The sequence below is a fragment of the Cygnus atratus genome, chromosome 12 (assembly GCF_013377495.2).
Source record: "Cygnus atratus isolate AKBS03 ecotype Queensland, Australia chromosome 12, CAtr_DNAZoo_HiC_assembly, whole genome shotgun sequence".
In the NCBI taxonomy this organism is placed as follows: Eukaryota; Metazoa; Chordata; class Aves; order Anseriformes; family Anatidae; genus Cygnus; species Cygnus atratus.
The window spans coordinates 6,656,897-6,801,075 of NC_066373.1; the positions used below are offsets into that span (position 1 = coordinate 6,656,897).

A 144,179-nucleotide genomic window follows, 5' to 3' on the forward strand; every position below is an offset into this window, starting at 1 on the left:
GAAAGTCTAGCTTTTATTGTACAAGATGTTTGAATTAAGGTATTCACCTTTCCTTACTGAATGAGAATATATGTTCTGTGGTTTTGAAGAGGGACCAAGGGGAAAGTTACTTCCAAAAATAGTCTGTGCTTGTGCAGCCTTTAAAAATGAAAAATAGATCTTTAAAGAGTAATGGTTAACAATGTGCCCTCATTACTCATGTTTAAATTGCTTTTCTTGGCACAAAACATTTCTATGCCGGAACCTCTATTCCATAGTTGGAGAGAATCCAGCATTTTAAATCTCTGATCAAACTCACAAAACTCTTCACATTTACTCTATCATTGGTGGTAAAATGAAACCCTCAAAATGTGTTAATAAAAGTCTTCAAACACACTCTTTTGTATCCCTAAGCCAGACACAAGACTCTAATGGGGGATCTTCTGCAACAAACAGCAAATGTCCTGAATACTCAAACATAACACGACAGTGTTAAAAGGCAGATCTCTGGGCTAAAGATTATGTTCATGCATGTTTTTCACATTATTCATTAGCTTCCAATAACAAGTGTGATTTCTTTGGGAGCAGAACTTGATAGCATATTATTTTTCTTTCTCCTCAATAAAAGTCAATTTTTGTTGTTTCAGAAGAATGTGAGGAACATTCCTAGCTCCTGACAAAAGAACAGAGATGCCCATGGAGTATACCACTGCTGAACAAGAAGGTATGTAAAAGCAAAAATAAGAGAAGTAGCGGTTCTTACCTTACCAAGATGTTTCAATCAAAAGCTTACTGTCCCTGCAGAAAGCTATATTATGAAAGAAAGATAGCATAAAATCACCTGTTAATACTACGTCATTGACATGGCAGCTAAGGAAGATATGTGAATGAGTCACAGATCATGGCAGTTGGTGTGCTCTCACTTCCTCAGGATTCAGTCACAAAAGGTGCATCTTTAGCATGAGGCAGGCAGTTGTCCTCAGCAGAGCTTGTTAGCTCAGACATAGCTCCATGCTGAGTGACTACATAGATTCCAAAAAGGAAAATCAGGTCTAGCTGTCTCAGGGCATGCAACTTAGAGCATTTGATACCACAGATATGGTATATTCATTCTGGCCTGATGAATATCTGTTCTCATCAGCTGTTATGGAAAGGACAGCTTGTACAATGCCTACCAGGCAGAAATCAGCTTTTAACTTTTTGGTTCTTTTCTCCCTTTCTCTCTTCCTTGTACCCAATCTCTCTTTCTTCTTTCCTCCAAGGAGAAAAAAAAAAAAAAAAAAAAAAAAAAAACACTCTGAGTTTTGTGCTTAGTTTGATCATTTTTCCCCTTCTGTTTTTTCGGTTTGACCACAAAACCAGGCAACCCATTATTCACCCAGCTCTACTAATGAGCTCCTTTCTCAGAGTCTTTGTACACTGCATAATGAAGAACATCTGCATCTTGCATAAAGCTTGACATTTCCCTGCCTATTCACCAATGGCCTTTTTCTCTTTTCTTTCAATGACTGAATGGATTAACACTGCAATACTACTAATGCAATGCATGGGAAAGAAAACTGGCAGAGTCTCCAGAACATTCTATTCTTATCACCTTCCCTTAATATTTCAGTAAAATTACCAAATTCATATGGTAATCATTTCCTTCTAATCAATGTTTCATATGTAACCTAACTTATTTACTCCTACTTATTCCTACTTGCCAAGAAAGCTGAATGAGACTATTGGGGGTATCTGTCTTTCATGATATTTCATGATTAATAATGCTTACAGCATGCTAACAAAAAGATGTTTTTCATTAATTAACACAAATAATTTGTTAAAGGTTACAGAGTGATTAATGTATGACTTAATAAACGGCTATTACATGCACCAGCCAACCAATAAATTGCTTATGACTACAAAAGCTCTTTTGATGTGCTTCTAACCTTTCTAAAAACAAAGGGCCACCTACTATCCTGAAAAAAAAAAAGAAAAAAAAAAAAAATTTGACTGCCTAGCCCTTTAGAAATGGATTATTTTGTGTATCACTGCCAAAATGTTTCATATTAATGTATTTTATTTTATGATTCATGTTAACATATTCCATTTTCTTTTTTCCTTAATGGTTTGGTCATGTGCGTAGGATTGCTTATGAGACTGTTTTTTGGAAGGCAGAGGGAATGTTTTGCAAGCTACCTTGTCTGGCAAGCCATCAGTGCTCCAGGTGGAGACACTGTGATGTATTGTACTGCTCATGTAAGGTGCTATTAACAGTTTCTTCATTAACACTTACTAGAAGCCTGCTTTTAGACTTAGATTCCGGTCTTTGGCATTACTGAACATTTCTGTACACACACACATGCAGATACAGTTTATATTCCCTAAGAGATGATCTGGCTTTAACTTAATACTAGTAGAATATAGAGTTTCAGTAGGGCATCTAATGAAGATTGAAAAACCTGTATTTAAAAATTCTGAAAAAAGGCAGAAAGGCTTTCCTTCTGATGGGTAAGGACTTCATTAAGTCTCCCAGTGTTTCTGCTATGCCAGCAAGATGCAGTGGATGTTACTTAATTGCCACGTATTGGCAAAAATATTGTAGGAAACAATACACTGATGTGCAAACGAAAGTTTAGAAAGATTCAAATGCTTATAAAATCCATAAAATCCCATTCACTTCCATTTATCAGGGTGTCTCTAGAGCAGAGGATAGTATATAAGAGAAAGCCAAAGCTGTTTTCTTTATTATCTCTGATCTCAAAAGCTGCCTTTGCTCCTTGTACATTACAGGATTTCACAATGTAATCTGGGATGAATCCAAGAACTGAACTGGATTCTCCACAAGATCTATCCACTGCCACAAGGGTGTTTTCTTTTGTTTTATTGTTGTTGTTGCTGTTTTTCCGGCCACAAGATAAATGCTTCCTTACAAAATCATCTAAAACCTAATTTTAAAAGGATATTCATATGGTCTTTTTTACATATGCTAGGGAAAATGCATAAAATAGTTCACATTTTTTATAATGTATATACCAGCAAAACAACCTGTGAAAATGTAGTCCTCTCCCTGTTAAACTCATTAGGAATAAGTTACAAGAAAACATGAGCAAAAACGTTACACTTTGTTTGAAAGATTCCATGTCCAGACTAAACACTCAAGCCTATTCTTTAGAAAGATCTTTAAGTGTTGCAACAGTGATTTTTCGTAAGTAATATTCTCGGCAAATGCTGTGTTTTAATCAGCAAAAGAGCATATCAGATGGTTGCAGATAATATGTATGATGATACCATGTGTGTTAGTTTTCAGTGTTTATTGTTCTAGTGCACCTGAAATTGATACACATATGTTGTTGGACTATTAAAAAACAGCTTTAATAGAAGAGTTATATAAGAAAGCAGATGTGGAGACTTCTGATAAGATATTAGAAATGTCTACACTGGTAAGCAGTGTTTGGTTTTTATATGTAAAACTGCAAGGATTCAAAATAATCTTAACAGTTCAGCATTTTACAATGTTATGAAATAAAATAATAGTTAAACAATTTTGAAAGCTGTATGTACACACTAGTGTGAAAGCAACGGCAGTGAACACATGGCAATTTCCCCCAGTCTTCAGGCTCACTCCTTAGCTGGTATAAATCAGTACAGTTCCAGTGGGGTCAGTCAGGTCATAACCTTATAAAGCACAAACTTCAGACAGCTTTATAGATTCAACATATAAAAATGAAATTAAGAAGATAATGTGATAATGTCTGTCCTTAGTGTATATTGAGAATCTCTCACACGACAGCAGGAAAAGGTATATTCACAGATATATTCAGAGGGTATATTCAATTCCTTTCTTCTTACTTCTGTTTTCAGTCAATTGTTGTTTCATAGATATACTTTTGCACCATATCTTTTTGTTCACTGGAAGCTGCTAATTCCTTTCATAATTCTTACTCCTTTTACTGCAGAACAGCCTTATAGAGATGACCAGATTTTACAAATTTGCAATTCGCAATGTTACATGATTGGTGTGGAATATACCAGGGACAGGTTGCTTCCAAGAATTCCCAGACTTTATTGCAGCAACAGACTAGGGGGTTAGCAGGACGCGTGGCTGGAACTTTCCTAGAAACATCTCATCTGTATCATAAACAACCTACAGCAGAATTCTTAATTCACAGAGGGTAAATGATGGGTTTGGCCGCCTTTCATCTGTTCTTGGATTACTTACCAGCAAGTGGTCTACATACTGCTCTTGAGGCCAGTGAGGCAACTTGTGCTCATGCCCCTCAAAAAGATTTATCTGCTCAGAGACTTCTATGAAAAAACTGTCATATTTTTCCAAACAAATAATACCAGCATCACCAAAACATTTTAGAGTTCTATTTCTTTTTTTCTTCCTTTTTTTTTTTTTTTTGAGTTGAAGGCTCAGAAAAAAACGTGCTGGCAATACCAGTTTGTCTTCAATGTTTTACTGTATTTCTGAGGCATATATTTATTCAGTTAGGTTTGTTGTGGCTTTAACTTGGTTGTAACTTCTAATCAGGTGGAATGAAAGTAGCAGAGAAATCTATTTGCTTTACTCCTGTCATTTACTAACTGAAAATTAATGATACCTGCCACTGCTAAAGCTCAAAACTCATCTATTTGCATTTTTAACTATAATAACAAAAGTGGGCTGATAATGTCAATAACCCCAAAGCCAAGATAAATTTAGGTAAGAGTAAACATCTCTGAAGATAATGTTTGAACCTCTGACCTTGGCACTCAGAACAGAGGGAGCTGTTTCTCATCTAGTGTATCCACATAATTATGCCTATCAGTCTGAAAACTTTGCAGTAGCCATATTCTTATATGAAATAGTTTAACTTTGTGTAGCGTATATGAAATATATAATTGCAGTAGGAACAGAAGTTGTTTTCTTTCCATTTTTCTAATCAATTAAAATTATAACACTGTAAATATACACTACACAATGCATTTGAACTGAGACAGATATCTCAGTCTTCAGCAGACTACAAGGAAATTAACTGAAATAGTGCCTTGTCAAATTTGGACAGGTTTCCTAAAATAAATTCACATGCACTATCCATGCTTCTACTTCACCATATTGTTCCTTGCTTAATTAGATACTAGCCACAGTTTGTTTTGTGCTTTTAATCTTGGTATTTTTTACAATGCATTAGCTAGCTCAGACTGAGTGCTCAGCTAACTATGTAAGATGATAATTTGTTTAACGGTATGTTAGATTCATAGAGCAGTTCAACAGGAACCCATTCACTTCATTAATCTCATATAATTGCTCTCATATAATTACTCTAGATGTACCGGAGTAAATATGCAATACAATACTTGTCAACTGAATGCTGGGCATAGCATTATCTGACCCAAGAGTCCCAAATGAAGTTGACTTGGTGTGGGCTTTTTCATAGGAGGGAAGTTCAGGGTCTCTGTCAGAAGATGGTAGCTCTGGCAGGAGCTGTCTTTGCCCTCCTCACTCAGCTGCCATCTTGGTAGTCTGGCACCTGGATCCTTCAGCCACCGCTCCCACACATGCACACTCAACCGCTGCACTCAGGATGGAGGTACACGTGTGTTATAATTCTTCTCACCCACTGGATCTGGTTCTTGGGGAAGGAAGATAGCCTAATGGCTCAGATACTGGGTGCAGAAGGTTTCATTTTCTGTTCCTTGTTCAGCAATGCTTTATTTCAATCCTTTACTTTTTAATGCTTCATCTTCCCCTATGTAAAATGGGGAAGATAATCTGCCTTCTGACTATCTAGACTGTAAGTCTAGACAGTAACCTAAAATCCTCCGTATTTCAAACATGAGAAACCGGCACTGCGCAGGACTTGCAACCCTCCCTGAGGGGCTGGAGAGTAGGGACTCCAGAGGGAGTCCAGCTGCCCTGCTCTCAGAGGAGCTCGGGACGGATCTCCACGGAGCCTTTGTCGTGAGAACCCCTCTTCAGGGAGCGCCCTGGGACAGCCGGCGACGAGAGGCGCTGCCCAGTGCCCGCTGCCCGGCCCCGCTCCTGCTTCAGCACCGGCCGCGGGCGGACAGCGGCCGGGAGGGTCCGGGGGGGCTTACAGCAGTGTCCCGGCTTGGGCTGCATTTGGGGCAGGAAGGTTGGAGTGAAACTTCCCTTGGGATGAGACAGAGGAGCAGGGAAATCCACAGGCAGATAAGGTGAAGTGTATGAGGGCAAATGTAAGCGCAAAATAAGTGGGGAGAAAAATCACGTAATATTTGACTTGTCATGATGATGCAGTTTTAGGGTTGGTTTTAGGATTCGATTTTTTTAATTTTTGTATAGTCAGGGCCCAGTTCCTGAGGGTTTTCTGTTTGTTTGTATGTTTTTGTATCACAATGACTGCTTGATCTACCAAGAGAGAGTCCATGAAATACTTTGAGTTAAATATATATATTTTTTTTCTGCCTAAAATGAATGTTTGCTAATACTTGTCATCAAACACAGAAAGAATGTTATGTTTCGCTGCTGAATGTTAAACACTTCAGAAAATTAGTATGAAGGCTTTCAAAAATTTGTAGTTTTCTTGCTAACACACTAGTATGGGCTTGGACAAGTTACACTGCACTTTTCCTTTAGGAAATAATTGGTAGGAACTAGAAGCAGCATTTTCTACGGTAGTAGCACTTAAATGACACTTCAAACTTTGTAGGGTCTTCATTCTGCTGTTGTACCACTAGGTGGGAGTGTTGGAGCTTTTTCTGTGGTTGGTTTGCCTGAAAGTTGCTGTCGTGTCCTGCTGAATTCCCGGCCACCCAGGTAATTCCCAACTGAATGGTGATGACAAGCCAGTATGGAAATGGGGAATCGCCACGTAACCGCCCCCGCCCTGATGCTGTCCCCATCTGCAGGGCAGAGTAACAACACTGCACTTAGCGAGGACCGTCAGCTAATGGAGGCTGTTAACTCTCAGGAATCGCGAGCGGGGACTTATGGCTCTTAATTCCCTTTGGCCAGCTGTGCACGCCTGTAATGGGGAGCAGGGGTCCCTGGAGCACAACCAGGTGCAGCCTCTCTAGGGTTGAGGAACTCAGGGATGGATTTTGCTAGGAAAACATCACCAAGAGACCTGAAAGGATTTCAGAAACTAATTGCAGGAGACCAGGTAGAGAAGGGAACCTAATCTGCTTGGAATGGAAAAGACAGGCAATACCCTGCATTATCATGAGAGAGGAAAAATAATTGATAAATGTCTACCAATAACATCTATAACTGTTTTCATCTCCTGCCTGCAATTTTAGAAACTTGGCTGAAGTAGATTGAAGAAAACAGGATATAAATTTTATAGACTCATCACAGTTTGATAGTGGTTTATTGTAAATGGGTTCTTGAATTTGCAATGAATTGTTAATTTGACTGTAGCTGTAGGGATATGCTCAGATACTGACCTATTTCAGACAAGCCAAACTCTTAATTGTGTTAAAATGTAGGTAAAGGGAGTATTGCTTCCCAACCTCAGTAAAGATTGGTAGATTTTGAGAGAAAAATCGGGATATCCGGGGACTTCTTGCTCCTTTACTTTAACTCAGAAGCCAAGTAAGAGAAGTCAGAATTAGACCTATTTTACAAATTAATAAAGTGCTGGAAAATTGAATTAATTACAACATGTATTACAGTGGTACAGAGTGTTTGCATCTCATACAGCACTTATGCATATAGGGACCTAAATTTTGTTGGTACATGAGTAAAGAAAACCTCAGTATAATTTGCCCAAAGATCTTTTGAATCCTCAAAAAAGCACTAGGAAGAATGGCCTTTGAGTGGATGCTTAAGCTTTCAAAAACACTACTACATTTAAATACCAGTAATTGCACATTTATTGCACAAATTAAGAAAATCTGCACAATTAAAAGAGAAAAAGTAGAAAATAGCCTTCAAGCAACAATATATTTAAATCATTAACTGAAATTCCCTTACACAACAGAGAAACTGCAGTTTCTAACATGAAGGCAAATCTATATTGAGATGTTAAGAACAGCAAAAGAACAACCAGCATATTTTACTTCATTTTCAAATGTTGGGTGTTAAACTGAAGAATTTACATGTGGCCAAATGAGCGATGGTTTGGCCCCATTCCTTTGTGCCAGTCAGGCATGCTACCTGCAATATGGAGAGAGAGGAACCCTTCCCCTCTGTTCATGCATTCACACAGTGTTACAGTCTGAATTATAAAGCCTCCTTCTGATCCTGCAGGAGAGGCTTTTGCACATCTTACTAAGGCATTACTAAGGCATTACATCCTAGAGGTATGATCTAGTCCCAGGTCACTTTCTTCTACGGGAGTCTTCTAAATAACATCTAATATCTAACCATAATTGAGACATTTAGAAGCAAACATATTTAGACTAACTGATGTTTAGAACAGCTATTTCCTCCATTTTCTAGCAGTGTATCGCTTTTTACTCCATGTAGTTTAAAAATTAATATCAGGTTTTCATTTTGTTTAACTTTCTTAACCCATAGGTAAAACTTGGTCACAGATCTTTCCTGTTAAACTCCATAAGGATGATGGCCATTTTTCACAGGAGCTTACATTATGCCAGAGTCCTCCTTACACGCTGGGGCTAAGAGGACCCCTTCATCTTCTATTAGCACATGGCCCCATGTGGCAACCTTCTGTAAATTTCCAATAAATTAGAGATCTGAGACCAAGCAAATACCCTCCTACCATGGACATACAAAGTTCAGAAACAGAGGTGAATTCCAGCAACCCGAACATCAGGCTGAAATAATATGGCAAAATATGATACAGTATAGATCAAAACATAATATATATTCCTGTACATGCTGAGAGCACTCACTAAATATAACATTTTAAGCATCTGAATAGAAAATAAATTAATAAAGGAAAACCCTGTTTCAGGAAAGAGTGAGTACAAGGCAGGAGATGGATACTTTTAATTCACCACTGTCTAAGTGGGAGGGGCTACTAACAAGCAAAACTGCATATTAATAACCCAAAACATGGTCGTGGTCATTTGTGTATGGAATTATGGGATCAGAAATTCACAGATATATCTTTTGGCAGTACGGCAGACTTCATCCACCCACTTGCCTTGTGATGAAAAAAAGACACAATTTTCACGCTTCCCCCCATTTGGTTGGGCTCGATCCCAGTTGAAGTACTGTAGAGCCATGCCATTGACATCAACAAACTTCCCTTCATTTACCATGTCATTGACACCCAGCCAAAACTCAGACACTCCAGGCATGCTTTTCTTGCCGTAGTCTTGAAGAGTATTTGTTTCATCGCTATTCCTTGGGATAGCCAGTGTCCCTCCCTTGGCTATGCAGTCTTCATTGGCTTCATGAAAATGCTTGATGCCTTCTGATATGAGGTAGCACTTCTTATGGGCCTTTGTCCCACGAAGACAGACTGTGAACAGATATTGGTTTGCAAGTTCAGTAAAAAGAAAGAGCTTTGAATGATGTTTCCTAAAATGATCATTTTCTAAAGATCTGTCCCTTCAAAATCTAAATTGAAATGAGGTAAAGTGACTTAAATCTATAAAAACTTTTTGAAAAGCTAGAGCACACTCACCACTGAGTTTGCGTGACAATCTGAACCAAGTAATATAAACATTTGCATTTATAAATCTGTTTGGTTTTAGTTCTACTGGAACATATCAGGGAAGTGTTGATGTAAACTACAAGTGTACTAGAACATGACTTTGGCATCTGCTCTGTGACTGAAATTGCCTTGCAGAACCACTGTCAGAGTTCTTCCAGTCTGGGCAGGCTTGCGGGAGTCAATCCTTAAGCTTCACTCTCCAGCTCTCCTAATGCAGGTATGTGAAAAAAAAGACTCTCACAAGAAAAATTACGAGAGAACTGTTCTCAAAGGAAAGTTGCTTCTGAGTTGAGGAAAGTAGCAAAGGACTTGAATAAAATAGTGTGATAGTTATTTTTAGAATCTGCATCTGACTACTTCCAGCTCATTTCATTTATTGCTTAAAATCATCTTGTACTTATATTAGAAATGTCATGAAATAAGATGAACATCTTCTGTCCTGATGTTTTCTATAGTCTGTTTCTAATTCCTGTCATCTGTTCTAGTTAAAAAAATAATAATAATAATAGAATAAATTAAAAGGCAATTATGTATCTGATCAATGGAATATTGAAAGCCACTTTGGACCATATCCTATGTCTCAACTTTTTCAGTATTTCTAGTTGCAGTTGTCATTGCATTTCTTAGCTGCATTTTCTAGACAACCTTTTTATATTAGTGCTTATCCTTCAGACTTTGTCCTTTCAAAGTGCTAGGCTAGACAATGAGAAAAGAAAAGTAATGAAGATATTTTCTAAATTTTGAATTCTTTAACAAATTTATATTCATAGGAAAGATCAGAGAGACCTCATCTACTTCAACAAGGACGCAGTAATGACGGAGACCAGCCCTCTTTAGGGAGGAAGTATGTGCTGTTAAATGGCATGTGGCAACATTTCACAGTATGCAGAAAGGAGAACTAGGAAATTCAAGCAAAAGAAGGAATCAGATTATAATATGCCTTGAAAGCGCTTGCAAACTAAAAAAGCTACTTTCTGAAATATCATAAAGTCATTAATGAATGCAGTCAGAGCTACAGGGGTCATAGGTCTCTTTTTGCCAAATTTGGAATCCGGTTGAACAATGTGGGTTCTGAATTTAGAATACAGCTCAAAATAAGTTTTGACGATAGCAAATCTCCTGGCTCTGGTTTCATTTCTAAGCCACTGCATGCTTACTCTCAAGCTCCTTCTGGAAGCAATACAAGAACTACTTTTAAACAAGAGCTATTTGTCTAGCATGGGTTTCCTCTTTGAAGAAATTTCTAAAGTCCTCTTATAAGAAATTTAAAAGAAAAATATTTAATAAAGCTCAAAAAACTCTGTGTAACCCCAAATGCAAAACAGGACAACCCAGATATTACCATCCCTAAGCAAAATATGTTCTATTTCATGTGAATTATTTCATTTCCTCTGTAGCGTCCTCTTGAACGTGTTTAAATGCCAAGTTTTGTGTCAACAGCTGTGAAGAAGCAGAACTGTCTAGTAGGTGTATTTACCCTTCTTATTTTGTTTGGAAATTTCCATCTGACTATGAAATATTTAAAGGACTCTGCACATTGATACAGGATACTTCTGAACTCACAGTGAATGCTACTTAGAAGTTTTATGGCAACATTCACGTTTGGATGTTGCAATCTGCACACTTTAAGAAGACTCACTCCTTTCAGCTTATCTTTTTTTGGAGATTCTCATCCTTTTCCATGACCATTTTTGTCTTGATAGTTAGCTCATGTTCATTTCCGAGCTGAGGACCCAACTCATTGACCATCTGAACTTTCAAACCCAGCAACCCTAATGCCTTTTTCTGGTTATACCTAAAGTGCACAAGAATCACAACCAGGGGTTGTGCATAGCAAGGACAAATGCAGTCCTTGCTCCAGAATGGTTATTGCTCTTAGTGAAGAGCCACCACTTGGACACCATTAGTTCATACTTGATTTTACCCAAATGCTTTCTTCAACACTTGTTTTACCATTATAGCTGTGTCATACCATGGTTCTAAGGAGATGTATTTCTCAGTCACAAATCCCCTTAAAGAAACGGATGAGAGTAAAGAGTGTGAGAGAAGGAAGGCAATGATAACTTTTGGAAGCCACTGACCAGTGTGAGCTGCTTTACCTGTTTGAAGTGCTTGCATTTCTTTGAGAGCATTTACTTCTCGCCACAACTTGTCAATCTGAGTCTTTAGGTCATCTTTTTCTTAAATAAAACAAATGTAGAGAAATAAGAAGATATGCATGCAAAAACATTATTTTTTTATGTTAACAGCTGTAGGGTTTCTGCATTGCTAAGGTATATCTTGTCTTTTTAAAAGTTTTCCTTAATGAAAGGTTTTCTGTAGGGTTACTATATATAAAAAACAAACAAACAAACAAACAAAAAAAAAGCCCTACCATCATACTTTTAATCTTATTTTCAGTTGGACCATATCCTGGTAACTATTTCAAAACCATCAACTGTTGCTACTAATCACTATTTATTTTGCTGGTATCTAATTTATAGCAAAATTTGCCTATTTACTTTTGCACCTGTACAATGTGATGTGTGGATATATGTATACATATATATATGTATCTGATACAAAAATAACAGCAGGACAGAAGTTGTGTTTATTCAAAGAAATGTTAATTCTGTGAGCATAAAAGTTATACACAAATCTTGTTTTAATGCAGTGAAGGACGTAGACATAATCTAAGTTCATTGCCTGAATGCACGCAGACAGGCTTGCTGAGCTGCAGTCTCTTATCCCCATGAGGAGCCTTCCATCCAGTACAGAGAGGGCCTGGTAACTTAAGTCACTCACATTCAGCCTAAGTCACCATTTTGTGACACTTAGAAAAGTACCAACAAGATGGTGAGACAAAAAAAGAGATGCGAATTTGCACACAGTAACTCCATTTCCATGTCTTCTTTTCCGTGTTTTTCCCTTTAATCGTTATACTAGCCCACCGCAATCGAACAACTAGCAGACACGTTTCCATTGCACAAGATTACAATTTGATTGCAGCAGTAACCAGACCTTCCAGAAGCCACAGTAATGAGCATGAGGAATAAATAAGCTCTTTCACAAGCAGCAGAACTAACAAACCCACATTTCCTACAGATCCGTGTTACATCACTTAATCCTCCAGCTGCACCCCAGAAAGCTTGTCCCTTCTGCATATTCCCTTCAGTCAGCGGGAGACCTCAGCTGTCCTTCGTGACTCCCTGGCTCCCCAGGGCAGGACTCCCAGCCCATGCTTGCTCCTCCCTACGATTCCTATTTCCAATTCACAGTGACCTCTCCATGTTCCCTATCTGCTTTGAAAGAGGCAAAAAGCAGAACAGCTGAGCTCCTGGTACAACCTTTCCATAGTGTCACACAATGCAGATCTCTTTTTTTTGCACCCACATTCTGAATTTCACAATATCAGGCAACTTATCTTTAGTACCTCCATTATTCTGCCAAATTATTTCAAATGCAAAAGTTATTAGGGAAAGCTGACAGACAAATGTGCTGGCAGCACTAATCTATAAGCAGCATTTCCTTAGGACATCAAGCAAAAAAACTAAGGAGATTCAAAGGGAGAAATAAATATATATAACTTTATAGCTCCAAAGCAGTATAATCATGTTGTAAAATGACTTTATCAAAGCTGTATTTTTTTTCCACTGACTAGGAGTTTAAATATTTGCCATTAGTGTAACCTCCATCATACACTTTTATTAGAAATAAGCCTTTAAATTAAATACACAGACTTTTCCAAACACCGGTCAATGGTTTTGTATTTGCTTTGTAAGCTTTGCTCTGGGAATTTATTCTTTTTCTGCTAATTCCTTTTTATTAGTTTGACTTGCCATTTCACCATACTTCTCACACAAGTAAAGTAATACCCCACAAATATTACACAGACGTTCTGTTAAAATTAGGAAATGGACAAAAATTTGAACAATACCCTTGAAGCTTTAATATTTTATTCTGTTCTTTTCCATCATGTGTACATGAATTTCTGATCTACTGATATAACTGTGTAACTAGGAATGATTGGCCAGAGTTCTCTCTCAGCTGTACCTGTGAGCCCTAAATAATGTCAACAGAGATGAATAGGCATAACAGAGCAAGGTATTTATAACTGCTATACAACTCTATTTCTATAAATCATTCCAGCACATTAGTATTGGCTTTACTAACTGACACAAAAGTATTTTAAAGGCAGATATAAGATAGGATCAACTGTCATTTGTTATTGAACATTTGCATAATGCTACTTTCTGATTCATGCAATGTTAAGTACAAAGTAAACTTGGGTAGTCTATAAGCCTCTATCCCTCCTCCCAATTAAAACCCAGTACCTTTCACTCTCCGTTTGCTGTGCTTCCTGGCTTTGAATTTGGAAGCCTGGCTGATGGTCTGATCCAGCAGTAAAATACTTATGAGTAGAAAAATCCTAAGTCCAGTTTGTGCCATCTCTCTTCTGAAGAACTTAAAAAGAGGCTTCAAGAAATTCTCTTCAGCGGCTTCAAGAGCAAGTCACATAGACACATCTCACCAGGGACTGACTGAGGTCAGTTTTATAAAAGTGTAGTGATAGGGTTGGCTGCACTCCTTGCTTACGAAATGTGTTTAATACTTAAGCTGTCTGCAGCATAAGGTACCCCCTTGTTCTCACATCTCATCTGAAATTCCTGTTTCCTTTTCGGGTTCAGCTGGGACAGGTTGCTTTTAAGGGCACTGAACAGTGCACGGATTGCCACAAATGAACACCATTTCTTCAGAGATTATGTTTTATTTTTGAAGCTAAAGGTGTGTATAAGCAGATGGATGCTCAAAAACACCTTGTGCAATGCCAGCCTCAGGAGGGAGGGGGTAGCCAAAAGGTTTCTACAAACCTAACAGGCTCACCCAGGATGGCTCTGTCCCAAGCTGGTTAAGTCTAGACAAAAGCCATGATCTTATTTACGTTCAAACAACAACAAAAAGTGACCCATGAGTGAGTATTGCAGCTATACACAAAAACACAGACATATATAGCATATATACACTAAGATCACATTGTTAGGAGTGCAGTCCTTATTTTATGAAGAGTTCATAAGTACCTACTAGATATTGCGGCATTTCTGATAAAGAACAGGATGTGCCATCAGCAGAGTCTAGCTCAGAGAGCAAAAGATTGTGATACTCTTCCAAAGGTTCCCAAGTCCCAACTACATGGCTGGAGGAAGAGATACGGCTCTCGGTAAAACACAAAATACTGGAAGCAGGACAGTGGCTGTCTAGACTCTGGCTGTCTAGAATTTATTAAATGACTATAGTTATGACAGGGTCCTATCCACCCAGGACTGTCTAGCAAACCACTCACCGAATGCAAGCTGCCTATTTCAGTGCATAGTTAAATGTGGAAAAGGCTGTCATTCCAGCTAGCACACCAGAAACCAAAACGTGAGCTATCAAAGAGAAAAACAGAAATCTTTGTAAGTTCAAGATTTAGTCTGTCATTTAGAACTAACCCTAAGTTCAGGGTTGATCTGTATTTTATCCCAATGATATTGGGGCATCAATGGAAGTTAATTAAAGGCAAACAGCTGAATCAATAACCTCCAGTTAGCTTTTCACTTGGTCCCTTCTCAGAGGCTGTGGAATCGCACATGAAGTGGCTCCTGAATCACTGCAGTTCGTTGCCTGACACATTAAACTCGTGCTGATTTTGTGTTACCTCAGTGAGGGAGCTGTAAGCCTGGGAGGTGTTTCAGGTGGAGCTCAGCTGTCCCAGCTGCCAGGCCAGCAGGTCCAGAGAGAGGCAGGGCCAGCACCTGGGGTCAGCAGGCACTTTAGTGTGTCCTTCAGGACACAACACAATAATGAACTTGTTTCTTCTCTTTGACTTTGCTACACAGGCTTGCTTTTCCTTCTGTGAAATGAGTCTGAAAGAAAGAGTTGTACTCTAGTGAGGTAAGCTCAGAACTCACGAGTAATGAAGGGATAAAGAAAACCCAGATTTGGTATTCTGAGAGTCCTTGGCAAAGAGCCCAAGTGAAAGCCTGTGCTTTTTGGAGTATGCCATGTTATGTCCTTTTAAGAACAGACTGAAACTCTGTTTTGAAAGCTTTATCCACCTTGTTTCAGTAGTCTCTTTGAGCATTTTACAAGCAGCTCAGTTGGGCTTTACTCCTAAAACCTGAATTGTAAAGCTGTCCTTACAGCTGCTGTGAGAAGCCACAGGGTTATAGGGGATTGTTGGTCTAGAATTTGTCTAGAGCACCTGAGAAATAGGTTTCACACTTGTGACTAATCTATAGCAACTGAGAAAGCAAGCTTAACTTCTTGTATACAGTGTGTGGGCAGGAGAGTCAGAGAAAAGTCAAAATATGTTGCTGAGAACATGTAAACTCCTGGTGCTACTGTGAGGAAACAGAAAATGCCTCCATATAGGAGGCCTAGGGCCTTGCCAAAGCAAATACCAACCTGTGTATGGTCTAGAAACTGGCATTACAATGTCATTTAGAGTTGTAATTTTTCTTTTACAAGCAGTTATAGTGATATAATATAGCCCAGAGAGCAAACAAAGTTATGTATGTATAGAAGTATTTTTTCTTGGGACAAATTATTCCTCTTTCCCTACCAGAATGTGCTATATAAATATAATAGCCTCATACCTTTACAGCTGCATCCAGACTAGGATGGGATTGTAGCTTTTATTCACACCAGTATAATAGAACTTCTTCATACAGACAAAACTGTATTTTCTCTTGAAGTGCTTAGCTGGAAAAGAAACATCTTGCAGAAGCCATAGCTGCTGTACAGCACAGGCACCTGGGTGGTTTTACGGCACACGCCTCCCCACCACATTCCATTTGCTTTCAAACAACTGAGCCATTCAGAGCATAAGCATCCTTTGGTGAAAAGTTCATTTCAGTTTCTGCACTGAGGCTCTTCAAGGTAAAATGTCTATTCCCCTCAGAGACAGTTCCACCTTTATGTGCTTCTGTAAACTGGCTCAGAAAAACTCTTTATACGGCTGTTTTTTCCTCTCCATTCCCAGCCATCTCTGGGTTTGTGGAAAGAACATGCAAAGAAAATGAGAAGTCGGCGTGAGATGAGGACTGGATGCTGGACTGAGATCCTGAAACAGGTCTGGCTGCAGAAGTCATTTCCTGTTATGTGGAATAAGATCTATGCAGGGGGATCATGTCCTTTGTTATCCCCTGAGGTAGTAGAGCTACGAATAAAACACTACTTGTAAAATATTTTAAAGAAAGTTACTGCTTCAGTCTCTGAAAAGCAAACTACTCACATATTGCTATTAGGATGTATGTGTTTTCCTGAGGTCTACAGTCCCCTCCGGGTTTCAGAGCTAATTGCGTTGTGACATGCCTGACCAAAGGAGAAACTGGTGGGCTCTATCCGCTGCTGAAATCAGAGCAAGTTTTTCTGCAGCTTTTCAGTTACAGAAAACTCAGCTCATCATAGGATTTGGGGAAAGGAGCTTGTATGTGTGTAATTACTTGCCTGTTCTACTCATAGTGTAAAGAGAAAATGAAAACTGATCAGAGCTGTTACCAGGCTAAGGAATTTCAAGTGGGGCAAACCCAAGGGCCAACATAGCCGAGAGAATTAGATAACACAAAGGTTAGTAAAAGGTTTAGCACCCCCCAGCATTGGTTTTTATGACTGACTTGAGTGGTAGATGGGATCCACTGGTTGATTTTCATTTGGTTCAATTAAATGTAACCAATGTTGCAGATTTTGCTAATCATGGATTATGTCATGCTTGGAAAATTACTGTGTGCTTGGTTTCTTAGGCCTTGAAAAGACTTACAAAGTCTTTCTTAAGGATTTGATCCCAGTCCAACCAGGTATGAAGCAGGTATGGCTGACATCCCAACACCAAAGTTATTTTCAGGAAATTTGTACAAACAAGCTGTGTGTTTGGAAAGGGGAAGGGCTAACCTTATGGTATGTGAGGTTCTGTGAAAATTCTAAATTATATTCTGGGGTTGTGCAATCAGTTCAGTTTTTTTCCTGTCATACTAATTTGCTCTTTTGAAAGGCAACTTTCAAGCTATGAGGGTTCTGCTCTGTCTGTTAGAATAAAAGAAGGTTCCAGATTTATTGCTAACACAGGCTGCCCAGCAGTGACTTGTGCTGAAGGTCACTGAGTGTTGAAATGAGAGCATTCAGGATACGTAGGTGTGTAAAGCTTCTGTTCCAAATGCATCCTCATCTTGGCACTGTGGAACTGATAATAGGGTCAATCAATATATAGGCTTCTCTAGTTTTCTTTCTAGTTTCAGGACAGCATTTTGAGCTTCCTGAGTGAATGTTTTTTGTATCTTCTATTTGGGGTCTTTGCCACAACAGCATCTCACAGCTGGGCCTTAGCAAGCAGAGAGGATGGTAAAGAATATGCAAGAAGCCACACAATGACTTATGTCTATCACACACGTATTTAGGGCACATTTCTTTATCTGGGCTGTGTGACCAAACTGCCTTGTCTGTGCTCTTTTCATTCTCTTGCAAAGGCAGTGAATAGAGGTTAAGGGTTGTAAAGCTGTAAAAGTAATGCTGATAAATTCAGAAAAGATTCAGAACTCAGAAGGGATTCACCAAATTTGCTCTCTTTGGTTACCCATCCAATGCCACTGTGCACTGATAAGGTAGCCTTCTTACAGGGTTCAGACATCTCAAAGGAGTTGCACAGTTGCCAAATATTTTCTGTTACTTCAGGGCTTTAGCAGCAAAAAGAAGTGGTGCTGAGCATTTTGTTCACTGCCATTGCCTATTTCTTTGGGCAGGAAGGACCCCAAGGAAATGGCTCCTTGTCTGGAGTTAAATGTTTTGATGGTTATATGTAATGTGCAAAGAGAGCAAAACACAATCTCCCCCAAACCAGAGACTGTTTTTACAGATCAGGTGACTCCGTGTCATCTCTAGAGATAAGGGAATTTAGGGGAAAATGTAAGGCTTTGGTTTCTTTGCAATCCAGGTGCAAATAAAAGAGTTGAATGGGGTCTTTTGAAATGCTACTCCTGCGGACTTGGCAAGGTTTCCATGTTGGGAATTACTGGCGGCAGCTCAGCTTGTTTAGCCCTCGGGGTGCGTGTGAGAATATGTCTCTTTCTCTTTTGTAAATATAAAATACATGTTGTGCTTATTTTTCTCCTGCAATGTGTGCTGCCTTTTTTCCTTCCAGGAAATGATCTAAAAACATCCTGAGCATTTCATTTCTCCCCTTAAATATTTTATTTTTGATCACCACGTCTCTCTAACCTGAGGTTTTCCAGCTTGACGTTAACATGGTCTTAACAGGTTCTGCTCATCCATACACATACCAGACAAAGCAATTTGGACAAAGCTTTGATTTAGCCACTGTGGAGCTCACAAGACAGTCTGAATTGCACACTCGCAGGTTCATAGCAGGTTACTAACAGTGCAGCTTTGCTTGAAGCCAGTAGGACTCGCCAGAGTAAGGATTACATTTTGGCTTGTGTAGACATTTGGCTTGTGTAGACATTTGTAGGATTTTCCTATACCAGATGGAAAACCAGACCTTCTCAGGAGTGTGATCACATCTCCCTTCGGTGGCTGCACTTCACATAGGACTTAGATTCTCTGCTTGAGGGCTGAGGAGGGGGCTTTGGCCACCCACAAACTGGAGTTCCCACCTCATGTTTGTCCATATGGCCGCTGAGGCCCCTGTCTCTGGCACCAGAGCCCCTGCAGTGCTGCTGCTGCTCAGCCAGTGTGGCTGCCTGCTGACAGGACACTTTGACTGGGGGCTGCCAGCCTGGCCTGCGGCAGGGAGCCAAGCCACAGGGCTGTCACACGATGTGCAAACAGCTGACCCCACTTTACTGTGCCTTAGAAGCAACGTTGCTCCCATGCACAAGCATAATCAGCTCACGCACCAGGCCCCAGGGCTGGAGAACATGTGATGTGGTCCAAGTAAAAGACTTTCATTTTAAAATATAAAGGAGGTTTTTAGCTGCCTAGTCAGGAAAGAGAAATAGTGTCTAAATGTGAACGTTGGGGTGATGTCTGCTTGTCTACAGACAACTCAGCCTCTTTGCTGGAGGCTGGGGAAGGGGCAGTGGCAAATAGTAAAGCAGGCCCCAGCAGCATGCACCATAAGCACAACCTTCCTGCTCCCCATCATGGGACAAAAGTGCAAATTGCACATCACTTGCTGGAAGATGCTCACACTAGGAGGTTGAGTGAGGGTGGAAAAGAAAAAATAACCTGTACCTGTGCTTTTTTTTTTTTTTTTTTTTTTTTTTTGCTAACAACCCAGTATGTCTATTGAGAAATAACTTCCATTTTGGGGAATTCTGAAAAATAAATTCTGAAAAATATGAGACTGCTCTGTAGAGCTGGGGGATGCCCTAAGACCCCATGAGCCACGTACCACCAGGAAACCTGAGCTGTGGGTTTCTAGTGTCAGATCAAGCAGCTAGAGGTGCGCAAGGGCAGGGTTATATACCCAGACAAAATATACGATATTCTGGGAAGCTTTTTAAAAAGGACTTGCTGTCACACCGTGATTTGTAAGCAAGAAAGTGAGGGGGAGAAAGGAGATTTGTATTATCCCTTGTATCCAACTGCAAAGGCAGCTGATGCTTACATCCATCCAAAGCCTGAAGCCTGGCCTCTTTCTAATTGTGCTTTAGTGTTACAGTGTCTTCCTAGCCCATGATGCTACATATTGTGCATGTGAGCCTGCTGCACAGCCTTACACATCAGGGAAGTGCGAGTTCAAAACTGCATTCAGACTTGAAGATTTTCAACACTGAAAATTGCTTCCTCACTGGCAACTAGAACAGCAGGAATAAACAGGCTATTTATTCAAATATTTTCAAATAACAGTTTCAAATTGAAATGATTCTGGCATTTGCTGAGTAATTTAGATGTTATGTAAATGTAAACAGCACAGAGTTTTTCATTGTTACATTATTCATTGTTGTGTGCCTCCTCACTGCAGTTTATTCCCATTTCCAGCAGATGTCTTAAGCGCCCTAGGAATGATTAGGATAGGTCTGATTTTGCTTATCCATCACAGCAAAAGAGAAAAGACCAGGTTTTCCTCTCTCTGCTAAATACTCAGGGTAAATCCATTGTGTTGTAAGGCTTTACACCAGTGTCACCCAGCAGAGGGTCAGAATCAGACTTGTCAGATTGCAGCCGTGTGCCACGGTTCCTTCCCTCTCACACATGTGGGGCAATCAAGAAGCGGTGAGAGCTGCTGTTTTATGGCTTTACCAAACCCCGTGCTCTCCCTTGCTCAACAGACTTGCATGTTCCTGTGGGGTGACCCCTTTCTAGTAATGGGGAAGTTCTGATGAGCTAAATCCACACTAAAGGCACCAGTTTTGCAGGATTAAGGCCAACAGCCCTTGTTCTTTCTCTGATAATTAGTGGCAGAATAGTCAGGGATCATCTCCCCACGCAGTGGCAAAGTAATGACAGGTCACCAAAGTTGGAAATGTATAAGTGAGTCTGGGGACAGAAAGAAGGCAGTAATATTTGTGAAGCTCTAGGTCTGAGCTAGTCTGGCCACAGCTGTAAGTGCAGAGGAGTGGCTGTATTCTCTGGGCAGGGATTTTTCATTTTGTACTTCATACTTGTTCCAGCAGCTCCATAAAACCAGTATAAACCAGTACTGTGTCCTCAAGATCATTGGGTTTGGCAATGCATATAGTGTATTTTAATATGGAGAACTGAGTAAGGATGAAACAAAGAATCTTTTCCCCCCCACCAAATAAGTTATGACATGGAAATAAATATTACTCCTTGAATTTTTAATACTGCAGCTACGACTAGGTTCATTTAGAGGACCAATCAGCTTGATGCTGTCCCTATCAAAGCCAGTTGTAAAACTCCTATGAGATTCCAGTTTGAGCTGAATTTACCATCTTAATGGGAATAAGGAAGGAAGCTTGCAATTATTATCCTTTTATTACCCTGTTTTGTTTGATGATTAGCAAACAGAACACTATGTAATAACTTTATACATTGCTGTCATGCTGAACAAAATGCAGATCAAAAATCTCATATGAATTGTATGTGTGCTTTATTAAATTAACCTACAATGCCAGGGAATGTGCTGCAAGAGAGACAATATTGAAATGAAGCTAACATTTAATATGTGAACTGTAAGAATTGTTTAGAGCAGTATCATTCAGCACAGCCAATAGCATCTAGTATGTGAGCAGTTGCAGATTGATCATCCAGGTGAGACCTTAAAGATGGTTCCTTCTGTACATCTCCTGTCGCATGCCTGTGGGACAGACCAATCTGACAGTCTCAGAGTACAGCTTCTCTCTAGTGACACACCACATAAACACACTGTTGATGTAAGGGTCCAACATCACTTGGCAATCAGACTTTATTATGGCATTAACTTTTACAGCCCAATATGCAACATCATTTTCCATCTGATCCTCAGATGGAGCAATAGCAGTTTCATCCAGGAGGTGAGGATGAGACAGAAGGGCTGGATCTGCAGTCTCATATGAAGCTGGGCACTGCTTGTCAGAAAAAGCAGGGTTCAGGGATCTGGGTTGATCCTTTTTTCTGCAATGCCCTACCAGAGGTGATTACTCAGATATATGTAGAGAGGATGATCAGGAAAATAGTAGAAAATATTTATAGTGGTCAATGTTTATAGCTGATTCATGTTCTGATCTATCCTATTTCTTGAGAAAGATCAAGGAAAATTTAGACTATTGTCTCTCAACTGCTTATATTTCTATGGGGCTTTGCTGGCAGGGTCTCAGATGAGGGTATGCAGCGTAATTCTGTGCATCTCCTTTGCCTTGGTATGACAGAGCTTTTAACCATGGAGGCAAAACTTCCATCTCAGCTGCTAAGTTTAATCAAGATTCCTTCAGTAAATGGAGAAATAAATCCCAGAGAATGATAAGTCTTTAAACCAAATAGCAATAATATAGCATTGGACAAGTCATTTAATCTCATTTTTCCTGTCTACAATAGAAATGGCCCAGGAACTCAAATGCACTGATGATAGGATGCTTTTATAAGACCAGTGAGGTACTTGATGAGTCACCAGACATTTGGTTTGATTTCTCTGGTTTTTCTCCTTTTTTTTTTTTTACAGAAGGAAAAAAAAATCCTAATATAAAATGCAGCCAGTAGAAAGAAAAAACAGCAGCAGAGAAACAGAGAAATAATTTGCCAAAGCAAACTGACATAGAAAAGGAAAACACTTCACTTATCTCTCTTCTGTGCTAGCAACAAAAGGAATGTTTTCACCTAGTGGCCTCTGGAAAACATCACAGATCTGATATGTCCTTCAGGCCACACGGTGCCTGTATCACCAGGAGACACCCCAGTCACCATTCAGCTAGCTTCGGCCACCAGCCTTTATAAATTTATTAGATCATCACCTGGACAGCCTAAGGGTCAGCCAGTTCAGGGAAAGTACAAAAAGCCTTACTATAAATAATGCACCTGGCATTATCTGCAGTCTCACTCTGTTCTTCCAGGGCAGCTAAGATGCTGCATCATTTACTGCCGCACGATACAGCGAAACACATCTCACCATGTGGGAGATGTATTTACAAAGATTACCCAGCAGAAGAGCACAAAATGATTTGTACTGGAACCTGCAGCTTATCATGAAAATGATGTTTGGCAGGGACTCAGCTAGTGTCTGGCAGAACGTAGCCCATCTCCAGTTCTGGCCCCTGCAGAGGCAGAGCTGCCTCCAGCAGGGCTGTAGGAGCGGGAGCTGCTTGATTGCAGCCACCCTTGGGCCCAGGAGCAGCGCAGAGCCCCGGACCGATGGGCACGGCAGCCTGGGGGAGATGAGGACATAGGGGGGGAGGGTGCTTCACAGGTGCAGCTCTAAAAGCAAATCCACACACACATCCCACCATCACGGGGTGTAACCCAACCCCTCGGCCTTCACAGGAGAAGTTTTTCCTCTGCTATTTCTCCTAGCTCTGTTATTCTTTCAGGCTAATTGTAGCATCTCAGCATGGTCACTAAGCAAGAAGAAAAAACTCCTCCAGACTTCCTAATCTCTGAAGGAAGACAAGAAGGCCCCCACCCCTGCAGGCTCCCACCCAGCCACACCACAACCCTCTCCCCCTTCTTACAGCTTTCTAAACTAACAAGTGCCGGTGGCATCTCTTAGCCTACATGTTTAATCCCAGGGTGCCCAGGCAGCAATTTTGCGGGGCTGCAGGGAGACGAGCGATGTCTGCACCTGGTGTTAAAACATCACGGGTGCTCACAAGTTGCAGGATTAAAGACTCTTCCTCTGCCTTTTCAGGTTCTGTTTTCTTTCAATCAGTTATCAAGATTTTACCAACAACTGTGAAGACTGTACCTTTCTAAATGAAAGCTGATTTCCCATGTTGGCAGGTGTTTGAGTTTTTAAGAGAAATGCCGATCACTATGAAAGCTGGTGAGGCTTGTTTCTGGCCTTCTTTCCTCATCTTGCCCAAAGTGCCTGGGGGAAGAGAAGAAAGGTTCACATAGGTAAAGGGTTCATTACCCATGTTATGTCCTCTAGGATTTTGTCTGTCACTCTGTGGGGGGTGAAAGTGGACATGATGCGGTGTTCTTCAGGAAGTAAAAAACTACTTTTCCTGAGGCACTAGCAGAGAACAAGATCAACAGTCAAATGGTGCAGGGCTTCCAGAAGCCCCACAGGGAAGGCTGAGACCCCCATGCCAACGTGGGGGCGAGGCTCCAAGGAGGATAGGGACTTAAGCAACAGCAGTGTTAGTGTCAGGCAGCCCTTTACATGGCAAAAAGAGGCAGCCTTTGCACCTTCCCCTTTTCAGCTTTGTGCAGACCTGGCTGGCTGGAGTGGGGAGCAATGGTGCAACAGCAGTGGGCTGTGCTGATGGGTTGCTCTGCAGCCTGTCAAACCTGCGTGTCTTTATACAGTGGCAGGAGCTAAACTGAGCTCTGACCACTTTCCCCGAACTGAGTCAGATTTCCAGAGATGTAGCAAATAAGAGCAAGAACAGAAGGCCTTGGAGGCTGCCACAGGAGCATGCAGACAGGGCAGTGACCGACACACACCGCTCCGCTACCTCCCTGTCCACCTGGCTCTGCTTTGCGGGAGCATGGGCTGCTCCACCTGTCCATCTCCATGGAGCATAAATTGGAATTTATTTAAAAAAAAAAAAGCAAAACACAGTAAGTATGCCCTCATTTATAAGCTATATACAGCTCCTGACATGAAGAGACTATTATCTCCAATACCAACCTTGAATAGGAGAAGCTCCCAAATAATAAGTACCAAAGTTTCAAACACCTAATACATACTCTTACCTGTGTTTTTGCAGTCAAAACTTCAATACAAGAGAATCTGTGTCCAAAGCATGATTGTATGTACAAATTTAAGGTAGTACCAACTCTCTCTCAGCCTTCTCTCCTTAACCAGGGATGCAAGGTAGCTACTGGAATGTAACGTTACTCTTACCAGAGGGAAGTCTGAACTGCTTAGCAGGCTGTTAGGTTTCCTGAAAAATGCTTTTGATGAATGAAGGAGGGCAGGAATCAGACTGGATGAAGAAAGTGTCCATTTTTACAACCCTGGGAACTGATGGAGAAAGTGCTGAATGTTTGATAAATGGCTTCTTCTTCATCATCCTTAGAGAATACGGATGTGGTCTTTAAACATTGCTGAAGGAGTTTAAGCATCCTTAAAAGAGAAATATAATCACCACAAATATATATTAATCAAATCAGGCATATGGTTAATAGATGTAAAACATACAAATAAATCAACAGATAGTATTCTGCAAATTCTACTCATTTGTTACTCCTGGGCAGAGCTGTACATGATTAATTCTCTTCCTACATTTATACTCTAATTGTGTATTATCTGCACTGTGTTCACACCTTCCAGTTACTGAACAGTATCCTGGTGGTGAGGTGCCCAACACGGCATTGTTAGAAATGGCAGCGATCAGGCCAGTGTTCAGAAAACCGTGCCATTTGCTGCATATGTGTTTGACAGAGAGCGCCCAGGTAGACACAAAAGGAATGGTTTAGTTTGGATCAGCTGAAGGCAATCAATCAGCACGACAGCTCCAAGTGAGGAGATAAAACTACATTTGCATTTATTCTCTAACCTGTTCTCTCAGAAGAAAACATTACTACGTCTGCCTAGATGTTAAAAATTGCTTGGAAAAGAGATGTCTCCATGCAGATACCAGTTATAGGGCGTTGATTGTTTTGGCTCTTCTTGTAGTGAAACAAAACACTTGCTCACACCGAGGGACTCAGGGGCTGCAGGGGACACTCCCGCACGGTTCTGTAGGAGCACAAGCTGTTGTGCTGTGTGTGCTGGATGTCACGTCCATAGTAGGGGAATATGTTTTGGCAAAACCCACCAGGATTAATGACTAAGCTCACAGAAAATGAGTGAAGCACAAAAAGAGGGAATGAGGTGAAGACCTGGGATACTCAGCATACTAAGATGATTTTTTGCATTTTCTCTGGCCACATGCCATGCAAAGTCTGTATCCCTGCTTGCCTGGTAGCAGCCTCTGTGTGTGTGACAATCTTGTATAGATGGCCCAGAGGGAAAGGTGGTAAAAGGCAGAGCTTTGTTAGTAATCACAGAGAGTTGTCAAAAGGCTGTTTGCTTTCAGCCTTATTCTGATGCTATGATTAGGGATGCACTGATCATTATTTGCTTATTAAGACTGGAAAACAGAGGGCAGAAATTTATTCTGCTCCTCTTCTCAATCAGCATCTTTTCATGCGTGCTTTTAGATTTAGAACTGCCTTTTTTATAGGGCAGATCCAGTAACTACTGAAGTGAGATCTTCCAGGGACATAGGCTTTAGAACAAGTCTGGCATGACAGGAATTAACCAAAGCTAACATTTTCTCTTTGTTCAGATATTAAACTGAAGTTCATCGAACCATTTCTTCCTTTCATGCAGGGAGATCTCTAAAGACATGTACTCAAGTATAAACTTGAGATTACCTGTAAGGTATGGTAACCATAATCAGTTCTCTGAAAGAAACAGTGTAAGAACTGTCTTCAGGAGAGGTAATCTTAGATCTCATGTGAATTGAACCACCTCCTTGCAGCCCTGAGTTAAGTAAGTCCATGACCCAGGGATAGCAGGATTCATGTCCTTGTGCTTTCCATCAGCTCATTTGGTGGAGGCTGTTTGGATCCTGTTTTTAAGATTATTCCCTTAGGGAACCTTGACTTCTACAAGGAACTTTCACTCTGAGAATAACTTACGTGTTCAAGCCTTTTCTCAGTGCAATCTGAGTGCAAAAATTCTGGATATTAGTTTTAACCCCTATCAAAATAATACTCTTCACTGAACACTTCATGAATGGTGCCTATATAATGTTTTGAAGTTTTTAGATTGTAACATTTAACATTTTATACTAAATTGTTAATGTTCTGTAAAGTAGCACACTCAGCCATTTTAATAACCTTGATGTATTCTGTAATAAAGAAAAATAAATCCTTGTATATCCCTCAGTGACCAAAACAGAAAATGAGACCTCAGATTTTCCTCTTAACCAATTCCAAGTCAGTTCCCTAATGCGAACATTGTATTATAATAAAACATGTAAGCCACGGATAATGCTATGCTCAATATTTTATTTATATTTTTATGTAAACATAATTTGCTTTGTAGGCACAATATAACAAAAGCTCTAAAGCAACAAATACAGTTAAACAGTGTTTCAGTTCACTTCAATCAGGCTTAAGTTAAAGAGAAGCTTTCACAGTTCCTTTAAGGCAAATTGAGAAATACTTTGTTTCACTTGAAGAAACTATCCAATTGTCTTAGAATTGTTTAAACAACAGTGTTAGTAGTAAACACGAACCTTCATTTCTCTTGCAATAAGACTCGTTCAGTAACAATCATTCACCATCATTTTGTATAGCATGCCCTCTACCACTTCAAACCTGTTTGTGGTATTCTAGTATTTAGGGCTTGTGGGCCAAATTCTGCTAGCTTCCAGAACAAGTACCTGAAAACTTTCTATTCATTTCAGTAGTAACCTTCATATACACCCTATTAACACCAGGAAAACACAGAATAGAGTTTAGCTTAGTGATTGTAATACTGATCTGTGTAGTGCTTAGGTAGATCTCGAAGTACTCCTTTGTACTCACTGCAATTACCTGATATTCTGCTGATCAGAAAATGGCCCTAAAATTGGTATGAATTAGCATGAAGAGTATTTTTGCCTTGCTAACAAAACCAGAAAGAAATAGCCAAAATGATTTCATTTGATTGTTGTCCCTATGATGTCTGTGGCCATGACCACCCATCTCTATATATCTTGAAGGGAAATTTAACTGTAGAGCCAACCATACTGTGGTTTATAACAGAAGAATGGATTTGCTATTCTGCTTGCCCTACTAATTTAAGGCCTTGAGAATGCCACTTTACTGCCAGCTCAAAGGTCACCAGCAATATTGCTCACTTTGGCGTCAAATCAAAGCTCCTAGTTATGTTAAGGTTTGTTGCAGGACATCATTACACTAACTACAAAACAAAATTGGGCATGTTTCCTACTGTTGTCAGCTTATGAATTGTGAAAACTTAATGGCCTTTCTTAAAAGCTCAGTTGGCAATCCCAAAACATGGAAAACTCTCATTGAATATATATATTTTCTGTGTACAGAGTTCCTGTTTGGGTCTGATATGGCACTGGAAGTGTAGATAAGTCCAACATGAAAAGAAAATCAACTATAATGAAGTTCTGCATCAACATCTATAGAAATCTGTTTTTTGTTTTTTGTTTTTTTTTTTAAACTAATATTTCAACAAAAGTTTTTTTGACATTTTTCTCCAGAGTTATTTCTTCTTGTTATTTTTGAATTTGTTTAACTCAAGGGAAACTTATTCAGAATGACCGTTCTGCACAATTATCTAGTATTAGAACAGCAACTTCATGAGCACAGTGTAAGGAGATGGACATTAATACTCAGGCAGCAAATATTAAACAAACGAAAAACAAAACAGAACCAGAGAGAGTCCCCTAAAACCACACATAAAAGTCATCCAGACTCACAATTCCTTTCACATTGAGAAAAGCCTGAGAAGCTCTCCAACTTCTCTTTTCTAATTATTTTTATACTTCTATCACTATTAGATACTTGTAGATTTAGGTGAACAACTAGCCATGCTTGGAGAAATACTTAGTTTTGCTAAAAATATATTAATTCAAAGATACATGGCATTATACAAGGTCTCTGGTGTTCTTTTAGCATTTCTACTGAAGGTGGTTGCAGTCATTTTAAAATAATTTTAAAATAATTATTTTAACAAAACCATTGAGGACCTGAGTAGCTGCTGCTTGGATAGGTGAAAGACAAGGAAAAATATTTACTTTTGTCATGTATAGACATAGTTTCCACTAGTGGGAGGTAGATAGACTAGCTGGTCGTTGAACACTCGATCCTTCAAATAATCACAAACATAACTGTACATATGGAGCAGAGCTTTTAATGGAATTATTCACTTAGATAAAGTTACCCTGTGCATAATTTCTGATGGGATTAAGGTGTACAAGTAATTTTTAAAGGGTTAACTGCTGTAAGAGTTCAGCTCTAGCTTGACAGTTGATCAATACATACTGATTTCAGAGCAGTAAACTCTGCCAATAAATTTCTTTCCACATACTGAAGAGTGATCCTCACTGATAGGATTTAAAAATGTAATTTAAAAATATTTTGGATTTTAAACACAGATGAGTCAATGTGTCCTAAGCAGAAGATGTTGTTGAACTGTCAGTAACAACACTAATTGTTCAGGGTCTAAAAAGAGCGTCTCCCTGACCTTTCTTTGCCTAGAACATATGGGGCGATAACTCAGGAGATCAACGGAAAAGCAAGGTAGCTGGCACTTTGAATTAAGTGTTTACTGCTGCTGACGATTAACATGATTATACAATACTAATCAAAGTCTCTCAATAAATGATTTCTTGCACGATTTCAGATTCCACAATTCTAAATGAGGTATTTTTGAAAATGAAGATAGGAGTGCTTATAAGATGAGGAAGCATGATAAAGGAAAGTAACCTCATCTTTTTTTTTTTTTGCAACTTTTATCTGTGGTTCATAAAAGGAAAACTATTTTAACACTGAAAATCCACAAACTTAAAATCCTCTCTCCATTTAGAAGAATTTTCCAGACAGCAAGTGGGGGATTTTTGTTGTTACTGTGGTTGTTAACTTGCAAAAAAAACCCACCCGCCCCCCCTCAAATAACTTTATGCAAAATGTTGGAATCTGCATGAGAAAGATGCCCATCTAAAATTACACAGTAAATTAATGAAGCTTTTAAACTGAAACAAAAATCCATGGGACTCCTACAGGGAAAGTGGGTATTACACAGGAATGTCATAATACTGCACTGGATGAGAATGGCACTTGAGTTCAAAACAACAATGATCAACAGCTCATAGCTCAGCTGACTGCAGACAAATACAACACACACTGTACTACAGCATTTGTTCACTGATGCACAGAATAGATTTCCCAGTCTTGTTCCCTTCTACTTAAACAATCTTTCTGCTTCCATCACCTCTGGCTGCTACTGAATGAATGGCATGCGCTCTTTATTCTCATTGTCCCCTTCGTGATCTTCTTCCTCTTCTCCAGCCTCACTTGTCTCTGTGCTGTCATTGGCCATCTGAAGGATGAAAGATGAAGAAAATCAGAGCATCTATCACATTGCTTTATCCAGTCTTATTTCAGTTTGATTCACCTGAAAAAGTGACTTTAAAAATGAAAGAAGACAGGGATGCAACTAAAACAAACGTTCTGTCTGGGCAAAACTGTTGTAGGCACTATATTGCTTTCAGCTCAAATTTTAAACTGTTACCTCATGGATTACAGCTATATTATGTAACCAAAAGCTGTTTTTTAGGACAATTGTACAAGTGAACTTTGATCTGCATACTTGTAGCAAAATAGTATTAAGGTTCTCAAAAAGAAAATTCAATTGTGTAGGAAGTCCACAAAATGCATGGAACCCCTGTTTTACAAATCCTTCTGCGTTTGCTCTTCCAGAAATAGGTACTATGGTTCTTTAATGAAGCTCATGGATTGGATCTGGTCCCACATGAAGCATGGTGTCATGAAAACTAACTAACTAACTAAACTAACTAACAGCAACTGCTTAATACAAAAAATAATGACTTAAAAACTTTAAGGCAGGGGATATGCAGATGCTGTGAGAATCTACTTGTCTATTGACAGAGCACATAGCTTGGATACATGAGTGAGGAGAAACTGCATTTCCTTATTTGATTGAAGATGCCCGTACAAGTGGTAGGAAGCTGCAGAAATTAGTAGTTCATGACAGCATTTAAGGAGAACATCATATTTTTTTATATGAGAATATCTATTACAAGCTGTGTAAAGGTGCAAGACCCTCTTGTACTTCACCTCATCAGTTTGACTTTTATCCAGTGGCACAAGAAGAGTCTGGTTTACTAGACAGGTGATGGTTATACACTAACATTATCTCTTAGGACACAAGAAGATTCTTGTATTACCCTACAACTATTTCACAACCATTAAATTTATTTTTTAATGAGAAATGCAGTCAAATGGTACCTTCCCTGTTTCATTACTACTAGCCTTTGCTGGAAATAAAAATAAAAATCTCAAAGACAACCTGATTTTAATAGAAAAAAAGCAATGCTCTGAACTTACCCATATCTTTAATTAACACCCTTTCATGGAAGTGTAACAGATTTGTTCTCACCTTCTAACCAATGGCTATTGTGAATGTACAATAATAAGAGGACAGACGGAATGAATGTATTAATGTTGTGTTAGGGATTCTCTTTACAGTTTTAAGGTGCAACTGAGCCACAAAATAATGCCTAACTTCCATATGTGAGGTCCCCAAAGCATTCCTCTTCCTTGCAGGGATCTTGTAGGGGATTTGGGGCCAATTTCAGAGTAAAAGCGAGCAAGAGCTTAACTGTAATTCCAGGTTCTTTTCTGTTCTTTCAAAACAGGAGACATTTCAGGTCTGAAAGCAAACTTCACACTTCAGTGTCCATTTGAAGTCAATTTTTCATTACCTTTTTTACTGTTTTTTTCCACATCATCAGTCAAGACTTAGGCGTGGGCATGTCTTTCCTTCACAATAGCTCTCTGTAATATTTCACTAACATGTCAAACCCTCCAGAAGCAGTGGAACAGAGCTCCATCACAACTATCCTGCTTCAGAACACTTCCAAAAGAAAGTGTTTAGGTATTATACTTCATAGACTGTCAGAGAAGTAAAAGAAATTCCTACCCAAGGTATTGCCTGACTTTTGTATGGTAATCAGAAAGCACTTCTATGTTCATACACTGAAGTAATATTGATTGTGTCTTTTTCTGTTCCATCTACTTATTAAGACAGGAATTTTGTATTTCATGAAACGTGTATTTGTTTTCTTTCACAGGAACAAAAATAGATGTGGCAGTTTTATCCTGATTTAAGACTTGCAGACACTTTCTCAGTGAGGCAGACAGCCATACTGCATAGAAAATTAACTGCTGGGACTGGAAGAATTACAACTGCATTTTACCTTGAGTTAAAAATATAAACTATTATTATTGGTTCTATTTAGGATTTAAAAGAAAACATTACACAAAAAAATTTTAAAGGATATTTCTCCAAAGGTCATTACCACGCTTTACCTGGTGTGACTGTATGCCATGTATGTAGTGCTTTGCACTCACCAGGGGAGTGGGTGCTTTCTCCACATCCAGAATTAGTTTTCCTATATTACCTCGGTCATGGATTCTCTGCATAGCCTCCTTCACCTGAAAGAAAGATAACCTATTGATAATTTACTGGTACACATTCATTGAAAAGACTGAATTCCATTCTTCCAAAGAGTATGTTTAAGGCATATAACAAGCAATGCCACTCAATCAGCTGCTTTAACAAAATTAATATACAGTTATACGGTTTTTAATGAATTTTTAAGGCTTGATTTTTGTATTGTGTTTGCCAAAATGGGATGCAAGTCTTAATGGTAGTTTCTGAATAGCATAGTATGTATGCAATGGTACTGTAATATGAAAGCTGAGGTACACAGAGAAATAGAAGCTCAGGGAGTTAATCCTTACAGGGTTTGGTTAGATTAATTTATTTTTTCTTTGCAGAATATTTGTGAAGAAATTTTACTTTCACTGAAAATACAAAATGTTTTTTTGAATTGACCTGTGATGGTCAATTAATATCTTCTGTCTTCCTACAGAGAGAATGGCATGTCCAGGCAGTAGCTGTGATTAACGAAATACTTTGGTTATAATTGCATTAAGCGTGTATTTCTTACCTTTTTTTCCACCCACTATTTTTTTTTTTAATAAGTAGTGTCTTACCAATACCACCAGACATTTAACAGCTGGCAGCAATTAGCACATGCAAGAAAGGAACAAAAACTTCTTTTTACTAATGCTCTGGAGAGGAACTTATTTTTACATGGGAAGTTTTAGAACTCGTGGGGGCTCAGTGTTGATGAACTGAAATTGTGTGTGTGTTTCTCACTATCATGGTGGGAAACCTCAGGAATTGAAAATGTACACATAAAGGCTGTTTCATATCCTCATCACATAAGTTTTTGCTGGCATAACAGGGTATGTTGAGACAAGAAAGAGTTTAATGTTAATAGGATCTGCCATCTGCGACATAGTTTTATTGAATATTTTAAGAAAAATGACATAGAAGTTTGAAAAAACATGCTGACTTGGGAACATGTGGGTCTCACAATATATTTAAAAGCTTGAACTGGGGTCCAGGCACCCAAAATCATTATTGAATGTCCAATACAGAAAGTGGTGCGAGATGTTTAAAGATACTAAGCAAATATGGCTTTCAAGTTTCAATTAAATTGAATGGATGCTGGGCACAAAATGTCTCTACCATCTGTCAGCCTTATTTTAAAAGCTGGCTGCAGTGAACTCAATATTATAACCTTAATTTTGCCAAGTGGTTCACTCAATTAGTAAACACAAGACTTAAAAAGACCTATCAGAACAAAAGAAAAAATGCACTAAAAAAAAAAAAAGACTTTCTGACTTAGGAAATAATTGTAAATTAACCTTGGAGAACCCTGTCCTATGAATCCTACTGGATAGAAGGTTGACCTCTGAATGTAGACCACAAGGTAACAATAACTTTTATTAAGTTAGCTTACCGCATAAACAATACCTAACTATCCTATAAGAATTGTTCTGCAATATGGACAATATTCTTTCAAGAATATCCAAAAAAATCGGCAAATACATTTGCCTATCTTTGAAATTTATTACCATAACATCATGTAGAAAGCAAAGCATGCAACATTTATTTTAATCTCTACCATATCACAGTTAGCAAGGCAAATCTCAGAAAATGTGCTTTCCCTGCATTTTTCACTTGTACAGTATCAAGTTTAAGACTCTGGAGAAAGGTTCAGTTGTTTCCAGGACACTCGTAAGTAGCTTGCAAATGCAAACAGCAGGCAGAGGAAAAGGGAACAATACGATTTTTAACCATAATAGTGACTATAGGATCCAGATGAAACTATTAAAATATTTAAAAGGTTGAAGAGCTGATACAACATCTGTATACTTTAGTGTCATCTGCAACTCTCTTACCCTGTTAGTCAAATTTTGCACTAGTGCAACACCATAAGCTATTTCATAAATGAGTCATTTTTCTGTTTTAAAGTTTATGGCTGCTAACAGTCCACTTATTCAACCAAGACTGCAAGTACTTGTTTCCCCAATGTGCCTGAATATTAAAACCATTCCCTCTTCCACTATAGAGAAGGGAGAACATAAAAAACCTTCTTTACTAAGCAAGTATGGTTAAGGTTTAAGTTGTTCTACTTAGACTATAAAATCATTTGCTTTTCCATGTGAACATTTAAGTGCTCAGCATAGTGTGCCTTTCCTGGAGTGCAGTATGGAGCTTGGGCTAAGTCTGTGTCTGAGTGTTTGCCCGTTACCAATGAGGACAGTAGATCACCCCTGCACTTCGGAAAATACTCCAGGTTTCATCAGTAGTACAGTGAGGCATGTGGTAGCCCTGAAATTTAATGGGAATTCACTGAAGTGACTGAGGTTTACTTCAAAAAAGGTATCCCTTCCAGTAGCAAGGATCAAAAAGGTTTCCTTCTTCTTACAGAAGCATGTCCCTACATTACTTTTCACCAATTGTTCTATATTGGTTGCTATTTACATTTGTCAGTTCAAATCAAAGTAAATGAATCAGACTTCTTCTAAATGGATGAGTTAATTAAATTTCTTCTTATGCAGTCGCATCAGCAGAGGACTCAGATTGAAATAGTGCAACAGAATGCTTACAAATTTAAAGAGTATCCATTGGAATAAAGGACAAAAATTCTGTTGTCCAGTGAGTGTAACTCAATCCTTATAGCGTTTGTGTCTAAACTAATGCTGAACTACAGATTTAAGACTTGAGAGGCACCAGCTACACACAATATGTATCGTAGAGCTCTGCACTGGAATCAGAACTGTTTTTACACATTAGTGGACAATTGGAAAATGCTTCCAACTTTGTGTTATTTATGTATGTAGAGAAAGTTGGCAAACCTATCACTGAAAAACAAGAAAAAAACATAATGTTGCACAGCCATGCACTGTACCATGAATCAAACATAAATCCTCCTAGGCAGTAGTAGAGGAAAATGATTAATAGCAAAGGAGAAGTAAAAGGAATCCCAAGTTTGCCTTTTCCCTCAAACGCACTTTCGCATCAATACTACTTTAGGTTGACGTATTGTTTTTTTAAACATTCTCTAGAGCAGAATTAGCTTTCACTATCTGTACAGTCTAATGGAAAATGATAATAAACACAGGAAAAGAAATTTTCTAACCCAGTTGGAAATAATTTGCATTTGCTTTAGGGAATATCCTTTTATAATTGAAGAAACAATTTTGAACAAGTGTGTTTCTCCCATCCCTTTCAGCTAAACAAGTGGCACGGCCGTGGATACGTTATTATATATCCTCATTCGGGTATTTTTCAGCAATGACAATAAATCTGGAAATTAAGACGTATGCAATAATGAGGTCATCTGTAATACAAAAAAACACAGCCTAGACTGACTAAACTAATGTACCTCGAGGTCCTTTGCAAGACATGCTTACCAGGCCCTGTAAGAAAATTCAAAATTCCTATTTGCCGTTAAACTCCCCAAGTGCTGCATGGTTTCTGAGTTCTATGAACCATCCTTCTGCTCCTTACTCATACCATTCTGCTGGACCCAGTATATACAGAATATACAGTGTGTAGAGCTTAACTGGGAATGTACAGAACCATTGCATTGTGTTAGCATTATAGGCAATTGAGCAGCGTTCCCATTTCTTAGCAAATTTTAATCTATTAACACATACCTGCACATTTAAAGAGATGTTATGTTACTAATGCCCAAGCCGAATTCTTCAGAGAAGTCTTGATACAAACACAGGATAAAAACGACAAAGCTGGCAAAGAGAGCCTGCTGTGACAAAGCCAATTCATGTATATTTTCCTGAGGGGATATTATGGCTGGGATCTCAGAGCTTCTCTTGGATTAGAGCCATTTCTGTCCAACTGTATTGTGTACCACACTGAGAAGAGCAACAATTACTGCCAACAGACCTTGGTAGGAGAGGAAGGGCAGAAATGCCTTCATGTGACTGCTCAGAGAATGTTCTACAGACGATCCATTTGCAAATTTGGCTCTGTTCAGCTCTGTAGTATAAGTTTTATCAACATTTTTAGTGAAGTTATATATTTATTTTAGGAAAACAAAACTGAGAATTGAAAGACACTGGTGAAGTAGAAGAAAGGATATTCTTTTAACTCCCTGAGGTTTAACCCAGTTTATTGCTCAAACTGCTAGCTACAGGATCACAGTTTCATCTCTGCAGGCTTCTTCCTTAACCTTTCACTCCAGCATGTTTACTGGATCGTGGCAGAGGATTGTGTACTTTCTTTTCTTGGGCCTCTCTACTGACAGTAGGTTTCCCTGAAATATATGACATGATTTCTACTTACAGTAAAGAAATCCTTTCCTCTTTTTGGTAAATTAGGCCACAGTGTAGAAGGCTAAAGAATCTTATGCCAAAGATACAAATTTCATCCAAGCCACAAGAGTAGTTCAATCATCTCAATGTAATCTACCCTGCTCACCAATCGTTCTACCCTCTATATCACCGTATGTTGTAAACAAGGTGACCAGTACCAAAACAAAGGGTACGTCCCTCACTTCCAGATGGGCACAGCATCAATTTAGTCTATGATCTACAACCGTAATTTTCCCCTCTCATTAGTTCCACACCTTTAGGTTCAATATCGCTGTTTATTTCCACACACCACCTCAAAGAACCACCTTGTGTCCTCTGTTCATATATTGAAAATGTCCAAACCTTCCAGCATGTCATGACTGTTCCACTCTAGCCCTGAAATAGTGCCTTCATCCATTGAAATCCATTACTTTAACCGCCCACATATTTTTTCCTGTACTGCGTTTACACATAGGAGATTGTCCAGCAAAGACATCTACAAAGATGCTGCTTTAGTGATTCTGAATAATAATTCCCAAACTGGCAGTGTCACTACACCCTTCAAACTCTTCCTAAATTTCTTTTGGTGGGCATATGGGAGGCTGAAACCAGCTGATGATTTGAGAAGCAGCCCACAGATGCCACCGTCATTTGTTACCCCATGCTCCCACACTTACTGGTTCTTGGACAGCTTCTGAAGGAGAGACTGTGTCTTCTTAGGGGTGTGCACCTCATGTCCACAGAGCCCCCACCTGCCCATAGCCCAGCCTGCCAATCACAGCTGTACTATCCAGCAATAGAAACGGCACCGTACAACCATCTGTCATTGTACAGCCAATTTCACAGATAAAGAAAAGAGGTGGAACAAACTATTTTGCAAAAGCAAAATATCCTTATTCAGGGGCTCTCTTAATTCCGGTCTCCAAAGAATACTGCAAGAAAGAAGGGATCACACATACTGCCTGTGTAACCACCAGAAACGGAATCACATCTTTTCTCTGAGGTTGTCTGCTTTTGGTTTTGTTTGTTTAAAAACCAAACACCTCTATCGTCAACTTTCAAGTTCATGACAGAAATAAAGAGCAATAACGTAGGGGCCAAATACAAGAAATGCAGGAACTAGTGAAGAGATTTAGATAATTGTCTGAACATACAGGCATATATTAGAACTTAAAGCGAGAAGCCTTGGTTTTATACCCAGGAAAAGAGAAAAGAGATTATCTCAAGGAATCTTTCTAACATTCAGCAGTCCTTAATTTGGTACTGTTCTGCAGAATAGATCCAAAATATACTTTGGAGTGCTACTGTGAGGTTTAGTAGATGCTGGAGAGGAAAGCACACAAAGGACATGGCAGCTAGTTTTGATATATTCTATGTATGGGAACAGATTTCACTCCCTGTCCCACTGGTGTAATTTCCCTGACACCACTAGGTTGCACGTGCATGAGAAGGGCAGGTATTGGGAGAGGCTGAAAGTCTCAGCTGATACAGGAATATTACCAGTGTTCAACAGGCTTTAATTCCCGGAACACGCATTCTGTAAATGAGTATTATCCTTCAAACATGTTTCTTGCATGGACCAGTACTTTGTGACCACTCCTCCGATCTCAGCAGAGAATGAACTTGCTGTTAGGAGAACTCAGGATTTTCCTTGTGAAAGCCAAGAGAGCTTCCTCTTAGTACTCTCACCCTACTCTCTTATGCAGCTAAAACAATAGGAAATTTAGCTCCTGCGGTACATCTGTGCAGGCTTGCTCTCTGACAGGGAGAAGAGCTGCCTGCAAAAGCATTCCTTACCCCTAATTAATTCCTCTCTATCTCACTGTCGCGTGTCTGAGGAGCCTGCAACTGCATCATGTCTGCAAAATCACATGGACGGGATCTCCATGGTGATAGTGTCACGCGGTGTGCAAACATCAGCTGGCTAGTCAAGGTTACTTTGGCAACCCAAGTGTCACAGGTAATGATCCAAATCTTGTTCAGATTTATGAAAGAATAACCTGAATTAAAAATGTGCCCATTTTTCATTTTAAGACTGGTTCTGTTCTGTTGCTGTTCATAAGAGCTACTATGTCAATGAGCCCAGAGCTATCTCCATTAGAATTACAAACACTAATATCAATAATATTTAAGCATCATTTGTATGCAGTAATGAAGAAAAAGATGCATGCTGCAGTCTGTTCTAGCTGAGCTACCCCATAAGCAAAGCTTTAATACTACAGCTTTCATTAGAGCCATAAGGCAAGATCGTTTTTATTAGACTTACTGCTGTGGTCTATTATAAAGCTATGCTCTCTTAATATGAACTGTGAGCTGCATTATAATTCCAGAAACTCTCCTCAGACCAGAAGAGTTTGCTTTCATGTCATTGGAATATAGGGCTTTTTTTCCTAAACACAGCAGTCCATCCAAAGAAAAACCATATGTAGTTTGTGTCTTCTGGACTATGTTTGTTTAGCTTTGGTCTGTGGAAGGGAGGAAACCCAAGTAGCCACGGACAATAGTTTTTTAGCTTGCTGGCCACTCTGAGGGAAGTGAACTGGTTGTTATACTACTCCATGCAGATTTTACCAGTGTGTTAGGGCACGGAGTGCACAGAGGAAAAGTAAACCTCCCTTTTACGCTGCACTTGCCACAGCCCTGTTAATTGGCTCGGGCTAAGCCAAGGGGCCGAACAGGCTCCCTGGATGCAGCCCCCCGGGGATGCACACACGGTGAGCAGTCACTGGGCTCCTCTGCACTAATCACTGTCTGCCTACTGCTCAAAGTCACATCTGTCAAAATTTAGTCCTATTGTTTTGCTGGCGTATTTCCTCCTCCTCACTAATCTCAAAATGTCTCTCTCATGTTTATGCAACACGATAAAATAGTATTTCACTGGGAAAAATGCTGACCTTTTTAAGCTTCATTTTTTCTGTATTGGTTTGCAATATTTTCTCAGGTTAAGTCTTCTATACAAGCTTTTGAAGAAAAACTGTTTGGGTGCAATTACTGACAATTGCCCTGAGTTATTCAGACAAAAACATCCATTTGCTGGGAGGAATTATTTTATTTGGGGGTGAGTGGAATAACCTGTACAGACCACAACACATTTTCACAGGAACAATCTGCATTCATGATAGGAATATTCTGCTTGCACCATAAGTCACAGAACCATGGAATCATTCAGGTTTGAAAAGACCTTTAAGATCATCTATCACAACATTTAACCTAGTACTAAAGCCCACCACCACACCATGCTGCTAAGTTCTACATCTACACGGGCAGCAGAACAGCCAGGAGAAGTGCTCAGCTAACCTAACTGCTGTGACAAAATCCTCTCGGAAACTTTGTGCCAATTATCCATTTGCATGGGAGCTGGGTACGTGGATGGCTGGAAAACCCACATCTGCAATTGGCCTGGACTGTCTTCTTTCCCGGGCAGATTCACCTCTGTTACCTACAGCACTAATTCTAAAGAGACCTCTCAAATTCTGTTTGTTCTGCCTGGAGCTTGAGGGTATGCAGCATCTTGCAAGACCGTTAGAATAAAAAAAATAAAAAATAAAAAAGTGTAATATTTACAGGATTTTGAATAGGCACCATTCCTGCCCATGGTGAACACAGTCAGTTTCTAACATAGAAATCGAGGACTGACCACACTCAGGAAGACACATTGATCTTAGGGTATTTGGGGCCCAATTCACATTGAAAAAACATGGGGAAAATAGAGATACAACCAAAAGTGTAAGAAGTTAGTATACTTAGCAATGCTGCTGACCTGGTAAGAGAACAGACACAGGAGGAAGATAACCTGGGCTGTTTCCTTGCAACAAAGCTAACAAGTCACATCATCCTGCTAGTATCCCTCTGAAACCAAAATTATTTTCATGACTCACCTGTTTTTTGCTGTTACACTGAACTTTTGCACCAATGGTTTTGCCTGTATACATGCAAATAGAAAGCCATTTTTTGATCCCTTTCATTCCTCCATTGCTATTCACAGCTGTATAGAGCAGCTCTGGCCTCTTCTCTATTCTGCTGCCTGTCAGCATGGAGAGACCTTTTCTCTGGAATACCTTTTAGCCTCACTGTATGTTGCCATGGCAGCAAGACTAAAACCAGACCCAAGATGAGAAAAATGTCAAAGGAATAAAAACTGACGCTATAGGCAAATTCTGACTCTTCAAGTCCTCCCTCGGCTAGTGAAGATTTCTATAACATTATACATTTTTTAGATGGAGAGCTACAGCTGCAGAACCGTACTGTCTTCAGTCTTTCCTTATTCCTATAAGCTCCTGCTGATGTCAATGAGTATCTGTTTTTGCCTCAGTGAAATTCAAAGGAAAAGAAATTTAAAGTCTTGTAATTACAAAATAACTGTGCCAAATCTTGCCAGCTTTTACTTATGAGGTCAACAGGAATAAAGCAGAAAATAGACAGAACCAACATCAGATTAAATATTTAGAACTACTAAACAGGGCCTAGATTATCAGTTTGGTGGGAGTTTTCTTACACAGTAAACAAGGAGAAAAGACCTTGAAATTTGATCCCCAAACACAGAATTCCTGCTATTTAGGACACCTCAGGGGGTATTCAGGACTTCGAGAGTTAAAGGCTACCCTTTTGGTTAAAAGTGAAGTACTGTAGAAAGGACATCTCTATAAGACTATGTGAAAAAGTAGTTTTATAAAAGACTATAGAAAAGCCTGCAGAATGAGAAGGCAAGCAAATATTGGTTAGAACTAACCCAGAGCAGCTTCTTTCATTATCACTTGTTATTAAGATATGCTTGAAGAAAAAGGAAATCTTTTTGCAATGGCAATTAATAGAGTAAAAAATTACCTTATTACTTTCAAATTCAAGGGTGGCTTCTGAAGGGTAGTGATTTGGTGAAAAAATCTCTAGAACACACTCTAGAAGAAAAGCCACATCTTGTGAATCAAGATGAAGCTTTTGGGATCCAGCAGTAGAATTTCTTTTAGAGCAGCAATAAAGCCAGAACTCCTGAACCCAAATCCAAACCCAAATCTGCAGCAGTCCGTCTAGTCGATAGCAAAATACAGTCATATCAACTCCAGGATGAGATAAGCCACTCTGAAGATGAGCATGGTGTTGTGTGGAAGGGACGCAGAACTATTGTGATAAAGTTTAAAAGTTCCCCATACCCACTGGCCATTGATCCCTCCTACATCACACTTCTGGTTGCTGTTATATACCTGTGAGACTCCCGGCTGCTGCCTGACTCTTTGGGATTGCTGGCACAAATTCAGGCAGCATGGTCCCAAATTTTACTAGGGAGATGGCTTTAAGCACATCGAAGCCCCACATAAAGGATTTTAGAACTGGTCAGCTTTACGGTCCCTTTCTCCGTTCTGAGCAGTAACACATTTTATACTAAGCTATAGACAACTGTGCGTACAGGGATGCCCCAGCCACTCCTGAACTTTGGGATATTCAAAAGTGAAGTGGTTCATATTCCACTCCAGCAAGAGTCTGGTTTGGTCTGCAGCAGCAGCAGCTCTTACACGGGAAAAGTCCTTTGGCTGCAAAGGAGCTTTAGCAGCTGCAGGCAAAAGAAATAAACCCTTTGTATTTGGTTAAGATGAAGCAGTCCCCCGCCTAAACAGAATTCACAGATAAAGTTCGGTTTGGTGTATTCCTGTATTCCATCACAACGTTTTCACAATTTATGGCAGGAAATAATTTATGACATTCATTGCTAAGCAATTAAAAATAAATACGTTACTATTGATTATCAAGCTCTATCACATCAGTTTTTAAACCCTTGCCTAAGCCATGTAGCCTTGTGATCTCTGAAAAAATATTTGGAGGAAAACTGCACCAACTCACAAATATGCCTCATTTTTTCTCTTTCACATAAGCATGTTCTAAGAGTTAGAGAGTCATTAAACTCTCCCCCTCCACCACTCTCAGAAAATGCACCCTTAATTATAAGTATACTGCTTTGTGTATTGTCGTCTTTCTAATTATAATGCCTAGACTGCAGAAGGTGAATGTTGTTGATTTCCTCTGCACAGCCTTGCAGCAGCAATCCCGTCTGCTTACTTCTCTGTGGGAATCTGGCAAACAGAGATCTCTCTTCACACACAAGTGAAAGATCAGAGACAGGCTTTCTGGAATTACATTGTTTCATAGCCATATGAGAACTCCCAAGTCTGAAATATTTCCAGAACCACAGCGTTTCACATGGCCTGTCTAGACATCTGCAGAACACTCTCCAGAGACTGAAGAATCTTTTTCACCATATTCTGCACTGCCTCTGATAGTGAACTAGCTGCAAGGTGTTCCAAGTCAATGCATGTCTTACTCTGCCTCTGGGCAAATGGACACAAACATTGCCACTTTGGGAAAAAAAAAATCAGCTTGCAAAATATTATGTGATTCTTGAACATGTGCTGATCAAGAAACAATGCTAATTCTATCATTTTTGTACACGTACAGTTATACCAGAATATAACTGAAATATGAAGGACTAAGTTTTGCTGAAGAGACTTCCTGAGCAACACTTAGGACTGTCTCTTTTTTGTCCTGCAGTAATTAAGGATTGTTGACTACACATTGCTTTCTTCTACTTCTTGAACCTTGTACTAAGATACTGTCTCATGAAAACATATGCTGCTTCTCCTACTCTTCCCGAATGGCAGACGGTTCTTTTTGGGAGTCAAGAGCAAAACCAGTTACCTGCATCACTTCTGCCATTGTAACTTTTCATCATATTTTATAAATATTTCAAGGGAGTTCTGTATGTTTACTCCTGAAGACCTTAATCCTCAGACCCTTCCTTTCTAACATTGAGCTTTATTTCACAACATGGGATGGTTAAAAAAAATAAATAGAAATTTCTGTAGTACCTCTGTCTGCTTATCCAGAGGAAGTTTGAGTATTTGTTTATTACTGCTATAGAAGTGAAACAGTGGTCTATTCCAGAACTATGGTATCAAATATTCCAAAACTTAGGAACTAAACTTACTGGTTACAAAATACAGCAGACATTCAGTCTTCTAGACAATAGAGATGTAATCAGTAAAATGCCTTGACACTATCATTTCCAAAGTCTGGGAAGCTTCATACACAGATCCACCAAATAGGATCAGATTACAAGAGCACGTTAATTTTGTGTCAAAAAACAACTCTGCTTTTTCATAACAATGGATTCTCTCCAATAAAATCCATCCCCAGTCAGTAAGCCAATTATGTAGGTTCTTGAATCTCATCAAGGTAAATACCAAAGGTCTCTGAAGATCCAAATGAGAAAATTTCTCCCTTGTTTTCTTGTTTAAATTTTTTTGGTTTCAGAAAGTAGTACCATGAGAATTGCAAATCCAATTACTCATAAGTCATTGTCATATTTTTCCATTATTCAAGGAGCTCTCTAAGCCAGATCTGACCATTGTGTGCTGTTCCATATCTTCATTAAAATTCTACTTAAGTAAAACCAAAAACCACAGATACATTAAATTGTAATATAGTTGTAATGTTAGACAGTATGACTCATGCTTATCCTCAGTTTGAGCTATATCAGTTTACAGTAAGATTGAAGTCATTCATCTAGGTAAGATGAAAGGTATTTGAGTTTATTTTGTTTACCAGTTGAGTTTTACAATGTATTTTTCAGTCCTATTTGCTTTATTAGTTAATATTTCTTTTGGCACAGTTAAAAATGTCTCATTTGGAGACTATATTAAAGGTAACTCTGCATAAGTATTGTACCAACATGACTGATATAAAAATTGATTTAGCTTACAAGTTTAATGCCCATGTGTGAATGCTCATTCAGCTTTGCATTACATTGACTGAAATCAAAATGCTATGTAATTCATAGCCAGGAAGCCAAAGCAGAAGTGTTCATGTGATGCCACTGGTTCAGCTAAGACAGTTTCTAATCTAATTTAATTAAACTTGCATGTGTAGATGCACCAAAATAATAGTAGTAATAATAATAATAATAATAATAATAATAACTGTAGCTGTATACTAGCTACAGTTCAGGAAAATAGGCAAGAATTTCAAAAATATACATTTTGCTAGCTGTAGGATAGCACAGCCTTACCTGTAGGAACTCTTGCAGTTATCCTGGATGCTACTCAAATTGAAAAAAAAACAAACAAACCTTTTTTTTTTTTTTTTTTTTTTTTTTTTTTACTTCCACTAAAGAACTGAAAGGTTATGCCCATTCTCCTCAGGAAAGTTTAAGATCTTTAAGATATTTTACCCAGGTGGTAACCATAACATATAATAGAGTAAAATTCAGATTCTTCTAAAGATTGGTGGGTTTTTGGTGATGGTAGGGAATTCACTTTTTTATACTAAACTGTACTTTATTATACTAAACCAAATGGACATAAACAAATATTTGGAGTTGCCTGTGATGACCTGAGGCCTAATTTCTTACACATATGGTCTACATTTTCAAATGCATGCACTTTAATGCCAAATTCAGAAACTGAACATTGATATTCAAACCAGCATATTCAGTAAAATTAGAACAGCTGAAAGTCAGTTGCTCAATTGACGATCTTATATTATGCTGCTTCCTTTTAGTATGATTTTCTTTAAGTCAGTGAGCATAATATATGGATTTGCCCCACAAAATATGTTTATGTTCAATCACTCACAGCAAGCTATTTATATGGAAACCTTTTAGTATCAACAATACATCTGCTTTGCTGCCTTGGTGTTAATTTATATCATTATCTGTCATGAGCAATAATATCATTATGAAACTGCAATACCAAATAAAACTCTCAATTATAACATTAGCATTGGATTATATTATTCTAAGAGATGTCTTTAAGCCCAAGAGTAATGTTGCTTTTAAAACTTGTCCTTGTTTAAAATGACTGAAAAGAATTTATGAGCCATTTTCATTAGGTGAGAACGTTCATCTTGATTAACGATTGTTGTTCGCTAACATAAAGTTATTTAAAAATTTGGTTTTGCTGATGGAAATAATTTTTCTTCAGCTACTATTACACAGATACACTAATAAACAGATCCTAGAAGAAAAGCTAGAATGTTCCCTTTAGAAAGATATTTCTAAAACCAAAAATACCTAATTCATTTCTATTACTCACATTTTGTATGTCTACTGACAGCTAAACATCCTCTACTACAGCTAAAAGCTTATGTTTACCTTATCTCTTTATAGGCCAAGCATCCAAATAATAATAAAAATAAAAAAGAACAAAATCAGAAAAATGTGAGCTAAAATATACTGAAATGCAGAAAGCATATTATCTACTGTTGTTTCTCACCGTAGTAATTTTGCAGTCTCACAAATCGTTTCATTCTCTTCTGCTCTATTTATCTTTCTGGTCACTATCAGCCATGGAAAATGGCCACAGGGACCACTGCTGGCAACAAAGCATCTTTCAGACAAAGTGGACTAGTACATTTAAATATAAGGAGGTATTTTCATTCTTATCTCCCACTCCCTATTGAGTCTTTTTTATCTATCCTTGGATAGCTTTCTAGGCATTCTTCAATCAATGAAGTATTAGACTCGTAGATTATAGGAAAATAAAAAACAAAAACAAACAAACAAACAAACTAGTCTGATCTATTGCAAATCAGAGGCCCAAACCTCATGAGAAATCATCAGGGATTCTCTTCCTAGTCTGAAAATGGGAAGGTTTCAAAGGCAAGGGGAGACTGAATTATTCGTATTTTATGTTGTGCCACACAAAGACGACATCTCTCAGCTCTCTCAATGTCACCAACTAGACTTCAGTATTTCTAACTCATTTTTTGTTGTTTTGTTTTTAAAAAAATCCTTATCTCCTGGGAAAACAGACTTTTCAAAAATTTGAACACAGACCAAAAAGTTTCTAAACGAATGAAAACAATCACTAATAAACCTTCACACAAACATCAGATTGCTCCTTCATGATACTCTGGGAGAAAAGCTGAATTTCTCACAGTAGCAGTCCATGCCAGTTCAACTTCAACAACTGAGAGCTTGCTTTCTGAACTAATTAACAAAGAAGTGTGAGTGGAATTTTCTGACACATAGAAAAATCCTAGGTTCCATTCATAGGCTTTGAGGCTTAAACTAAGCACACTAACAGTGTACAACACAAGAATGATATAGCATCTCAATGTGCCTTTGAAAACTTAGTGTCTAATATTTTTCCCTTTGGTACCTGCTTTTTACTTAGTTTTTCATCCATGGCATTCAACAGTCAGTTCTCTGAGTGACAGAAAACACTGAGTTGGTACTACCAACTCTACAGAGCAGGAGATAAAGGAAGCTTTCTATGACATTCCATTTAAAATTATTTCTACTGGTGGATGTAATGTATTGGCATACATTTAATCAACCTTTTTGTAAGAGAAGGTAGGCAGATGTTTCATTGCCATTATTCAGTAGAAATAAAAGGGAATGGATTGCAGCATATGTTTAGATCGGGGTATAAAACATGTAGCTTTTGTTCTCTAATACTTCATAAATTAAAAATTCCAGAAACTGTTTTCAAATAGGAAAAAGCCTCCATGAAACCCTGTTTTCTTGACTCTTGAGAATGGCTTAAATTCTATGACACAGACAGTAAAAGTGAATTGTAAAGCAAACATGCTTGAGTCAAACACTCAAGATAAATACAGAAGAAATAATACTCTTATCTCTCATAGTTCTGTCCTTGATGTCTAAATATATCCACTCTGCTTTGGTAAAGCTCTCCCCAGCTAGGACTCTCATTATTTCCTTGCAAGGGTACAGTATGTCAGTTTAATACACAGGGACTGTGTGCCAATTTATTACTTTAAAGCCAGTTAATGTATTTCAGTAAGCAGACTACTCTGGTAAAATATTGCTTCTTCACAATAATTAATCAGCCACTTGCTCCATTTAACAGGTTTGTTCTTATTTTCTCAAATAAGTGACAAACTAGTTTAACCCGTATACAATCTCCTGTTTCTAATTTAATTAACTGGAAGCATGTGACTAGTTTATCTTTAATAGTGCACATTTTCTTCAAGGGAATCTATCAATGCTTCCTATGTTATTTTCCTCTGAGTGCTTTTTTTTTTCCCTCCCTCACATTATCCATCAGGAACTGAGTCTACATGTTGTTTTCCTTCGGCCTGCAGTTACAGCAAGCTATTATCTCTGTGGCACACAAGGGCAAATGGAAATGACAATCTGTCCTGACCCAAAAACACGTATCATGACTCACCACTGTACTTTCAATTTCCAGTGTCTCATGGCTTCTAGAAAAGTATTTTCGGCCTCTGTATCTCCATAACTAATTAATTCTTAGCACAGCACTTACCAGGTAGATTAGAAACGTGCTGTATCTGCGGGCTGTGTTTATGTTAATTGAAAGTGTTTTAGTCTCACACTAGTCTGATTCGGTGTTCAAATATTGCTGTTACAAAGGTTAGAACCTATGTTCATCAGAAATATTGCCAAAATACTTTTCCATGTCTGCTACTTCATTCCAAAACATTAAGATCTGGTTTCCCTGCAACTAAAGAGCTGACTGAGATTTGGTAGAATTCTGGGATTGGAGCCCCAACAAATGCTTTGAATCACAAAGGCTCTCAGTGATGCTAAGACACAGCCCAGGGGCTTGGTTGTTAAGGGACAGAACTGGAAATTAAAGAATTCAAGCTGATCTTTCCACTAACATGCTACATGACATCAGAGAAATGAAGATATGCATCATATATCTTTTGTTATCTATCTATTTAAAGAATAGTCTAGTATGAATATTCTCTGCATGCATAAAGCAACATTCTGAAGACTCTAGAAGGCAAAATTGCTTGTTTATACACACAGGTATTCAACTGGCAGGCTAGACAAAGCAAACAATTTCAGAAGCTCTAAAGAAAAAAAAAGAAAAGAAAGCAATGAACTAAAATAAATTACTTGTTTAATTAGATTCCATTCATGCAGCTTGAATTTCATGCAGTTTATGAATAATATATAGCAATTGAAAATAATTGACTTCTGCTTATATATTTAACTGACTTGACAAGTGAAGTATGAGTTTCCTAAAACAGCTCATTTACCCAACCTGATTTTGTGCTAATCACAGCTAATGTCACGTATCTGAGGCGTTATTATGGACCCATATCTAAGTCCTGTCTTGCTTCTTTCTATCTCACTCTTCTAATAAAATCATAGTTATGTTACATTGCTATCAACAGCATATAAAGCCAAAGAGAATACTGGGTTATGTTGTCACTTAGTGATAAAAGCTAGGAAGGGCAGAATAAATTATGAAGTAATATAAGTCCTATTAAACAGCACTAAGTGGGGAAGAAATCTAAATGAAATGTTATAGGCATTTGGTAAGAACTTAATTCACATAAGAGTAGCAAGAATTCCATGATCAGGTATGCACAACGTTTTAGAGGGAGAAAAAACAAACAAACGAACGAAAAAAAAACCACAGTACCTTACTAATCCCCAGTACTTTCAAGGTGTATATTTTCCTCCAAGGTATATGTTACTCCTCTATGCATATTGCACTAATATTACTTGGAGTTTTAATTAATATTTACTTAAGATAAGCATCTTGGGAAAAAATTATTTGCAGAGTCTTTATTAAAAATCACCTTATTTATGGCTCCATTTTCATTCATTTAGAACTTGTGCTCATTACACTTAATGCTACTGAAGTAAACTTTAAGTGGAATAGCTTTCCCTTACCCTAACTTTGAAAATTTGGTCGTTAACTGTGCATAATTTAATCATCAACACAGAATCAAGCTGCCCTTAGTAATTCATGTTTTTCTTCTCAGTGTGCTTTTCTCTCATTTATATTTTGAAACCTACTGCAACAGTACCACATAGCTCCTTGCAAGATCTGGTATGTGCATGAAGCCTGTATTAAACTTGTTGTGTTGGATTTGTTTGTACACAGAGAAGCAAGGGTGATGTACAGATAAATCACCTACCTTTACTTTGATCTATGGATGTTTACTTTATACAGTCAAAGGGAACAGAATCTCACACATAGGAAGAACAACGATCTACGGCAGTATCACAGGACACTATACATGCACAGCTGATACCTGTACACCAGGAAAGCAGTTCATGAAAAACTGCAGTTGAAGTACTGTCAAAGAAATATTTGTGGTATCAGAACAAGCAGACTTTGTGCGTTCTAATGCTAGAGAAGCAATTACAGAAAAGGAGACATTGACATGTTCGTAGGAGTTTCCACGTAATTAGTTTTCCTCTTTCTCTGATATAATACTGCAAAGTAAGTTGTTTTATGCTTATGGAAGAATGATCCTTTTGTTTATTTTGTGGTGTGTTAATGCTTTGGTTATTAATGAACTTTCATTTTTATCATATTACTCTAGATTACTTTGCATACCTTGAAGAAAAAACGCAGGATGTAAATGCTATATTTGTAAATGCTGTTGGCAGAACAGAAGGCGTAGTTTCTTCAGGTGAAGAATTTGTTTTCATCTAGCATATAAAAGGGAAGAAAAAAAAAAGCCTGCACAAGCCACTATTATACTGTAACTACAAAAAAAGAAAAGCACAAGATGCCATTTAGTATCTATAACAAGGTGCCAGCCTGATCTGATATTATCAGATTATCCTCTTAATATGTTAAAAGTAACTAATGGGTCAGTTTTCTCTCTGTCTTACTACACTGACGTATGAAAGGCATGATTAGCTTTTGATTAAATTACAGACTCTGGTTTTGAGGGGAAGGTGAAGGGTATCACTCTTTCTGCTAGCACGAACAGATTTGTTTTTTGTCCTAGAATACTGTTGATATCTAAAAGCATGCATTGTAATTTATGCCAGAGGATGCATTCAGTAGAAAAGAGATTTACAATACCTGAATCCTTTGAAGCCAGAGGGCAGTGCTAAAAACAGACATATTGTGGTAGCTCTGCGCCACACCCCGCCCCCCCAAACATAGTATGAATTCTGCATGAAAGTGTTCTTTTGTCCTCTTTCTCACCTCACAACTTGGTAAAGCTGTGATATTAGATGTAAGGTTTCTAATGTTTTCCTTTGCATGCTAGTAACATTGAAAGCTAATGCAGAGAATGGAAAGTATGTGAAAACAGAAACATATGAGGAAAATTATTCTTTTAAAGGAAAATATGGTATCAGCAGGTATTCTGTAATGATACTACAATGTGATCAGTTGCACTGCATTCCCTTCAGGTTTAGATTCTTAAACACAGCTTGATTTTGTCTTAGTAACTTACTACAGTGAAAAGCTCTGGCTTCAAGACAAAGGAATCCCACTCATATATACAAGTATATATATTTACAGCTAGCTAGACCTTATAATGATTCAGGATAAAAAAAGTGAGGCTGAGGGTGAAGTCATCCTTACAAACTAAATTAACATGCCCCCTTCCACTCAAAAACATTCTGTGCAGTGACCATGAGGCACAGGAATTAGAGTCTGTGGAGGCTGATCCATAAATGCATGCAGTGCCTTGATTCCACTGATTTCAATCACAGCTCAATGCCAAAGTATACTCCTAGACCTGAACTACGGTTGTTGCATTACTATTTTCTACGTAAGGAGTTACTGAAGACATTAGTACATTACTACTACAAACCAATGACACAGAGTAACATTCAGTGCCTTCTGCCAGGTACCAGCCTGATCTAGTAATATAATAGTAATATTATCCTCTTACTTTTTTTTCAGAAAAAGACTAAGTAATCACCCCATTCCATAGGTTTCAGGCTTATCATCATTCTTACTGACCCTAAAGCCATACAAGTCTTTGATGCCTTTATTACTATATAAACAGCATACTCCTTTAAATCATTTCAGACAGAAGAATGCAATGAATCCTTTGGTACACAAAACCAAACTGTAACAAAGATGTTTTTCCATAATCTCACTGTTCACCCATATGTACCAAAATAGCCCAGATCTGAAGACTTTCTGACACACTGAGTCATTTTTCAAGCAGGTAGCCCAGTGTGAGGGAAAAGGGCCTATGGATAGTAGGAAAACATGGTGCATATTTTGCACTGTCACTTTCATGACTGGCAGTTCATGTGCAAGAATTCTTGGCAGTTTTGTTTTACATGTTATCAGTGCTACTTTTAACTGCTCTAAGTCACCTCGATGAAGTGCTTATACCTTCTATCTCTACAACCTGTTCTACCTTGAGTATGTATTTTCTTTTACAACTACAAAAAAAAAACAACAGAGAAAACAGAATTTTAATAGAAAAGTGCAGCATGTACGTGGTTATTCAATACAACAGATTTTTTATAAGAACCTTCAGTTTCCATTCTGCTTAATAATCTGGAATAATCTAATGCGTAGAGCTGAAGACTCACAGACCCTCAGGAGAATGCTAATTCATAAATACACACTACAAACTGATCAGAACAAAAAGGAGTGACTAACTGCAAATTAAAGGTTAGATATGTAGTTACTGATAAAGAAACAACCGCAAATCTCAACAAGTATGCACTGAATACTAACGCTGTTTTAAACTCTGCTATTTCTACTGAAATGCAATCTTACCAGACAATCAACGTTTTACTACACAACAGTATTTTAAGTATGCACCGTCTATAAATTATCAAGTCTTTTTAAACACTTGACCTTATAAAGAAATAGCTGCAAAACAGCGAGACTTCTCCATGGCAGCTGCTTTATTGTATGACTTTGTTCATCTCATAATGAGTAATTCCTGTTAGACTTCCATTTGGAAATATCTGTGGATTTTGTCACTGTATTTCTTAGTTAGATCTTCTTGCATTAAAATCATAAAATGGCCCTACTGGCCTACTTAACATACTTTTCTTTATAGGCTTTATGGATGTAAGTTTGAGATAAAAAATTAACCTTTCTATGCCAACACCAACTGATAGTACAGCAGTGCAAATAGTTTTACTCCACAGGAGTAGTCAGTACTCTAGAACCTGATCTCCCCTGTGTCAGCAATAATCTGAAGCACAGAAGAAAATGAAGTCACCTCCAATTCCATCCAGAATGATTTCTGTCCTGCACTCCCTTCAGTCAATTGCTAAAATTATTTAAGCAGACTATACTGAAAAGGCAGGGTAATCATCATCCTAAAACAAAAACCAGTGAAACTAGGAGCCCTTTGATTGACCTCCATAGCTTTTGGATAACGCCCTAAAACAGAAACACTGGATGGGATCATATACTAATTAGAATGATCTCACTGAACAACAAAGATTTGTCTGTGTCAATGGCAGCAGTATCAAGCTAAGTCTACATAACAATTCTCAAACACCAACTTGAATATTAATTGGCAATCACCTAGTCATCACTTCATGTGCTCTACAACTTGACAGAGAAATGGGAATCTAGCAACTTTCTCTCTACCCCATCTTACTGCCACTTGAAACACGTTAAAATGCAATATCTCATTCCAATTACAATATTCTATAATCAGCACAATCTTACAAACTTAAATTGTGTAATCCCGCAGAAAGTATGTAGAAACAGATGCTGTTCAAGAAATTATACCAGGCCTTTACAGCAATGAAATCTTTTTTTACCATTCATGGGGACCTATTACAACGGCTGCAAACCCTCCTCTGACCGTTTTCATAAGGCCTAGAACATAAAGCTCTGAATTTTGGGCTTATCGTACAGCAAGCTGTCCTGTGGCAACCAGCCTTAAGCAGCAAAGAGGAACACCACTCCAGATATAACATCCTCTTCTAAAGACTGCAAAGATGCTTTTCAGCACTGATACACAGATGACCATTGCAACTGATACAGGACTGAAAAGATAAATGTTTGTATTGTAATATAGTTTTGAACAAAAAGCAGGTGCCTTCCATGTTGGCTTTAGAGAATCTGCATTCATGTGTGAATTTGCAGGAAGAAGGAATACATGAGAACAAACACAGATGCAGAATGAATAAAGAAGGTAAAGAGGCATGATAGAGATATGTCTTTCATATATAGATCAAAACTTTTAAGTATGTGATGACATAAATAGGTAATGAATATTATTAAGCATTTGGAAAGGTGTCCCATGGTTAAGTCTCCTCTGAGATTTTTCCTTTTAATATTTTCATTTTTTTATGTCACTTACAGGATTCAAGCTTAACTCTGGGAGACAGTTTCTAGTCAGAGGACAAATGACTCTCCTGTGATCCTTTGAAGAGAGTGACATTCTGCCACAGAAAACTATTCAAATCATTCCTTTTCAAATGCCATGCAGGGAGTACACATTTCTGCCGCTCTCTAGTCAAGCACAATTATTCTCAATGTTTGTGAGGGTCAGGAAATTTCCTCAGGAAACAGCAGTGGTAAAAATTGGTCATATTGATTTACTGTCTAATGAATAAGCCTGAGAACGGTCAAATAAAAGTGGACAGTTCAAGAAAATCAGGCTTACTCAACAGGAAATGAAAAGCAACCAAATATCAAACTGAAGGGTAGGACAATATACAGCTATGGAGTTAAATAATAAATAAATAAACAAACAGATCTTTCAAAACAGAACAAAAATATATACCAACCTTTCCTAAGTCTGGTTCCATTTAGTCCTCAGCTATGATAGCACATTTGTCTACGGATCATATTATCTTTATCTTGATAGTCCAACCTAAGTTATTTCCATACCCACAAAAATATATCCCCAAAACAATAATGCCCGGAATGAATAATAATTCAGTAATACTCTGCAATCAATCGAGGACACCTCTGGCACTGTTACATCCCTGAAGACACTAGCCAGTAATTTGCTTTGTAAATTGCCAGACAGCTCATGAAAAATGAGCGGGCGTGATAAATGAGTTGTAGTTTTGTAGACTGCACTCTTTAACAGATGTATTTACACATTTTGCAATCTAATGGTAGGAATGGTGCATGTTACTGCCAAATGTTAGATGAAATGTTATCAAACAAAAGTCTCCCAGAAAATTCCCAACGTGTTGACAATTAAGATTGGCCTGCCATGTATAACTTTTCACATTTGAGCCCAAAATATCTTGATCAAGGACACCATTGCTATTTTAATAATCCTTTTCTTACTAATACCTGAAAAGTACCTGAACAAAAAAATAGTAGAATGCCTCTCTTCAGCCTTATGCCATTTACATTTTTAAAACACTTTGTAAGGTTATTCAATTCAGTGATTCTGTGAAAACATATCAAAAACCTACATGCGAACACAGTTCTATTTTACACTGCTCTTCAAAGTGCTCTCCCTTTGACAGGGACAGAGCAATTTTGTCCTGCCTGAGCTCTGAGCCAGCTGCTCTTTATCACAACATCTGATTTCCCTTAAGTAGTCAGACTTGCATTTGGTGATAATTACCAAACAGCTGAATGCCACTCCCATTCCATGGGCTGGTAAGGCCAAGGTGTTATTTACTTGCCACTAGCGACAGTGCAGCCTTAGACAGACATTTTAGAGAGATTCCTTGGGGAAGACACAGATAAAGGCTTCCTGGTCAAAGTGTCATTCCTTTCCATTTTGCTGGAGAGGAACAAACAGAGTCCACATAGTGCTAGACCACCTGCATCTCCTGTACCACAAGAAGTGCCATGTTGGAGTACACTAGGGGCAGATGTAGTGATAGGATGAAGTTGCTTACAGTTCCTTTACCAGCATGACCTGACGCAGTGCGCACCTTCCTGCCATAAAACCTGGCCGAGGCACCTAGAAGCCCCAGAGCAGCCTGCAATGCATCCTGCTCCAAGAACTGTCGCAGGCTGTGGAGTCCCACCACACCGCCCAGGTATCTTACCTGCATCCATCACAGTGGTGGTTCTTTAGTGCCACTTGAATAAGCAACAAGTTGGCCTCCAAACCCTGACCACAGGCCATTCAGAACTATAATACATTAATAATACTGTATTTTGTTAAATCTGATGATTACTGTTTCCTCATGGATGCATGCTAATACAAGCTGATGTGTTCAGACACAGCCACTAGTTAGTCACAAGTTTCATGCACTTAGGAAACAGGAACAATTTTCTAAGATTGAAAAAAACACATTTTAATTTGTATTTTCAAGAATGTAGCACAGAATATTTGAAACTCCAGAAATATTTACTGAAAAAATGTGTGAATAACTTTTTAGAACTAATTTTACATCTAAAAATGTGTATATTCAAAAAAATCAACACGGGGAAAGAAATGTTTGCTCCTACCTCTTCCAAAGCCCATAATGAATCAACCACAGGCTTGATCTTCTTATTGTTATATAGATTTAGGAGTTTGTCCATTACACCCTTGATCAGGCCACCTCGATTCTGTTTGAAAAGTAGATTCAACAGAGAAAATCCAGCAATGACTTTGTTCTCCTCGTACAGCTTGATAGGATTTACCTTCTCAACCTGCCACCACTGGAAAGGAATAAACAGCAGCAGGTTTAGAAAAACACTCTTCAAGAACTGTACTAAAAAGTTGACAAAGAAAACTGTCTATGCAGATATGATACATGACTCATCTGTCAGTTCTCCAGTAAAAGCCAAGAGAAGCGGTAAGGATTTATTTAACAGGCAAAAAAGCAGGCAGCTGCTGACTGACATGCAGAAATAAAACACATTTTTGTTGTCAGGTTTTAGGACTTGGTGCTAGAAATAAAGGATCTGGAACTCCCTTCTTAGATCTCCTGTCCTTCTTTGTTATTTCACGAGAGCCACACTAGTTTCCCTAACCTTTGCAAGCAGCTGTTGACTATTCTCAAAAGGAAGCCATGCACTGCTAGCTTCCATTTGCTTTTCATCCATTATCACATTTGCCATTTTTAAGCATAATAGATAAGAAAATTATTTTATCTCATTTAAGCCCAAGAGCCTGAGGTTCTGTTTTCTAGCAAGTTTTATTTGAATGTATCAACTTTAATTAACATTGATAAAATTTTGATGAGTTAGTTTTGTGGTACTAATTATATAAATATAGAAACTACTTATACTCTATACAAAATTTTATGTATATGAAATTCATTTTATTGACATTTATTTACCCAATAAATACCAGTACTACCTGAAAATTTCAGTTGAAATTTATTTCCTTGGGCCAAGCTACCCTACAAATTATACACATCTGGATATGTTTATATAAATAGTAAAAAGGCTGAGTAGTTAAGATTATCTTGATTTCATTCTCAAAGGTGTGACAATAACAAAGATTGTGCCACTATAACTATTAAGAAAATGCAGGAAACAAAAAAACATACACACTTTTGCTAGAGTCTTTGATTTATCTTGTTTTCAATTACACAGAGACTTTTGAAGTTAATTTCTCCTGGGAAGGGGTTGTTGCTGGAAGCTGTAAATGAGCTCTTGGCAGAAAGATTATATGATAGATATTCAGCAAAGACGTCTCCCTCTGTTTTTCTAATCTGAAGGAATTTCTTTCATACCTGGTTAAGTTATTTCTCTCTAGCAGTTTATTTGATATATTTGTCACCTTTACAGTTTCTAGAATTTCTGAGCAGATTTTTTTTTTCAATACGCTGAAAAACAATTCTTTGAAATTTGTGTTTGTTGACATCGTCAACTAGAAAACAAATGTAACATCATCATCTCTTTGATGTTACTTGAACATGGAGACCTGAAAAATGCATTTCTGTATAGAACTAACTTTTGAAAAGCTGGAAATGACTGGCAAGCCCAGTCTTAAGAGAACTATCTCCTTTAATTCACTGCAGTGTTTTCAGAAATGAGGAACATGCAGGGTACGCTTGTCCATATCCATGGATATGATATTCTGCCGTAAGTGAATAAACAATGCAGTCTAGCTAAACTTAGCTGTGATAGGAGATACATGTCTGATAGCTAACAATTTAAATACGCACTGCACACAGCTCCAATTCCTGTCTAGCTGTCATATCAGAATAAAACATGTCACACCACATTGCAGTCATAAAACTTTTTAGCAATATCAGAAGTAACAACTTAATGGAGATGAAGTTCAGGAAAGACTGAAGTCAGAGGAAAGCAGAGCAGAATCACAGCACTAGAACACTTACTGATTTTGCAAAACTGAAGAAGCTTTTTGTCTCCCCAGTAACCATGTTAGATGAACCTGTAAAAGATGAGTACATAGACACACTAGTTAATGCATGCTGACAAGCAGACCATTTATTATAGGTAGAATTGTTTCTATTCCAAGAAACTGTTTCCATTTGCAAGAAAAAAAATTCTCCCCAGGTTGAAAAGGGATTAGCAGATGTCCTTTTACTTTGGGAATAAATAACAAAGAGGCCAAGGGACAGAACCCTACAAGTTAATAGATATTCCGGGATGACAAAAACATAAACTATTAAATCTTTCAAAAGCAAGAACAGTTTCAGTGCTACTAGGCATTCTGACACCAAATCTCTTCTATAGCTCTCCATTTATTTCCAGTAAAATGCCATTAGTCTCAGACAAATAATTAGCACTGGTCACTACACAGATGTCCTCTCTTTCATCAACAGATACAGTTATCTGACTACCAAAGGCCTGACTACCACGTGTGAACATACATACATCGTACATTTTAACCTGCTAACAAATATAATGGCAATTCACTGGCAGGGACTTCATTATAAACAGGCAGCTTGTACGGTCCAAGCAGATATTTGAGTCACAACATATTCTTTGTTACTGCCACTAGATGAAAGTCTAAGGAAGCAGGTATGCTTATCAGTGATGCCATTGCATTTTCCACTACAATATGGATATGTTTTTCATTTGCAGAACTGAGTGATCCCTTCAGCTGTCTCCTACACATAGAGGCTTGGCTGACTGCGGTTCCATCATCAACAACATGGCAACCTGGCAGAACTGCAGGGACAACACGTTTACTGGGTATGTGGATCACTCAATGTACATGATTAGAAATTTGTGAACAGAAACCTGAGCTTGAATTCCTCAAAGTCATGTTGAATAGAAACAACAGGTTTCCTCCTGAAAGCTTCCACTAAGTTCTCCTCCCACAAGAACTATGTTAAGAGTTTCCTTGGCCACAGAGCAATTCCTATGATGTGAGGAATGAGAGATCCAAGTTTGCTCCTACATTTCTCTTGCATTATCTAACGTTTAACAATCTGAAACATACATTCATTTTCATTTGTTGGATTTATATTTTTATAGACTTTCTTTGTATTAGCTATTGTTTCTCAATAATTTAGTCCATGCTTATCTTCACTAAAATCCTTTACTGGAAATGGCTGAATTGATAAATTATCACATGGTAGCCACCTAGATACACGTCCAGTTTTGGAAGGGGTGATTTTAAGAGATTCTAAGCTTAGCAAAGTTTTAGTTTTGAAATATGTACCTGGCTGTTTCCACTCACCATATAAAATGTAAGTCCCAAGTGGTTTAAGAAGACTGAGGCCTTTCCCAGTATTTTCTCCACACAGACAGTCCAAAACAATATCTACTCCTTCTGTTGAGATTCTAAAAAGCAAGAAAGAAATCTCACTTTGCAATAGGAGACATTGCCATCATTGTGAGGAATGAAGAAGTTTGACAGGAAGTCTGTGAACTCTATTACCTTATGGTGCCCCTTTGAGAAATTTCTTTGTTATGCCCAGTTAGATAACCTAGTATTTTGACAGATACAAGATGCAGGGAAAAACATTCTCTCTTATCTATCTGACAAGCAAAACAAAAAAGACTTTTTTTTTCCTAAGACCTTCTTATTAATTCCAAAGTTTGCCACCTTTATCAACATCAGTATCTAAAAGCAGTTAGACAGACTTGAAAACAAAGTATATGAAAGCATGTAAATAGAAACAGAAGCACACAGGTCTTCAGAAGGCAACAGGATGATTCTAATCTGAATGCAAACAAACAAAATCTAAGGATCTGAAATCAAAACAGACATCACATGCTGTGATATCAGTCCCTGGCAGAAGGCAAAAACACAAGCAGATGGAATCATACCAGAGAATTCCTCTAAAACCTGGATAACTTACAGATCCACTGAAAAATTCTTACTCTGAATTGAGTACTCTTCTTACCTTGAATTGAGTACTGAATCTGAGCTACTACACATGCAGATTAGATGCAGTGAAGTAGTCTTCTGTTAGCATCTGTATTCTTTTCTACTGTATTTAGTTTGCTGACAGCAGACATCCAAGCATGAACATGGACAAACAAAGCTTATGATGCTTATAAAGAAATATGGAGATGCTTGCTATTTTGTCTCCTGTAGTGCAGATCTAGACAGTTTTATATAGCATCTTTATTTTAATTCAGTTCCTGAACTCAAAAATGTGATCTCTTCCCATAAATATGATTAACCCAGTGTTTTTCATAGTATTATGTTTTTCATAGTATTATGCCAGTTGCTATGGGGAATATATATTTTGCCAGATACTACTTAGTGGGGAGGGAAAAAAGATTACCTTTTTATTTCTTGCACATAGTCTGCATTTCTGTCAAACAGGTGAGTTACTGAGTCTTTGATTGCTTCATGTTTGAAAGATGAAGCTGTTCCGAAAACAGTAACATTGGGAATAGTCGAGCAGAGCTGAGCAACAGCTTGACCCTGCAAGCACATCAGTATGTTAGTTCACTGACACCGAAATTGGTTGACAGACTTTGCAGTTACCAATTCACTCGTGACACGGCAAAATCCATCAACAAATATGTGCAAGCACTTCCCAAACTAATTTCTTACCAGTGCAATGCAATTCAGTCATAGGAAAAAATACACTTAATCAAAAGGATATCCTGAAGACAAAGTAACTGCAGGGATAAAATTAAATTAATCTATCAAAATTGTATTAGAAAAGAGTTCTCCTTGTTCTCTTAACAAAGACAGTGTAATTTAAGGGAAATAATATTAATTTACAAGGAACACCAAAAATGATAACTGAAAGAGCACATCAGGAATATTTCTCGCTTTCTACTTTGCATTTTCCCCAAGGACTCATCAGTAATATCAGCACCTCATACCTCAGCTGCTTCCACGTGCAATTCTAACCTCCTCTGTTCATGGGAAGGCCTCACAGCACCTTATTCCAGAGCAAAATTTCTGGCAGATAATGTAAAATGTACTTGGTTCTGCTGGTACTTAGATACAGCTTTTATTCTTCAGGTTTTTGTGGTCATAATACAGAAAGTCTAGTCGAGTCAGTGCACCATGTACTGTTTCTCAGTGATCACATTTTCTTATAGTTGCAGTAGGTGAGAGCAATTTGGTGTGACAAATACTGCATAGTAAAGCAAATCTGTTTTACCTCGTATTAATAACAAAAATTACTACTGATGATTCAGAATGCAGGAATAGCCATGAGTCACACTAACAGGTTCATTTAGGCCAGTGCCCCATCTTCAAAAGTAATCCATTAGTGAAGGGGAGCAAATGGCCTAAAGCATGAACAGGGAAATAGTTCTCCAGTACATATCCTCTCAGCTTCCCCAGCGTCCACATTGTGAGCCTGTTCTTTTCTATCCTGATCTTGTAAGAAGTTCTTGCAGTATATAATACGCAAATTTCATGTCATGTTTTTAATTTCTGAGCTTTGAAACAGAACTGTTCCTTTCTAATGCCACAAAGAAAATTACAATACTGAAAAAGAGAAGTCATCTTGCTCCATGACAGGCAGGCCTGACTTCCTCCCATCTACACAAACATATACATGCATCCACTGACACACACAGGTATCACATCACTAAAACTACTCCTAAATTAGAGCAACTGGAACAAGAGCAGAAGCTCGTCAGGCTAGAAAAGGGAGCGTGCAAACTATTTGTACCAAAGCTAGCTTTTGCTCTACTTCATGCAGGTGTTCGCCCAAACTCATACAGGTGTCCCTTAGAATTCCAACTGATGTGGGTCAAATTCTGATGGAAGCGTATTTGCAGGGATAGGCATGGAGTCAGTGAAAGGATTCTGTCTTCATGGCACACTCTTCCAGCCTGTGGTTTTCACAAGAGACAGATAACACTGAGATGCCTCTCTCTTCCTCAGAGCAAAAGTCCGTTTTCAATTCTAATCTTGCAAGCCCTCTGCATGTAGACAGATATCCGATGGAACCCAACAAGGGCAGTGTGCTCCTGTGAGCTTGCTGGATCCAAACTGCTCGAGACCCTTCACAGACTGACACGTGGCCTCTGCGGCAACCTCCCTAAAGATGGAAGACTCTGTGTCTGGGCAAAAATCCAGCAAGGTCAATCAGATGCCACGTCAGTGTTTAAGTAGGAACTGGGGCACTGCAGGATTTGTGCCTTCAAATGTCTGTACTTTGCCTCTCCAGCTTCAGTCCCCAGAAAAATTTAACTTCTAAATTATAACCTGTAACTTCACGAGGCTGAGAGAAGGGAAGTGCTGCTTTAAACACTGAGTCATCTGGATTTCAAAAAAGATCCTAACAGGTCATTTCTTCCACAACCCTTTTTATTATTATTATTATTATTTTACTCTTAGCACACTAACAAATAGAAGATAGACCTCTGGTAGCCAAATTCTGCCTCTCATTGCAACCACATTGTTCCACTGAAGCTACTACGTTTACATGGATATGCCCAGAAGCAAGAAATGGCACAGTGATTCTGAAAATTATGTCTGACTAAATTTAGCAGATTCTTACTTATATTTACAGCTAAAAGATTGTCATTTGTAAACGGTATGCATGACCAGTAAAATCATCCGTGGATAAACACATTTCAGTTCATTCCAACCAGAAACCCTGATTATTAGTATGTAAATACCAGTAATCAGTGCTTGGCTTTCATTTACAGTAGAATAATTGGATAATCCTGCATACCCTGGGGGTCTTGGCATCTTCCCATATAATGCTGAATGTAATTGCTAGTGACAGTCATCTAAGTTGAACATCTCAAGAGAACAGTATTATTTTTATATGGTGGCATCCAGGAGTTTCAAATTGGTTTCCTACTGGGTTAGTCAGTAAACAACTGTACAGCAAGGCACAGTTCTGCGATCTTGGGCAGGTACTAAGAGACAAAGAGAAGGGAGCAAGAGGAGGGGTGCACTGTAATTCTTCCTTTACAAGTGAGAAATGGAAATAGCACAGCAAACTGAACAACATATCCAGCGGCTCAGAGGAACTTACAGCAGTACCCAGATCTGAATGTTGATTTGTAGCACGATAATCCAATACCAAACATAAATGACTTTTTCTTTTTAAAATCATCCACTATTTTCCTGGATTGGAATCCTTAATCTATTAGAAATCATAGGCAAATCTCTTCCTGAGGGGCCTCATCTCACAAGATATAATATCTTCTAGGAGCAGAAAAGTTTTCACTCTTCTCATGCTTCATTTCTCTATTACTTATTGTCTTAGTCTAAAGCCTCCAAAAATATTGTAACATAAAATTGGAAGAAAAAATAATCTGACTTTTGTATCTCTCCTTTTCTCAGCCATTTTCACTAGCAATCCTCTTCTCATTTTCTGTCTCTTCCAGAAAACCACCACCCACAGTAATTTAGATAAATCAGTATTTTATAATGTATGCTAGTTGATTGAAATTCTGACATTATTGATCTATTCTCTAATTAGTTTTCTGCATTTTCAATCTAACTCAGGAAGACAAGGGATAATGAATGTATCCTGAATCAAAAACAGTGCATGTTTAAAAGGTCAAATATTAGAGTAGAAAACGTGTTGTTTTTCATCCTGCAGAAGATGATTAACATTTAACTAAATGACTGTCAGATAAATAGGAGAAATGCACAAAAAAAACACCACCTATTTTCTTCTTGACTCAAACTGACTAGTTCACCCCCCACAGAGACAAGATTATCTAAAACCCCAGGTCAGAATACTTTCTGTGGATATTTAAAGCCTAAAACTGATTCATATGACCAGTATTTTTATAATTGGATGAACAAGATCACTGAAGTATTTTGAGGCAATTCCATGAAACATTCTTCTACAGCTTTCTGAAGATCTTAACACTGAACTTCTTTCTGAAGATCTGACACTGGTTTGTACTAATTTTAGTGCAAAGTGGTCCTAATATTTGTATTTCAAAAATCTAGGAATAAAGGCTGATACTGGGCTTAGCATGCCTTCCTCCCCAAAGCAGGAGAACTGAACTCAACCTATGAACTCAAACGTTTCACTAATTTCTGTGGAATTCGACTAAGCTCCAAAACAGCACTGTGGCTATGCAAGTCGCTCTTAAGTCTCTTTTCTAATCCCTCAAGTCATTTAGCTACTTTTGGATTAGTACCTTTTGTTTAAAGGGCTATACATGTTAGTTGTAAGTACGTGGGGTCCCAGTGCTCAGAATGCCCATGGTTCACAAATGAAATATGCAAACGGAGTTCTGCAGCTGAAAGGAGGAACAGTCTCTTCCCAGGGCCGTGGAGGAGCAGGTGAGATCTCCATGCTGACTCCAGTCCCGCTGCACACTCTCACCCTGACCTCAGGGGCACACAACCACTGTCCTCTACTTTGGATTCCAAAGCCATTCCCCTCGTAAAAACTGCTTTGTGGTAGAAACAGAAAAGAAGGTTTTCTGTCTCCTCCCTGCCCCGACAAAACCACATCATCTCTATTACCCTTCAGCTTTCACCCAGATAGAGAAGCAGGCACCATGCTATCAGAAATAGTATATGAATTCCAAAACCTTCAGAGTGGGTGTCTAAATAGATAGGCATTGTTTAAAACAAAAAAATAAAGCTCTCCACACATCTGATTTTTTACACAATGTAAATTTCCACATATAAATACTAACTAGATGCTTCCTGAACCTGGGAAAATTCATAAATGGCAAAAAAAAACTCACTTGAACACTTAATTTTACTTTTAATAGGATTTAGCAGTCTTTGAATAAATTGATCAATTGCTTCACTGAAGTGATAGACATGGTTACAAAATATTTCCTTAAAATTGAATTAATCTGCTTTAACATCCATCTGTACACACACTCACACACACGCGCGCTTATGCTGCTTATCATGCAGAACTCCACGCAGTGTGTCCTCAAAGAGCTGCATAACTTGGATTGCAGCGTTCTGTGGAAATGAAGCATGTCTCCTAACACTGGATTTGACACTGGAGTCTTGCATCTCTCTAGCTTCAAAGTCTGTTTGATTGATTCCTTTTCAAGGGATCCTGTCTCTTTATAAAGCCAGTATGTTTAACCTAATCTAAACAGACGATTATTATAGAATCTATTATAAATGGATACACTGCTATCTGTTTTAGTTCCAATAGAAAGATTGAAATTTCTTTACATTTCTTTGCTTTAAAATACAACTTTAAACCTGCAGGATTGGAAATTTCTCATACTGAGACAGTCACATAAAAGAAGGGAAAAATAGATTAGAAAATAAAAACTAAACATTATGTTCTGTTTACTTAAACAATTCAAAAGTAAAAACTAAACGTCATGGACATTGAAAAGTCAATATGAAAAGCACGAACAGAAGAAAACTTACTAATCTAATCATCTTATTAATACTAACTTAACACTGGTTGAAGTATAAATACAGAGCATAAGTTACTGACTTTCTGAAAGGGTCTGGCCTAAAGGCACAGGCCAGACCTAGGTCTGGTGGCCCAGTTGCGTACTGACTGACAGCACTCACAGCTCAGTATTCTTTCATGAAAGCACCCTTTCTGCTCATTATATTTTGCTGTTGTAAAAACTGAGCCCAACCTCATAGCAGAAGAGAACAAATGATCTAAAAGATACCACCCAGCAAAACGACATCTGTGAGAACCAATAGCATCACTAAGAAATGATTGTTTGCAGGGCATATTTTTGCAGCCCAGAGGTGCTACAGTATTTTTAAAAATAATTCATACTTATTCTTGCACAAGAAACCTGTCTGGCACTGAATGTGAGCAGAATCCACACTTCCAAAGTGCTTTGATGCCACATAACCGTATTTGAAGGTGGTACAAAGTACACAAGCGTAGTAAGAAAACTGCAAGAGAAGACATCTACTGGCATCAAGGAAAACTTTTCTGTGGTGTTTGGAGAAGTCAGCTGCACTTCTTGAAGGTGTTATTTTTCCAATTATAGCAGAGGAAATTGGAAACCAAACACTCAGGTGAACATTGCAGAGTGGACAAGCTGAACAAGCATTAGGGCAGCATCTGTTACACTCAGTGCACCACAGTAAGTTTTGGAGGAGAGGGAAGGGGAAAGAGTCACCGTGAAATAACGCCCTCTTTTTACTCTCGGACTCTCTTATTTTCTGCAACAATCATCAGGGGATCTTTTTTCCTCTCTCCCTTGAAAACTGTGACGTTGGGGTGCAACCAAGCCTCCCGGCTGGATCTTCATCTGGTATAAACCTGCTGCACTTAAGGGGAGCTACGAGAGTGTACGGCAGCCAAGATTCTTGCCCAGAGCACATAAACTCTATCCTAAAAGCTGAACGGCCAAGGAAGAGTTAAGCCTGTCTGTGACATGACTCAGCAGGGGACTCGGGGAAGGACATGTCCTCTGGGGAGTGCTGGGCTGTGAGAGGCAAAAAGAAAGGCCTTCAGGGACTGCAGGCTGCTTTGGTCAGGGAAATTGCTTTTTGCGTATGACTCACCAAGCTTTTGTGTTTGATTAACAGATTATGCTCTGAGACAGTGTCTGGAAATAGACTCAGGCATGGCACTGGGACTTTCCTGGGCTGCTGAGGGAGCACATCCATGCTTTAGAGGCATTCACACGGCACAGGGCAGCACAATGTAGAGGTGCCCTGTCTGGCTTTAAACGAGATAGCTTGGATACTGAACGCAGCCTAGCCTTGGTTACACAGAGCTCTGTATGAGCTGATTTATTCTCTTTCTTGTCTGAAGGAGATGAAATAGGAGAAAAGCACTTAGGGTGTATTCATCAAATGCAGAGTGGCTATGAACTGCTAATATGAAAATAGCAAGTGCAGTCCTGGGAAGTACTGGGTAAAGGTTTTAGCAGATCGGGAAGTGGTAATGCCATTGTACAGTATGCTGGCCAGGACCATCAGAAGAGTGGAGTAAATTCCAATTATGCACATTCAAGAAGAACTGACTCAAACACAAGTCATGAGTGCTACCTAATGTACTCCTACCTGCTACGTGCAGACAGACCTAAATTCAATCAGCCCATACAATGTTTAAAAGGATCAGGGATGCTGAGAGACCTATTTTAGAAGGCAAGACTGGCTTTCATACTGGCCTACTGCTGCTTTGCAGCCAACCAGCTCAAAGCCCAGGAAATAAGTATGTGTCTACATGAACCAGCGTGTGTAGGATGACCAAGGACATCGGAGCTTTTGGAAAAGGAGTATGAACAAGCAAACCTGCTTTCAACTTGAAAAATATTGGCCAAGGAAAGATTTGACTCTGAGCATCTCCTTTCTAACCACATACAAATATACATACTACCAAAGAGATCTGAAGGAACTGTCCCAAGATGAGAGAAAAGCTAATTTTAAAAAAGGGACAACAGAAGATAACACAGATACATTAGCTGGCTACAAATCAAGTCTGGAAATTGAGAAAGACTTATCCACAAGCAAGACAGAGCAGAGACAATTTGAAGGGATAAATGCAGAGCTATTTTTTTTAAGAAGAAATCTAATAATTCTTGTGAAGGGGTTCCTGTGATAGCATGTGACCAGATTTACTAAGGAGTGCCAATTCTTTGTCGGATAAATATCACCACTTTGGTGATTCAGTTTGGAACACATCCTCAAATATTTGCAATTTATGCAGGGTAGAAGCAATAAAAATGAGGGTTCCTGCCAAGCAGTAACCAATCCTGCCAGGATGACCTGAATCTGTTGCCAAGTCAGATTTATTCTTCAAATTCAAACATGAGAGCTTTTATCTGTAACTTACTCTACTTGCACCTCCTCTGCTGCTGAGCCTGAAAGGGAAGGGTCAGATCAGAGCTTCAGGACAGCAGGCAATGCTTCTGCCTTTAACACAGCTTAGTTCTAACATCTGCGAGACTGAAATGATAAAGAACTGGCTAATAATTCTGCCTTGCATCTGAGGGGTTAAGTGATGAAATTGAAGTATTTACACAATTTTGATAAATAAACAAAGTTTTGTGTTCTAAATAGACAGAACAAGCAGTATATACAAACCAAACAAATAAGCAAATGGGCATAATGGCAGTCTCTAACAGATCTAAATCCCTGAAAGAATTCATTTTCCAGGTAGATATCATAGACATTGTATTTATTATAGATTGTATTTATTATAGCTAGAAGTGATGATCATAAGGGGTTTTTTTGCTTCATTTTGATTTTTAATACAACAGTCCTGTATTTATACTAATTCAATTAATCCAGGGTGCAGTTCACAAGTTTATATAGTTGTTCTTAAAATTATTAATGTAATCTCATACAAGCCTGTGCTGTGGCTTGCACTGACTTACACAGTCTTAATTTTAGAGAACTAATTGCTTCATACAGCAGATCAGTCCCAGTGGGGTGCATGCTAATGCTCAGTTTTCTCGGTCTATTTTCCTCAGATGCCACTTGGCTTCACTCAAAAAAAAAGACAATTGAGTGTATTTGTGAAGGGAGCTATTCTACTATTGTCTGACGGTCATTTCAAACTTTAATTACAGAGTTTTACAGTTAAGATAAGCTATTTTCTCAACTGGGTATATACAAGAACATATAGCTTACTGTAGAACAAACTCCTCATATTTTTGAGTATTAATTTCTATGTGAGTATAACACGAAGTTTTTGAAGTTCATTGTTAGCTGACCTTCTCCATATTTTAGCAATCAGTTCAGAAGGGCACTTACACTAGCTTTAAGCATTTAAATTCTATACACACTATACAATTTTATCTCTTGTTAATTATCGAACTGCCCTACTAATCAATATAATGGTCTGCTTAAACAGAAGTGTTTAAGTGTCCTACCAGGCAGAGGCCTGAAAGATAGCATATGACCAGCTTTGTCCTTGTTAGATCTTGATCCGTAACAGTTAGAGCAATGATAACAGAATTATTTGCAAGATTTCTCATTTACGTCTGATCAGACATGAGCCTGTACCACACTTTCCCAGAAGGCCCCTAAAATTTCTCCAGCCTACTTCACTGTCCTGGCTGGCAGCTGAGTCAGCCTCTCTTAACCTCCTCTACCTCAAGAGGGAAAAAAAGAAAAAACAAATAAAATCCCCAAAGCAGCCCCCATTGCAAACAATCAAAGTCAACAAACTGACCCTAGGAAACAAAAGCAAATACAATCTCTCCTTTCAAGCCCCCTTTCTCTTTAGAGGAGTCTTTCTCTTTAGAGGAGTTACAATGGAAGGCTACATTATGCATTGTCAGAGGCAGAGCTTGTGACTGTCCACATTTCTTCTTCTAGTTCACAGAGGCAAGGTGCTTCCCTATAACTATACAAGTTTCCTACCATGAACAGAGAAGATCATATGATGCCCTGACCTTTTAGATGAACGCGAGGCAGGGAGGGTATTGATCTGGTATATGGAACAGGATTAAAGTCTCTGTAACTGAAAAAAAGAGGCATGTGCAAGTTTTTTTTCAGTATCAGTTATCTTGGTGTGTTTTTTTTCTCTGCATCATCTTCTGATGTCTCCTGGAACATCTGGAAATAGGTAAACTGCCTTATTGAAAGCATCCTGTCAGATATTAAATGATACCATCCCATACGAAACACACCCCAGGCACAGATGTGAAGGCAATTGCTATAGTTTCCTCACTACATGTACATCCAGAAATACATCTACAACCAGAAATATGGCCACATAAATAAACTGAGGCAATACATAAGTAAAGGTCGTTGAGAATTTTCCCCAATTCATTTTTTTTAATTGCTGCACAATTCTCCTAAAGAGGACTGGGGAGCCAGAACAAAGAAGCTCACAAATATTTTTGAAGCAACAAGTTCTTTTTCGTAAACTGCATGAAGTGGCTAAAATAATGATCTTGTATAACGAGAAAGGAACAATTACAAACTTCTAGTCCCACAGGGAGCCTATTGTCTCATTAAAGTATTCTGGAATTTCTATGGCATTTAGAAACAAACTGGACAGGTTTTCCACTTGCTGAAAATGTTAATGGGCCTTGTATCTATTAAAGCAACAGCACAAAAAAATCTCTTCACATAGTGAAGTTTTCTGTTGAAAACTGAAATGCCAGTTTTCTCTTTTATTAGCAAACCACTTCGTGAAAATAATTTCTTCGACTGAGGTTGTTACATTTTTCAAAGGATTAACGGACAGAGTATTAGAGAGGTTTAAGGAGGAATACACACACATGTCCTCTGAAATCTTTGTCTAGTTAGTAGAAGAGGGAAAAAAATCACACATCTCCAGAGTGAGAGCTTACCTCTAAGACCTATCAAGCAATGGGAAAAGCATTTCCTTTCCAGTTCCAGTAACACCTGCTCTTCCCTTACAAAGAACAGACTGCATGAGGTACTCTCCCCAGAGTCTCCCACAGGGATCAGCACCCTGTCTTGCAGGCTAGTCAGCTCCAGCTCCATCTTACGTGCAGTCTTCCCCAGATCACACACAGACCTACACCAGTTATTGCCCAGTTTCTTCCCAGATCGCTGGACTTTCCTCTGAAAATGCTGTTTTATTTAATTACTTAACAGGGAAAAGATATGGTTTTCCCTTGTTCTGCTGGGAGCCAGCCACGACCTGTCCCCCCTTCAGCTGCTCTGAGAGGAGGCAGCCACAGCAGAGGACTAGTGGAAAGATGCTCGTTGGGCTTCCGTGATACAGAGGAAGGCAGCAGTACCTTACAGAACAGCCCAGCAGACGGTTTGGACGCTAGTGAGGAAGACTGTGTGTGAGTTGATAGTGTTAACAGTGCTTAAATAAGAGGAAAAGGAAATAATTAAAGGTGAGCGATGTTAGAAAAAGGGAGAAAAAGGAATAAAAAGGAAGAAAGAAATGTAGCAAGAACATTTTATCCCCACAGGGACAAGGAGTTCATTTTCTCTGAAGACGTGCATATGCACAGGGTGTTTTGCTAACTCCATATGCTCAGCCTAGGTCCATATAGTGTCAGCTGGGCTGACAACCCTTCAAGTAAACGCAGAGTCTTAGAATATCCTGAATGTGTGGCCTCATGTTGCTTTAACAGTCCTAAATTCCACATGAAAAGATTTAATATTAAAGAACAATAAAGTCAGCCATAATGCTGTAGGTTGTACTTCGCCGAACCATAATAAGATTATAAATTCCATTCAGTTACAGAAGTATTCCAAGAGGACCATTTACTACTGCAAGTAGGATTATTGTTAGCTAAAAACATTTCATGCAGGGAACTGGTGAATTTATTCCTTTGATAACAGCTTTCATTTATATGAGAACCTGAAAGAAGGTCAAAGGACACAGAATTAGGCTAAGGTGTTTGGGGCTGCCTACCAGGTTTCAGTAGACAACAGAATATTAATTCAGCATACATACAGCATAACAGGAAAACAGAAGAGGTGCTCCAATTTAGAAGGCTGAGATCTGCTAATGTTCTCAGGTCATAAAATCGGTCTTATGGAAAAGGACTGTGCAATTTCAAATGTAAACATACACCCCTGTTGGTATGTTAATATTTTGTACAAGCTTATATATTTTCCAAAAGAGAGATTTTTTTCCAAAGAGAGAGTTCAAGCAACTGGTGACGCTAAGTGCTCACTTGTGGTTTCCTTGTGTGGCCTGGTATTCCACCCAATTGATCCAGCTGTTGCTTCGCCCATGCAATGCAACACCTCTTTACTGATGATCTAAACCACTGCATGCAGCAGCCACCACTGACTCAAATTCTGTATTTGTATGGTATTTTCCTCAGTTTTGGGATGATAATATTTTTCACTGCTTTCAATCCCTCCGCAACAAAGGAAAAAAAGTACAGGGCCATTCACAGGGAAAACATCACACATGCGCACAGCATCTGAAGGAGTATTCCAATAGGGCTATGTACTGCAAAGAGGATTATGGTTACCTACAAATACCTTATGCAGGGAGCTGATTTATTTAATCTTTTCATTACAGCCTTCTTTCACAAAGAACAAGTACAAAGTGGATAAACTTAGGGATACAAAGTTTGAGGTAACACTTACTTCTCGATCTTTAACTAACTTCTAAAGGCTTTTGGAGGTATTTTTGTGTAGAGTCAATTGTCAGAGCATTTTTATTTCACCAGAAGCTCCTGCCAACCGTTTGCACCAGTGTTTTGATGGAGTTCCTGCTCATCACAACCCCCCATATAGGCAAATCTGGTATCAAACCAACCCAAAAGCGGCATCTGGCTCTTTTCGGTGACTGGATGACAGGAAAATAAGAGAAATTCCAACCTACCACCCCACCTCCTGCAGAGTGAACCAGCACAGACATGCCTTCTCTTAGGTTAGCAACTTCAAAGAGCATCATGTAGGCAGTTACAAAGTTCATGGGAAATGCAGCAGCTTCAGAAAAACTCATGTCATCTGGGATCTTGTAGACAAATTCTGCCGGGGTACATACTACTTCAGCCCATGCATTGTAGTTTACAAAAGCCATGACTCTGTCTCCAATCTACAAACAAGGAAGAAAACAATGTTGAGGATATGTCTGCAACTTAAACTGTAAAAAGAAACTTGTAACATCTGCAATTTTCCTGTTCAAGCTGTGACAGACTGTAAAAATAATGGTGATCCACATCTTTGGCAACACAGCAGTTAAGCTGCTCAACTTTGGGCTTTTACCATTTTTTAATTGTATTTAATAACTTTAATTTAATAACAAAAATATCAAAGTTAAGGCCACATCTTTTTTCCTACGCTGCTTCTCTGATAGAGCAGCCCATCACCATCGTCAATACCAGCCATCTTTTGCCAGCAGTTCCTAAATAACAAATGGGGCTGTGAACAATCAAAACACCATTCCCATTAATAACCAGAAAATTCTACTTACAGGAAAAAAAAAAAAAAGAAAAAAAAAAGAAACCTTACAGTGAGATGCACGGTATAAACAATTGCATTCAAGATAAATTTTCATTTTGCCTTCTCAGTCTTCACAATGATTTATACCTACTTCTTCTCTCTGTGAATTGAGAAGGGGAGGACTTGTACTCTGCTAGACAGAGCACAACACGAAAGGGTTCAGAAACCACTCACTTATAATACTATTGATATCTACTCGCTAGTTTTACCATCTTAATAACCAATTCTACCTCTGCATGTCCATAATGACTGCCATTTCTACAGCCATGTGGCAGAGCAGAATTGGATCCTGCAATTTCAAATATGCCTGCCACCTTAAACATAAAAACTATAACTCTGGTTACTAAGGTAACTGAGGTGCATTCAGGGGTACAATCAGAGTTGGAAAGCAACACTTGAATCAAAGTAGAATCTGGTCAAGCAGGTCAACCTGGGAGAACCACAGCAAGCAGCATTTGGCCAATATGTAGTAAAGCCTTCACAGGCATGACTCTTACAAACTTGAGATAATGCCTTGTCCGCAGCAGCTCCTACATGTATTTTGTCTTGCCTTTCTATAATACGCAAATAAAAATAGCAACATTTACCACGAGAGGAGCTCTTCAAATGGAGCCACAGTATAAGCATTCAGGCAGGAATAGGAACAAACTTTAGGACTTGGTATTTTAACTGCAACCAATAGAAGCTCTCCCTCTAAAATGCGCTTGCTTATCTGCCTGATATTTTCTAGCTTACATTCTACTAATACCCACTAATTCTTTGGTGATACTAAAGGTTGTTCTTGATCTACTTAAGCTACATTTGACAGCAATGGAGTAAAGCATAACATTAGTACCTTCAGGCAAATGTTTATAGCACAGGCACATTTTGGTCTCCCAAGCACTTGTCATCACTTTGGCTTTGGGATATTGTGGGTTTGCTAAATGCTAAGGTGCTGCTGACAGCTCTGAAGGGTCTGTCTCTTTTAGAATGAAGATACTGAAACAGAACTGTCATTCCGATTTCACTGAATGCCGCCTCCTTTTGAAACACACATTCAAATTAGCAATGCATCACTGGTAACCGCTCTGTGGCTCCTTTTGATGTTAGTAAAGTTTATAACATCTAAAGTCTGTTAAGATTAATTAGTGAATATGTTAGTATGTCCTATATCCTTGCAAACGAACATAACTGATTACCGAAAGAATGCAGAGGGAGAGGTCCCTCTTGGTGATTCCCAAGGGACTTCTTAATAATAATAAAAATCATATTTTACTACAAACTTTATACAGAGCCTAGACATCATGTCAGATTAGGCCTTAGTTCCTGAGAACCATCCCCACAACTATAGATCAGACATGTTACATCTGAGCTCAGTGAAAATCAGTGTTTGCTCTTAATGGGAGAAAGAACAGGCTTTTACTCTTCCATTTCCTTAAAAATAAAATTATAAAAAGGCTTTCTTTCAATATAAAACATGTTCTTACACATTTCTATCAAAATGGACAGCCATTCATCATGTCTTACAATAACACAATTATAGCTAGTGAAGACAAGAAATGGCTGGCAATATCTCAAGTGTAAGACAGCCTGAGTACAGATTAGGGGCCATTGTTATCAAATGCCGACAACTTGAACAAGATTTGAACTGGAAGGGACCTACAAAAGGAAAGAAGGTCAGAAGATATAGGGTGTAATCTTTGCCATTCCTGCCATCACTATGAACAGGGGTAACAGCATATGTCAACACGACAACGAGCACCTGACATCCTCCTATTCTGTGTAAAAAAAAAAAAAATATAAAGAAACTGAGAGAACATCATTGCATCTTCCTCCTGGGACATCCACCTGCTGATGGGCTCATACCTGTGCAGAGCAGTTATTTTGAGTGTCAGACCTTCTAGATGACTCAAACACTACCTTGACTATGCATATTTTAAGTGAAAAGTAAAATACCGTGATTTGTTTAGATTTCACGGAGTACACTAGAGCACAAACATGTTTTATCGTCCAAACAAAGCCGTAACTTTTAAGGAGACCCAGTATATTCATTCAGGTGCAACACTACCCAAACAAGCACCATATGCTGTAGCCTTATGATGCCCTTTAAAAATAGCAGGAATGTTTAAACTAAGAAAGCTGATGTAGAGCAGAAAACTTCCTATGCTCCTTTCGTAGAATATTCTTCTGTATGGATTATAACTACAAAACACAGAATACTAGAGCTGAATAATTGAAGCAGTTGTGTTTTTCAAATAGTAAAGTTTTTGCTCGGTTATTGTTTATCACAAAAACATTGAAAGATTATGGGTTGTTGCAAGGCAGAGACAGGGCAGGAGGGGGAAAGTGGAGAAATGTCCTAAGAGCAGCTCATCACTGACACCTTACTGGAAAGTAAATTGGCCATTATCTTTACTCAACTGAGAATTTTTGAAGCTTTTCTAGAAAACCAAAAATGTTACCTTTAAATACAGATATTTTAGGTAATTGCCTTCTTAAGATCAAGATACAATAAGAATTCAGAAAATGCAATTATACTTGATGACATGGCTGATTCAGCAAATAGCTAAGATAGGGTTGACATGCATTAACTCAGTTCTTTCCTAGTACAGAATTTTTTGTATCTAGTGTATGAAAAGTGCAAGATTGGAGGGAACAGAGATGTTTAATATCAATAATGGAATAGAAGATAGGACAGAATGCTGTTTATATGTAATACGAGACACCAAAGAGTATATATTGCCAACCAGTTCTGAAAGCTTTATTATATACATTAACTATTTGTCATTTATCACTACTTTGTTGGGCTAAGTAGATTCTGATCACTGAGGAAAAGGATAAGTCATATACCCATAATCAGGGTCCCATTATTATCTGTGCCAAATGAAGGCACACAACTGTAAGAAACAATGCTTATCATAGATGGGGTCTTGTTAATTCAAGATCAGAAGTTCAAACTAGAATCAGCAGTGCCTGGGCTTTGAGGAACTTCACAACAATGACAGTGAATGTGGCAAAGAAAAGAAACTAAACAAGTTAACTCAATTTCTTTTAGTTTCTTAAAGCACACCAGTCAGGCTTTCCAGTTCCTACACAGCCCTCCAGATATGCACACAGCACAAACGACTTTTCAGGAAGGATTCGAAGGCAGTCATATGGCTTCAGGAACTAATCAAAGCGGTCATTCTCATGGTTGGGAAGCAGAAAAGAAAAATTGCCCTTTCAGATCTCAACAGGGTAGTGAAGGCTCCTGTTGCTGGCGGCTTAGAAAGAATTAGGGGCAACATTCTCAGTGAAGTGATGATTATTTAGTCTTTCCCTGAAAGCAGAGAAAATATTACCTCAAATCCTTTCACGCTATCTCCAAGAGCTTCTACGATTCCAGAGCACTCAAAGCCAGGAACAAGTGGTGTCTTAGGAGGGTTGTCAATATTCCCCTGTCGTACCATCAAGTCAATAAAATTCAAACCACTGTAAAACACAGGAAAAAGTAAAATCAAGGCTACTGCCACAGATTAAAGCAGAGGGGGAAAACTTGACCCAAGTGATGCGAAAGCCAGAAAACCTCAGGGCAACATTAAAAACCTGGGCTCCACAGCATACAAGTGACGCAGCAGATGTTCACATTCTTCCCTTGTGGAACAGACCAACGTTACACCACCGTGGTACAGGCCTTGGGCAGAAGTACACGTGCAAGGCAACCACACATGTCATAAGTATATCCCCAGAGCTTACTGACTGGTCAGGAGTCACATGTAGAAATTCAAGGGCCATTTACAATTCAGCACAAGGAAACATCATGATTTCCATTAAATTCTATTTAAGGAAAAAAAAATCACACAACATAGATGCTTTGGACCAAAAACAACCTGATGTAACTGTCCTAAACTCTGAAGTGACCCCAGGAATCTCATGTTCATCTCAGGCAGGTATCCAACCTTGACAAAAGTAAGTTTCAGGTAGGCTATTGTTTTATAACTCTTCCTCCTGGATCACTTTTGTACAGTTTTACAATGGTTAATTAGGTCTTTGGGAGTCCTCAGGGTTGCTGCTCACGAAGTTTACAGTTCTCCCTTGTAGTGTGAGTTTTACAAAAGTCTTGAAGCATCTTTGCTTTGTCTTTTACATGCTATCCATTTTTAGTTAGTAAGATGTGGTTTTCTAGGCTGCCAAAAACAAATAAGCAAAACAGAAACACACAACTAAAAGGTACCATGTTTATGCACTTTGTGCATATACTGATTCCTGGCACAAACACCATACACACAGTTAAAACTTCTAACTAGCCAAAATATGCTCCAGCATTAATCCATTCTTGTAAAACACAGCCCTGTATTTATTGTTAGCTGGAACTGCTGCATGCCAACTCCCCCGAGTCCATGAAGCTATGCACTCAGCCCGTCCTGCTCATGCATATGATACCAGCAATTCCTCTGATACACAGAGTTACTGATGTGAACAAGTATTTATGCGATGGGGCTTTAGTCAGATACTAATCAAGACACACACAGACTGAACAGAGCCAACAAACCAAAAGACAGAAGAGACACACAGCACAACGTGTAGACAACACAGCATTCATGAGATGTAGGTCACCAGGGGAGGGAAAAGAAAAAAGGAAATGTCACCAAACAAATATTTGCAATTGTGATATAGGGTTTAAAAGCGACCTGAACGCATAATCTTTAGCTTTAAAAGCAGAATTACTGATTATTTTTGGAAAATTATTATACTCTTCCTAAAAACATTAATTCTTACAAAATAACTTTTCAGACAATATTTAGTTTTGCATCTAACTACATGGTACTAGCAATTCAGTTCTCCTCTAGTTCCATTTCTTTATCCTCAATGAAAGGCAGCAATATTAAATAAAACAAAAAAGGAAGTTAATCTCTACAATGAATTTACAAGATTTAGTACTAAAACAGCTGTGATGTAAAGAGGTAAAAAAGGATTATGTACCTTGTATAGTGTTTAAGTTGCATGTTTTTATTAATTTAATTACCAGCTTCTTCATTCACTTCACCTTTAATCTCTTATAGGTCTATGTGCTTTCACATCCCTGTTGCTCACATATATCCTCTGCACTTTCAAGTAGAAATGGGTGGTTTTATTTTACCAGCCAGATCTCAACAAGTTGTATCAACAACAGTAGACCTGAAAGCACAACTGGGTTGTGCGATAAGACCAACAAATAGTTTCTTTTTTCTTTGAATAACCTGGAGGGCCCAAAAATGAATGACTAGTTTACCAATTACCTCCGAGAAACCCGACCTTATCAAATCCTTTACTGAGATTCAACCTATAGCAGACATGGGAAAATGGAAATTTGGCTGCACAGAGCATCACAAGCAAAAGTCTCATGGTGAGTGGTGGTTCTAGACAACACAATTTATTCCTTGTATTAGTATAAACCAGCATAGCCTGCTGAGATGTGCAGTGCAACAAAGTGACTCCTGAACTTTAAGCAAGTGCATATGCAGAGGGGGAAGTGTAAAATCAAAGTGATCCAGGGAGGAAAAGCACACAGCTTCCTGCAGTTGTGTGTTTTACATCCTAAAGCAAGAACTGTGTGTAAATTGAGATAGGGGAGGATATAAATTACCAGTGTCAGCACATTGACACAGGGGTTCTGCAAGAGCATTTCTGTGACAGAATTGGGATACTGGCATGAACTACACAGACTGACTTATCCGTCCATCTCTGGAGGCAGAGTTTATCAAAACTGAATTATCTTTGAATCTGACTTGCTAAGTCTGCAACATTTTTCCTTAATAGTTTTGAGGATCTTGAAGATTTTTTTTATTCTTGTGGTTTAGCTTCGCTGCATTTTTTAAATGTGGAAAGTCCTGTGGGCACAATATTGTACCCTGGACTTCTTTCATCAGTAGACCAGCAATGGTCAGCTTGGTTCTCTTTGCTATGTTCCACATACTAGAGGATGCCCAGCACCTTCCACCGCAAAATACCAAACCAGAGCGTTGAGGATGGTCTGCAAGGTTTGGACAGCAGTCACATTGGGTCTTTCTTATTTCATTGTAAGATTCCACTGAAATTAATTACCAAAGTCAATGAAATACAACAGAGCAAAGAAGAGTATTGAGTTCTACATTCTCAGAAGTAACCTTCCTCTTACACCAGCAAGTAAATTGCCTGAAAATCTCATGCTTTTCATCCAGAAACAGCTACATGAACAAGGCTCCCTTTAAGAATGAAATTCATGCAGTCTGCTATTCTGCTATACTTAGGATTTCTTTTATTTGCTACCAGTTTTTTTAAGTGCTGCTGTCTCACAACCACCAAGTCAGAAGAGTCACTTCTGCTTCATTCCTTATGACGCACATGCATAGTGGCAGAAGGAAGAAATAATTATAACAGAGCAAAGAAAAATAAAGGGAGGTAATTACAGGACACCACTCCTTACTCACACATCCTATCTGAAATATCTGTTTGGGTTTGTTCTAGCTATTTGTCTCATCTTTTAAACAATATGTATACTAGCATTTTGTAGGCTGCAGATTACGATACAAATAAATACAGCAATTTCAACTGCTCTGTCATTATCAATCAAAAATTATTTCAGGGAGTATGCAGAAGCTGTGACTCAGCTTGGACATCGATGGCTGTTCCATTTCTTAGTCACAGAATGAGGCTAACACATGACTCATCACAACCGAGACGTTTTCAATTGGATCACTGATATACCAGACCTTCAAAAGAATTAGTCAACTGGCTTAGTGCTAATAGCAACGTATCCCCCATCGCCTCTATTTATAGCACCGTACTATAAAATGTATACATATAATTTAACTGGTTTTACTGATGTATTTCATCATGCATACACACATTCTTCTTAAAATAAAAGTTAATTTTCTTTACAAGTCAACTTGTATGAGTCAACTACAAAATTGATGAAACTAAGAACTGTTCAACTGAGCATTATTTGGCATCAATAATGACCTAGGAGGAGCTCATCTCTGACACGTTCTGCACTGTGTGCACTAACAGGTGGACACCGCGCTGCACTGCCGACAGACATTTCTCTCACTCAGTCTCCCAGACTGGACCACAAGTCCATCATCATCCCGATCAATCTTCTGTATTTACAGACTTAGGTCAAGAAGATTGGCAAATTGATTTTGGCTTGTCTGGAAGCAAACTTTTGTGACCCGACTACCTTTCAGCCCTACAGCCATTTCCAGCTAGGACTGACGAGCAGACCACGCAGCCTACAGGCTCCTGGGGTGTGGATGAAAGCTTCAGAAACGTACACAGTACTGTGCAGGCTGGCAGTAACTATGAAGTAGCTGAGCGGATCTACTGATGCTATAAACAGCATGCGTGCAACTCGCACAGCTCCCTAATGATGATATTACCCTAGGAAGCAACTGTAGTTGTAACAGAGCAGAGTATTTCTATTTTACAGCCAAGTGTTTCTTCACAGCTAACTTGTGATCTGTGATACATGCATGCCTACTGCATTGCTGAACATGGAGTTCATACAGGTACTGGTATGAACTGGAGCTCACACAGGTAGTGGGCTGTCTAAAAAGGCTGACACACTCCACTGTGCCCCAAGGCTCCAAGACCTGAGGCACATTGTTGTTACAACCCATGGTTCAAACTCGCTGCCCTGTGACAGCATCACTTTTAGGGCACGCTGCTCGAAATAAACCACTCAGCCTTCACCTTGGCCTTTGTCCTCTAGCAGCATCATGTTTTCATGCAACAGAAGGGGACAACAGATGAGAAACCTCTGTCTTAGGTAAAATTAATTTGGTCTGTTACACGTCAACTTGTGTAATAAGGCCCCAAAGTTATCTTCTGCCACTTGGAAAAAAAAATAAAATCCTGTTTTCATAAGGAACATGTGCGCTGCGAACTAGCTATCTAGGAAGAACATCCTGCTCCAATTGTTAGGGGTAAGGAAAAAAAAAGAAAAGCCTTCTAGGAAAGCTCCGTTCAGGATCCCAGCAGCCTGCTAACCATGCATCGGCTGAGCGAGGAATTAAACCCAGTAAGTTGTCCTCAACACCAGCTCTGCTGTTGCACAAGCTCCGAAGAAAAACTATGGTGATAGAGGCGGGATTCCCGGGAGGAAAACAAGGGGCAGCAACAACCAAGGGGCAGCATCAACCAAGGGACACCATCGAACAACCATGGGGCAGCACCAAATAGCCAAGGGGCAGCACCAGACAAGGGAAAGCACCAAACAACCAAGGGGCAGCAGCAGTCGGGAGGGGACCAGGTGCTGAGCGCCGTCCTCCCCACACCCACCCACCCAAACACACACACACACCCAGACACACACACACACAGACACACACACACACACACACACGCCGGAGGAGACGATACTGGACCAGGCTTTCACGCGGATCTTCAGCTCCCCTTCCTGCGGCTCCGGCATGGCTTTCTTGGACACGCGGAGCTTGTTGAGCCCCCCGAAGGCGGACAGCACCACGGCTCTCATCTCCTTGGTGTCCGCTGCCCGCAGGCTGCCGGCGGAGCTGCCCTCGGCGGCTTCCTTGCCGCCCTCCTTCTCGATCATCTGCTCCGTCTCCTCCGCTCGCTGCGCTCCCTCCTTGGCCATGGCGGGGCTGCGCCGCCGGCTGCTGCCTCTGCTGCCTCTGCCGCTGCTTCGCGGGGCGCGGTGCCGCCGTGTGGAATGGCCGCGGGTCCGCCCGCCCTCCGCAATGCACCGCCCGGCTGCGCAGCGCCCTCCGCCGCCTCGCCTCGGTGGCAGGGGGGGTACGCGGCGCCCCAACCCGCCCCGCGCCTCCGCCCCGCCGGGCCCGCGGCCCAGCCCGGCCGCCACGCCCTGAGGGAGCCCGCCCGTCGCCCCTCAGCCCGCGCCGGGCGGCCGGGAGGGACGCTGAGGCGGCAGGGGAGACGCGGGTGGCGTCGTCCTCTCCCCGAGTCAAAGCTGCAAAAAGCCCCCCCGGTGGTCTTTGATCAGGCCTGGGCATAGCCCCGACCCGCTGAAAGCGTGGTGTGTGAGCCCCAGGGCAGGAGGCTCAGCCTCGTGGGGCTGGGAGTTGTGCCTGCTGAGGTGTTTGCAGGTGGCATGCCACCCGTGCATTGTGGTCTTGTGGAAACAGCACGAACCCAGCATGAACCCCTTGTCACTTCACATGCCAGCACCGCCATGGCTTCACAAGTATGGCAAGGCCCAGAGCCCCATATGATTGGGATGTCCTCACCCAGATCCCCTCTGTGCCCCGTGCTCACCCAGCAGCAGCACAGCTCTGATCGCAAATTAAGGTGCCTGATGCTCAAACTCAAAGCCATTCTGAAAACCGCATCACCTTCACGGCTGCCCTCTAGTCACTGAGGAATTGGGCATGCAATGTCATTCTTTACCAATTCCTCATCCTTCAGCAGTTTTTGGGGGCCAACTGAGTGGATGTGCTTGGAACCATAAAGAACAGCCCAGTGGACAGTTGCCTCATGACTGACACATCGCTTGTAAGCGAGCAGCTCAAGTTTGAGATTCTGCTGTGATGAGTATTTAAGCCCTTACACAACAGGTCTTGCAGCAGTGATCGGTGCTGTCCGCTGGGCCGCAGGTGGTTGCTGGATTCTGTGGGGAGCTTCATCCTTTAATGTGAGCACAGGATGTGCCGTAAGGACACCTCCAGCAGCTGGAGCTTCCTGGGACTTGCCTGGTTTCCAGACCGTAACGAGGCTCCGTCATCAGTCACTTTGTCCTGCGTTAATGAGGGTGGGTGCCCACAGCGTGTCATGACAGCTGAAGGTGCGTTTGGAGGATCTCTAGTTGTGGGTTCGTAGGTAGCTAAATTTTATTTATCAAGTTCTGCATTAGATGCCTGCATCATTCTGTTGATGGTCCCTCAGCCTGAATAAATCCACTGCTTACATGCCTAAAATTATGCATGTATTTATGAAGTTTCAAAATGCCATGCAGCATGCCGCATGTACAGAAAACATTCCTATGGATCTGGGTAGGGACAGAGTTCTGCCAGCCCCTCTGCAGCAACTCACTTCTCTAAGAAATTTCAGGATCTTTCTGACTTGTGACAAGGATTGTCTCATTGGACTGTGGATTTGTTGCATATTCAACCATACTCCTTAATTTTACAATGTATTTATTTCATCCTTGGTTATGGATTTACATTGTGTTTAGAGGAAGCAAAAAACCTTGGAAATGTCTTAGCTATAACTATAATGAGTAGTGGGGTAAAACACTTTCCCATTAACAAACAGAGGAACGGATATATTTTTCTTATTTCTTTCTACTTGGTATATAACACTTCTGGGTTTTCTGTCTAGCCTTCAGGAGGTTTGCAGGTATAATATTTTTTAAACCCTGTTTCTGAGAGTTTTTCATCCAAGCGTGTTATAAATGAAGCAGTAAACAAATGCATTTTAGGAGCAAGGGAGAATGAATACTAGCCACAGGGGAGCTTCACTAGCTTCATTACCTCAAGAAGTTCAAACAGATTTTATCAAAAGTGAAGTCTGATGCCTTAAATGATGCTTACATTGTCCCTAAGATATGTTTTGGAGAAGGATTCAAAACCAGCTCATTAACACGATCGAGAATTTTCTGTGTGACATGTTAGAATGATGCCATCCACTTCATTCTAAATAGCAGCTTGTGGAGGCATCTAGCTGCTTTAAAGGTCAGGAAGCTTTTTTTCTTCCCTTGCTCCCCTGTTAATACCATGAATATTCCCCTTCCTGTTTGCTATACATGGCTAATTCAGTGCTGTAAAAAGGAATACGAAGTTCTGTCACTTTAGATCTGGCCATTTGAATGCATGACCAGGCGAGCAGCAGCTGAGTAAAGAATAACACACATTTGATTCCAGATGATTCACTCAGCTGGCATCTTATTACAGTTCCAACTTGAATGGTAAAGTGCAGTAGGAAGGTAAGGCAGGTAGCGTATGTCAACCAAGTGACATCCTGAATAATGAAGAGGCCATGGGGCAGCTCACTTGCATCACTCCAGTGGTCTGAAACATCCAGAAGAAGTGGATCTGGACCTCGTGTGGCAGTTATTTTGCAGTGGTTTGTCTGCTAGTGTAGTTCTATTTCACGTTGATGACTTGGGATCAAGACTAGTAATGATTTAAAGCTGTCTCTATTGCTCCTTGGTCCTGAACCATATGGAATTTATTCCAAGTGGATTAACCCTATCCTGGTTGCCAGTCAAAATGCCTGAAGGATGGCCATTTCATAGAACTGTGACATCTTGCTTATGACAGAACCAGTACTTGCCTTTGTCACTTGTGGCAACTGAGGGAACATATACCACATATTTTTGCATAATCCTGATTCCATTATTTTGATTTAATCCATAAACACTTCTTTAAGAATATTGGATGATGCAGTACAGAAGTTTTCACTAAATGTAGTACACTGATGTAAAGCCAGGATTTATTATGACAGCTGACTATAAATTTTACCACTAGAAATAGGCTGTGGAATGGCCATTTGTATCACTTAAGACTTACAGTAACAACACACTGAATTGTAATTATGGCTTTGCATTGACTTCAGTGGCTGCTGGATTAGACAAAAAGTGAAAACGTAGGACCTGATTTGATGGGTGATGTCAAGTAGTGACCGTATTAATGAATGTGCTATGAGAAGCTGAACAAAAGGGAATTAAGAGTTCTTTGATCACCATCTTTATCTGCTGGTCAAGTGCTGTCATTCTTTGCAATAATGATATTTAAAAATGGTATATGGAAAACATGGGAAAATGGAACGGCGTACTTGTGGATGAAAGCTGGCAGTTACAGCCAACATTTCTCATTGACTCAGATCCTTTATTTTCAGAACATAATCATCCATTCAGCAAAAGAACCTATGTGTATCAGGGACAAAGCAGTCTTCATCACAGATACTCTTCTGAGGGTTCATGCCTCAGTTTCATGGAGGGGAGTAGCCCTTCGGGATAAATCTCACTGCAGCATATTACCATACTTCTGGAGTAAGATAGGTGAAGAAATAGAAGTTGTTGCTGGAAACACCGACCATGTGGAAGGTCAATGAAAAGCTGAAGTAGATGTGTTAAATGCAATGTTTGGTTCTACGTGGAGAGCTAAAAACCAAACCAAACCAAACCAAACAAAAAAATATATATTTTTTTAAATCCTGTTGGACCTTTGTGGAAAAGAACCATCCTGTATTTGATACCTATTCTGTATTCTGTGTCAAATTTTTTGGAAGAAAAGCAAAGAGGTTTGTTTTCTTAGCAGGAACAACATTTGAGACCCTGAATAATGGCTAATCATATTGGTCAAAAGAAGTAACATATAGATGGCAAGACCAAACCCTCAGAATGCATAATATTGCAGTTTTTATCTCAGTAGTTTTCAATAAGGCACAAATCAAATCACATTTTCTCTCAAACAATTAAGGATTAAAAATATTTTAAGCTAAGTGATGCATTTACTTATAGTTATAAATAAAAAAATAGTAATTATTTTTTTTTCTGGCTGTTTTAATGCATAAACAGGGCATGTTTTAATATAGAACACACAATATGTTGTGTTCTAAAACATTGCTTTCTTTACAATCTTCTGTTAAAAATTTTGTTTAGTGCAGGGATAGAAAACAAATCCTCAGGACTCTCATAACTTTTCCATCTGATTCAATATCTTCTCCCTACAGCTTTGTGTGCTGTAAAACATCCATATTGCTTGACAGAAGATGCATCTTATGTATTATGTTTTGACCGCATGTTCAGAATACCTATTTCAGCTGCTGCTATAACCGTTAGTCCTCAACATCTCTTATCAATAGGAAAATGGTTTTATTGACTTTTTTCCCTGTATTTGTGCATAGAATGTCACAAGGAAATTTGCAAAGGAATCTCTAAGAATATAGCATGCTAGATTTATCTCTCTGGTTTCTGAAAGCAAAGATCTCTCTTTCCTAATGTTAATTCACTTTGAGATAATTGTTTTATTTTATTTTATCTTAGCCAGGGGCTTTTTCTTACTGGTGGAGCTATGTATGAATCATAGAAGCAAAGAAGCAATTCTGTGTTTATAGTCACTGAAAAGAACTGTACATTTCCGTTCAACAGAGAGAAGCAGTTTAAAACTCCTCAGAGTCATCAAAGTTGCATTTTAAATTTAAAAGAAAAAGAAATCAAAGCATTCACACAGGATTTGGCAAGGCCAAGATTTGCCAGTATGACTTATCCTGTTGACTGCTCAGTTATTTCTTCATATTTTATCATTTGTCTTGTACAGAAATTGTGCTCAGATAATTCAGTGATGGGTACAATAGAAAAGAAATACATTGATCACATTATTGTTGTTGATCAAGAAATAATACAATTTAAGAAAAATTAAACATTGTAAAATACTTACATGATGTTAGTGATAGTTGTCAATAAAGACAGACAGACCAAAATAATCCCTTTTAACAAAACTGAATTTATGTATTTACTTTTAGAGCCACACTATCCATTTCTTTGATTAACTGAATAGTTAGTATAGTGAAAAAATTACCACTTAGTATCTTCACCTGTTGTCTGTACAATTAGAGAGAGAGATAAAGTTATGGGAGACGAGTACATTAGGACTCTCATTGCCTAAAAGCTACACTCAAAACGTGAACAGACTGGCTATACTGTCCTGACTCCACCATTTCTACTTTTTATTTCCCTGTTTATGAAGCTCAGGTGAATCATATTTACCTCATATAAACATAAGCTAGTAACACACATTTAGAGTACTCTTGTAGCACTGTTCAAGTGCTAAGTACCTTTAGACATTTTTAGGATATTACAATGCCATCTGGGAATCCCAGGCAGGTCCAAGACATTATTCAGACCTTGTTCTTTAAGGTAATTCACAGGGAAAGTAAAAAAATCATTGCAGGTGTTAAATCTCCTCTTGAAAGTACTGTGGTCAGTAACTGGGAAGTTAGATATCTGGGGATGTGCACGATGCTTTATGTACTATTCATTTTGTGTTGCTCCAGGCATTCGGAAAGAGTAATCACATTTGGCATTTTCACTCAATTTGGTTTCAGTAATTAAGGAACCTGAGTAACTTGTTAGAATCTTGTGGAAAGCTGTCTCTGAACTCTACAACACAGCTGAAGTGTGCAGAAGGATAGGAATTCAGCCAATAAGTTTGAAAAGGATATCCAGTTTTTATACTGAATATAAGTAGTTATCTTCAGTTATACTACAGTGAACAACATCATCAGGAGCATCTGTCTGTGAACGCTGTCTTCCAGCCTGATTGCATCTAATGACGCATTGTATTTTTGAATAAAGTTATCTTTGACAAACTACCAAGCTATTTTATGGGTTTGTGAGCCATGTTTTTTTCTCATTAAGTAGCTGTACGTGTAATATAGGTAGCTCCTAAATCTGCTCCTCTGCTCAAAACAAACATACAAAAAAAAAAAAAAAGCGAGCTTTTAGGTTTACTAAGCTGAGCTCTGTTTCATGTATTTCTGAAGTTACAGTCCAGGAGCACACGACATACGGGTTGGTGCTCTGGAAGCAATGATGTTTCTAGCTTGAATTTAATCATGAAAGCATTATACTTATTTACAGCTTTTGTGAGTGCCCTGTCACAGCACAGAATTTCTACTGTGTTTACGACTGAAAAAACTCTCCTTCCCCCCTCCCCCAACTCTTGACGCAGCTTTCAGTGCCACTTTAATTGTGCCCTCTGTGATGGGTCTTTTGAAGAGAGGAACAGGATGGTCTTCAGCATAATTGTGCTTTCTTTGGAGTGTTTTATCATGCTAACTATAAATGACCTCTTTCCCTGAGTTCTGTAGCTGGTAACCACTTTCTAATTCATTGATTTTTGTAAACCACCTGAGCATGTCACTCCATTCTCTTCTATTCTCCATCAAACGATACTGAAAAACAAAATAGATGGGGAAGAAAAAAAAAAAAAAAGCACACACACCCCAAAAAACAGAACCCCCAGGTTATCAGGAGATTGTTTTGCTTCGAGCATTGTTGAGCAATGGAACTGTTTGTAACAAGTCTGCTGGGTTAGATCTCACTTGGGCTGCCAGAGACAGGGACTCTGTGTGAAAGCATGTGAGTTTGCAAGTCGGGTTTAAAACCTGTACTGGTTTTGACGGGGTTGTAGTTAATTTTCTTCACAGCCGCTGGTATGGTGCTGTGTTTTGGTTTTTTGACCAAAACAGCATTGATAAGGTGTGGATGTTTCAGCTATTGCTGAGCAGTGCTTACACAGTGTCAAGGTCTTTTCTGGTCCTTGGGCTGCCCAGCCAGCAAGCAGGCTGGGGGTGCACAAGAAGCTTGTGGGGACACAGCCAGGACAGCTGATCCAGACTGCCAAAAGAGATATCCCATAACATATGATGTGCTCAGCAATAAAAGCTTCTGGAAAGAAGGAGGAAGCAGGGGGGACATTTGGGGTTATGGCTGAGGCCCTTCTTTCCATGAAAGTGGCTGAACATCTGCCTGCTGATGGGAAGTAGTGAATAAATTCCTTATTTTGCTTTGCTCATGTGCACAGCTTTGCTTCACTTATTAAACTGTCTTTATCTCAGCCCATGAGTTTTCTCAGTTTTGCCCTTCTGTTTTTCTCCCAGTCCCACAGTGGGGGAGCGAGCAGGAGCTGTGGGGTTTCACTGCCTGCCAGGGTTAACCCACAACACAACCAAAAAGCCAGATGTCTACCTTTTGAGCAAAAATGGCTTCTTTTTATAGTAATTTTAACAGAAAAAAAAAAAAAAATTAGAAAGGTGAGAAACAGGTTTGAAAAATTTTAATGCCTTTCCTACCTCAGGAAGCGGTTCTTTAGCCTATAGTTAAGCATACTAGTGACGTACTTGAGGTAAGCTTATACTATTGATAACCACACTGCTCCCAGTATTTGTAATACCACACAATAACTGGTCTAGTTTTATGACTTATTTATTGCATGGGTAGCTGTATTTCACAGTACAGGAAGATAGCTGAAAAACAAACATTCCAGTCTGAAATGGGGCCAGTTTGCTGACACCGGTGTGTTTACTACAGAAGAGGACTGACTGTGCCATTCTGTTTCCTAGGGGCTTTGAAGAAGTACTGGCTTTTCTGTTTCCTAGGAGCTTTGAAGTAGTGCTGGCTTAGTTTCCAATGTGCTTTTCTATATTAATCAGCTAAATGTTAGACAAAGGTGAATTTCTGGAGACAAAATTGATGTAAGCCTTGCATAGCAAAACTTCATACTTGTAACTGAGATAAATGATTCTTCAGTGCTCCAATATTGTGAGAAGTCAGATCTGGTCTGATAGGCTCCATGCTTTATAAGTAGATTTGGAAGTTCTGGGGAAAGAAGAAGTCAGGAGTCCACAGCCCATGCAGCTTTCTCAGTCATCTGTCACTGATAAAAACTCTGTGGTAAGAGACATCAGAGTAGTGGGGAAGGATGTGGTTAGGTAGAAAACACGCCTTAAAAAAAAATCACCATAAAGTAAACATTCATTCTTATCTCTCACTAGAAATTGTGCAGATATATTCCAATGTTGGTAACTTGTGAACTGTCAGGAATAAGAATTAGAAGAAACTATTTAAACGTAGACTTTAGAAACACTTGGCCACAGTGGACATTACACTTTGAAGTGCCAAATAAGGGATCAAACTGGGGACTGCTTACTACCATGATCTGATCATATGGTGTTATTGTGGTCACTGTGCATTTCAAAAATTTCCATCCTTCTGTGATATTGTTAAAGGGCTTGGAAGTCCTGATGAAATGATCTTTTTCATGGAAGCTTTAGCTCATAGCAGCTTCCTCACTGTATGACCTAACACAATTAGATATCCTTGTAAACAGTTATTTGCTTGATCTTTTGTCCAGTCTCAGAAAAGAATTGGGCATTCCTGATAAATCTTTTTCTTTCAAGGTAAAATGAAAGGGCCTCAACTACTTTCCAAGCATGAAGTTTGATCTCCCATCATTTTGAGATAATTTTATATCTAAAGTCTAGCTGGTAGAAATACGAGTTGCTTTGAATTAAAATTGGGAACCGTATTATGCAAGACTGTGGAATGCAGCCAGCGAGTCAGTTTTGATATTACAGTACAAGGTGGACCACACGAGTGCTGGCATTTGTCTTACGCTTTAAAGCAATAATTCAAAATGCAGTCTACATCTAGTTAAAAAATAAAATTCAGGAAGGGTTAACATGGAGAGTGCAGTTAGAATGAAGGAAATTGATATTTCTAGGAAAATTAGTATTTTGTACTATCAAATAGAAAAGTTCTGCCTTTTTTTTTTTTTGGTTGTATAAGAAAAATACACAAATTTTTCAGCTTAATATTTTAGCCATGAGCTAAGCAGTGTCCTTTCATGGCAGGTAACTAACCAGCATCCATCTTTAAATGTGGAGATTCTGAGCAGTATCTGGTAGAGAAGAAGGAGATTGTGTTACTAAATCAGATCCAAATATCAACATTTTCTTGGTTAAGCTGCACCGTCAGAACTATTGCTGCAGAATGTCATCCAAGTTTCTTCCTAGTCCTTGAAATCAGTGGGATTGGCAAGCACACGTAGTCCCAAAAGACCATGAAAAATGGAGTTTTTCTAATAAGATGCCAGACCTTTAGTCACCTTGAAGTTACCTCCTTAGTAGGAAGATGGAAGAGGCCTAAATTACTGTCAAGTTTATCCAGTTTAGGAAAGATAAAGCTGCTGTTGGCTTACTCAAGTTAAAAGAGGGGCAAGAACCTATACACAATTATTAGCTGGGTTCAGAAGAGAGGAACGCTGCTCCAGACAGTCAGTGCTGTAGGATTTTTCCCTCATTGCTATAAATGTTAACCGTGCAATGGGGAGAGGAGGTTGCTATATGGGTGGGAACATGAAGGAGCAAAGAGGTGGGAGGTGTCAAAACAATTGAACAGAATACCTTTTAGCAGGCTTCCTGAACTGTAATTTTTGTGACCAAAACCCTCCTCAAATAACCATGCAGAGCCAAGACTGTCAGCTTCTGGAGGGAACTTTGAAGAATGTTAGCAAAGATTCTGATGAAATAGTTACAGTGACCACAGCCCATGCTGCTAGTGAGTGACGTCAGAAGTGGCTTTTTAACTTTGGTTATCTGAAGTTAAAAGTGAAGAGATCATTTTAATAATTAAAATAAGAGGAAATTGATGTGTATGTCACAGTTTCCCAGTTAAAGACCTCTTTATGTCAAGACCCATAGCAGTATATTAGCCCCATCATATCGTATTGCTGCATGAGAGTTAGCATGGCCCCACAAGGAATAGGTTCCTGCTAGGCTCTGTGCTTTCTGCTCCTGTATCTCAGCTGGGAGCTGGGTTTCTTTGCCAGAGTGGAGAACAGGAGACTCCTTTCTCAGGAAAAAGGCATTCTGAGGGGTTCAGTCCAGCCTAATAACACCACATCCTTATCCTTAGTTACATGTGCTCCTTGACAGAATATACAGATAAGCTTTGTGATATATCCCGAGAGCAACTCCCCTTTATCATAGCTCTCCCCTTTGACTAGTGCCCACAAAGAAGTAAGTCCTTGTGCAGTAAGTAGATCTTGTAATACATTATCCAGTGTGTTTATGACCCCTGAATCACAACCTACACAGCATGCATATGCTGCTAATCAGTGGCAGAGCTTAAAACAGCCCATAAGTCACAACTTCCAGTTCTCTACTTACTGATTTATGTCTGTGATCAATATCATGCCTTGCTGAGTTACTTCCTATCCCCTGAGCTGCTGTGGCAGATTTTGCAAATCCACAGACCTCCCCATTTTTGAGATAAATCCCTTTTTCAATTAGCCTAACACATTCTACCTCACAGCTGGGTAGAAAGAGTACACATATTAGTCCACAAAGAGTTATGGCAGATTAGCTGTCAGGAACTGACTAACTATAAATCAGGCTGCAACTCCTGAAGACAAAGGCTCCAGCAATTTAGGGTATTCCCACTCACCCCTTCCTCAGGTGCTTGCTGCTCATTCCCACAGCCTGCTGCAAGGTGTTGCCTCCTCAGCTATGCTGGTCCAGCTGCTTAAGTGGCCACACTGAAACCCACTAGGGACCTGTTGTGGCTTAAAATGCCCTAGAGTATCAGCCACACAAAAATAAATGTCTGTGCAGCAAGAATTTAGAGGAACAGTTTCCATAGGTTTTCACCCAATGATCTCTTTCCCAGGCCTTTTCATTTCCCACATGGCACCATAGCCCCTCTTCCCTAAAATATCTGTCATTCGCTGTGCCAAGCTGGCCACGAGCAAAGGTGTGGGATCCCTGCTGTTAACTATTTCCCCCCTTTCTGCTTCAGCTGAGGGAGGGAGGAAGCAGAGGGCTGATACAGGGGCAGAGCAGGAGTGTTCCTCTGCCCTCCGGTACCTTCCTGTCACTCACTACTGAGGCAGAAAGTTCAAGGCCAGGAGCCCCAGCGCAGCACACTCCCGAAGGCAAAGGTACTCTACATTGAAAATCACTCCTACAACTGGTGCCACTTCGCTGCAGAGCTTAACAAGAGGAGCAGTCCCATGAGTACCCAGTGTTGCATGTTCTCTAGCTCCCAACTCAAATTGCAGATATTCCAGCTGTGCCAAGGAACATGGATTTTAAGCTGTGAATACTTGCCAGATTGGGCTAAAGCAGGGATATGCCACTTGCACTGTGTTCAGTGATAAGCATCATCGCAATGAGTTATAGCACCCTTTAAATGAAACAACATTCAGTTATTGTGAAAAATTATATAATTTTGTCTTGACTCAAATTTAAATTGTTCTGAACTGTTCTTCTGGTTACAGTGCATTTAACCCTGAGCAGTCAGTCATATATGTTAAATACTCAGAGGTTCATGTGAGCACCATCAGTCTGTTAAGATCTGATTTTGGTTTATTTTGTAGGTTGAAAACAGCTCCCTGTTGTTTCGCATTTTGTGAGTTACAAGATGAGCCAGAAGAATGCTACCAGCCTAAAACTGTGGTGACCTACTGTTAAAAAGTAAGTTGGAATTGTTTTGGTGGTGGTGGTTGTGGGTTTGTTTGTTTGTTTGTTTGCTTGTTTGCTTGCTCGTTTGGTGGAGGAGCATTAAAACTACATTCTTTAACATTAGTCGAACCAGGCCAAACAGGATTTGCTGATTTTGTTGGAAAGTACAATGGCTGATTTAGAGTCATCAAGTGCCAATGGCAATCTATACACTGTAGCAGTGTAGATGAAGTAGTTGTCATGACAACTCGATTAACTAAACAAACATATCTGTGTGCAGCAGCAGCTCATGTCCTTTGCATCATCTTTACCTCAGCACAAAGCATTTTGAGTAGATGTACAAATGAACCTGCCCCCCACCCCACCCCTTTTCCCTGTGGTACCCCACAGCACTGCCTGTTTCTCCTGAGCACCTCGGCTGGACTCCTAGCAGGAGCGTTGCTGCTTCTGGCAGTGCAGAAACCCAGGCCAAGTCATTGTCATCTTCCTTTTCCTTCCACCCCTCCCCACTATCCCCACCAGGCTGGCTGATCAGGTCTCATTTCCAGAATTGCCTTCTAGTTCTACTATAATTAAAGGAAAATAAGAGCAGTTTGTGAATAAACATACACTAAACTACCTGCTTGCCAATAAAATGTTTCTACATAAAGAGCTAGCACTATCAAATCTGATAGCCAGTCTGAGGTTGTCTTTAAATTAGCAGCTTTTGGTGTTACAGGCACTTTTTGAAATATGCAGCATAGCAACTTAAGTTACTCAGAAACCTCCACTCACTAAAGATGTATGAACTCTGGAATAATTGACATATCTAAGTGAATGCTCAGGTCAAAACTAAGTTTTAATTACCTTCACTGCATAGGAATATACTGTTGCTTTATAAAGGAATAACTGTTCCAATACCTCCCCCAGAACACAAAGCACCAAAGGAATAGATAAAAATTGAGGGTTCCTTATTAGAAAGTTGTTAAGGCTACTGCAAGTTGAAGCACTAAATGCAATATAAAGAACAGATAACATCCATCAGCAATCATCCATCACCAGTGGCTTTTTTTTTTTTTTAATGTTTGAGGGCATCTATTTTCATGCTCCATCTTTTACCTACTATGTATCTGTCAGAAAAGACTATTGTGAGGGACTTAACAATAGCAATAAATGGGGCCCAGGTGAGTAAGGCATAAAACAGAGGAAGATGGAAGAGAAGTAACAAAGCAAAGCACAGGGGTACATGCCATAGTCTTAGCAAAGCACCAGACAGACTCTGCACCATCACCTTTTTTTTTTTTTTTTTTCCTACCTGTCCCATTCTGGTAGTTCCCAGACTGATTTTTGATCCTGAAAGAAGCATCAAATGTATGATAAAGTCCTATTTAGCCCAGGGAAATCCTCGGTTAAACTACATTATAAAAATGAATTATAAAAAGAACCTTAAGTGACCTTTAATGTGGTTTGCACTATTTTGTGCAGAACAGATTACACAAATTTCACTGAGGTAAATTTTTTTCAATATTGAGTCTGATGGGATACTGGAAATTTTAAATAATATAACTTCTCTCTCAGGAAAGCATTTAAGCTACTTACTTTTGTCCTTCTTGGCTTTTTTTTTTTTTTGTGTGGGATCTAGGTTCATGTTTAAAATTAAACACACTTTTTGATTGTTTTTTCTGACTCAACTCATTAGTGATTTAGCTAGTAAAGTTTTAAACAAGGTTGCTCTGTGATTTTACCTGACATTGCTCTAATTGAATGTTCTTCTAATTAGAAAAACAAATAATTCTACCTCTAATATTCTTTCTGCTTTAAAAACATAGAGAATAAAAGCAAACCCCTTCCCCAAAACCTCACCTCCAAAAACCTACATAAAACTTAAATAGCATATTCTCAAAAGATAACATTTCAGTATCACATTTCTGGGCTGTCAGATTCAAGCAGAGAATGATGGATAAAGTTAGCATTTACTTAAGATACAGCCCTCACTTTAGGAGAACAGACATATGTTATGACTGTTTTTTAAGGTGCGTCATCCCATTGTACTACTGTGAAAGCTTGAAGCCTAAGGATTCAGTCTGTAGCCCTCAGACATATACACCTGAAAGTCAATAGAAAGTGTCAAACTGAAGGAATTCAGGCCATAGAAGGTTTAATTATGTAGAATAGAAATAAAAGACTGACAACTATTCTGAAGAATTTCAGAAATGTTATGAGAAATTGTGAAAAGGATGAGTTTTTCTGCCCAGGTTGGTGTGAGGGAATTCAGTGTTCCTCTGCTTTCTCTGCCTTTGCAAGGTAGCCCAGGACTCTTAGTCTCTGGTCACTGAAAGACTGACTTCTGTTCAAGTGTAGTGGGACTCATTCTGACAGGCACTTGGATTTGGATTACCAATTTAGTAAGAGCTCTGGTCCTATGTATCTGATCAGTCTCACTGAAAGCAAGGAAAACTTGAAGCTGTTGAACAAAGCACATTTTTTGTACTGAATAAAGCTAGAATTTAGCATGACTACTTTCTAATGGACAACTTTGCACGGTACACGAATCATGAGTATCTCAAACTGCACTAATTTCCACCAGCTGCAGATCTGACTCACAGTGCCTAAATGTGACTGAAATGTCTTCATACCCTGAGCTCAATACAGCTCCAGGAACCATATGACGGCCCCCCATACGAAATCGTGAACCATCTGTCTGTCCTGCTTAATGTTTAATAAGTAAATGAAATATTTAATATTTACAAAAAGCAGGCCGTAGGCTGCACAGTTGCCAAGTGCAAAATAGCCAACAGAATGTACACAGCTGCATTTCTGCCTCTGTGGATGTAGCTGAGGAACTCGTCTGATGCCAGTCACTTTCTGAAATTAACATTTCTTAATGAGTAAGCTTCAAGAGCAAACACTTCTACGGTGTTCTGGCTCAACAGAAATGTGCTTGTATCTTAAGCAGGGCCTCTGATGTAGGCCTTAAGAAGCTGCAATCACAGTGGAAGTTAAACTTCAGAAGGAGGGCTTGTAAACAGAATTTGATTTAGAGGTTGAAAAGTGGAACTGGTTGTAAAGTTTCTATAAAAGTTTAGGCCACCGGTGTTTTATATCCTTAATAACCAAAATAAACAAAAGATGAGAGAAAACAAGCTTGGAAATGAGGTGATTTTTCACACAGTCATAGAAAAAGAAATAAATGTCATGTTTTAATGGCAGAATATACAAAACCTAATGAGAAAACAAATCAAATATATAATTATATGTATTTTGTTAAAAATAAGATAGATTCTTCTCGGTTTACAAGCTAACAAACAATGCTATTCAATAAAGTGTTACTAGAATATTTGACTGATGCTTTTAATTTCAGAGCAATGTAGTACACAAATGAGTGTGGTGATCAGTTATTTTTTGTCAAAGCTAGAGCAAATACAAAAGCAAATTCAAATAATTGAAATCAGTATTATAGTTTTATGTAACAGGAATGTATTTGGAAGACAATTTTCAGGCCAAACATTTTTATTTTTTTATTTTTCCACTTGACACTTTTTCTTAGTAGAGTGTTCTTTATTGTTCATTTCTAGGGCTTAGGAAAATCAATTATGCATTTCCATGGGTTCACTAAACAGCCTTATAATGGAATAAAAAGACAGAGTGAACGAGGTAGGCTATGGATATTAGAGATCCACTATTCAGTCTGGAAGAAAAGCATGAAACCAGGCTTATAGTGTATCTTCATGTTAGCTCAGCCATTGATGTACAGTTAGTCTGAATGAATGGGAAGAGTATTGTTATTTCTAGCATGTTAGAACAAATTCAGGGAAAATTATTTAGTAAACAGAGTTGACACTGCTCTACGTGTCATAACGTGAGCCATACAGAAAGGAAGTTGTGTGCTCAGTCGTGATGCTGAGGAGATAAACGAATGTAGTCCCATTCCAAATAGCTTCAAATCACATCGTTTCAGTACCTTTGTATCTGGCAGCCCCACAGGCCCCAAGAGCCAATCTAAGGCGATTTTTATGGCAGCTCCTAACCGAGGCTTACCTGCGCTGGCCGGAGGCTGAGCCAGGCTTGCTCTGCAGCACCTGGGAAGTGGCACCCTCTCGTGGTGGTACGCTGAGATGCTGGTGCTCATCCCTTTTCTCCAGACGCACATCACTTTCCTACCATTAGCATCTTACGAATTCTTTGGACTTTTTCGGGAAGGGAGATCTAATCATGGCTAGACTAGCCCCTTGCTGTTCCCTTTCACTGGATTGAATTACTAGGTCACAGACTCTTGGGCTTTTACCTCCAAATCATCTTTTCTTCTTGGTCTTTTTGCAGCCTTCTAGAGCTTTGTCAGGTTATCAGGTTCTCACAGATCCAAGGTCTCAATCAGTCTGATTTGCTGCCTTGTTAGCCCTTTCGTGCCTGATGATTGTAGAGAATGTATGCCACTACATGTACCTATTTTCTTTTCCTCAAGTAAGGAACAATTTGATACTAGGTGTTTAACATAATTTCATTTCTGTTAAACCGTGTTCCCAGTTTTCCAAGATTTTGCAAACCTTTATTTACATTTGTTATCAATTCATCAGTTACTGCATTTCTAATTTAATGGTCAATAGCCAAAAGTCAAAAATAACGAATTCTGTATAACTTCCATTTTTAGCAATGAAGCCTGGCACTGAACTATAGAAATCCCATTTTACACAGTTTGTTTCCCATAAACATCTGTGATTAAGTACATGATCTAAAAATATGTTGTTCTTGGACTTAGATTGGCACTCTAGTATTTTAAAAACAACTGTTTTAATGCATCCAAAACAAACGGGGTTATCTAAGACTAACTTTTTATGTGGAATTGCTGACAGCACCTGTTCTGCCAATGTTAAGAAAGAAAATAATGAACTGAAAGTTACGAGATAATGTATATTATCCCAATTATATTTTATCAGTTAAAGTAGATATGCTGTACAAACTAAAGCCTCAGAGCGTGCAATTTGGTACAATTGCGCTAAAGTCAATGAAATTATTGTGATTTATGCCAACTACAGATCTGCAGCAATTAAAATACTAAAAACCCTTTCATTCACTCTCTTTAAATGAAGAATAAAATCAACACTATTTAAATGTCCTTCTTGTCAAGCCTACAGGTGTTTGGTTCAGTTACAAATCTGTTTGAATATACATTTACATCACTACATCCTTAAACCTTCAAACATATACAGAGCTCTCTGTCCAGGATTATTCATATTCAGTTCAATAACTGGGTATCAGGCTCTTGCAGGGACTCTGGAGGAGCATTGTGATCTCAAAGACAAATTTAGCTTTCCTCTGATGAACAGTTCCTGTGTTTGTTTGCTATTAGTTCTGGATTTTACTATAGACATAAAAGGGGATGCCAGCTCTTTATTAGGAACAGCTACACAAAGATTTTAAAGCAGCTGTGCTAGCAAACAAACACTGCAGCAGATGTAGGATGAATTGTTTGGGTATATCTTAAATACCGTGTATCCAAATGTGGTTTATAATAGACTGGAAAGACATAGGTCAATAAACTTATGGCTGGACAGTCTAAAGTCATGACTGGATAGTCTCAAGGATCACAGAATTCAGGATGAGAAGAGGTAAGTGTGTCCCCAAAAAATTAGTCAATCACCAGCCAGTTCTGCTGCATCAGGTTCTGACAAACAGGATGATTATTCTCCATTAGTATTTCATTATCACATGCATATTTTCCTTCCTAGCACATTTTTCATTTTGAAAAGCAAACAGAACCTAACCTAAATCCGAAGTACAATGAAACAGGCAACCATACAGTACGGTAAGTCTAATTATCATCACAGAACATTCCTTTTACTATTTAGTTGTCAATTTTGGTCCATAAAATACAGAAACTTATGTTGAAACTCAGAATCTCATACACTAAGTGAACATTCTGGCTACAAAATTGTAGCTTCAGCAAGGAATCAGGAACAAATGTGATTCCCTTTTCTATCTTTCTCATTTCTTAGATTAGATTTTGGGAAGTAATAAGATTAGAGGGAAGAAGGAATTACCTAATGACCCTTTTTTCTATGATTTATTTTTTTCCAACTGGAGATGGTTTAACATGTACTGTTGTGAAAGCTGCATTGCTATGGCAACCCACTAAAAAAAAGAAGCACTGTAGGTACCTCACATAGATATTGACATGTAAGCACTCACACAAGCTTTTCTCGAAAAACAACCATTTCCAGATTTTCTGTTGTTTCTATTTATATGACTTAGGCATACGCTGAATATAAGTAATCTTTCTTTAACAGTTACATTCGCATCTAAGTGTAACTGCCTTAACCAGGTATGAACTCTAGCAATGTAAATGACAGGCATTTTAATTAAACTGCATGCACTGAACTTCTCAAACATTTTGTTTTTCTCCACACAGAAGTAATGTAACCTAATATATGTATTTTACCCCTTAAGTCATTTAGATTAGAAGTTCTTCATTATGGTTGTAACTGTTAAATACCAATTTACATATCAAGTATATATAAATGTTAAATGTTCACATAGAAGTCATATCAAAAGTCTGATTATTTGAGCACTCAAACTTATATAGAAATGTTAAATGCTGAATCACTGCATGTCAACTAAAAGAATGACTAAACTCATTAAACTGCATCTACTTATTTTTATTATTTTTTTTAATCAGTAATTTTCTTGTTCTGATACAAGCCTTTGCACTCATTTTACTGTCATGCTAGCATTACTTATCCATAATTAGAGTGTGCTCTGGAATATATTTTTAACATTTTTTTTTTTCAATTGAGCAATGACCTTAGTTATTTGCGTATGAGAATAAGCACAGAGAGTAAATATATACATATAAAACACATTTTCAGATTGGAAGCTATATTAACATACCATACTTAAGACAAATGCATTTGCAATCAGTAATTCAAAATGAAGGAGTCCTTTAAACACTACATTCAAAACAGAAGTAGATACATATCTGTTTTAATAATTTTCAGCTATAATACAAGACCAGTTATACAGAACAATGGGACACAGAGCTCTTGAAAAGTGCTTTATTACATGATATAAAGGTAGATTTGAAAGGGAACTTAAGCATTCTAACATTGCAGTGTCGAACTGCAAGGCACTTGGTCTACAGAAAAATAAAGGCCCTGCTTTTCAAGGTGCTTAAAATTTTGTTTATAATACAATGGAGAATTAATTGCCCCAGGTTGTGAACTATTTCAAAGCAGAGTAGAGCATTTTCTACTAGGAAATTCTCAGAACAATGGATTTACTAGATCTTTTCACTTTTCAGTTCGTACATCTTTCCTGCAGCCTCCGGCCCCATGAAAGACTGATCTCCCCAGAGAATCCACCTTTTCATTAGTTTGATCCCTCACTAAGCAGTCATACTCTCCCTTATAAACATTAGGTGCACAGTAGGTGCAACAGCCCTTTAGCGTGGTATTCAGCTACACTGAGCACTCAGCCAGGATGAGGAAGAGAGACATACTTTCAGTTCTTTCATACTTGAGAGGTAATATCTTGAGAAATGCCTGAATCACAGACTCAACTTCAGACACTCTCCACTCCCCACCTCTTAAAGGAAAGAGGGTATGAATAGGACATGGATTAGTTACAAGGGTTGCAGAGTCACCCTCTCATTTCTGCTTCAAGAACTGTGGCAGAATTTTATTCAAAGAGTGCCCAAGGAAAAAGTCTCCCATTAGAAGAAGGGTGACTTGAGGAATTGCAGTTATAATAACCATCAGTTTAACTTCCTTCTATTCTTTTTGTGGAGTTGTTTGGGCACTCAAATGCCAGATGGGTCTCTAAGGAATCAATTTTATTTTTTTAGTTAAGAACTTCCCAAATTTCAAAATTAATGTCAGTAAAATTACGTAGGAGGCAAAAACATAAAGCATGAGACCCCAGTGGCTTTCCTGCAAATCACTCAAGGATGTTCGGTTGTGTGGACCTCTACAAGCTCATTTTTCAATTAGCTCAAATGGTTGATCTGATACTAAATATAAACAGGACTTCCATTTGCTGGAAGTCCTAACAGCTGTAACTGTTGTTCTTGCCCTTATAGTTCCACACAATGTTTCATTAATGTTTCAGGAAAGAGAAAAAAATTAGGTCTGAATTTGTACCATTAGTACAATTTCTGTGCCAGGTTTCATTGGGAGATTAAATAAAAAGGCTGCTGGGAACAGAGGAGGATGGTAATTTAGTAATTACGTCTCTTGGTACCTGTTTTGTTTAATAATCAAAGGTCCAATTAGCTTGCTCCATTTTAATTAACAATGTTCTTATTTTAATTAGTTACTTTTCCAGCATATACTAGCAATGAGAGAAAACGCTGAGGGTACAAATAATGATGAACTTTTTTTTAAAATGTTTAAACAATTTCACAAGTGAAATTCACTATAGTGAGAAATAAATAAATAATGTTCTTCCTAAGTATGGCTACTACTTCTCCAGTGATTTCACCCGTTAGTCAAAGATCAGCATGTAATAAAGACTGGTAACCCATTTATTTCCAAACTACATCTCAAATCCAGCCAAAATCAACTGTGCTTTTAAAAACTTAACCTTTTATCAACAGTATCATGACCACCACAAATAAGCTTTTAGTTCACTAGCAATGAGGAAACAAAGATTCACAGTGCAAAAAACACTACCCATCTGAAACTGCCAGGGTTACTAGTAAAGATTCAACTACAGATGAGCATTTTAGTTTTCATGAGTACTGAATGCCACTCTTTTCTCCTTAAGACAACTCCCTTCTAGTAGCTGAGTGAACAATGCTAACTGGATGCTGTGGAAGTGTTCAGTACCGTTGTCTGTACGCTAAGCTTTTCATAGCCTAGAAAACTTCCTTGAGAAATATTGAGTTCATTAAATCTTCTCCTTACCTCCACAACCCCAACCAAACCAAATAAATTATGAAAGCACCTGCCACTTTTTAAAGTTTTATTATGCATTTTGTAAGTGATTTTGTATCACTTCCTTGTAAAGATACCAAACAAGACTGTATGAGTTGTTACCCATATGTAGTACATCACAGAGTAATAGACAGACAGATACCAGAGAGTTTTTTATATTTTAATTCAAACAGACAAATTAGAAAAAAAGTATTATCTCATTAAATAGAAGAACAAAACATAGAAAGTCAGTCTTGGATCACAGGCAAAGGCAGTAATTAAACTAGACCTTTTGAATCTGTATGCTAAGTCCATTAAAAATACTGTGCACATTTGACAATTCTAAAACAGGTACAATTATATGAATCTAGTTAGGGTTTGACAACTTAAGACTTCTATTTAAAAATAAACTTTACTATGTTCCCAATTCAGCATAAGTGCAAATGTGAAATTCAATCACATAACAGATACAAAGAGAATAAACCAAAACCCTTTTCCTCCTTCAGTACAGATTAATTGTCACACCAGTTTGTCATAGATTACTCCTCTTCTTTTCATTTAAAGATGCATATAAATTCATGAACTTACTCTCAGCAGATGCAATTAAGTTGTCAAGATCATAATCAACCTCAAAGGTAGGTTTTGTTCTAAAAACTACAAGAGCAAGAAATACAGCAAAATGTGCAGTAAGTCCCCATATCTTGAATGACTTATTGCGTTCATGGTCATAATATGTAAAGCAGTGCATCCAGGTTAAGTAACCAGATGAGGTTTTATAAGGCAAGGTCATGTAATTTAAGGGCTTGATGAAATACTCCAGTGGCATGACAAAAACATCACTCACTTCATCTGGATTAGGAGTGGCCTGGAATGTATCCTCTATAAATCCTACAACTGGTGTTACCAAGTAATTCATCTGAAAGAACAACAAAAAACACACAACAGAAAACACACTCAGTATGTACCAAGCAAAAGTTCTTTATTTTAAAAGGTTTCAAATGTTACAAAATGAGCACAGGAAACCTATGAAACATTTTTAACTGGAATGCAATTTAGCCCCTCAAGTGGCTACGTTGAAGCTATAAAGAGAAACTTACCTGAAGAACAAAAATGAAGTCTTTTGAAACAGTATCTGCTCTGCACTACCAGAAAACTGATTCCACCAACACTGAATATTGCTACTGAAATGGGCAACCTGTTCATTTACAGTGACTTATATTCCAGTGGCACCTGCAGAATAGAAGTCTCCTTGCTAGATTTCCATACAATACAGAATCACAGTCTACATAACCTGAAAAGGTCCCTTTCAGCCTAAATTAATCCTGCTTTGAGGAGGATGTTGAACCAGATAGTTTTGATGTTATATCAAGCAGCTTAGGGCCTTGTCTGGATGAGTTCTCCTAAGAAGTATCTCCTAAAACAGAGATTATAGAGCCTATCAGGGCAATCTGTTCCAGTGTTTGGATAACCTCATGGTGAACAATGTTTTCTTTTCATCTAATTTAAATGTCATTTGTTGCTCCTTGTATCCATTGTCTCAAGGCAACTCTAGGATCATCTCTGTAAACTGTTAGAGACAGCAACTGGATTCACCACCAACTTGAAGCTGAGCAAATCCACTTCTCTCAGCCTTTCTTCCTATTCTATTTGCTCCAGCCCCTTTTAGCATCTCCATTGCTCTTTGCTAGACTCTCACCAGTTTACCAATGTCTTTCTGGTATTCGCGTTTGGAGTCCATGTAGGAGTAAACATGACCTGACAAATGCCAAACAGAGAGACAAAAAAAAATCTCTTCCCCTCCTCTGCTGGCTACAAAGGCTGTATACTTTAAGCAGCAGAAGTTATTTAGTTACAGGTTTGAAAAGATCATTATCAACCTTACAAAAGCAAAGTACCCTAAGCTTACTTTCCAATGATATGCTGACTTACACAGCTTATTGCTTACTTTATCGATTCCAGGCACAAGCCTACAGATGACTTCCACCTTCTCTGGCGGTAGTCCCACTTCTTCCTTGGCTTCTCGGAGAGCAGTATCAATTTCATCTTTATCATTTTCTTCACTTTTACCTCCTGGAAAACACACTTCCCCTGGTGATCTTCTCAGCTAGAATTTAAAGGAGTACTACTGTTAAATGTAACCAGTTTGTTTCACCTTGCTGATCTGCAATGATTCCTACTACAGAACCACCTTATACCTGATTTAGCATCCCCAAAGTGCTAGATAGGGTGGTAAGAGTCTTATGAAGATCAGAAGAAGTGTGCCTTATCAAGAGCTACACAGAAAAATGTTTATTTTTGCTCACGTTAGGCCTATACGCAACTAAACCACAAACCCTCACTATAAGAAATACATATACACTCATTTGCATAGCATCATGTAATTCGTGCTATACTTTCTGAATCTGAATAGTTGAAAGTTTTGAATGTTTTTCATCTTGCTTGCATAAGAGATTGATAGATGAATCAATTTCACTGGTCAAGTTGTTAACACAAGTTAAAAGCAAGAACATACATACTTAAATATCGTGCCTTTACATACATTCTATTAATGGGTTTGTTCAAAGGCCAGAAAAAAGCCCATTTACAAGCATTTTCTAAATCAACTAAGCAACTGTAACTATTACGGTTTTAAATTCTCTATGCATGACCAAAAGCATCAAATTTTCAGCAAAAATCAAAACACCAAGAGGGCTTTTAAAGATAAAATGCTGGCAAAAGAGTGATGGGAGACACAAAGTGCTGCCTTTCCTATCTAAAAGCAAGAAGAGAGCACTATTAAATATTATTTATTACTATTAATTAAATATTAAATATTAAAGTCGCATTGTTAAGAACTGCATACCATTCAGTTTTCTCACTTAAGCCACAACAAACAGCATAACCCCCTCTTTTTCTGACCTGGAAGCCATCTGCTACCACCCCACCGACCGGGGGCTGTCCCCAGGGCACCCATGGGTGCCTTCCACCTACAGGGAGGGCAGAGCACGGACACACACCTGCGGGGCCCGCAGGGTGAGCAGCAAGCACAGCCGCCCGGCCCGCACCACCAGCGGCAGCAGCACCGAGGCTTTGGGCAGCGGCAAGCGGGAGAACTTGTCGGCCACATCCAGCTCCCTCAGGCGGCGCCTCGCCTCCCCTTTCGGGCATTCTCTGGAAGCAAACACACACACGCTGCGGCGCCCCGGGGCAAGCCCGGAGGTTGCGGCACCGACTCGCAGCCGACACCTTCCCCTCTCAGCAGTCCCAGGGAGCCCCCCTCAGCCCGCCGCTCCCATCCTTCGGGCTGCGGCACCCCCCGCACCGGGGCCGGGCCGCGGAGGGCCGCTACCTCCCCTCCACCTCCACCTCCCGCTCCGCGGCCGCCATTTTGTCTGCCCTCCCGAGGGCGGCCTTTTCCCTTTCTTTCTCCCCGCCCTTCCCCACTGACCGACGGCCGCTCCCTCCAATCAGCGCGCGCTCCCGCCGGGCTCCGCCTTCTGATTGGCAGAGGGAGGGCCGAGCACCAAATTGGGATTTACCTCAGGGGCGGACGGCCATTTTATGGCCGGAGGGGGGGGCGCTGATGGGAGGGCTCGGCCGGGCGACGACAGCTTCCCAGCCTTGTGCTGCCCCGGGCATGGGCAGCTGACACCCGTACGCTCCCGCTGGGAAAAGCAGAAAGCCGGAGGAGGCTCGGCGTCGTGCCCCGCCGGACAGCGCCTCCGCCCTCCCTCACAGGGGAGAAGGCGGTGCCGCCCCCCTCCCCTGCTTTGGGTAAGGGCGCTCGTTTTCTCATCTGCCAGGTGTAAGGAGCTGGTAATGTGACACATGACAGTCCCCAGCCCTCAGGAGCTCCTGGAAAGCACCACTGACATGTCAGGCTTCTTAGCTGTAGCCTAGGGCTTTGCTAAAAGCTGAGGGGCATCAGCAAAATCTCTTAAGTACAGATTGCTAGCTTATTTCTTTGCTTTTGTGTACCTAAGCACTAAGGTCTCCAAGCCTGTTCTAATCGTTTACTGTAGGAAAGAAACAATGCGGTGTCAGAGAGCATCTCAACGTTGTTGCAGTGTCTGGGCACTATAACTGCCAGTTCTCATTAGGAGCAAACAGGTGGCTCGCTGAAGTATTTTCATGCGATAATGGTTTATCACCAGTCTTAACAGCTAATAATTTGTTTCCTGAATTTCAACTAAGGTCACAATAGTGTGAGGAACGTGAGACCTCTTCCTTCTGCAAACAATAAAAACAAACAACACATAAACTGACAATGGAATGTTTAAGTACTAATCTCACTTTAATTACCTTGATGGTTACTTTTTCCAGTGTTATCCAGGTGTATATATTTTAAGTAACGACAGTTTTTATACAATATGCATGATGTGTTACTTATTATAGTAAATAAAAACCCAGATGTAATTATATACACATGTGCATGTCCTGGCTCTATCTCCTATGATTCCAATGGAATATAATATCTATTTTATGGCCAACATTTTGTTAAGGTTTCACTGAAACTTAAGCATTCATGTTTCTTAAGCTGTTTCACATATCATTATAGGAAAAATATACAGAAGAGTATCCTTAGAAACATTCAGTTCTTCAATGAAACAGACATGAGTAGTAGGTTACCATATTCATCCACGCACTGTTACTCCAGAAATCTGACATTACTAGCTTTTATATTTCTGTATGGCTCTCTCTATCAGAATGCAGATGTGCTAAAAAAAAAAAAAAAAAAACCACAACAACAACAACAGTGTACAACTTCAATTAATCTGTACCTTCAAAGTAAACCCAAGAATTATTTTCAGTTTTATTCCTGGTTGTGTTCTAATATTGGAACTAAGACATTATGCTTTGCGAGTTTGGTTGCAACTTTACTACTTGCTGTAAAATTGAAGTGTTAATATTGCTTCAAATTTCATCTAATTCACAGAGAAATTGTGTCTTCTGGAAGAGACCAGTTTTGTTCATCTATCATGCCCTTCTCCACACTGCTTTGCAATAATGCAGATTTGTTATGTGTCTTCTACAGAACTGTTTTTTTCTTAAAGACTTTCAAATGAGACACTTTTCCACTTAGCCATATTTATGAAGATGCTTTTGAACAATAGGAAGGGGAAAAAAAAGATCAACTCTTTCTATCAGGGTCTGTTTACAACTCAGTGCAGCATAGGGAGACTATAATGGAACAAAGGAAAAAGGTCTTGAGGCACATACTTTACAGTGTGGGAAACACCTTCACACACAGTCCAGTCTATTACCATTTAAAAATTTTTACTAGTGAAATCTTATGCTGCTCTTTTCTAATAGAAACATGTAATCAAACCCAAATTGCAAGTTACTTTCTTTTTAGATGGGGCCAGCAGATTATGTGCTGAAAACCATCTTGGAGGATTCAAAATACTGTACAGGAAGGCTGGGCCACAAGACTTGTAGAACAGTTGCATAAAAAGGTAAGGCATGAACAAGTTATCATGCATTTACATTAAACTGCCGTCTTGGCATATTAATAATGTTGTCACCCTTTTAATGGAGGCATCAAGTCAGATTTGAAGTTTTATTAATTGACCAGAATCTCCTAGTAGAAACTAATATTTTCTGTTAGTTATCCGTGCTAACACTCACGTACATAACAGTCAAAGCGCACTTCTGTGTACTTACATTTAGATCTCTGAAGTATTCGCTATAGTCAAGAGCATATCCAACCACAAACTTATCTAGAATTTCAAAGCCTATGTCTGTAACAAAATGCAACTCTTTTTATACTTAGGTGCTGTAAATAGGTTTTAAACACACAGTTTGTATTCAACATATGCTTCTGCTATTTAAGTGTAATACCTAACAAATATTTCATCTTGCTTTCAAGGTACTTAGCACACTTAACACTAAGAATCAAAACTGTAAATTGATGAGAAAGGTTAGACTCTATATCATCAGTTACTGTTACATTTGAAGATTTTTTTTTCCTAAAATACAGAATTTAAAACCTGCTTAGGAGGCAGTCCTGGGAGAAGAGACAATGAAGAAGATTCTACTTATGTAAAAATGGATGCACTGCAATTCATTTTTCACTTTGAAAACAAGTCGAGTTTCAACCAGAGTCAAAACAAATGCCTTCTAGGATCAAAGCCAAACAATTCAGAGTTAATGTTTGATTCTCTTTCTGGTATCTAGCAATAAGTAACTAAAACTACGTTCAAAACAAACACCAAAAAAGTTATCACAAGGTTTCAGCAGGGGACAGTTAGCTGTCAGTTTTAAGGCATTTATGTGTTTTTTCCCCATTTCTTTTGGCCTTCCTGAAACATGCATGAATTTTCATTCATGAAAAGTGGCATGAAATGAAAAGATGAAATCTTATTTTGGACAGCCAAAAAAATGCAATATTTACAGTCTGGTCTATAGCCTGGACTTCGGTATATCCTTTTGATGAGCAAGCTGTAAGAAAGAGGAGAGAAGGTTATGGTTTTAAGATGTCTTACTCCAAGCTGTATACTTCACTTCTCCCCACCCATCTCAATAAACATCTACAATTGTGCAGTTAAAAAAAATCATTATTTAAATTTAACAGATTACAAGTTCCTTTCAGCCTTATAATGAAACAATAAATTAAGGCTCTGATCTAGGATCATTCTTTCAAATTCTGTATTCTAAGTCTTTTTTTTTTTTTTTGTAGCAATGTGTCAGCAAACTAGGATAGTACAGATAGATATGTTCAAGTGGTATGTAAAGACTTTAGTGGTGAGGGAGGGAAGCAAAAAGGCAAGCTGTCAGTTGACGCTATGACACTATAATTTCTGCCACAAAGTCATATTTATCCTTGATTTTCCTGGGCATTTCTGAAAATACTGGGAACCTCCTGGACAGTTACTAGGAGGAGCATAACTGATACATAAAACCCAAGAAGCATGTTTCCAAAGCATCATGATTACTTGTGAGAAGAATTATTTGGGAATTGTCTTTTAGAGAATTGTCTTTTAGATATCTGCTCTAAAAGCTCTAGAATGCTGGTTGAAGTCATTTTGCAACTGTTGACAAACACTTAGATTCTGCAGACTCACATATCTAAGGATATCGAGGTGGGGAAAAAAAAGTCTTGAGTGTTGTCATTCTAGTATTGAGGCAGCTGAGAAGGTGTTAAGGAGCCTATGGAAAGAGCTGAGCTTTCTTTCAAAGATAAGAAAGAGAGAATCAGAATTCATGGACTAAGCAAAAAAGCTGTGAAGCCCTTGTTATTGATTTTAACAATGAACAGACTAGTATACATGTAAGTGTCCCAGTTTAATAAATAATTTGTTTTTCACCAGCTGTTATAAGGATTGTTTCCTGCTTTTACTACTACTTCCCCCAAATCTAAAAAAAAAAAAAAAAAAGGAAAACAAACCCACACACCAGCATACCCTGACAATTCACCTGAGTGATTTCTCTGCATCTTATTATCATACATTAGTAAATGGATGTGTCATTATAACTTAAGACTTTTACCATCTTTGGTTCATTGTCTTTTAGTTTTGAAAGTAGTGCCTTCATTGTTCTACCAGTCTTAATAATATCCTCAAAGAAAAAAAAAAAGTAATTTATCTTCCTAGTCTGAAAGAAAAAGCATGCTATCAGTGGATTAATTTGAAAGATAAAGAGCAGCAGCACTGGCAGCACAGTAACATGATATGCATACTTTAATTGACATATGATTAAGTGTTTTATGTGCAGCAAGCATTAACTTGCAAAATAGGTAAAAAAAAAAAAAAAAACAACAAACATTACCCCACGCTCCCAAAAAAACTTCAAGTTCTGTACTCACCTCTACTACTAACACATTCTAGATCATGTGGAGAGAGAAAGAAAATTAAAAATAAAAGAGTTACATTGCATCATTTCAGTGAATTAAACAGCCAAAAAGTATTTCCAACTTACTTGTAACTGAAGCTGATAGTGCAATCAATTTTCAAAGGAGCTTGTCACTTAACAACTTAGATTTAGTGCTTATTCACAAGACTTCTGGAAAATGTTTAAAGAAACTTAAAGTATTGTGAGAAAGCCACTTATACCAGGTTTTATATAATATTTATGTATAACAATAACATTCTGAGAACATATTGCATGAGTCAGTTTAAGAGGGTTCTTTTTTGGAGGTTCTGGTATAAAACAGAACAGGATCTTTAGAAACATTCAGTACTAATCGTGTTAAGTTTCCACTGAGTGGGAATTACTGTTTTAACAAGCATGAAGTTTTAAACGGCTGTAAATATGTAGTACCAACATCTTAAAGGTGGACTTGATGAAAGATACATAAGAACTGCTCTTTCCTCTGAAAAGCTGAAGATCCTAGTTCATACCTTCCCATTTAGTGTAGACAGTTCTTCTCCAACAATACTGATTTTTTCTGTAGGTGTATCCTTCTAGGAGAAAGGAGAGGGGAGAATTCACACAAAATATGCTCAAAGCATTACCTTGTATTTCTATGAATAGTGTACTGCTCTGGCTGTTCACCTGACAAATGACACTTGCAACTATACACGGCACTCCTTCAGTAAAAGGGCTGTTAAGTAGTTGAGAGCAAGACAAGTGTATGAAGCATCAGTGCAGACATGTTTGCATGGAGCACTTCTGAACAAGATTACATCCATATTCCTGGAATAGATACCATTGCTTTCAGCTACTTTTTTTTACCACGGATTTGTTTTAGAATTCTATGAAGTATTTATAGGGTATTGTAAAGTGTTGTATTTAGCATGTGATAAATTTTGTTCAGTGCACAGCACTTGAGCCTTCAAAGAAGGAAGAATATAAAACAGGAAATATACCACAAGTCATTGCTTTACTGTAGTTGGCTCAGGCAAAACATACCTCTTCCCCAACATTCAAATTACAAAAAAAAAAATCTCTCCAACATCATCTGTAGGAACAGAAAGTAATAAGGATGGAGACAATAAGCAAGTCCCTGATGCTCATTCTCCCTTTCACCAAAGGGTGCCATGTTAAAGAGAATAGAACCTGTATGAAAACTTTAGGCTGGAGACGAGGACATTGGTGACCCAACATTGACTTTGTCACATTAAGTGTTCTGCTATATTTTAATTCCAGTGAATATACAATATCCCTCTGATCATTTGGGCAGATCAGTAAGTCAGTTTATTACATACTGAAAAGCAACTAAGTTGTTTTGAACAGGATACATGCATAAACTCAATTTTCCTGGAGTTTTCATGTAAACTACTAGTATTCAGGATGTTAATAGATGGGGAGAATCAATTTTCCAAGGAAAAAGAAGCTTGCTTACACAGTAGCTTTTTATTCTCACAAAATCCACAGTAATGGGGACAGATTTATCACCATTTTGATTTAGTGCTTTTATATGGTCCAGCAAATCAGCAAAGAATTTATAGCCTCCTTTAAGGACACAGAGTGCAACAATGTGGTGGTTTCCCATATCTTGCATGATATCTCTAGCCAAGCGTTCTGTCCTGGGGCGAAAAAAGAAAACAATTCCTGTAAAATGTTTTGTTTATTTTTATTTGTCCATATATTAAACAATGCCCAAATTAAAATTCTGATTTTTTTTTTTTAAAATAGCCAGCAAACTGTGGCCAATTAAGACATTGAAAATTTAGTTAGAAACGTGCAGTTAACAAGACGACACCTACTCCATTTGACACACTGTTGATGTTGTTGATTTAACCTGTACATCTAAACAACAAAGAACATGAAAGCTTAAAGATATTTGAGGTGATACGGAGACTTCACCAGGGTTGTAGAGGAATCCTCTCCATGAAATGCCTCTTGTATTAAACTCCAGAGCAGAACTTCAGTGTTAGAACTGCGGGGTTTCCATGTTTCTCATGGGCAATGCAGAGTAGGTCAATGGTCTCTTCATTTGGAGGGAAACTAATCATTGGCATAACTATCACTGCTCTTTCTTACCCTCATACCTGTCCAGGATGAGTCCATGAGGAATGAAAACTCTTTCTAAGTCTTCTTCTACTTAGGAATTCCTACTTAGAATGCCTTAGAATTCCAACTTAGGAATGCAAAATAGGTTTTTATTATAGCCACTGTCTTCATCTTTTATCTGCAAGTGAAAAGGAAATAGCTAAGAGGAAAGAGAGACATACAGGAAAAAAAAGCCTTTCCAGTCTCTGATAGTACAGACTGTTTATTTATTTAAGACAACTAGAATATATAAGCATCATTTTTATTTGGAGTACAGAAAAAGCACCTCTAAGAATAATCTGTAACACAATAAGCAGTTTTAAAATGCTGCTTTCCGCCCCCCCGCCCCCCAAGATTCCTGTCTCTATTGCATGCTGCATAACTGCAGCTTACATGCAAGGAGCACAGTACATGTGCTTTGAGCAACACCCCTACATCCCCCAGTCATGATACTTTTTTATTTAATGTGCTTCAGCCTTACAATTTGCTTCTGTAGTTTTAACTTGGGGTTCTGTTTGCACAGCAAGCTGAAGTTCGACCTTGCTGCCAGTGTATTTAGCTTCCTAGTACAGTCAATGAGAAACGTCAGAACTGGTTCAGCTCAAGTGAGGACTGAGCTTTGTCCATGTTAGTGTGACTATTGAACAACACTAATCTTGAGGCATACAGGTATGCATAGTGATGGTTACTTATATTTACCCTAGCAGCACAGCTGAGTACCTTTTATTTAGTTAATAGCTGTGCTCATTAAGACTATTTTAAGAAAATAAGAACTACTGCATTAGTATCTTGTTTGCTGCTATGTACAGAGATTTATTAAAAAAAAAAAAAACAACAAACAACTAGTACTGAAAAAAACTACTGAAAGTTCATAAACAGAACGTTAAGGATTGCATCAGTGTGAGCACCACATCACCATAGCAATGTGCTGCATATACCTTACAGGCTCATAAAAGCATTTGTATTGTGGCACATGCTAAATAATACAGCAGCATCCCCTTATAATGAAGTAGTCTACTAACCCATAACAAAGTCAATATGAATTTTTAAATCATGAGCTTATACCTTGGGAATTAGTTGTTTAAGTGGGATTCATTCTCATTTGCTGTTCAGTTACTGATGTAGGTAGATTTCTTAAAGTGGGAAAAAAACAAACTACAGCAATTATATACAGTGAGATTCATAATCAAGTATTGTTTTATTAGCTCAGAATGAAAGCATATTAATATAGATATATTAAAGTCAAATACATAATGTCATAAGTATGTAAACAATTGAGGTCATCTGTTCCTAAAGCCAGATTTTCTCCTGAGCAAGTACCAGAAACAAAGCATTTCATTAGTCAATATTTCCAAAGTTTTACTATTTTTGCTGAAACCAACCTCCCCCCATCCCCAAAGGTCCCCTCAATCAGATAACCAAATATGAACACATTATATTTTCTTACCTGCAGTCCACGAGCCATAATCTTACTTGAAGCTATATTATCAGAGAACGAGTTGGTGTTATTATTGCAGCTTATCTTACTTTATTTTTGACCTGCTTCTAAAGGGACCAGAATTGCTGTCCTTACTACAGGAAGCGTTACTTCCTTCTATTAATACACTGACATCACAGTCCCAGGTTCTTACTTAATTAGATTAACCAGAAATAAAATAGGCATTAGTCCTCTTGCAACCAATCAAAGTAAAGATTGTGGAGAATGAGGGAGATGCAAAAAGGAAGCACATGAATTAAATGAGCTGGAAGGACTAGGTAGGATAGCATTTTTTTAATTGAGACCACAAATCTGCAAATTGCTTGTAGCAGGTGCTATTCAGTGGTATATATGTAGAAGGCAGTTTTGTATACCGATTTCTTACGCAACATTTGTACATTGACTTGCCATCAAAAATCATTATTTGAATAAACAAAGCCACATTTTTAAAGGTGACTTCAAGCAGACATCTGCAGCTGTTGAGACATGGTGAACTCAGGTCATCCTTCTGTAGAAAGAGAGGGCAGTAGTTCCAGTACCATGCTCTACATCATTCAAGATCAAATGACATTGACATTCACTGTAATTTGATTATTTTTAATGTACCAAACTGCAGAATTATCTAGGATTAGCATGAAAGTCTTAGATTTTTAAAAATTAATCCTACTAACAAAATGAGCTAAAGGCAGCTTGTGTACAACATGTTACAGAATGTTCTTACCAGACTGGGTACATTTTATTAATTCAACTAGTTCAATGTTTTCTTGGCAGGGGGTGGTGAGGAAGGGCTTGTTAACGAAAGAAGATTTTTCTCTGTGTCTTTGTAATCTTATAGAAGCTCTTCAGATCATGGCTGATAAAACTTGAGATGATGCAGGAATGCTCTTTGAAATGGATTAATAGGTATATCCACATTTGTCATTGATACGTTAATTAGTAGTACTATTTGGGAATAATTAATGCCTTGAGACTATTTGGCCCCTATTTTTATGCAATTAGCATTACCTTCCTTTTATGAATTCTGAATTGTTTTTCCTACCTTATACAAGTGAACTCCCCATGTTGCGAAAAGACATGCTGTTCTAATTTCTAGCATAAGACACTCCTTTCTAACAGGTAGCAAATCGGGTTGAAAAATCTGGAGACTCTCCTCAACAAACTGCTTCTTTGAAAAGAAACAAACAAAAAACATACATGCAAACAGTAATACAGTTTGAGCACAGACACTCTCCTTTACTTATTCACAGGTGACAAAATGAAGGTAAACAGCAGCACTGCTGAGGAACTCTTACAAACATTTATTACCTTTATGAGCTTTTGTGGAGAAAAAAAAGAAAAAAAAGGGGGAGGCTCCCAGGCATGTTTGTATGTTTCCTTTTGCTCGCTTAGCCCTCTCCTGGGCTTTTGAACACAGTGTAATTTAGCTGTCCTGAAAGCATTTTGGTGCTCTAGAGAGCCCTGTCAGGATGATGCCACAACAGAACAATTTGTGCTGCAATATCACCCTTACTGATTCCCCGCATATCAGTCCTACAGCTTTATATAACTGGTTCTAGGAATTAAAATAATTTAAAAAATAATTTATTTACTCCCAAAAAAGATATGTATAAGTTTCACATTTGTTTATTGATTCTCATTGTGTCATTTGCCTCAAACACCACTTAGTGTAGTTTTGTTAAAATCAACAGTATGGGTGAGATTATTAGTTTTAAACCACTTTGGAGGGGCTAGTTATTGGTAGTATCATCATTTGCAAGTTCCAGCAGTCTAATGGTGTTTGGAGCACAGTTACTGAAATTACAGTGAAGAAATAAATAGTGTGCATATCAGATACGATCTGTAACACCCAACTTTGAACAGTTGCTCTGCCTTTTAATTAAATGCTCTGTTATTCCCTATACTGTGTCATTTTTGGCATACTTAATCTGTGTATAAGGTAACTTTGGAACACATCGCACATTCTAGGCAGCCTCCTATCTGAAGAGGTCACCTAAAAATATCCGCAAGTGTAATATGTATGCTTTTCTATCTTTATTAGAAGATGATCTCTGTTATGTAACTTACTTTTATAAATCCTTGAAGTCATTAATTGAGGCAAATTTGATTCCATGTTACTCACATTTTCATAATCCGTACATTGGACCATGCAAATCTTTGTCTCCTTTAGGCACCATACTGTTTGATCTGTTTTGAACTGGACCCAGTCCTAAAGTCCCATTTAGTCTTGTTTCAGAAAAGGATTGCAGAAAATCCCTCCCACTGACTTTATTTCTGAGTTTTTACTGCATTGGGAGTGTTGTCTGAGCTACAAATAAACAGTGAGTTCATGGCTATAGTCTGTGTTAAGGAAAGGCAGAAGAATGTCATTCATAAGGGGCATATGAATGTATATGCACGTATTATATAGAGTTATATTGTTATTAAAATTTCTTATCAAATACTGGCTTCTCTTCAGAGAAACTGACAGCAAAAGAGGCTATTGTTGTGATATTGCTTTACAACGTGGACATCAGTTCAGTTGGAATGAGATTATTCTCATTAAACTGGGGAAGTAATTCTATTCTACTAAAATCCCCTAGATAGAAAATGCCAAATGGGCAACCGTGTAGCCTCCAAAACCTTATGAAAAGATTTATGAGGCATAGTCAGGTCAATAGCCCATATGGGGAAACAAAAGATCTTGGAAACTCTAGAAGACTTGGAATAAAAAAGTTTAGCACTGGGAAAAATATACACTTTCATTAAACTTTAAGCTGGTTCAAGAATCTTCATCTTATTCTGAAACTCAGAAAACTACTTCCCAGATCATATTTATTTGAATGAATTTAAGATTCTCAATGAATTCTGTAAAGCCCTAACAGTAACCACATACCACTATCACCAGGCAATTACTTGAAAATCCAATCAGTGTGTTAGTGGTCTCAGTTAATATTGGGCTGAAAGTTTGCATTATGAAAGTCACCGCTACAAGGGATGTTTTCATTGTCACATTCTGAAGAAAGAAAAATTTACAGGTGAAAGGTTCATACTAAGACAGCCCTTTGTTATTGCTGAGCAACGAAAATAGAATGTAGCCGGTTGTCATCCTAAGGTAGGCTCTCAGTTATAAGTAATGTGATCGTCCTCCCACAGAAAAGAACAAAGAGTTTAAGCATACATATATTTGTTCTATATAGGAACCCTGAGTTCAGCATTCTAAAGTTAAATGTTTTGAGGAAACCAATGCACCAAAAAAACTGGGTATCAATATATCACCCGCCTCTAAATAACAGGATACTGAAAGTGCCTGTAGGTGTAGCCCATACAAACAGCCTGGAGATTAATTTGATCAGCACCGATAGTTTGGTAAAAAAGCAACCAGTCAGTACAGAACAATACTGCTTTTGTAGTTGTATTTACTCTCTGAACTATTGACTCAAAAAGTAGCTTTTTCAGGACATTATCTTGCAGTTTATGTACCTTTAAGATTGCTAAGCAGTTGTACATTTTCTTACAGTTTGAAGTAACTGTTCTTAAGACTGCTCCAGTAATTTTGAAGGTCCTCAAGAAACAGAAAGTAGTTAAGCCCTGTCAGGCATTTTTTTTCTTAATTATTTTAAATCAGGAAGCAAATATGTGACATTGGATGCATTTTACAACCGTTACATTACATTACTAAAACTTTACAAATAAAACATCAGAGAAAGTGTCCACTAGAGGGAAGCCTCTACCATGGAAGACTACTTCCTAAATGGGAAGAAAAAACATTTTATGAAAAAAACTTGCTGGACTAAGAATCTCCCTGTTCAATTAATACATATACAGATCTCCCACTGAAATACAAATACAGTCAGGTAATTTAAAACAGCCCTTTAAAATATTTAGACCAGTTTCTGAACATGTATCATGGTGGATTACAGGCGAGCTGCTCTAATTGGCCCCACTTGACTCATGGACTGTGTGTTCTAAGCGGCTGATAATGCCTTAAGCAATGTTAGTCAGTGACTGATGCGTTATTGGGAAATCTGATTAATATGCTGTGGAAATATCTCAACTTCAGTAATTTGGAGTCCATCCTAAATCTGTTTTTGTTGGACACTTGAAGTCATAGATAAGACCAGCTGCTAAATTGGTTTGCTAAAAAGCTGTTTGGAAAAAACACACAACACATCTGTGGCAATCAGTGCATGTTTACAATTAAAAATAAGAAACAATTTCACAATATTAAGTCTTTATTATACTTCTTGTAGTCTACTCCCATAGATCCTATAGCTCCTTTACCTAAGAAGTTTCATAGTTATGAACTTGGCTATTTTCTGTTTGGTATGAATATAAGATTTTTTTATTTTTTTTTTTATTGGAGCAGAAGAGTCATCTAAGTCTTGGCCAATATCGGATATCAATGAATGTCATGCTTGAAAATGTCTTCTGCTTTAACAGTTCTAATACCCCAGCATTAGGCAAACACAGACTGATCAATGGCAGAACTTGAAGAAAACACCCCAGTAAAAAGTGACTCAGATTTAAGTTTGAATATTTGTTGTAAACACCCCAACAAAATAGACAAATCACAGTTCTGAAGACTTAGACATTTTGATTGCTGACATGGAGGAAATGTACAATATTTATTAACAAAAACAACAAAATTATTAACAGCCATGAAGTAAATGTTGGAGTGACTGCATGGAGGAAACCCTTATATACATTTTTTTGTTGCAGTTATTTTGTAGGTAGGAAAAATGTTTCAGTCTCTCAGACTGTCTGTACCAGAAAGTCATTTTGAGAGAGAATCTGGTTAGGACTGGGGGAATAGAGCACAGAGACAAGGAGTCCGGACTCCTGGATTTTATTCACAGCTCTGACACACAGTTTATTTGCTGTATGACCCTGGCCAATTTATTTTCCTGACTGCTCCTGTTGTATCTCTGACCTTCCTATGTGCCTGCTTTTCACCCGTTGTCTTCTGTAATGAACTGACCTTAGTTTTCTGAGACTTCCCTCCTGTGTGCTGTGCAGGTCATTGTTATTTTTGGGAAAGTGCCGGTTAAGAAACACTGTTGCTGTCATTAGCTAGTGGTCAAATTAATGATTTGAAAAAGATTGTTATCTTTTTACTTGAATGTTAAAACATGGTTGTTCTAGTTTAGTATGTCAGTGAGCAAACATGAGTTGTTCCAGAGCTGCCATAGTGTCCAGTGCGTCTCCCCCTTAAAAGCTGGCTGAATTGTTTTACCTAGGGAGCAATGGGTGGTCCAGGAAGTGCTCTGCTTTGCTCTTGGGGAGCAGGACTCATCTTCACTACAGAGATATTTAATAAAAATATTTGTTGAACAATGGCTTTAGCTGAGTATGTGATCACAGCTGTTTTATTTTAGCAATGTAACAGCAATAACAATTAAATCCATATTCCTCCTTGGATATTTATTTTCCTGAATTCATTCTTAGTGCAGTGAAAGAATTTGGTGTGAATTGCAAAGTTAAGATAGAACTGCATGTAGTTAATTTAGGATTACTTGTATTACCCTTGAATGATTATTCTACTGCTAACGACCTTAAAATGCAGTATGAAAATACATACCAAAGAGATTCCACAGTTTAAAATATTCTAAAATTCTTCCCATTATTTTTTCTAATCACTGTTTTTAATTGTTAATGTTCTGTTCTGGAAAGCCATGTTCAACTATAGAAAAGCTAAATGCCATCTTCCCATAACAGTGCGTAAGAAAAATGTGGACTATGCATTTTGGCAAAAAAATAATAAAAAAGATCTTTTAAAATGCCATGCAATTACCATAGTCAAATAAAGATGCTCATCTCAATCTTGATTTTATAAAACCAGCTATTTCTGTGTTGCCAATGCCTTTTGTTGAGACATTCCTTAATGAGATGAGACTTTTGTATGCTCTTGCTTAGAAAAATGTTACTGCTGCTACTTCTGTTTACTTATAAGCAATTCCAGTGGTTGTCAGCTTGCAGTGAAACCCATTGCTAGGGTAGGTACATTAGCTGTGCCAGCTTGACCTCAGTCTGAAGCGGAAATTCAGTGCTGCTCTTTCTTTAAAAAGACGGTTTCATAACACAGTGGAGGGAACCAAGAGAAAGCTTCTATTACTGATTCCCGTGTTCTCAATTCTTTCCTCCATCAATATGATAGCATAGGTGACTTTGGAAGGTTTACATTATTTTAAGTGTGAATTTGATAGGGGTGCTGCACTGTTGAAAAGTCAGTAAACCTTGGTAAATGTGTTATATACCTTTTTCATATTACTGAAAACTGCCTTCCACTTCCAACATTCAGGTTTCATGCCTTCACTCTCCTTGCAAGTTCCCTTGTATTCTACTAACGAGACAAGAACAGCCCTTGTCTTCATATCCTCTGTTTCAATGAACTCATCTCCACCTGGTTCTTCGAGCTCACAAACAGTATTATAGCTTTCGCATCATAAAAGCTTACTCAATCTCTCTCATCAGGTACCAGTCTGTTCTTCCACCCCTTCTAATTTCTCTCTATTCACTAAGTTATCTCCACAGGCAAATGTCAAGGCTCTCATTCTTTCTGCCCTCTTGGTAGCTTTTGACCTGGTTACTGTCTTCCTCCTTGAACACTTGTCCTTGTTTTGCTTTTGATTTCATTATCTCCTTCCACTCAACACGTTCCAAACTTTATTTTCTCTCACATTTTCTGCTATAACAGAAAATATAAACTATAACAAAAATAAGCAAGATCTACTTCCAACATTATTCACTTTTATCCCCATTAGAGATAATAAAAAGTCCTTCTTTAATTGGAAAGCATGGATTATAGCTTCAATGCACATCACACTGTTTAAATAGCTTGTTATATTTAATTTCTGCTTCGGTGCTGCAGTGAATGGGGTGAAATACAGCCTGTTGGAGTTACTATACTCAGTTATTTCCAGTGGAGTCCTCTGCAAGCAAAAGCTTCCAGAGACTCAGAGTACAGAATCACCACATTTCTCTTCTGTGCATATACTCTAATCCAGGTAATTACTTTTTCCTTCAGCCTTACACAGCCTATATCACAAACTGGCAGTTTTTCTATATATTTAATACATACATTTTGCCAGCCTAAAAATAAACATGGCTTGTTCATGGTACTTGACAGCTTTTATTGAAGCAAGACAAAGTTTGAAAGATGTTATTTTGGAGGTTCATGTTTAGGTTTGGAATTCTTTCAAGTAAATCCTGCAGCATTAATAAATTAATTTAAATTTCTCACAGAGCATCCTTAGGCAATTTTTTTAAAGGCAGCGATTCTGAAAGAAAATAAGTTGTCAGCACTGATATTTCTGAAATTGACTTATTTGCCCTTTCAAAAACCTTTTGCTAGTGTTTAGAAAGCATGCAAGGAAACAATCATCAGTGTGACAGAAGCGTCTTCAGCTCTGCTTTCCTTTTGCAGTCATCATTCTAACCCACTGCAAGGACAGGTCTTGCTTCTGTAATATGTAAAATATAGTACAGGTTAAGTCCTCTGTCATACAAAATTGTACGTGAAATATTGAGTTATTCTGTGCAACACTATACATTTTATAGGACAAAAACAGATATTTGCTAGAAGCCACCTCATCAAAATCAGATGGTATTTTGAAGAACTTAATCAAATGAGATATACAATTCAGCATCTCTAGAGATTCTAACTTTGTACTGACAGCCAACTTCTATTTCCAATTCATTATATCTCAGATTTTCAGGCCTAGAAATTTAAATTACTTACATATCCTCTTTAATCTGACCAGCATTTGGAGAATATGTAGTTTTGTGGTACACAGATAATAGTGGAATAAATAAAAGACTTTTAATGAAGCACATTGTTTCAGAGATCTCTTACGCTATTATAATGGCTTCAATCTGGGGGAAAAATAATAAAACTAGAATTTGAATTGTTGGAAATTAATGCATTTCTACTGTAATTAATTTACATCTGCTTTAAGATGTGTACACTGTCAATTAAACCTATGTCATAGTCTGTGTAAAGACTGAAATTAATAATAATCTATACTTAGCCCCAAATAATAGTATTTAAAATGTAATAATTAAAGGTTGTGCTTGTTTATGTCAAATTGTTTTATTTGAAAGAGATGAACAATTTTGACTTTGTCAATGTATAAACAGTTTTATCTATGAGTATTCATCGAGTTTTGATGCAGGGCTGGTACTGCTGTTATATGCCCCAAACCCAGTGAAATTAGTTTCACATTCATTCTCATAATGACAATGAGTACATTGAGTACGTTGATATATTCAGTAAGAACAATTCAGGTTTGTTTTCAGTTCTCCTAGAAGCAAAGAGCAAAAAGCTTGAATGTCATCCACATGCTCTTACAAGCCTATTAAAAGGTAAGAGCCACACAAGTATTCATGGTACAATGGACACAGCAACTGTTTTTTTAGCTCTGCTCAGCCATGGTATATCACAATGCAACTAAGAATCATGACCAAAATTTACCATGACTAAATATTACTGAAGGCCAACAGTATACATTCTTTGCATTTTAGCTGGTCTTTTCCTTGCTTTGAGTGTATGCCACAACTGATAAAAACTAATAGCAAAGAAGGATCCACCTTATGTATCATTGTGCAATGCCCTCATGTGACATGGCAACTTTTCTTATTGCTTTGTAGTTCTTAACATGCATTTCAGAAAGTGGCATCCAGCATTAACTAAAAAGAAAAAAAAAAAGATGACTTTGTAGAACGAAAATATGATGCAGTGGTAATCACGAGAAACCAGAATGCAAGACTGTGGGCTCAGATGCTGGCTGAAGATCACTCAGTCTAGCCACAAATCTAAAAATGCACCACTGTATGGTAAAGCTGGAAAATCTCATACATCTTGGCTTTTACTAAAAAAAAAAAAAAGAAGAAAGTTAAACTCCTGGAAGACAGCTGTGATAATTTTGGTCATTTCCAGACATGTTAAGTTTTCATTATAGTAATTATTCTTTTAATTATCTTCTTAAGCAATTTCCATTTTGAAACATCCACCATGATTAGCTTTTCAAAAAATTATTTTAAGCAGTAGGGGTCCAATTTAGGAAAGCACAAAAGTATGCATTTAAGACTATCCCTTATGAAGTCAATAGCTAAAACCATTCTTAGAGTTAGGCATGTATTAAAACTTCAGTCTGTCTTCAATCTTGGAACTAAAGACATTAGAATGATTCAGACACAGTAAACTTGAACTGAAAAAAATCTCATATGCAGCTTTTCAGCCTTTCATCTTCTAAATGCACCTCTGTGACAGCTGCATTGTGGAGTGGTAGAAGGTAAGGTGGTCTGTGTGTCATTGGTAGGAACTGAGAAATGAAGATCTTTGGATTTTCAGTAAAAAAAAAAAAAAAAAATGAATCCATCAATTTCTTCCTCTCTTGGTACTTTCATGTGTTAATTTACTTAAAATATAGTGAAAATAGTATTAGTCTTTGCTGAAGTCCTGTAATTTTCATATGCTATCCTGTTTTTTTCAGTTGCCTTCACATAATACCATCAACGTGAAACATACTTTCATGTCATCTTTGAAACTACTACAATAGTTGACCATCATTTGTATGCTCATTCTATCAAGCTTATTGCAAGCTTTTCAAAAGCTGGTGGAATACAGCATACTTTTACCTCAGCAAAGGGTACTCAACAGCTTGAGTACTGCAGAACAAATTGAGTTATCAGGATATCTGCTTTGTATTAATACTATATTTAAGCTTTGAAATATAGCAGAAGTAAGAATAGCTCTGTTTCTCACCTGAAACTTACAACAGACTGTTCAGTTTATTTTCTAGATCATGTGAAAATGTGACATTCATTAGACATCAGGGAAAAAGTAGGGATCTTATAGCTGTGACTAACCACTGATATAAGATGTAAACTAGCAAACAGTAGATAAAAGAGCAAGGATATGTGATCGTACTTCTCAGGCTTTCTCCTTGCCAACTGTATTGTCTTTTTAGTCTTAATGAAGTCATTTCAGACTTTAGGAAGGGGATTTACTTTTATAGTCTTTGATTATGTTCAGAAGGGAGTATGAAAGTCCATCTGAAATGGTATAATAATGAGAATAAACTGATAAAGACACTGCTAGTAAGAGTATGCAACAGTGAAGCTTTTGTAAGCATAATATGGTACACATAGTCTGTCTACCCAGAAAAAAAAACAGACAATCTGTTAAAAGAGAAGTAAGTTTTGGACAGCTAAGGGGTATAATAGTGCTCTTAAAAAGCTGTGTCAGTGGGCTCAAAGCAAAGACTTCTGCATTGAGTTATAACACACAGTATGTTGTTATGTTAAAGTGTATTAAAAAAATAATCCATGATCTCAAGCTGTGTTTTATATCTGGAAGAGATTGAAAAATAGGCTGCCAGGGAGCAGTAAGAGACTGACAGCTGCTGGCTGAAGGAACCAAGCGCAGTAACATAACAGGCAGGGCAAGGGCCTCACCAGCCAGAGCTTAGTCCTACAGTACCTCAGTGAGGTGAGCAAGGCAGGTCTGTGGATGGCAGCTGGGGTCAACCAAGAGTCCAGATCATCTGAAAAGGTTGCAGTGATGCAGCAGGTTCAAGGCCAAGTTAGCAAGTCAATCCACAGGTCAGGTCAAGTGATCACCAAGCAACTCCACAGCAACCCAACAGATCCAGCTGAGCTAGAGAGGCACACTTGATACAGCTCAAAAAGGTACTGAACGCCCAGTCTTGAACTTATATGGAGACCCTGGGCCCACGGGCAGAGGGTGTGGGTGGAGGCTCCAGGTGAGACTGGTCATGGTCATTAAGGCCTATTGGTGCACCAGAACACTGACACAGCCTACATCTGCAGGAGGCTTTTTATTTAAAGAAGCCCAGAAAAGTCATGTTTAGAGTTAACAAACAGAGAAAACTACTTGGATCCTCATCCTCATGTATGTTGGGAGAGCACTAGAGTGGTTATCTTACTGTAGGCATATTCAAACAGAAAGCATTTACGTGTCTTACAGATATCTAATGAACTACATACCTCCCAAACGTTGTCAAAGGCGTCATTTATATTCCCATTCCAAGATTTTTTTTTTTTTGATCATGCTTCAGATAGATTAGGAAAAAGACCAACTTAGTCTTTCATTAGCATAGGTTTTCTCTGCTGTAGATTGTGAACTTGGGATACAACATAGTCATCTACGTGAACTGTTGTGCATCCTGCATCTGTGTACAACGAACTTTGTGAAGAATTTAGGGGACATTACTTGCTTTTCCATTTTTACTTGTGTGTTAGATTAATGATATAGACATGAGACTTGAATGCATACTAAGTAAGTTTGCAGATGATACTAAATTAGGAGGAGATGTTGACTCCCCCGAGGGCAGGGAGGCCTTGCAAAGAGATCTTAACAAACTAGAGGGCTGGGCAATCACCAACTGCATGAAATTTAACAAGAGCGGGTGCCGGATTCTGCACCTGGGATAGGGCAACCCTGGCTGTGTGTACAAACTGGGGGACAAGAGGCTGGAGAGCAGCCCCATGGAAGGGGATCTGGGAGTTTTGTTTTATGGCAAACTGAGCCAGCAGCATGCCTTGGCAGCCAGCAGGGCCAACCGTGCCCTGGGATGCCTCAGGCACAGCTCTGCCAGCCGGCCGAGGGGAGGGATTGTCCCGCTTTGCTCTGTGCTGGGGTGGCCTCACCTCGAGTGCTGTGTGCAGCTTTGGGTGCCACAATATAAAAAGGACATAAAGCTATTAGAGAGTGTCCAAGGGGGGTGAGCACAGATAGTGAAAGGCCTAAAGGGGAAGATGTATGAGGAGTGGCTGAGGTCCCTTGGTTTGTTCAGCCCAGAGCAGAGCAGGCTGAGGGGAGGCCTCACGGCAGCCTGCAGCTCCCTCACAAGGGAAGCGGAGGGGCAGGCACTGAGCTCTGCTCTCTGGGGACAGCGACAGGACCCGAGGGAACAGCATGGAGCTGGGACAGGGGAGGGTCAGGCTGGGTGTTAGGGAAAGGTTCTGCACTGAGGGGGTCGTTGGGCACTGGAACAGGCTCCCCAGGACAGTGGGCATGGCACTGGGCTTGCTGGAGTTCAAGACGGGTTTGGACAATGCACTTCAACGTATGGTTTAATTTTCAGGAAGTCCTGTGTGGAGCCAGGAGTTAGACTTGGTGGTCCTTACGGGTCCCTTCCAACTCAGGATATTCTATGATTCTGTTCTATAAATTTATTATCTATGTGAATTATTCAGGATAATGGGGATTTGGGATTGTCAGGTAGCGGAAATCAGACATCATATAGGTATTGTGAGATCTCAATGCAGAGATTCCCCAGGAACTCCGTGTTTCGTTCAGTTTCCGTGCAGTTTAGCAGTGACTCTATTACAACTGGACTTTGTGCAACCTCTCTGTGTAGCCCCACTTCTGAGAGCTCTTACTAGCTCAGACCCAGTGTACAGAAACATCCAAGCAATCCTTTTCCTTTTATTGGATTGCCAGCCCAGAGACACAGCCATATGGGAAAAATGACAAATTAGAGAAATAATTTCCATTGGGGGCTGGAAGGAGGCTTCCAATGCTTCCTACAACTTACTAGAATACTGCAAACTTCAACATTGAAATAGTCCTATATGCAAAACTTTCTGTAGCACCTTCTGAGTAATATAATATATGCAAAATAGAATTTCAAAACTGGTATCTAAAAAACAGGAATAAATGAGTATATCCAACAAATAATTTTTGTGGTGACCAATTATTCTGTCAGTTCTAAATGTAACTTGTCACAAAGTATGACATGAATTTGTTGTTCCTTTTCCATGGTTTACTTCAGGGCTTATTTGAAGGTAATAAAAGGCTTTTCCTTCTTTTTGAAGCATATGTCTCATTCTTGGATTTTTGGCATGGAGATACTAATTTATGTGCTTTGTTGAACATCCCTGGATAAACTGCTTTATTGCTATCCAAAGAGAAGAAGACTCAGTGCTACAAATTTTCTCTCACAAGCCTGTATTACAGGGACTGTCCTAAAGTGCCTTAGTCATAGTCATAACTTTGGGACACATTCTAACACCTTTATTTAACTGACATTGCAGATGGCTCCAGATGTATACTCACTGCATATGGAGGTAATCTGCCTGTACAACAGTGTGTATACATGGACCCTGTATATAGTCTTATAAGATTGGTTGCAAATTCTGTCTGAAGAGCAATTTACCTGCACTATCAACAAGCTGCAGTGTTAGATACATGCCAAAGGCAGACCAGGGTCTTCTCTTGTTCCAAAAGCTAAAGAAGGCAAGTAGTTTTTTTTATCAACCTTTGAATGCTTTTTTTTTTTTTTTTCTTGTTTGGAATGCTTACAGAAGAAGAAAATTAAGCCATATTTCATAGTGGTATAACTGTGAATGCAGTTAATTAGCACGAGGAAAAAATGATCCTAAAAGTAATGTTGGAAATGAAGCATGGCTGAATAGTTGATAATGCTTTTGCTGGCTGTGCGACAAGCCCTAGTACACGATGTCTAGTCTGTAGTTTCCACCACTGAGCAACTCATTGCAATAATTCATGTAAAACAATACAATTTTATCATTCTTCCAATAAAATTAATTACAAACTGGGCTTGTAGTGCAACATTTATGTGCTGGCCTCTATGCCCCAAAGGTCACTGCATTGTCTGCATAAAATGTTTGAATCATTCCTGAAAGAAGAGTAATGGGATGAAAACATCTTCTCTGGATGTGTTTGTTTCCCTAGAGTGTAGGAGCTCTCGAGTATTCAACCATAGCAGTGTACCAGATGGTGAGCAGCCAAGCCACAATAATGGGATGAGAATCTCTAATGTTAGCCTTGGCTTCAGTCTTACTTCCATCTGCAATGTAACAATAGGTGTTCAGCTTCATTTTAACTAAATGGTTTTATTTCCTAAAGCAAATAATGTGTCTGTGTTAAGATAGTATGAACTGCCATCACTATGCCTGAAAATCTGGTTCTGCTGAAATCAGTGGCAAGACTACTTAATTTCAGTAGAACTGAGACTTCATCATTCATCATTTAAATGTCAAAATGTCAAATCACAGCAGTAGACTTCTGTGCTTTGAACAGTATCAAAAGGATTCTGGACATTCAGTTATTAGCACTGGCAGCACTGAAATTAGGCCTTATTGTGAATGCCAGTATATGAACATTCACTATATGGTTATCTTTGTGCCTAATCATTTGCAGTTTTAAAGGGGTTCATAGCACTTCTAGTAAACAAATAATTCTTAAGCCTCAATCTTTGCAGATAGTATGGGAATAGAATTATTTTTTTCCCTAGTATAAACTATGCTAGAAGAGAAAAGTTTATGCTGAATCTTCATCCCACCATTTAGAGAAGAAATACAAAGTGGAATTCATGCAAAAATATCACAAAAGTGGAGGCAGACTCAACTGCAGGCTGGTCTTGCCAACCCAAACAGGAAGCACTGCAGTCACTTTGGCACGGCGTTCGCTCCCAGCTTGCTGAGTCAGCTGAGAACAGGGCATCCATCCACTCTCCTCTCTAGCAACATGCACACTGATGGCATGGCACTTCGGCAGTGGGGACATGTATCATGTACATGGAAGTGCTGTCAGAATACTAGTTCTGCAGCTAACAGAATTTACCTGCTATCCAGCTTAGACAAGGCAAGTGGTAGGTGTAAGGATGACATCCCATTGGGAAAATACTGTCATGAACAACAACTTTTTTTCTCTTTGCCCATCAGCTGGAGTTGCTGTTTCCAGACCATGATAAAATGCTTTACTTTTGTTTTGCAGCAGAAATACCTGCATTCCTACATCCTGTCACACAACATTCACAAAGACACTTTCATTGCTGCCTCTTCAGTTGAAGTCAAGGAATGAAGTAGAGTAGCATCAATATGCTCATAAAAAGAAAAAGTTATTATCAGTGTAGGAAGAAGATCATTCTCTCTGTGCAAAGTTATTTTGCGTGTTAACCAGCAAAATCACATCTTACCTCAATTTCTGAAGTGGGGGGAAAAGGAATTCTGCTTGCTGTATAAAATCTGAAATGGTTTCCCTCTGAATCATCTGGGAGTCACAGGACTGGAATGACTGGGTCAGGAGAGGAGAGACCATTCTGGTTTGGCACGAAAGGAGAGAGAGATAAGGGACATGGAAAACATTGAGATGTCTGAATAAACAAGGGCCAAACCTCAGCTGGAGTAAATCTGAAAAGATGCAACGATGAATTCAGTGACATCTACTCTGGTTTACTCTACGCCCATGGACTATCCAGGGCTTGACTGATCTAAATCCCGTAGTGATTCTTTTAAAGTTTATTCGATCACTAATTATTTGGTGTATCTAAGTGACTGACTGTCACTTTGTGAGGCTTTTTAAGAACGGAGTTTACCAAGAAACCACGGGATTAAGGGTAACATTCTTTTAGGCTGTTTGGTCTCAGTGCTGTTCTTTTTTCTTTGAGGTTTACTTTGTTCCACAGCTGTGGTTTTATTGGGAAAAGTCTTTGCTTTACATCTGTTTTTTCCTTGCCTATTCCTCATGATATATGTTGGAAAACATAACTGTGTTAGCATTTTGCAAGTGAGAAGTGTGTGCCCTGTTGGGAACCTTCCCCCAAACTTGCTAGAGTGCAGGAATCCCAAATCCTACTCAGACCTCTGATTTTATAAATAGTGGACAAAGTACAAAAGGCAAAAACTAAACAAACCTGAACATAAGTTTAAAAGCTATAAACCCAAACAGTCAATAAATCAAATGATAAGATTCCACAAGATGAAGAATTCATGAATAACAAGCATGTCAGTTCACTTGGTAGCATGTTGGAAATGTGCCTCCTCCTGCAACTGGTAATCAAATCCACCTGAACTAGTGGTTTATGACTTAAATAATGAGAAATATTTTCCAGTTACTGTATTAGAAGCTAGATTAGAGAAATCAAAAAGAAAGGCTTTACTACTCAAGAAAATAAGAAGAGAAAGTTGTGTTTTCACAGACATTTCCTTTGCAGTAAATCAACATTTGCCTCCTTTTTGTGTCCTCTTCACTTATGGGGGAAGAGGTTACCTTTCATTTATCAGAGGCAGCAAGATATTTCTGGTCTTGGAAATGCTGCTGTAAACTAGATGTCTCTCAAATGGAGTCTAATTTCTCATTACCTTCCTAACCTTTCAACCTTTGCTGTTTCCAAAATGAGGAATTTCGAGATGCAAGTTCAGAAGTGAACTGCATCCTTTCAACAGTCCTCTCTGTTTAGTCAGATAAGAACATCTGTGCATTTTTAAGGGAGACTTTCCAAAGTGTTAGTGATCCATTGAATATTTTTCAGTTGGCAAATGGCAAGTATTCCCAAATCTGGGCCTCAGTGCATGTTTTCTTGAAACTTCATATTTTTCTTTAATTTCTAGTTGCTTGTTGGTAAGAGACAAAAAGTTAGCTGCAGAGGAATACTTCTTGTGGCTTAACTTTATCATCATGCAAAACTGGATGAAGTGCAGTTAACATAATGTAGAAGAGATGCTGAGCACAACTCATCCACAAAAGCTGCAAGCCCCCAAAAGAAGGCTGCAGTGTTATTCTTAAAATTCATTGCCCTTTCAACTCTGTTAATTACTCCCCTGAAAGAATGCAATTGTTAGAACAGTGTATTGTTTGCGAGATTCACAAACAGAACTTAAGCCATACTAAAATCTCTCATTGTGACAGCAAAACTGATGGAATTGATGCTGTGAGCTCTACATCCTGTCTGCCTCCAAGGACTGGAAACTGCTAGTGGTTGTCTCAGTTAATCATAAGAAAACATGCAGTATCACAGGTATCAGTGTATGGTAGCAATTGTTTATTGGTGATTTTTCACCTGTAAGTATCATATTTTACTTAGCTATTTATTTGAATATTTTGATTTAAGTAAATCCTTTAATTAGATTAAAGTCTGAATTAGGTTTAATTGCCTCAAATTTCTAGGTGTTAGTTTTCCAGTGAACTGAAAAAAATATGAAATAATATGGCTTGAATAGGAGAGAGGCATGGAGTGAAAGGTATCTCAGGATCCCTGAAAACATCTGCACTTTTACATAGTGATAGGAGAAAGCATTATTGCTGATGCCTGAAGAACGGACCAATTTGGAGAGAAATACCTTTCATGGGCAAATGGGAAAAAAAGCCTGTTTTCTATCCACTGTCAATGTAAGTTAAGATCAATCATGCAAACAATTATACTTCAAGAACTACCAATGTGAATAAATATTCCCATCGTTAAATATTGAAGGTATAATATGGAAGTAGGCTTTAGGCATCAAAATCTTAAAGGAAAGGCAGTACCCACACTTCTTTGTCAGCTGCCTGCTGTGGTACTATTTGGTTCAGGCATGCTCTGCCTTGCTATATCTCGTGAGAGACTACAAAATGTATTCATTAGAAAATCTGAGCAAAATAATAATAATAATAAAAAAAAAATCCTGCAAATTTTTCAAATAAGGAAAATAGTAACATGTAGCAAGCTCTTTTAGTTGTTGTTTGTTGGTGTTTTCTTAGACCTTTTACAAGCTTTGGTAGGGACGTATGAGAGAGGGAAGTTATGGCACCTCCAGATCTGAAGTAATATTTAAACTTAGTGAAAGATCTGTAACATGTAGTCTGTTTTATCATCATGTGGATCTGTGACTATCATCTGCCTTTGGAAAGGGACATGATATAAAGGATGATATAAATGTAAATTTGTATAAGTTACTTTCTAGTAAAAAAAACTTTACTGAAGCAGACTTTATAGCAATGAAAATTGGCTTAATCTTTACCATGCCAAATGCTCAGTCCAAACCCAACTATTCTTTCACTTTGTTGGGTTCTACAGACATGTTTCCCAACCATAGTTTATGTTATTAAGTACCAAACCTTGAACTATTTAATTGAAATACGGTATCACTTTCCCCTGCAATTTTTATTTTAATTTCATAGCCGCTTGTATTTGTTTTGTAGAACAGTGTTGCTGAGTCAGATTTGTTTAAGGATAAATGCTTGCAAGGAACATTTCTTGAGGAAGTGTTTCCATTATCAAGGGATATGTTTTGATGTAGACACGTTAGAGTAAATCTGAACTCAAGAAAAGAAAGAAAGAAAGAGCAAACTTCTCATCTGTGTGGTGGTATGACGGGCTCAGGTCAGGTCAGAACAAAAGCCCATTTGGTTTCATTTGCTCATAGTTCATACGACTACATTTCTGGCTTTTACCTTTTTACATACAGAAGTCCCAGTCTGTTGACTTAATTTCTAAACCACTCTGCTGGGAGGGGGTCAAGCAAAGAGCCATCTCTTTCCAGGCCTGCACACCATTTCAGTGAACTTAAAATGATGTCAGCATCTTCAGGAAGTAGAGACCCAGAGATATATATGAGTAAGTCAGGGCCTGCAGACCTGTCTGCTGTTGTCTGGACCAAGTCCTTATACGGCTATCCCGGGCTTTTAGCTTACTTCGTCTACCAATGAACCTTTTAATTTCTTTTCTTAAAAAAGACTCCTCAGCTCATAGTGAAAGGAGCAAAAATACAATCAGAATTTTCACTTCTAAATGTTTTTTGTTGTTTGAAAGAAAACCAGCAACAACTGAAAGATAATAGCTTGTGGTAGATGCTTAAGAACAAAACAAACATACAGTGATACATTCCCAGATATTCAGCTGCCAAAATTATTTTATATTCAGGGAACTTCTAAGCCAAATGATCATCTTTGTGTTCAAAAGCCTTTATTAGATGTTTCTTCAATGAATTTGTTCAATTCCTTGCAAACCCTAGCAATCTTCCAACATCCACATCCTGTGGCAAGAAACTCCATGAGGCAGTCTTTTAGTCTGATGATTGTGCTGCTATTGTATTTCTAAAATGCATGGAAATTAACAGCTCTGTTACATTTTCCTGCCCATTATCTTAACACAGGAAATCACTCAGATACTGCTCAAAGCACTAAGCAAGATTCTTGGCTGATACAAGTTGAAATCAATGGAACTGTGATAATTAATGAAATTGTATGATATTGCTGCTCTGCCAGTGCAGTCTTGAGTCTGAGACTGTTTTTTTTTTTTTTTTTCCCACCTTTTCATACAACTCACCTACAGAAATTTCCATTCACTTGGCTGTGTGCCACTCCGCTGGTACTCCCAGGGGGAAATAGCTGGGTGAGTCCCCAGGTGTAGAGAGTGTTCATGGGCAAACTGACCTTCTGGCAGGGCTGTGCCCGGCCTGGTGATCTAATCTATTCTGTCTGATTTTGGAGTGCTTTCAAATGGCAAATATGTAGGACGTAAGCTGAAACTAAGTCTTTCTTAAATAATATTTTTTTGGCATAATGACAAATTACATCTACAGAAGGTCTGTGTTCTGGTTTGACCTGGAGATTAAGTTCAGGGAGCACTTTAGACTACAGTAAGATTCCTGGTATCTCTCAGGTCAGGTATATATAAAAAATTTCTCATTTCACAGAATTCCTCCTTTCTACTCTGGTTTCTTTAGGATGGAACTTCCATTTCATCCTCATCACATACATTTAGGATGTAACTATGTGCAGGGATAATAACGCCTTGAGAAGGTGCTTTGTCAAGGCAGGTTCGTTCTGTGAGATGCATCTGGAGGGCTCTCCTAGAAAGACCTCATTGATGACACCAATGCAGATAGCACCTTTGTAAGTGGAGTTAGGGGTGGAAAGAGCATATCAGTGTAAGCATATTTTGGACAGCTAATACTTTAAGGATTTCATGCAGGACTGCATAATGTATGGATAGCTAGGTGCACAACACTGACTGCCGATAGACTGCCACTGACTGCAGCATCAATATGCTTAATGCTGGCTAACTGCCCAAGGATGTAGTCTTTTTGGACAAATTTTGCAGCATGTGATGCTATATTTTGAAGCAGCTATTGACCTGGGTCATAGCTGACTGAAAACTAAACACTTACCTTTCAGCCTGGAAGTTCTGCCTTCTATTTTACAGAAACTCAGCACATAAGTCCTACCCGTCTTGCTTCCTCACGGTTTCAGTTGCTTGTAATTATGAGTATCAGATCAACTTTTCCCTTTATTTTCTCAGCAGAAAGTTATTTGTGGAAAAATATATTCCTGATATCTGGCTGTGGGATGGATCATATTCCAAATACAAAGGATGACCTAGTTTCAGTATGTGATGTGGCAGTTTTCCTCAACTCTGACCGTATTTCAGTAGCACTTAGCACCCTCACCTAACTCCTGCCCACAAGCTTTTTCCCACTACAGGAGTGATCATTTTCAGTACAAAAATATCCCTAACAAAATGACAGATTGCCCACATTACTGCTTTTTAATGAAGCAGACTCTCTAATGTAAAATAATCAGCGTGGTTTTTGGTTTGGCTCAGAGACTTACAATAAAATATTGAGTAGTAAAATGGTAGGTCAGAGATGCCTGAGTAATACTAAATTGTGCATGCCTATCACATTTTATTCCTGTAATTGAAGAGTTGCTCTGTTTTAACTTCTAGCAGGGGCTGTTTACCTTATTGGCAAATGTCCATTCCAGGTCTTATCTGTGCTGATTTTCAGAGGACAGGGCTCATTATACCTTGCTTCTCATTTATGATCATAACTTGTATTTTTAGTTAAACTTGGGCATCTTGTACATTCAGCTCCAGACACCTTTGGTAATGCTTTCTGTAGCAGACAGGATGAGGGCTTTCATGGTGCCTCAATAACAGACTGCCTAGTGACAGTCCGTCAAGACACCATGTAGATGACAGAGTGCCACACTTGTCACTTACTTGTGCACATGAATGTTAGCTACGGGGATTCCAAGGAGCTTCTCTCACTTGAACAAACAATAGCACTCACCAAACTGTTGAAGTAGGAAATGCAGTTACTGAGCTTGTCATACAGGTCCTAAAAAATCATGGCAAACTTTTAAAGCTGTTTCTGGCTTGAAAGCCTGTTCTACTTCTTGAAAAAGGGCTAGATCACTAGTTTCATGTTCAGTCCTTAAAAGTGCTGAGTACATCCAGTCAGTAACTAAGATCCATTCTGTCCTCTGCATGTAAATTTTTCAGAAATATGCAAGACTAAGTCTTAAGTTAAAGCCTCATCAATTAATGCATGCTGGCAATGTCTTCAAGGGTGAGCATACATCTTTTGAAGAACACAACAAGCTCTATGTAGTTCTTAAGGTCTTCATAAGCCCTCTGCTTTTCACATGATGACTATGACAGTTGAAAGAGTCACCCTTTCAGAGCAACAAGATGATATGTCTATCTTGTTTCACAAAGCTGTTAACAGGGAATCTTCTGTCAGTGCAAATATTTTTAATTTTTCTGACTTTACTAGCCTGGCCTAGATTACTTGTAGTGATAGTAAGTGTGTTTTGAAGGTGGTCATTTGTGTGGCAGAATAAGTTCTTGTTTATTGAGCTGATAGATCAGCCTTTATTTAATTTACAGAACAGCTGCAAAAGTAATTACTTGGGTATGTTGAACAGTTAGGTCTAATGAAGGGGGATTTCTAATGACAGTTACATTCTGAACTCATTCTTACTCATACAGCAATAACCAGAGCCTTGAAAAATTTAGGACAACTTTATAGGAACCATCTTGTGAAAGCTATTTTAAAGAGTAAATTTTGCTGAAAATCTTTCAGTGGGAAGGACTCCTTTTTTTTCTCCTTCTGCAGACATACATGGATTATGAAGCAGCAGAGGGACAAAAATAGGTTAAACTATTGTCCATTTAATGACTAATATGTTATGCATATTGTTGAATGATATAAATGCAAGAAAAATAGTAGGAGTTTACTTATTCAGATGGGAAGAAAGCAAAATAATAAGAAGAAAGTATTTGCACAATAACAAAGGAAACAAAATATGGATACCTGGTGATTTGCAGAACATGTTGTCAAAAGATATGGGTCATGACCTCAAACATTAATAAGCATTTTGTGTCCTTGCTCCATACCAGTGGACACGCAAGCTCTTTTGTTACCTTTTTCTCTCATGTTCAATAAAATAATATCACAGTAAAATACAAGACCTTTGTGTCTTGTTGAGAATCATGCAGGTGGCTGAATAGAATTCTGTATGCAATCTGAACTCAGTTTCTGGGGAGATGATTAGTGTCAATGGTGCAGAAAAGAAGTGGGCTGGGGAAGCTGTCTTGGGAATTAGGATAAGAAAATGCCACAGGCAACAAATTATGCAAGTGGAGGAAGGGAAGATGAGTGTGGACTTGAATTTTGAGTGGACAATATAGACAATTTGGGTGTAGTGAGAGAGGAAAGAATAAGAAATAAAAAGCACTTACATAGCTTCAATATATATTTATCTTGTTGGATCCTCAGAACTTGAGGGCTCTTGTCTCTTGTTCCTCTTTTTTCTTTTCTTTTTTTTTTTTTTCCCCTATAAATAAATAAATAACTCATAGACTGCCAAACTCCAATGGTGCCCACAAAATCTGTCTATCGACTTTAGTAGAAGTGGAATTATCTGCACATTTTTAGTTTGTAAGTACTGCAGTGCAATAATGATTTAAATAGTTTTATGCCTAAACTGACTGTCATTGAGCCATTTCATCCTGTTTTATGATCATTGTATGTTTACAGGTTGGATGATTAAATGTACTGTTTTCTGCTTTTCAGAATGTTTCATTCAGACTGCCTTACTATGGAATCCATCTATTTTTTCAAGCCATATATTTTAAAACATTATTGTCTTCATTCCACCTTACGACATTTTTATGTTTGAACTCATTTTTTAACAATTTATGATGAATGTGATTCTGTTGCTTCATAAAAATTATGTTTTTATATGATTTAGACTGATGCCCTAAATAGCACTTATACCAGCACTGATGCTGAGGTCTAATCATTCTGATTATCAGCATCAGTCACTATAGGCCAACTCCAAAGTAGGTAAGTTTTGTGCAGCTCATATTGGCTCAGTAATGTGTCACACAAGGAATTTGAACAAAAGCCCAGCTTTCCAGTATCCGTGGTTAAGGCAAACTCGGACTGGAAACAGATTTGAAGTGCAATTCTGATAACTCCTATCAGAGAAGGAAAACAGTGAATGTCCACTGTTGTCAATGATGACAGTCAGCTTTTTCCTTCTGAATTAATTTTGAGTCTGAAATCTTGTTTGGACTTCATAAAGTCCAAATACCATAGTATTTTCTTATTCTGGTTCTTCAAGGTCCATTAGGACCTTGGGTATATAGTTCTATAGTTTTTGTTGTGATTTTGTTATATTGGGTTGATTTGTTACTTATTCTTCCTTTACAGAAGAGTATGTGCATTTCCTATATCAGTTGATGTTTGCAAAGATGTATCATTTTAAAAATCAAGATTAATTGGTTTTGTTTGAGGGTTTTGATGAACATGTAATTTAGATGCTAATAAAGAACAATGAGCCATGAGGGTTGCTGTATACTTCTCTCTCTGTGGATGATGATTTTTTGAGACAACATATTTCAATTAGCTATTAAAATGCTTTGTTGGTAGCTTGAAGAGCATATACCATGAACTCTTGAAAATCTCTTTCATCATTGTACTCATTAAATTATCTTTAAAGATCAGGCCATGTTATCTTGACAGTGACATCAATGAGAGATTTACATGGTTGAGGCAAGCAACATTTGACTTTAAATCATCCCAACTAAAAGGGTAGATTGGTGTAAGGGTAGTTGAAAAAAACTCCTCTTAGGTTTATTACACTGTGAGGTCAATTTTATATTACTTGACTCAAGCAGATTCTTACATAAAGTCCAAGAAATTTAATGGAGAGACTTCCATTTGGGGCCATTGGGCATTTCTGGATTTTATATAATGGAGAGGATTTCAGTGGCTTAGTGAGCTTTGAGTATGCAAAATGTATATGCCTAAACCTATATTAACATACTGTTGTATTTCACCACTTTTCATGTAAACATCTTTTCAAATTAGAGCCAGCAGATGACCTTTCTTAGTTGAAAACCTTTAAGAAACTTCTGACCCGAAGTTTCTTTTTCTTAGCTCAGTGTTTGTTGTGTGAAAAACAAGACAATGTTTTGTGAGGTGAATGGCGTATATTCCATGTGAATGATTATGCGGTTGTTCTATAGAGAACATTTTCTGTGGATTCAGCCTAATGAAACATATGCTTCCTATTATATCAAATACATTTTTTAACAATAACCATTTCATCATTATGAAAACGTTTAGATGTTTGCTTTATAATTTATATCCTTCTTTCAAATGTCACCTCTTAAAACTCATAATCATTTTATGAAAAAATATTTCAGCTCTTTTAACAATTATTGCTGAAAACAAAGGAAACTCAGTCATATGTATTCCGTCCCAAACTGTGTTTGACCTCTTTCAGAACTAATAGATTATTTTTTATAAGAATAAATAAATAAATATATATATGTAACATTCATCTACTACTCAATTCCATTATTCTTCCTTAATTGCCTTCTGCAGTTGTTCTGTCTGTATCTGCCACTCTGTCTTTTTCTCCTAGTAAAATAATCTAGGAGTCTATTAGGCAGAAGAGGAATGAAGCATACAAAGGACACAAGTACGCTCTGGCTTTCTTTGTCTGTAAAGTAGTTGACAAGTGGGATATGCAGGGCAGGAGTGAAGCACATACTAGAATAGTGTGTGAAACCTGGGAGTTTTCACTTCATATTTAGGAAGAAAGGTAAATTATGCTTTAGGAATTGCAAGTTTCTCTTTTCTGGCATGAGTCCTCAGGATTTCAGATAGGAGGTTCAGGAAATGCATTTTGTATTTTTCTCTCCTTCCTTTATTTCTTTATTCTTGTTGGTCTTAGTTCCCACTTTACTCAAAGGGCAATGTGTCAAGACTTTCCAATTTCCTTTCTACTTTGAATTTTGTCTTCACTACAGTTGACTGCAAAACAATTTTGGTGTCGTCTCAACATTGCTGAGAACAGGGGGATGATCCCTCCCCAACCCTGCTGGCCACACTACTTCTGATGCAGTCCAGGGTGCCACCGGCCTTCTTGGCCACCTGAGCACACTACTGGCTCATGTTCAGCTGGCTGCTGACCAGCACCCCCAGGTCCCTTTCCACTGGGCAGCTTTCCAGCCACTCTTCCCCCAGCCTGTATGGCTGCATCGGGTTGTTTTGACCCAAGTAAGCACCCCGGCTGAAAGCCATGCCACCAGACTCAGCCCATTGATGTAGCCTATGCAGATCCCTCTGCAGAGCCTTCCTGCCCTCAAGGTATCATCTGCAAATTTACTGAGAGTGTGCGCAATCCCCTCATCCAGATTATTGATAAGAATGTTGAACAAAACTGGCCCCAGTACTGAGCCCTAGGGAATGCCACTGCTGTCTGGGTTGTCTGATTGCGGGGGAACATCCTCACTGAAACATACCGCATGAAACTTTTGTCTTTCCCTGGAAAGTGAAAGATACTGTAGTAGAGATCCATTGTTATTTTTAAATAGCATCTTATACCTACCAGTCCTATGCACAACAGAAATCCTTCATTATGTGAATAGTTCTGCAGATTCAGTAGCACTGATTACATAATAGAAACTGCTTACCTGAACAAAGAGTTCGGGTTAAGGTACGTTAATTTTTCCTTTGCCAAATAACAGAAGTAGGAGCTTATCTGAAATGAATTTTAACTCAGTTCTCCCTTGCTTCCCAGACTTCTCTATGCTTGTCTACACTCAGTAGCTGCAACAGTAATGCATTTAGCATGAGTACAGCATTAAACGCTGAAAAATGCTACTCATTTGTAACTGATTCTCAGTCCTGCTTTTACTCTACCTGACACATTCGCTGTGTATTTGCCCAGATAGGTGGGACAAATAGTAGCAGGCATTAAGTAACAGCTATCTTCTTGATTCTTAGACTAAATCTGTACTATCAGTTAGGCTTAGTGATGCTTACTGATGTTCTTTTCAGCTTAAGAATGCCCAAATGCTTTACCACAAGGCAATATGATGAAGAATTATTATATGTCAAATCCCCCGTTTCTGGTATGACTTTGTCAACATACATTGAATAAATGATATAATCTTTATAATGCCCTTTTTTCAGTGTCCTTTACCCTTTATTCAGTGTTACTGGGGGACTGAGAAGTTGGTTTGGCAGAGCTCTTTTTATAATTTGATATAGATCTGAATTCAGCAGATATGCTCACCATGGCTATTCTGGTTACTGTAGTCAATTTTAACATAATAAGGAATTGACTGCCTGTACCATTCATTAGCTTTGTAGCATTCTTGAGTCCTGTATATTGCAAAATAGATAATTAGACAGGGAAAATCTTAGAATACTGATTAAAAAAAAAAAACCACAAATTTTGTTTGGACGAATGTTGATCATTATCTTGAATCTTTATAATGTAAATGTGTGAGTTACATACAGCATTTCAAAAATGCTTCCAAGCACTTTCTAAGCATACCTGATAAACACTTTAGGAAGAATTTATTGTATGGGAGAGAAGAGAATTCCAATTATTTGTGCAAGTTACAGACTGGGAGATAAGGAGAATAGGAAAAAAAGAGGAGTAAAATATGGCCCTGCTTTGTTTTCCCTTTTTGATACAATTTGTTGTGGCTAGAAAGAATTTGGGGTTTCTGGATACTGCAAGAGGTTAGTGCATTTAGGTTTTGTATTCGAGTATTATAAATAGATGAGATTTATAAACATAAAACCAAACTAAAAATCACATGATGAAAGATTACCCATTGATTTTTTATTTCAAATTTATAAAAATATTTATAAAAATATAAAGGTCTACATATGTAGGTGCTGTTATGAGTCATTTGTATTTACCATATCAGTGTTTCTGTAATTTACCAGTCCATTAGAACAATTTAGTACAGGTGAAACACATTCTGTTATAGCAATTTCTCACTGGTGTGAATATTAAAGTAGTGTGAAACTCAACAATAGAATTAGTCTGGTGGGAAAAATGGTAAATCAGACTCAGGGTAGAACAGTCCATTCTATGCTTTACATATTCTCTGTTGAAGTTGGTATGAAAAATAATCAAGAATAATATGCAACTTCATTCCACCTTTCACTGAAAGACTGTGGCATGTTTGGCAGAATGTCTCCCAAGACTCTGTGAAAATGTGGTACTCATAGCTGCCCATTATCCTGCTTCACATTATAAGCAAATGTAAGTAAAAAGAAGTCAGGACATTTCCAAACTTGCACAAAGCATGATCTGGAATCTTGAGACCAGATTTATCCTCCACTTGAATTACATCAGAATAAATTTGGCTTTCATTTTGTTCTTGGTTTTAACTTGAGACTCTGGAAATGTTGAATTGCTGGAAATGTTTTCAAGTCTGAGTCTCAGTAATCACTTTGCTAATAATTAACACAATTGAGAGAGTTTTATGAGAAGACAGTTAAAATTATTGCATAGATTTAAGTTACACAGAATCATTCCCAACCAAACAAAGCTTTTAACGTATCAGTTAAGGATGATAATGTGGATTCCTCTGCATAGACAATGTACTTGCTAATGTCTGCTCTGATGATAGATCTTATAATTTGGTTAAATGAAGATTGGGAAATCAGTCCACATAAAGGCATTTTCTTCAGCAGCATGTATCTTAATTTGTGAAATTCAATAGCAGCAGAAGAAAACAAGTTCTTGATATTTCCTTGTATACATCCAATAGGAAGGATTGTATTGCTGTAGAGGCAAAAAATTGTACCAACAGACAATGTTACACAGTCAAACTGTTCATTATTTATCTATGGCCTAACATCTAACATTTGATGAATGAATTTACAACAAAATAAGGTTACTGGAGGTTGTTCAATTGTTTCATGTGGTTAGGACAGCTGTAGGCAATCTGTATAGGATCTTCTGCTATTAGAAACCTATACATGTTCAGGCAGCATATATTTCATTTATGATCTGCCAGAAAATATATTAAAACTGAAGATCACTATATGAATATTCCTCTATGACTGTTTACAGCGTAAGAGGAATTTCCCAAGATTTAAAGTAACCACAGTCATCTCATCTGAACATTTCATGAAAATTAAGTCTGTCTTGAATGTGTCTTCTACATTCAAAAAAGGTCACTTAATATAGATTGTATCACTCAGTTTGACCTGCTCTTAAATTCAAAAAAAGTCTTTACATGTCTTGTACTCACGTGTAAAATCTCTAGTTCTCTTAAAGCATTGATTCAAGTCTTTGAATTTTAGTCTTTTAACCAACGAAGCCAGAACCGATTATCATGGTTCCAGCACTCCACATGGTGTTAAATGGAAATAAAAGTAGCCTGAGGTCGACTCATATGACAATCAGATACGTATGAAACTCAGCCCCAGAAATCAAGCTCTAACTCTTTCGCCCATCTTCCTCCAACTCCCCATAAGAGGTTTTCCAGACTTACGCTGATCCTTTCAGTTCTGCCACTCTTTAGCTTTGCATCTGTTGTCAATTATTTTGTCTTTGTCAGCTGTTCAAACAGAATCTAAAAATACACTAAAATATCCACTTGCAAACCTTTTTGCAAAGAAAGAGCCAGAAGGTTTTTGACAATGGTTAGCTCATCATTTATTCCAAACCCAGGAATGAGCCTCCATCTTTCTTTCCTGTCCTGAAATCCTTATAAGTGAAAACATAATCTGACAGACAGCCTTGGAGGTTTGAAGTGCATGTGAGTAGAGAGGGCTTCTGACTTACATGGATATGCATAGGCAGAACTGTTTAATTTGAGAAACACAGACTTCCTTACAGATAAAAAATGTAACCAAGCTGAAGTAGCTTGGAATTTTAAGGATTTGCTAAGGACAGAAAGAAGTTATTTTTGCCCATTTCTGGTGAGCTTTTATATGAAGCAGAACATCATATTTCTGTCATAAAAGCATTATTTATAAACTAATTCCTATGCCATGACTTGCCAGAAACTATTCTGACATCCAGAGAGCTCAGGATACCGAAAGAAACCCATTAAACCATCTTGAGGGGCTGTGGTGGTTTTAGTTACAATCCACAAGATGGTACAAAAATGAGAAGCTACAGTCAATGTTGCCAAAGCCATCCATAGAGCTTGCTTTGCTCGCCTGGGGGGTTGAACAACTATTGCATTTCCACATGCATGTATGTTTGGGACTAACAGTTAAACAAATGTATTATGTTTGTTTGTATTTGGCTCTTAGCAGTACATAGGCTATGTGTTTCTGTAAAGATAGTAATTAGAAAATCATACCGCTACTGTTGTGCACGTGCTTTAAAATTGTGTGATGATTGTTATCTGTGGTGCAAAATCACCATAGTTATATACTCACTTCCTTCAGCGTAAATAAAATCTGAATTCATCTGACAAATGAAACCTCAGCCCAGCAGACATTTAAGCTTTAAAGTCCATGAAAATATTTGTTTGCTTGCATTTAAGTATATATTCAAATGTACTGGGGACTATGAATTGACTTCAAAAAATGTAAATTCACACAATGGTTGAGCTGTGTCTAGTCTTGCTTAACTCCAACTCACTGTGCTATGGAGTTGCCATAGCAGCTTTTAACTGGAATACTGTAAAAACAAATATATAAAAATGAAGTCTTGTAGCATCTTCAGAATAATTAGCAGTAATGTCACAACCACTGTAAAGTTTAAGGTATATATTTTCTTATGTTCCCCCAACATGCTGTTAGATGCTACATTTCACCGCCCTTCTTGGCAATTCCAGCAGCATCTCAAAGTAAAACTTCTGTATCCATGAGAAAAGTAATGCTTGTTACTGATCAACTGGACCAGAAGGAAAAGGCAGAAGTACAATGTCAGAGTGTAAAGCAAAACAAGGATACATTACATTAATTATGTGGAGATGTTAACTACATTACTTTGCTTTCATGTATTCATCTACTATGCTCATGCTGCAGATTTAGATAGGGCAAGGAGCACTCTCTTTGCTATACACTAATCTCAGCTGAAGATGGAACAAAAATCACCTTTTACTGATGTCAGCCATAAGAGCTTTGTTTATTTATTTGAAAATACCACGCCTACCATGCCAACTGAGGCAGCACAGACACATTGAGGGTGACGAGCCAGGACCCTTTCCCCGTGCATGGCTACTGCGAGAGCTCATGTGGTTCATGCGAGAGCAAGTGACTTTCTAACACTGGAGCATTCCTAATTGCATGCAATACCATGCATATTCTACTCCTGTTGCTGAAATTTATTTGCCATTGTGTAACAGAGGATGCCTGCAGTTGGGTTACAAAACAGAAGGAGTTGTTAGATGGCTGTTAGAAGGGCGGAAGCCATTTCCTTCTTAAGTCTGTCAGGAAAGGCAGCAGAAATGCCTGAGGCCAGACAGAATGTTCTGTGGGGCTGATCTGGCTTGCAGACCATGTTTTAGCCACTAACTGTTGCATTTCATTTATTATCCTACTAAGTTATGCTTATATTCATGCTTTTATTCTTATCCTAATACTTCTGAGTTCAGCTGCTTGCTAAGGGAAAACAAAACTGCATGGATCTATGGATTCTGCACATAAGAATCCATCACATTATTTTGTTCTTTTAAAAATGTCATATCCTAGCATAATGAATGGGTTCCCATACAAAGAGTGAGCTAGTTTTACTTAGTATCCAGGTGATTGTCATTATTACAAATTCTTTTTATCCAAAGAAAACCACATTGCCATGCAGATTGCTAGTGCAGCATTTATTGGAATTATCATCTTTCCAGTTATGCATGTATGAGATGTTTGCTCAGTTTGCTTCAAGAATTTCTTGTTTTGCAAGTTCACACAAATCACCAGAAATGGCTCACTTAAAACATTCTTCAGAAGGGAAATGGTGATAACAGATGAATGCTTTTATAAACCTAGCTGGGGACAAAATCAGCTAACGGCAGCTTGGAACAGAGCAGATGCAGCTCAGATGGGAGTCTCTGGGCAAAGTTCACAGATGATATCTATGGGTGGATAAGTTACAGACAGAGCTGAGTTCTGCAGAGGGCATGTGCTGAATGCTGGAGCCAAAGATGCTAAATGCAATGCTTAGGACCTAGTGTACTTGCCCATTCACACTTTTACTAATGAGAATGCTATCAGGTGGCTACCAAATAACTGCCACTTCATAACAAAGCAGGGTCACTGCATGTGAGGCATTCTCCCCCTCACATCATCCTTTTATATTCTGTAAGACCTTAGAGGGTAGGATGAGTTGTAACATATAATATCATTCCAGTCAAAGAAGAGACCAACAGTTTAGGTCTTGAAGACCTAGAGATACAGAAGACAACATTTTAAGAAGTATTTAATGGCCCAGTTTTGAAGGCCCAACTTTGAAAGTCATATAAAACTGCTGTTACAGAACTAACAGTATTTTTAAAACCAACGATGGTATCTAATACAGAGAAATTAGGAAACTGGGCACTTGTAGAATCTTGCTACCTATGTAACTGCAATTTCAGGTCCTTAAGTTCCTTAAACATCTGGTCTTAAGTGAAGTGGGAACTAAAGTGATCCTGTTTTTCACAAGAGCTTACACTCCAAAATCACTTAGGTGAAGCCGTATGACCATAAAGAGTGTTAAAGAGAACAGAAATACAGTCTGACACATTCTCAGCAGAACATATAAAGAAGCCTAAAAAGGCTGTAACTATAGTTGTACTGAATTACTGTTTGGCTAGGTACTGTGAAAAAAAAAAAAAAAAAAAAGGCTTGATGCATGAAGGCTTTATTATCTGTATTTTCAGTTTGCTGCCT

General features: G+C 38.5%; 4 protein-coding genes and 1 long non-coding RNA gene across 9 annotated transcripts; 1 reads left to right on the forward strand and 4 right to left on the reverse strand.

The window, feature by feature from the left end:
• Window positions 1-7,779: 7,779 nt before the first annotated feature.
• Window positions 7,780-14,076, reverse strand: CLEC3A (C-type lectin domain family 3 member A). The gene is made up of 3 exons (XM_035543455.2): window positions 13,868-14,076; window positions 11,654-11,734; window positions 7,780-9,359 (listed from the first exon to the last, which is right to left on the reverse strand). Exons 1-3 carry the CDS (start codon window positions 13,980-13,982, stop codon window positions 8,974-8,976), a joined length of 582 nt encoding a protein of 193 aa, XP_035399348.1. The 5' UTR covers window positions 13,983-14,076; the 3' UTR covers window positions 7,780-8,973.
• Window positions 14,077-27,104: 13,028 nt separating this feature from the next.
• Window positions 27,105-81,004, reverse strand: VAT1L (vesicle amine transport 1 like). 2 transcript variants are annotated; one of them, XM_035543345.2, is made up of 9 exons: window positions 80,663-81,004; window positions 75,641-75,770; window positions 71,698-71,913; window positions 59,848-59,990; window positions 58,791-58,894; window positions 57,478-57,533; window positions 55,652-55,846; window positions 32,229-32,312; window positions 27,105-30,174 (listed from the first exon to the last, which is right to left on the reverse strand). In XM_035543345.2, the coding sequence occupies exons 1-9, from the start codon at window positions 80,890-80,892 to the stop codon at window positions 30,076-30,078; spliced, it is 1,257 nt and encodes a 418-aa protein (XP_035399238.1). In that variant the 5' UTR covers window positions 80,893-81,004; the 3' UTR covers window positions 27,105-30,075. The 2 variants fall into 2 exon arrangements, with proteins under 2 accessions (XP_035399238.1, XP_035399237.1); XM_035543344.2 differs by having other exon boundaries at window positions 27,107-30,174; window positions 32,187-32,312.
• Window positions 81,005-101,159: 20,155 nt separating this feature from the next.
• On the reverse strand, window positions 101,160-104,531 carry NUDT7 (nudix hydrolase 7). 4 transcript variants are annotated; one of them, XM_035543656.2, is made up of 4 exons: window positions 104,454-104,531; window positions 104,122-104,275; window positions 103,071-103,229; window positions 101,160-102,041 (listed from the first exon to the last, which is right to left on the reverse strand). In XM_035543656.2, exons 1-4 carry the CDS (start codon window positions 104,489-104,491, stop codon window positions 101,658-101,660), a joined length of 735 nt encoding a protein of 244 aa, XP_035399549.2. In that variant the 5' UTR covers window positions 104,492-104,531; the 3' UTR covers window positions 101,160-101,657. The 4 variants fall into 4 exon arrangements, with proteins under 4 accessions (XP_035399549.2, XP_050569269.1, XP_050569268.1 ...); XM_050713312.1 differs by having other exon boundaries at window positions 104,096-104,275; XM_050713311.1 differs by having other exon boundaries at window positions 104,024-104,275.
• A 121-nt stretch (window positions 104,532-104,652) lies between these two features.
• On the forward strand, window positions 104,653-108,272 carry LOC126913452 (uncharacterized). Its single transcript, XR_007708768.1, has 3 exons — window positions 104,653-104,878; window positions 106,461-106,560; window positions 107,085-108,272. It is a non-coding gene; the product is annotated as an uncharacterized LOC126913452 (long non-coding RNA).
• LOC118246513 (hypoxanthine-guanine phosphoribosyltransferase-like) lies at window positions 105,775-112,502 on the reverse strand. The gene is given in 9 exon segments (XM_050713313.1): window positions 105,775-105,822; window positions 106,769-106,845; window positions 107,499-107,547; window positions 108,581-108,661; window positions 108,909-108,926; window positions 109,444-109,506; window positions 110,388-110,571; window positions 111,037-111,176; window positions 112,485-112,502. Coding segments are annotated over 9 exon segments (678 nt in total).
• Between the last annotated feature and the right edge of the window lie 31,677 nt (window positions 112,503-144,179).

Bases quoted from the DNA above. Each gene is read 5' to 3' on its own strand.
- CLEC3A (XM_035543455.2), bottom strand. From the start codon at position 13,982: ATGGCACAAACTGGACTTAGGATTTTTCTACTCATAAGTATTTTACTG. The intron at 11,735-13,867 runs GTACTGGGTTTT...GTTTTATTTAAG, and splicing joins CAGCAAACGGAGAGTGAAAG to AAAAAGATGACCTAAAGACT. The intron at 9,360-11,653 runs GTAAAGCAGCTC...ATCTGTTCACAG, and splicing joins AATGCAAGCACTTCAAACAG to TCTGTCTTCGTGGGACAAAG.
- VAT1L (XM_035543344.2), bottom strand. From the start codon at position 80,892: ATGGCCAAGGAGGGAGCGCAGCGAGCGGAGGAGACGGAGCAGATGATC. The intron at 32,313-55,651 runs GTAGGAGCAAAC...TCTTTCTTTCAG, and splicing joins CATTATGGGCTTTGGAAGAG to GTGAAGGAGGCTATGCAGAG. The intron at 30,175-32,186 runs GTAAAGCGTGGT...TTCATCCTTCAG, and splicing joins ATGGCATACAGTCACACCAG to ATGGCCAATGACAGCACAGA.
- NUDT7 (XM_050713311.1), bottom strand. From the start codon at position 104,272: ATGCCCGAAAGGGGAGGCGAGGCGCCGCCTGAGGGAGCTGGATGTGGC. The intron at 103,230-104,023 runs GTCAGAAAAAGA...TTTAAATTCTAG, and splicing joins TGGTAGCAGATGGCTTCCAG to CTGAGAAGATCACCAGGGGA. The intron at 102,042-103,070 runs GTAAGCAATAAG...TTGTTCTTTCAG, and splicing joins TTGTGCCTGGAATCGATAAA to ATGAATTACTTGGTAACACC.